Below are 102,880 nucleotides of genomic sequence, written 5' to 3'. Positions count from 1 at the left end.
CCTAAGGGGAAAAATCCAGACTCTATACATTGTGTGTATCTTGAATTAATGTTTTATTATTGACATAAAGACATGTAACATGTAATTTGATTCATTTCCTTCATGAGATCAAATTACTGGACCACGTTTCATGTTGGTATACATCTACCTCAATTCTAAATAATCTAGGTTCCCTCCTTCTTCTACGTTTTGTCCGTTATTTAAGAAAAAGTAAAAAGACTGTTTTTGTTCTTTGTGTCTCATTTTTGTGTTAACATTTCTCACTCCTTGGGATCCGTGGGTGGCTCAGCAGTTTGGCGCCTGCCTTTGGCCCAGGGCGCGATCCTGGAGATCCAGGATCAAGTCCCGCATCGGGCTCCGGGCATGGAGCCTGCTTCTCCCTCCTCCTGTGTCTCTGCTTCTCTCTTTCTCTCTCTCTCTGTCTATCATGAATAAATAAATAAATAAATCTTAAAAAAAAACATTTCTCACTCCTTGGCCAGAGTACATATTCTTGTCCTTCAGCATTTCTTTTGTTCTTCTTTTTTAGGTTCTTCTTTCCTTTAAATGACTATCAGTGTCAGTCTTTTTTCCATTTAGAATATTTTGCAACTATACTTATGAGAGATTGAATCTGTTTATAGCATTTCATCCTTTCACTGTATTAACAATGACAATCATACATGTCAGTATTGCATTATTAGAAAAAAATTGTTGTCTTCAGATTCCTTCAAGCCTTAAATGAATACATAGCAGTTCACTCATATATCCAGTTTCTCAAAGAACACAGAATGCTTGTTTCCCCCCTGGGAAAACTATTTAAGAGCCAATTAAATTATGACATATTTCGGTTATTTATTTTAATGTAATGTCGTGTTCCCAAGCAAGTCTAAGCTGTTATAGATGTGTTTGCACTGTAATTTTATGATAACTTAAAGAGAGCTTGTAGCTTGAAAGAAAGACATAATAAAGTCATAGTTAAATAATCTTCATACTGATACGTTTTTCCTCATCTATGTGATTTTTGATCACTTGAGTCTTTTTTTAAATTTTTAAATTTATTAATGATAGTCACACACACACACACACACAGAGAGAGAGAGAGAGAGAGAGAGAGAGAGAGAGAGAGAGAGAGAGGCAGAGACATAGGCAGAGGGAGAAGCAGGCTCCATGCACCAGGAGCCCGATGTGGGATTCGATCCCGGGTCTCCAGGATCGCGCCCTGGGCCAAAGGCAGGCGCCAAACCGCTGTGCCACCCAGGGATCCCTGATCACTTGAGTCTTTTTGTTTACCCAGGCAGAAATTTGAGATCATTGCATATTTAGGAAGGTAAGATTACAGACTGCTTTGGGCTCCTAAACAGTTGGTTGCATCATTGTTCACCTGGGCTACAGATCTGGTGGGTGTCTTGGGGGGGGGGGGCAGAAATATAGAAGATACCTTTAAAGGTGATGGCATTAGAAATCAGTTTCCCTAATTTGCATAAATTAATGAGCTGATTGCAAAAAGATATCTACAAAGTGTATAGGAAAATATCTAAAACTGATATTGAGGTGTGGGGACTTGGATAAAAGCACCTGGCTTGTGTTTCCATTTTTGGTGTAGGAATTTGTGACAAAGTAGTTTGTGGCTTTTCCATTTGTTTTTTATTACAATATTTAGAAATCTCATACTTGAAAGATGGCTCAATTATATCAGCGGCTTTATGGAGCAAAGACAGAAAGTAAACACAGAAAGTATAAACACAAATTTGCATTTGGTTTGTGTGCACAACCTGCTGCTGAAGTCCTCATCAGACACCTGCACGTCGGTGCTGCTTGTGTTGTCAATTTCTGCTTTGTTAGGGTAGCTGAGGGCTCCGGAACTCTTACAAAGGGTCGTCGGGTCCAGTGTCCACATCTAAGCATCTCTATATGACGTACTAAAGAATGATAAGAAATTATAGCAGCACCATTTTGATTAGTCCAAATGTTTTCAAGGTTGGAAATCAATCTTGATTCAGTGAAAAGAAGTTTGAGACAAATAGAAAACACTTAGGAAATGACTGAAGTGAGTTCTTCCTTCTCATTTACCTTAGAAACTATTTCTAATGTAAATGATTGGATCTCTCCAGTTAGAGGCAGAGCTTGGCAGGATGTTTAAAAAGCCAAGATCCAGCCCTAAGCTGCCTCCAGAAGCTTCACTTTAGCCCAAAGACCCAAATAGGTTTAAAGTGAGAGGGTGGAGAAGACCGTCCATACAGATGGTAACCAGTAGAAACATGGTGTGGCCATACCCACACTGGACAGAATGGACCATAGGTCCAAACTGTTGGAAGAGGCAAAGAAGGGCATTAGATATTGAAAAAAGAGTCAATTCATCAAGAAGATAATTATAATCATAAAGGATAAAATACAAACAGATACTCTAAAAAGCATATATGCACATGTGCACCAAACAACAGACCTCTAAATCTTTTAGGCAAACATTAACATATTGAAGGGAAACACAAATGGTGCCACAGTACTATTTGGAGGCATCAGCACTCCACTATCAGTAGTGGATGGAGAACGTCTAGACAGAAGGTCCACAAGGTCATACAGAACTTTAACAACACTGTTAATCAATGACCTACCTGCAACAGGCAGGCATAGCACACTCTACCCAACAGCAGCAGAATACAGATTCTTCTCAAATCCATATGAAACATTTCTTAGGACAGACCATGTTTTAGGGCACAAACAACTTTCAATAAATTTTAAAAGACTGAAATCATATAAAATATCTTTTCTGATCACAAAGGGTGAAGTAGAATCAAAAACAAAGTAAAACTGGAAAATTCACAAATATGTGGAAAATAAAGAAATGCTCTTAAACAAGCTTAATGGATCATAGAAGTAATCACAAGGGAGTACAGAAAATAGAGACAAGTGAAAGTGAAAACAATATAAAAAGATTTATGGTGTGCAACAAAAGCGGTGCTCAGAGGGAAATTTATAGCAATAAATGTGTATGTTTAAAAAGAAGAAAGATCTCAAATTAGTAACCTAAGTTTACACTGCAAGCAAGTGGAAAAAGAAGAGCAAACTGAACAAAAGCTAGTAGAAGACAGGAAATAAATATTATAGATAAATGAAACAGAAAAAAGAAAAACAATAGTAATTAAACCAAAAGTTGGTTCTTTGAATAGATCAACAAAAACGACAAACTTTTAGTTATAATGATAAAGAGAAAAGAAAGGTGAAATATCCCCAAGATTGCTAGAACTCATACAGCAATTTGGTAGCGTGGCAGGATACAAAATCAATGCCCAGAAGTCAGTGGCATTTCTATACACTAACAATGAGACTGAAGAAAGAGAAATTAAGGAGTCAATCCCATTTACAATTGCACCCAAAAGCATAAGATACCTAGGAATAAGCCTAACCAAAGAGGAAAAGGATCTATACCCTAAAAACTATAGAACACTTCTGAAAGAAATTGAGGAAGACACAAAGAGATGGAAAAATATTCCATGCTCATGGATTGGCAAAATTAATATTGTGAAAATGTCAATGTTACCCAGGGCAATTTACACATTTAATGCAATCCCTATCAAAATACCATAGACTTTCTTCAGAGAGTTAGAACAAATTATTTTAAGATTTGTGCGGAATCAGAAAAGACCCCGAATAGCCAGGGGAATTTTAAAAAAGAAAACCATAGCTGGGGGCATCACAATGCCAGATTTCAGGTTGTACTACAAAGCTGTGGTCATCAAGACAGTGGGGTACTGGCACAAAAACAGACCCATAGATCAATGGAACAGAACAGAGAACCCAGAAGTGGACCCTGAACTTTATGGTCAACTAATATTCGATAAAGGAGGAAAGACTATCCACTGGAAGAAAGACAGCCTCTTCAATAAATGGTGCTAGGAAAATTGGACATCCACATGCAGATGAATGAAACTAGACCACTCTCCTGCACCATACACAAAGATAAACTCAAAATGGATGAAAGATCTAAATGTGAGACAAGATTCCATCAAAATCCTAGAGGAGAACACAGGCAACACCCTTTTTGAACTCGGCCACAGTAACTTCTTGCAAGATACATCCACGAAGGCAAAAGAAACAAAAGCAAAAATGAACTATTGGGACTTCATCAAGATAAGAAGCTTTTGCACAGCGAAGGATACAGTCAACAAAACTAAAAGACAACCTACAGAATGGGAGAAGATATTTGCAAATGATGTATCAGGTAAAGGGATAGTTTCCAAGATCTATAAAAAACTTATTAAACTCAACACCAAAGAAACAAACAATCCAATCATGAAATGGGCAAAAGACATGAACAGAAATCTCACAGAGGAAGACATGGCCAACATGCACATGAGAAAATGCTCTGCATCACTTGTCATCAGGGAAATACAAATCAAAACCACAATGAGATACCACCTCACACCAGTGAGAATGGGGAAAATTAACAAGGCAGGAAACCACAAATGTTGGAGAGGATGTGGAGAAAAGGGAGCCTTCTTGCACTGTTGGTGGGAATGTGAAATGGTGCAGCCACTCTGGAAAACTGTGTGAAGGTTCCTCAAAGAGTTAAAAATAGATCTGCCCTATGATCCAGCAATTGCACTGTTGGGGATTTATCCCAAAGATTCAGATGCAATGAAACGCCGGGACACCTGCACCCCGATGTTTCTAGCAGCATGTCCACAATAGCCAAACTGTGGAAGGAGCCTCGGTGTCAGTCGAAAGATGAATGGATAAAAAAGATGTGGTTTATGTATACAATGGAATATTACTCAGCCATTGAAATGACAAATACCCACCATTTACTTCAACGTGGATGGAACTGGAGGGTATTATGCTGAGTGAAGTAAGTCAATCGGAGAAGGACAAACAGTGTATGTTCTCATTCATTTGGGGAATATAAATAATAGTGAAAGGGAATATAAGGGAAGGGAGAAGAAATGTGTGGGAAATATCAGAAAGGGAGACAGAACATAAAGACTCCTAACTCTGGGAAACGAACTAGGGGTGGTGGAAGGGGAGGAGGGCTGGGGGTGGGGGTGAATAGGTGATGGGCACTGAGGGGGGCACTTGACGGGATGAGCACTGGGTGTTATTCTGTATGTTGCCAAATTGAACACCAATAAAAATGAATTTATTATAAAAAAAGAATGGTGAAAATAGTAAAAATAAAAAATTAGTAGTAACATTACTATTATACAGAACTGAAAAGAAATGTAAGAAAATAAACCAACATGTGCCTCCCAAATTACATAACCTAGAAGAAATGAAAAAATTCTTAGAAAACACAAATTACCAAACTGGTTTAATAAGAAATAGAAAGAAGAAATGGAAAATTTGAAGAGATTTACAAAAAGCAAAGGTTGCATCTGTTTGGAAAACTAACATATCATGAAAGAAAAATTTGCAACTAGATGTCTTCACTGGTGAATTCTACCAAGCATTTAAAGAAGAATTAACACTCATCTTTCTGAAACTATTCTAAAAAAGAGAAGAGTAACCATTTCATAACTCATTATAAGAGGGAAGCATTATTTTGATATCAATGCTACTTTACAAGTAAAGTATCATCAAATATCCCTACAATCCCTCATGAATATAGATCCAAAAACCTTTAATGAAATAGTAGCATATTCAACCTTGTATTAAAAGGATTATATGCTATGAACACGCGGGGTTTATCACAGGAATAGAAGAGTGGTACAATATACAAAATTCAATCAGTGTAACATACCACATTGATAGAATGAAGTGGACAAACCACATGGTCATCTCAGTTGGTGCAGGAAATGCATTTGCCAGATTCCAACAGCCTTTCATAAGAAACCCAGAAAATTAGGAACAGACGGGAACTTCTACAATGTGATAAAGGCCATAGGGGAAAACCCACACACAACCAATGTCATACTCCACAGTAAAAAACTGAACTTTTCCCCTAAGATCAGGAACAAGGGAAAGATGCCTGGTTTCACCACTTTAATTCAACATAGTACTGGAAGTTCTAGTTAGAGCAATTAGGCAATTAAAGGAAATAAAAAGCAACCAAATAAGAAAGGAATAAGTAAAAACATTTCCAATATGCACGTATGATTCTATTTATAGAAAATGCATAAGTATCCACAGAAAACTACTAGAGTTAATAATTCAACAAAGTTTCAGGGCACAGCATCAACACACATTAGTGAGCTGTGTTTCTGTAACCAGCAATAAACAATCAAAAAAGGAAATAACATCTGCAGAATACCTGGAAATTAATTTAACCAAGAAGTGAAAGATTTTTACATGAAAACTACAAACACTGCTGAAACAAATTGAAGACTCAAATAAATGGAGAGACTTCTCATGTTCATGGATTGGAAAACTTAATACTGTAAAGATGTCATAACAATCTTTATTTATTTATTTAAAAGATTTTATTTATTCATGAGAGACACAGAGAGAAGGCAGAGACATAGGCAGAGGGAGAAGCAGGCTCTCCGCAGGGAGACCTTTGTGGGACTCATCCCGGAACTTCGGGATCACACCCTCAGCCAAAGGCAGAGGCTCAACTACCGAGCCACCCAGAGGTCCCGAAACAATCTTTAAAAAGAACGAAGTTGAAGGATTCTCACTTCTTGAGTTCAAAACTGTACTAGTAAGCTACAGTAATTATAACAGTGTGGTCCTGGCATAAGGATACACATCTAGACCAACTGAATAGAACTGAGAGTCTGGAAATAAACTCATACAATTATGACCAACTGACTTTTGACAAAGGTGGCAAAACCATTAAAGGAGAGAAGGACATTCTTTGCAACAAATGGTGCCAGGACAACTGGACATTCACATGCACAGGTGTGAAGCTGGATCCCTATGTCATGCCATATACAAAAAAAATATTTTTAGATATTATGTATTTATTCATGAGAGACAGAGAGAGGCAGAGACACAGGCAGAGGGAGAAGCAGGCTCCATGCAGGCAGCTGGATGTGGGACTGTGGCATCACGCTCTGAGCCAAAGGCAGGTGCTCAACTGCTGAGCCACCCTGGTGTCCCCATATACAAAAATTAATTCAAAATGGATCAATGATCTAAATATAAGAGCTGGAACAATAAAACTCTTAAAAGAGAACATAAAGGTTAAGTCTTCATGACCTTGGATTTGGCAAGGGATTCTTATATATGACACCAAGAACATGAGTAACAACAACAAAAGATAAACTAGATTTCTTAGAAATTAAAGGCTTTTGTGCACCAAAGACATTATCCACAAAGTGTAAGGATAATCTATAGGATGGGAGAAAGTAGTTGCAAATCATAAATTAGATGAGGCTTTAGATCCAGGACACATATAAAGAACTCTTAGAGCTCAACAACAAAAAAGAAAACCAAACAAGAATAGTCAGAGTACTTGGATAGATATTTCTCCAAAGAAAATTTACAAATGATTAAGAAATATATGAAGAGGGGCTCAACACCATGTCATTAGGGAAATGCAAATCGAAACCATAATGAGGTACCACTTCACAACTACGAGAATGGATTAAATTTGTCTTTAAAAATAGAAAGTAACAGGGGCTAGCAAGGGTGTGGCAAAATCGGAACCTTTGTGCATTGCTTGTAGGACTGTAAATGGTTCCACTTTGGAAAAGATCAGAAGTTCCTCATAAGTTTAAATATGTAATTACCATATGATCCTGTAATTCCACTCCTAGATATATACTGTACCATGGTCTGAATTATGATCCCCCAGAATTCATATATGGAAGCCCTAACCCTCAATATGTATTTGGAGTCGGTATTTAGGGAGGTAATTAATATTAAATGAGGACATAGGGGTGGGGCCCAATTTGGAGGACAAAGGATGTGTGGTCTTTTAAGAAGGGTAAGAGAAAGAGATCCCTCTCTGAACAAGAAGAGGTCACGTGTGCACACAGTGAGATGGCAGCTGCCGACAAGGCAAGAAAAGAGGCTTCAGAATGAAACCAATCTTGCTGGCACCCTGATCTTAGAATTCCGGGGCTCCAGAACCATGAGAAATAAATGTGTTGTAAGCCACCCAGTCAGTAGTAATTTGTGATAGCAGCCTGAGCGGACGAAGGCATCCAAGAGAACAGAACTCTGGTGCTCCTGTAAGTCCACGTATAAGCATGTTTACAGCAGCACTAGTCATGTAGCTAAAAGGTGGAAACCCCCCAAACATCTATCAATGAATGAATGGATAAACAAACTGTGGGATATACATACAATGGAACATTATTCAGTCCTAAAAGGAAATGAAGTATTTCTTACTGGAATAAATCTTGAAAACATTATGCTAAGAGAAGCCAGACATAAAAGGTCACAGTATATGATTCCATTTATGTGAAATATCCAGGATACGTAAATCCATAGACAGAATGCAGATTAGAATTTTCCAGGAGCTGAAGGGAGAGGGTACAGGGGAACACTGTTTGATGAGCAAGGGGTTTTACTTTTGAGTGATGGAAATATTCTAGAACTAGACGGCAGTGATAGTTGCACAGCATTGTGATCGTACTAAACGGGGCTGCGTCGTTTACTTTAAGAGGGTGAGTTTTATGTTATGTAAGTTTCACCTCGATAAAATATTTAAAAAAAGATCCAGGGGTGGTGTTCCCTGTCTTAGTCAGGATGGAATGAACTTTAAGGAGCAGGTGGTTCTAAGCATGCGAGGGTGGGTGGCCGTGGATGGCGCTGGCACCCTGCCTGAGCGCTCCTGGCTGCTTTGGGAGTTGATGGGTAAACCTGCCCTTCCCCTGGAGCATTGCCTTGCCACCTCAGCAGCCACTTTGCCTTGGAGGCCGGGCGCCATCCCCTCCTCGCCCTCCGCCTCCCACACTTGCTAACTGCCGCAAAAAGCACCCCCCCCCCCTCAAGTGGGACCAACTCTGCGGGGCAGTTTGTCCTCTACAGCTTCCCTGGGGCAGGGGACACAGAAGCTGGCCTCCTATCCTCTCCTGCTCCCCTCTCCACTCTAGGGAACTTGATGCAAGATGGTAACATAATTTTATGAATTTTATGGTATTTGAATAACTCAATAAAGCCATTGTGTTAAAAAATACTTATTAGTCATCTACAACACCAAAGGGTTTTTTGTTTTTTTTTTGGATTTTTTTTTTTTTTTTTTTTTTTAAGATTTTGTTTATTTGACAGAGAGGTGAGAGAGCACAAGCAGGGGGAAGGGGCAGAGGGAGAGGGAGAAGCAGGCTGCCTGCTGAGCAGGGATCCCATCTCAGGACTGTGGGATCATGACCTGAACTGAAGGTAGGCAGACACTTCCCCAACTGAGCCACCCAGATGCTCCCCCCGCTCCCCGCACCCCCCCCCCCCCCCCCCCCCCCCCCCCGCCCCCAATAGTTTTTAAAAGCTCAGGGTAACACATTCCTCAAAATCTCAGGTCAAGTTATATCTTTTTCATTGAAATTATTAAGTATTAGTAATTTAAAGGCAAATAAGATTTGTTTTTGTTTCTTGTTCTTTCCAAATACTCATTCTTTTTAAAACACTAAATTCCAGGGCTCAGTGTGTTAAGCGTCTGCCTTCAGCTCAGGTCATGATCTTGGGGTCCTGAGATTGAGCCCCATGTCAGACTCCCTGCTCAGTGGAGAGTCTGTTTCTCCCTTTGCCTTTCCCCCTGCTTATGCTATCTTTCTAATAAATAAAATCTTAAAAAAAAAAAGCAAAATTCCATTGCAATGGTTTCTATTACAGCAAAGCTGACCCAGTTGCCCTTGCCTCCCTCATTCATCTAACTGATGGTCACAAGTTCTTTTGTGGCTTTTTGCTCAGTGAGATCCAGACCCATAAGCATGCACAAACATGCAATGTTTATGTTAATTCAAACTTTACTATAAAAATGAAAACACCAGAAACGATGATGCACAAGATGATCATACACACTAGTGAACACGTGTTGGAGGGAAGTGGGAAAGGCAGTAGGGCAGCCCTTCCCCCTGCCCCATGAAGCAGTACCCACCACAGTCCTAAAAAAAAAAAAAGGCAGGAAAGTATCATCTGCTGATGTCGGAGCTTTAAAGGGAAGCTCTTCTTACAATCTAGATGGGTGTGCTCCGTGGTACTGGCAAGGGTGGCAGGACTTGTCACCTGTTTCCCTGGGCTGTACCAGCAAACCTGTCCTATGATCTAGGCCTCAGTGGACCAGTGAGACACGGGTGCCCAGAAGAGCTCCTGAAAAGGCTGGGGGATCAAAACCATTTCTAAAAAAAGTTGGTTGGGAGACTAAAGAGGAAAAAGAATGGATGCCCCACAAATCTGTAGGGGTGGGAATAGGGGCCATCAGGGATTAGAAATCATTCCCTTGGTGGAAAGGCAATGAATAAGCCCTGAGGTCAGTTCTGGGAGAGAAAACACACCTCCATTTCCTTTTATTTGAGACACACAAAGTTCTTCCCTGCCTCTGTGCAGCCTGGGGAGGCTTAGGCTATTGATCCCTAATTTTGCTTCAGGGTTTGCTGCTCTCAGGATCTCTCACACCTGTCGAGGGTGCTTGCTGCTGCAGACTCCCCCCACTCCCCCCATCCCTGGGCGCAGAGGAGGGACAGCTGTGGAAAGGACAGGAATCACGGGCCAGGGCAGTGGGGGAGGGAGACGGTGAGGGGGATGGCCTGCAACAATGCTTCTGTTCATAGCTAGAGGGCGGCCGAGTGGAGGGTATTCTGAAGGATACCCCCCTCCCCAAAGTCCATGCAAAGAGGCTTGCTTCTCTGACTCAGGAAGGGGAGGGGCTCTCCGTGCTGCCACGCTGCTCTTGGTCTGGTGCATCCTCCTCCTTCTGCTCCAAATCAAAGTTCTGTGGACAAGGCTGTGGGTGAGGCCTGGCTCTGAATCTGCCCAGTGTGGCTCTGGCACTTCCAGGGGCGCAGACACTACGAGCATGTGCCGCCTGCCAGGCCCAGCAGGAGCCGCTCTACTGGCTTACATTCCACATCCCTCTGCAGAGAGGCTGTCTTCTTTAGCCCACCCAACATTTTGGCCTGACCTACCTCAAGCTCCTGCAAAACCTCGTCCATGAAGTCCTGGGAGTTGTGTTTGTAAGACACAGCTAATCGAATCGCGTCATTGAAGAGCTGGGGATAGGGTGAGGTGGCGGGGAGAAGACACGGCTGTGGGTCCCTGTGCCCTGTTCTGGTCCTGTGTCCACACAACACTCCACCCCTAAAGTCAGCAAGGTCACCTCTCAATTCACCTTCTCCCAATCAATGTACTTTCTCTCACCAAGCCCAGGCCCATCACCTCCACTGTCAGAACAATGATCCTTTCCTATCACCCCTGGCTCTGGCTTGCCCACTCACGCCCCTGCAGCAACGCCTGTCCTCCCCACTGTCCCTGCAGCCAGCCCTCCTCTTAGTAGCTTCCCTGATCCCTTGACCACTTGGCCTTCCCTAAGCTCTGCAGTCCACCATTACCTTCACAACATTGGTACCATCAGCAGCTGAGACAAAGTACAGGGGGAGGGAGAACTTCCTGGCAAAACTGAAGCTCTTTTGGGTCATCTTTATGTCTGCTGTAGAGAGAAGGGAGGACACTGGCCTGTCATCAAGGGAAAGGGAGAGGGTTTTGCAGAGTGGGTCACTAGAGACAATTCCAGAAAGTTGGACAGACTGGGACAATCAGGGGACATGTCCTAGGAAGAGTTCATGGAACAGGGAACTGTGTCTTGGGAAGAGGGAAGATTGGCTTAGTTGGCATCTTTACTGGAAAGAGACTGATGGCAAGCAAATAAGGGCTGTAATTTTGGGGGAAGGACAGATCATTGAAGGTTTACTGTCCCAGGAATAGAGGAATAAACATGTGGTGGTGGGTCCCCCATGGACTGTGGACACCCAGATGCAGGGATGACCCCACCATCAATTTTATTGGCCACCAGGATGCATGGGATCTCTGGCCTGAACTCCCGAAGCTCCGTATACCAGGTGCTCAGGTTCTTGTAGGTTACCTTCCTCTGCACATCAAACACCTGCAACGAACAGAGGAAGGAAAACAGCTTAGGTGTGTCAGGGTCTGCATACCACCCACACCTGACACACACACAAGCAGCTGGGTGGCTTTGGGGCTGCCCTTCTCAGGGAAGCCCCCAGAACCTCCAGACCCAAAAGTGGTTTTTAATGTTTACTTGTTTTATTATCTTGCCACCTAATCCTGTGTACCTATTTCTTTTTTTTCTAAGGAATTTATTTGAGAGCGAGCAAGAGAGAGAGCATGATTGGGGGGAGGGGACAGAGGGAGGAGCAGACTCCTCACAGAGCAGGGAATCTGATGTGAGACTCGATCCCGGAGCCCTGGGATCATGACCTGAGCTGAAGGCAGACACTTCATAGACTGAGCTACCCACGTGCCCCTGTGTACCTATTTTAATCGAGATGTATCATAGTACTAATCAATATAGTCTGTTACAAATTGTAATTTTTTTCTTAGCCTATTATTGCTTAAACTGTGTCTTAAAATTCCTTTGTGGGTCCCCGAGGTGGCTTAGTCAGTTGGTTGAGCAACCAACTCTTGGTTTTGGCTCAGGTCACGATCTGCAGGTTGTGAGGACAAGCCTTGCACCGGGCCCCATGCACAGTGTAGAGTCTGCCTGAGAGTCTCCCTCTGCCCTTCCCCTATCTCGCATGCACATGCTCTAAAATCAATCAATCAATCAATCTTTAAAAAATTGCTGTTAGAATTTCAAGTGCTTCTAAAGTTTCTATGTAGTTACTATTGGTGTACCTTTTTTTTTTATTTTTTAAAGATTTTACTTATTCATCTGAGAGACACTGCAAGCAGGGAGACGGGGAGAGGGAGAAACTCCTGCAGACTCCACACTGAGAACAGCCCGATGTGGGGATCCATCTGACCACCTGAGAGCATGACCTGAGCTGCAATCAACTGACTGAGCCACCCAGGCACCCACCATCAATGTGCTTTTAATTTTAAACTTTTGTTTAATCTGTTGTTCATTTTGTATTTTAAACGTTTTTAAAAGTAATTTTAATCTATTATTCTTATTTTGAGGTGGTTGACATCTTTATTGCTTTGGAGTTGGGCGGGTGGCTTCCTCTTCCCCAGCAGGGGATCCTAGCTACGCAGGATGGCGCTGGCCCTGCGAGTGGCCAAGGTGCACACATCTGGGCGATGCTTGTTCTTGCACATCTGCCCGGTGCTGCAGAAAGTGGTTTGCATGCAGGAGGTGGCGAGTTGTCACCAGCTGGATCTCCACCTCCCAAGCACCATTACACCTTGTCTTCGGGTGCCAGCTCCACGCCGCAGTCTTGAGGCGAACTGGACCCTTGAAGGGAAGCAGCTGCGAGCCCTCAGGATACTAAGGCTCAGTGCTGGACGTCTGCTTCATCCTCTTGATCAGGAAGCTAGAGCAGTTCTGCATGACCATCCACTGCAGGAGGGTGGACATGGTAGCAGCTCCTCTTACTACAGTGGCCGGAGTTGGAAAGACTATCTTTTATTATCTTGTAGCTTGTAAGTTGATTAACATTTTATGATTTATAGTTTTTATCTGCTTTGAAATATTAGCCATAAGCATGAGCACTACAGACTCAGGGCAGGGGAGGCCAGAAGTCCTGAGATGCCTGGAATTATTGCTGCAAGGATGGGGTCCTTCAAACCCCTGGTGGGAGCTCCTTAAAAGCTAGCCTCCTGCTTCTAAGCCATCCTCTGGGATGGGCTCACATCACAGGCCCAAACTGCCCAGCACAACAGTGGATCATGGTGGACAGCCCTGTAACCTGTTAGAGTAGCTGCTCTTCCTTCTGAACCACCCAGTCCTTCATGGGAGCAAATGGACCTTACCCAGCACCAGGGGCTTGCCCTGGGTTTGGGTTAGCAGCTGTCACGGCTGAGGCAGCAGGAGGTCCACCTAGGAGGCTCTTCCACGGTACACCCAGGCCCCATTTCAACAAATGACCATGTTGTCTTGAGTTCCCTATAAAGCACACTTGTAATGAATCTTCTGGAATCTGCTTCACATCAGGCTGCCTCCTATGATCATCATCAGTCACCTGGTCTTTCATGCAGGTCTGATTTCCTGAGCTACTTCTGTTTGTTTTGAGAGCTGAGGAAGTGCTGGCTGGGGAGCATTAATGAGGAGCATCCCCATTAGGGTTTCAAAGTGGACAGTGGGACGACAGTCCCAACTCCCTCTGGGACTATCAGATCCCCTAAGGTCACCACAAGGTAAGCACTTTCTACCTGCCAGGCCCCATGCAGCAGACAGCTGCACATACAGGCATGTAGGAATGCTGGCAGGACAGACACCCCCAGGCGTCATTTGGACCCTCAGAAGAGTGTCCTAATGGAGCCAATGGAGAAGTTACTCCCTCCTGCCTTGGAGGGAGAATGGAGGTAAGCTCATTACTCCAAATGCCAGTGCAGAACTGAGACAGACATGGCCGGCTCTCCCTGGTTCTCCAGGGTCAGAGACAGTTGCCTAAGTGAGCCTCCAGATGAGGCACTGCCCTGCACTGCCGCCATGTGCCCTACCCAGTCAGCTTCTCGTTCTGTCCTCTTATAGGTACCAATATTACAATTTGGAAAATTTCAAGAGATTTTATGTTAAGGATTAGTGGAGTCTATGAATGGAGCCAGGGCTCTGGGCAGGAGGCCCTCAGGACATAGGCTTGCACAGCTCTCCTGTGCTTCTCTGCTTCTCCCTTGGGTATTGTTATGACACTTCTGACCCTGTAGCTATGGGGAACCCCTAAAGACTGTGTTCTAGACAGCACAGAGGAGAAGGGCTGGTTTGGAAGCAGCATCAGGTGACAGTCGAGGGGGCCTTGGGAGCCTATCTGGGTAGGTGGCTCCATCAGGGAAGGACTATATTTACCTCTTAGATGCCATGCCTGATGCTGAGGCCCTGGATGTGCTTCACCCCCTGGATGGGGGTTCCTCATCCAGCTCCACTTGAAGAGAAGCTCACTTGGGCATGTTCTCACTGAGAAACCACCCCAGGCTGCCCTGATGCCCTCTCTCCCAGTACCCAGCCTCGGTGAGGGCTCAGCACTGCTGGGTGACCCGTCAAGCTTGCCCAGAGCCTTTGATCACTGCCCAGCTGGTTTCATACCATGATGCAGGCATGGGCCTTGTAGTAGTAGGAGGCGTGCATGCTCTGGAACCGCTCTTGGCCTGCTGTGTCCCAAAAGTCTGCAACATAAACACAACTCTGTCTGATGGGGCTGGAGGGCAGAGAGACCCAGACACCCTGATTTTCTCTGTGCTGACCTCTGTGCAGAAACACAACATGTGGGGGAAGACACGGAGGAACAAGACCATACAGCTCACATATATGTGTCTTTAGGACACAATGCACCTGGGTGTGCCATGGGGGGTCTGTGTATGCCTGTGTGCCTGGGGGTGGGTAAGAGGGAAACATATGGCCAGGCCAGGAGGAGGGAGAGTGCAGACAGGAAGTCCCAAAAGGGAGAAGGTAGGTTTCCCCGCCCCTGCCCACAAGATGCAAGGCCCTCCAAGGTTGAAACTAGGCTGACTTCCCACGTGTGTGGACCACAGATGATAGATAGGCACAGCCAGGCAGAATGCGTGGCCTAGCCAAGCAGGAGGTGGTAGTGTCATACAAAGTCAAAACCTTTTGTGGAAGATAATACTCAGACTACAGTTGTTATTTCTTTACACTGGCTATATTAGAATACCAGGTCAGAGAGCTGGAACTGAGGCCTGTGTGCCTCCTCGCCCCTCCCTGGCCTCTGGGCTCTCAGGGTCCTCCCTATCAACCCTCCTCTCCGCTGGGGGTTTCATTTCTTCCCTGTCTGACTCTCTCCCACAGACTTCTCTACCCTCCCCACCCCTCCCCCTTGAAAGTCCATGGTCCAGCCATGTGCTGCTCACCTACAAGGATGGTCTTGCCGTCCACCGTGGCCGTGTGCTTGTACAGGGTCAGGGCGTATGTGGACAGCTGCTGTGGCCGACTGCATTCACGTTAAGGAATAGAGATGAACAAAAAGGAAGGCATGGAAGGTACTTGGTGGGGGAGGGCACTGGTGTGATGAAACTGGCCCTCTTCTTTTCTTTCTGGAGTTCTTTATAAATTGAATGAATGTTGCAGGCAGAGGATCAGCTTTAAGTATCACTGGCACAAACTCTGTGGAAAGGCAAGGGGCAGGAAAATCTGGGGGTGTGTCCTGGCCCTCTAAGTAACAGGGACAACATGGAATGGAACTTTACAGAGAAGCCGTCATAAACAGCATGTTGTTGGAAAATGCAACCATGGGTGCCCCAGCCCCTTTATGGATTGGGCTCCTGGAGGCCAGAGAGGAAACCCAGCCTTAGGCAGCACCATGATCATCTGGGGGGAAAAGCCTCCACAAGCCAGACAGCTGACAGGCTGTTTATGAACTGCCTGTGTGAAACCCTGACAAAGAGCCTGGGGAACGAGACTTCCTGAAGCTGCAGAGCACAGGGTGGTTTCATCAGCAAGCTGGGAGGATACAGGCAGGGGAGGGCAAAAGAACACTTGGTATGAGGTGAAGCAAGATACACTCAGATTCCACCTTGGGGGGCTGGGGGCCAGGGTCCAGGGCCCAGGGCAGGGAGTGGGGCCCCTCCAGGGCTCTCTTCTGCCATGGTTCCCAGTAGATTCACCTGGGAAGCCTTTTAAATCCATCCTGGTTGCCAGGGAGTGTCTCACTCCAAACCTAGACAATGTGGACAATCCACGGGAAGAGGGAGCAGCTCCTGATTTACAAAGTTCATTCATACCAGAGAATTTTAAGATATTAGCCCAAGTTTTGAGGTCAGAGAGGTTAAATTACTTGCCCAAGGCCAGAGCTACCAAGAAGGAGGAGGTGGAGTTTGAATCCAGGCATGTGATCAAGTGCTGGTAGCCGACCTACTGTCTTCCTGATATAAAGCAAATGCAAATATGAGTAAGCTCCGAATACACAGCATCAGTTATGTGTGCTGCCAGCTGGTAAGGAGCAAGTATGCATGAAACCTGTGCATTCACTCACCTATCCCTCCTCCCTGGACCACTGGAGCAAAGGGGTAAACAGTGAGGCTGAGCTGGCACGATGGAGAAAGGGCACAGGAACGAGGAACAACCCGTGAAGGATACAATCCATCCATGAGAAACCTCTCCATAAGTCTGTAAGAACAGTGCGTAAGGTGGTCAGGTACATCTTCCAACCTCCCTCCTCCTTGCCCCACAGCATCAACCTGTCCAGGCTAACGACCTAGGGCCAACTGCACCCACCCCCTATGTCACTCCACAGCCAGAATTTCCCTTTGGGAACTGCCCTCCAACCCTCTTCCTGACTCCTAACACCAGCACATATGCAAGAAAATTAAATAAAAGGCATCCGAAAGATGGAAGTAAAATTATTTTTCTTCATAGATAATTTTATAGAAAACTCTAAAGAGTCCACAAAGAAAGTAATAGAGCTAATGAATTCAGCAAAGTTGGAAGATATAAAATCCACACTCAAAAATAAGTTGTATTTCTATACACTGGCAATGAGCAATATGGAAAGGAAATTTAACCAATGAGACATAATACTTGTACACTAGAACTATAAAACCCTGTGGAAAGAAATCAAACAAGACCTAAATAAATGGAAAAACATCAGTCCTTATGGATTAGAAGGCTCACTGTTGTTAGATAGATAACCTTGCCCAAAGCAAAGTCCCTAGCCCCTTTATGGATTGGGCTCCTGGAGGCCAGAGAGGAAACCCAGCCTTAGGCAGCACCATGATCATCCAGGGGGAAAAGCCTCCACAAGCCAGACAGCTGTCCACAGACTCAACCTAATCCTTATACAAGTCCCAAAGACATTTTTGCAGAAATAACACATCTCAAAATTCATATGGGATTTTTTAAAAAGAGTTTATTTATTTATGAGAGGCAGAGACACAGGCAGACAGAGAAGCAGGCTCCATGCAGGGAGCCCAACGCGAGATTCAATCCAGGGACTCCAGGATCACGCCCTGGGTGGAAGGCAAGGGCCCAACCGCTAAGCCACCCAGGCATCTCAATTCATATGGAATTTCAAGGGATCCTAAGTAGCCAGAACAATCTTGTGAGAGAGTAACAAAATTGAGGAAATCACATTTCCCTGAGGTCAAGACTTCATACAAAGCTACAATACTCAACAGTGTGGTACTGGCATAAATATGGACATACAGACCAATTGAATAGAGCTCAGAACGAAACCCTCACAAATGGTCAAATGATTTCTGACAAGGGTGCCAAAGACCATTCAATGGGAAAGGAAGAGTCTCTTAAATGATGTTATGAAAAGTGGACATTCCCACGCCAAAGAATGAAGGTGGATCCCTTCCCTCACACCATATACAAAAGTTACCTCAAAATGAATCAGACCTAAACTTAAGAGCTGAAACTATAAAACTTTTAGAATATAAGATCAAATCTTCATGATAATCCCATAAGATCAGATACTTAGACCAATGGAACAGAACAGAGAGCCCACAAATAAACCCAAGCATATATGGTCAAATATTTGACCAGAAATAAACCGAGAATACACAATGGAGAAAGGATGATCTCTTCAATAAATGGTGTTAAGAAAAATAGAAATCCATGTACAAAAGAATGAAACTGGATCTCTATCTTACATCATTCACCAAAAATGATCACCAAAATAAGCCTAGTTAACAGCCATCACCAAACATAGCTATAGAATTTTTTTTTCTTGTGATGAGAACTTCCAGATTACTCTCTTAGCAACTTTCAGATATGCAGGACAGTTAATATTGCTATTAACTATAGTCACCAGGTCACACATTACATTCCTACAACTTACTTATTTAAACTGGAAGTTTGTTCCTTTTGACCCCCTTCACTCCCAACCCTGCCGGCACCTCTGGCAGCCACCCACCTGTTGTATCTATGAGCTTACATCTTTCCTCCTCCTCCTCCTCCTTTTTCTTCTTCTTCTTCTCCTTCTTCTTCTTCTTTTTTTTTTTTAAAGATTCCATGTATATGTAAGATCATACAGTATTTCTCTTTTTCTGACTCATTTCACTTCAAATAATACCCTCAAGATCCATCTTGTCACAAATGGCAGGATTTCCTTCTTTTTAAAAGGCTGAATAATATTCCATGGCACAGAGACATGGGAGGTGTTGGTCAAAGGCTACAAACTTATAAGATGGATAAGTTCTGAGGACCTAATGCACAGCACACTGACTACAGTTAACAACACTGCATCATGTCCTTGAAAGCTGCTAGGAGATTAAATCTTCAGTGTTTGTCACATACCCACACACAAAAAAGATAACTACGTGAAGTGATGGATGTGTTAACAAATCTTACTGTGGCAATCATTTTGCACGTATGTAGGTATGTTAAATCATGGCATACACCTTAACAATCTCAAATATCAATTACATCTCAATAAAAGCTCAACATTTTTAATTTTTTAACAATTTAATTTATTAAAATTAAATGTTTCCGTTCATCAAAATACACCAGTAAAGGAGTGAAAAGCCACACACTGGAAGAAGGTTCAGAACGTCTGAAGATATTCCTACAAGTCAATCATAAAAAGATAATTCAGTAAAAATAGGCAACTGATTTAAACACCCATCTCACAAAAGAGGAGTTCCAATGGCCAATAAGCACCAACAAGTGCCAATAAGTGGAAAGGTGCTCTACAAAATTAGTCATCATTATAGAAAGTCTTAAATATAATCTATCTCTCTCTGAATAGTCAACCTTGATAAATGTGCTGTCATAATGTTTGCTTACTGTTTTCTTTCCCTGCTTGATCTATTGATGATTGAGAGAAACACCTATTCTGAACTTGGTCAGTAATCCAGTTAAAAAATTATTCAGACTTGGTCACTCCTCTGCTCGAACCATCTCCTGTTTTCCCATTTTTTCAGTTCTAAGCCTCCTCAGATACCCAGCCCGCCCTCCCTTTTGCTCTCTCCTCTCACATTACCTTCCTGCTGCTCCCTCTCTGTTCTAGCCACTAGCCAGTTCCTCTAGCTGAAATGCTCCTCCTCATGCATGGCTTCTTCCCTTGCCTTCTTCAAATTTTTGCTCAACTGTCACTGTCACAAACAGGGCTGCCCTAAACATTCTCTTTAGACTACAACTGTTAAGGGCCACTCCTTATCCCTCTATAAATTGAATACATTCTAGCCATGATTTTATACTTCTCTGGTTTAAACTGTAGCTTCCCTCGTACAAGGGTGATAGATTCTATTTACAATGAACAAGAAACAGCATCCATATTATAAAGAAATAACAGATGGGGGATGCCTGGGTGGCTCAGCGGTTGAGCATCTGCCTTCGGCCCAGGGCATGATCCTGGAGTCCCGGGATCAAGTCCCACATGGGACTCCCTGCATGGAGCCTGCTTCTCTCTCTGCCTATGTCTCTGCCTCTCTCTCTGTCTCTCATGAATAAATAATAAATAAAATCTTAAAACAAAAAAAGAAATAACAGATGGAAGTAGGAACATCACCCAATGAAAGTACTGCTGCCAGAGATTCAGAGGCCCTGAAACAGAGCTATGCTTAGACCCTGCCTTGGGAGGTCATGTGCTTATGAAGTGGAGGAGGAAAGCAGAGTCCAAGAGACTCATCTCAACAGAGTGGGCAGTGAAAGAGTGATGGTCTCTCTACCCTCTTGTCTCAGAAGCATGTGAAGTGTCACAGGTGCCAGAGCCCCCTCTGGGAGCCCCTTTCACCAGGCATCCAGCGCATCTTCTCCTGGCCCTTGGGGATAAGGAGGCATGGGACCAGGCAGGCTGTGTATCCCCCACTTATTAATCTCTCCTACTCAACTCCAGTTTGTGCTTATGCCATACATGGCCCTAGCACGGTGTGCATCTTTGCCCTCTTTTGCACAACAGAGGACAGTGATCAAGGGGAAAATGACATCCTAAAAGCCATCACCCAAAAAAGGCAATGCATCTAAAGTTAACCATTCTGTTTTTGAACAAAGATTTGTATTTATTAATTTTCTTTATCAGGTCAAACTAGTGGCTGACAGGAAGATAAAACTAGGACCCAATGAAGACACACCTTGGGGTCACTTAGAAAACACTGTGAAGTAACCCTTGTTACCCTACCACCTCACCCACACGACGGGAGGCCAGGAGCTTAAGTGGCTGAGTCAGGGTGCAAACCATATCTGGAGCTAACCTCTCTTAAGGAGCAGGTCAGGAAAGGCCATTTTTCGTTGTTGTCCTAAGCGAGGCTGGTAAGAAACCAGCACCAGAACTTGGGGTTGGGCAGTGCTGCTGAGCAGGCAGGCCACCGTGAGCCTCACCACAAGCCAGGCTCTCCAAAGCTCCCCTCTGCTAAGGAAGTTGCCAGCTTGCTCTCCACCTGCCTGCTGTTCCTGCTCCCTGTTTGCTGGGAAACAGGCAGTGTTATTTACTGTGCAATCTCCTCAAACGACAACACTCACCCTCATTTCATTGTACAGACATGTTGCAGAGGATGGTCAAAGCAATTTTAACATGCTGAACTAGACCTGCAGCATTTGCGTATGGAGTGGGGTGGAGAGAATGTGAATTCCCGAGGATGGCTTAGAATCCAGCAAAGCCCCTGGAATCCAAGGGTAATTAATGAACAAAGAAGCTGGAAGACAAGGTGGATCTGGAGCAGCTAGGACACAGGACTTGAGCGGATGTCTGGTCTACCCTCCTGCTGAGAAGTCAGAGGGGACATGTGGGATCCGCCAGCACTCAGAGCCCGCCTTCAGCTCCTCAGCTGGGGAGTCCCTGACTGGGCACATGGGCACTGGAGTCGGTTAAGAGTCAGACTATGCCCCAGCTGACCAGTCAGTCCTCATTTCCTTCCACTCTGCTTCATCTTGGAGAGCTCCTCTGAGAGGGTATCTGCACCACCTCTAATCAATCAGTCACCAGTCTCCATTCCCACTCACAGACTCTCGGCCCACATGGAACATGCAAGACCCCCCAGTTCTCACCACCTCACCCTGGACTGCTTCAGTAGTCTCCAGGGTAACTGGGCCAATATCTGCTTCCAGGACTCAGGGAAAAGCTCTATGTACTCAGTCCTTGTGACTGGCTGCCCCCTCCCCCAACACACACGGCTGCTGCTGTGATCCCCTTTGTCCCCCCACCCCATATACCTGAGCTCCAGCCAAGAAGGCTCCCTTATCACCCCCTATAGAAGCCATGCTCCTCTGTGCCACCCCAACCTGCTCTGGGCCTAGTCTTTCTTCCCTCAGCTCCCAACATACTTGGACTTGCCCACAGCGCTGTCCCCTAGGCAGATGATCTTCACGTTGTCATCAGCATCGTATTTCTCTTGGTCGAGCTCACAGGGTTTGGCTCTGTCGCTGGCCATTGGCTCCTGCCTGCTGAGCCTGGGGTAGTTGTGTGCGTGTTGGGTATTGTCCCCGTCTGGGAAAATCAAGAAGAGGCTGTTGTTAAAGAGTTGAGAAATCTCCTCAACCAAATCTATTTTTTCCTCTTCCTGGATAGGAGAAAGAAGGAGCTGATGAAAGAAAGGCCTGAGGACACACTTACATCCTTCTCTATTCACCACCAGCCTGGTAGCCACTTGCTGGACTGTGGGGCTGTAATCTTGTCCCCATTCAAATTCTCTTCGGGTGGTTTACCCTGTGTCATCTCCTTAAAGCAGCTATGTTCAGGGCCACACCTCCCATTCCCACGTGGAAAGACAGTACATGGGCATGTACAAGCTGTACATGGGCAAGCTTTCTCACCCGTAGAACAGGACAAGAAGTAGTCCCCATGTCACACAATCAATGTGACAGCACTCTGTAGGCCTGAGCTTTCCTCACTGAACAGACTCCACAGCCAAAGACATCTTATATGCATTCCTGATCACCTACCTCACACCTCCACCTCCCCTTGACTTTCCTCCCTGCTGCCATCACTGGCTGCCTCTTTCTCTCTCCATGTGGGTATTCTCTAGGGTTAATCTCTACTAGTTTCCAGTATCTCCTAAATAGCGATGATGCCAAATCTGTACCTTTACTGACACTGCTTCCCTTGGCAGCGGGCTCAGTTAGGCAATTCCAACCAGATTTGAACTAATCAATTGTGCTACAACAGACAAATAACATGAAAAAATACTTAATTCCTGCCCACCCTAAACATTAGTCTTTACATTCTTCGTCTGTACAAGACACCAGCAGCCATCTGGTGCCCACACCTGCTGAGATCTCTAGGTCTGATCTCTCTTCACTGCCAAGTATAACTTTTCAAACTATAGTAAGAATGTGCAATAGCCCAGACTCTGAGCTAATCAGGCACAGAGAAATGCCGCCTTCAGGCTGCTGCTGAGCTTTCGCCATGAGCAGACCTTGTGCTGGCTTCGGAGGAAAGGAGACACGAGGCGCACAGAGGCTACTGCGGAAAGAGCGGTGATGGGCCGTTGCCCGCCCGGCCCAGTGGAAACTGCCAGCACAAGCCACTGCTCGCTGGCTGCAGCACTGCTGTGCCTCCGCTACCCTCGGCCTCAGGAGGAGCCCCGGGGAGGGGCAGGTGCTTGCGGAGCACCGTGAGGGGCTGCCCCTTCCGCCTCCTCCCCGGAGCGGGCTAATCTGTCCCAAGGCCGGGCCCAGAGCCATCACTGCAAGCTCGGGGACCTGCCACGGTGGCCGCCGTCCGCGCCATCCGCTGCGCAAGCTCTGCCGTCCAACCAGCATTCCCGGGGCACTCCGCACATCAGGGAACCAACCTTGCCGGTCAGGCTGGGCCGCCGTCGCCCTCGCACGGCAGCGTGGACTCCACGGCCCGTCCTTCTCCCGCCCCGGGCCCAGGGCCGGCGGATCCCAACGCTGGGTCGGCCGCCTGGGGAAACAAGGGAAGACCGGGACGCCGCAGGTTGGCCCGGGTGGCCATTCCCCCGCCCGGCCCCCGGTCCCCGCCCATCCCCGTCCAGGTCCCCCCCCTCCCCCCCGTCCCCGTCCACCTCGGACCCCGCAGGCAGCCGCGGCTCACTCGGCCAGGCCGCCGCTTCCGGCTCGGTCAGCGTCCTCGCAGCTGCTACGCAACGGCGCAAGGACCCGGAGGAGAGCTGCCCGAGCAAAGCCTGAAGGACCCCTCGGGGCGCGGGTGGCTAGCGCGGTGCCGGGGGCAACCCGGCAGGTGACCGCGCTCTCCACGCGGGTTGGGTCGGCGGTGTCCGCCAGAGGGCGGGTGGGTCTGCGGGGCGTCAGCGGAGGGCGGGAGTCCGCGGAGGGCGGGAGGTCGCGAGGGCGGGGGAGTCCGGAGCAAAGGGGAGGGGCGGTGGACGCGGCGGGCACGGGGTGCGGGAGAGAAGGAGAGGTGCGCGGTGTCCCGGAGGGCAGGTTCGGACATGGTGGGGGGTGGGGGGGGTCGGGCAAGGTGAGGCCCAGGTGGGATTAGACGTTAGGTGTTAGGGTAGGGGTTAGGAATAAAGGTTAAGGATAGGGTTAGAGTTAGGATGATAAACTAGGGTTAGGAGCTGCGGTTGGGGGTTGGGTTACGGAATAAAATTAGGGTTAGGGTTTAGGAATTAGGGGTTAGAGAAGGGATTAGATATTAGGGGTACGTTTAAGATTGGAGGAAAGGAATGGGGATAGGGATTAGAGTTAGAGTGAGGGTTACGGGTTAGAGGTTAGGCTTAGAGGTAGGATTAGGGTTAGCGGTTAGGGGTTATTGTTAAGGAAAAAAATTAGACGTAATACTAAAGGTTAGCGGTTCGGTTTAGGGATAGAGGGTAACGAGGCGTTAGGCTAGTGTTTAGGGTTAGGGTATAGGGTTAAGGGGTTACGATTAAAACATGGGTTAGTGTTCAGTGTTGGATTTTAGGGATTAGGGTTAAGGCAAGGGTTGGGATAGAGGTTAGGGGTTATGATTAGGGTTTAGAGTTAGGGTTTAGGGTTAGGGGTTAGATTAGAGTTAGGGTTGGGGTTAAGGCTAGGGTTAGGGCTATACAGTGAGGGTTAGGGGTTAGTTGGGTAGCGTTACGGTTAGGTTCGAGAGTTAAGGTTAGGAGTTAGGGTTAGGGGTTAGGGTTAAGGTTAGGGGTTAGGGTTAGGGATTAGGGTTAGGGATTAGGGTTAGGGGTTAGGGTTAGAGGTTAGTGTTAGTGATAGGGTTAGAGTTAGGGGTTAGGGTTAGAGGGTTAGGGTTAGGGTTAGGTTTTAGGGTTAGGGTAAGGGGTTAAGGGTTAGGGTTAGGGGTTAGGGTTATGGGTAGGGTTGTTAGGGTTGTTAGGGTGAGGGGTATTGTGGTTAGGGTTAGGGTTAAGTTGTTAGGGTAAGGGTTAGGTTGTTAGGGTTAGGGTTAGATTTTTTAGGGTTGGGCTTAGGGTTGTTAGGGTTAGGGATAGGGTTAGGTTTGGGTTGTTACGGTTAGGGTTAGGGTCAGGGTTAGGGATAAGGGTTAGGTTTTAGGGTAAGGGGTTAGCATTAGGGTTAGGGTTACGGTTTAGGGTTCGGGTTTGGCTTAGGGTTAGGTGTTAGGGTTAGGGTTTAGGGTTTGGGTTAGCGTTAGTGATAGGGTTAGGGTTAGGGGTTAGGGTTAGGGTTAGAGGGTTAGGGTTAGGGTTTGGTTTTTTGATTTGCATCAGGGTTAGTGTTAGTGTTATGATTAGGGATGGGATTAGGGGTTAGGGTTAGGGTTAGGGATTAGCGTTAGGGTTAGGGGTTAGTGTTAGTGTTATAGTTAGGGTTAGGTGTTAGGGTTAGGGTTAGGGGTTATGTTTAGGGGTTAGGGTTAGGGTTAGGGGTTAGGATTAGGAGTTAGGGTTAGGTGTTATGGTTTAGGGGTTAGGGTTAGGCATACCTGGTTTGGGTTAGGGTTCGGGGTTAGGGTCCTGGGTTAGGGTTAGGGTTAGGGTTAGGGGTTAGGGATAGGGTTAGGGGTTAGGGGTTATGGTTAGGATTAGGGTCAAGGTGTTTAGTGTTAGAGGGTTAGAGTTTGGGTTAAGGTTAGGTTTGTTAGGGTTAGGGTGTTTAGGGTTAGGCTTAGGGTTGTTAGGGTTAGGGTTGTTAGGGTTAGGGGGTTAGGGTTAGGGGTAGGTTTAGGGGTAGCATAAGGGTTTGGTTTTAGGGGTTAGTGTTAAGTTTAGAGTTAGTTATTAGGGTTAGGAGTTAGGGTTAGTGTTATGGTTAGATTTAGGGGTTAGGGTTAGTTTTATGGTTAGGTTTTGGTGTTAGGGTTAGGGTTAATGATAGGGGTTAGGGTTAGGGTTCGTTTAGGGTTAGGGTTAGGATTGGGTTAAGGTTAGGATTAGGAGTCAGGTTTAGGGTTAGGGTTAGTGCTAGGGTTAGGATTAGGGTTGGTTTAGGGTTAGGGTTAGGAGTTACGGGTGATGTTAGGGTTACGTGGTTAGGTTTGGAGGTTAGGGTTAGGTTTAGGGGTTAGTGTTATCATTAGGGTAGGGGTGAGCGTTAGGGTTAGGGTTAGCGGTAGGGCTCGGCGTAGGTTAGGGTGGTGTTAGGGTTAGCCTTAGGGTCAGGGTTAGGGTTAGGGTTAGGTTTAGGGCTTAGCGTAAGGGTTATGGTTAAGGGGTTAGGGTTGGAATTACGGTTAGGGTTAGGCATTAGGGTTAGTTTTAGGTTAGGTTTAGGTGTTAGGGTTTGGGTTCGGGATAGGGGTTTGGTTTAGGGGTAGGGGTAGGGATTAAGGCTAGGGTTAGTGGTTAGGCAGAGGGTTAGGGGTTAGGGTTAGCGTTAGGTGTTAGGGTTCGGTTTAGGGGTTAGGGTTAGTGTTAGGTCTTAGGGTGAGGGGTTAGGGTTTGAGTTAGGGTTAGGAGTTAGGGTTTGGTTTTGGGGTTAGGGTTAGTTAGGGTTAGTGTTAGGTGTTAGGGTTAAGGTTAGGGGTTAGGGTTAAGGTTAAGGGTAGGTGTTAGGGTTAGGTGTTAGGGTTAGGGTTAGGGTTAGTTGTTAGGGTTAGGGTTAGGTGTTAGGGTTAGGGTTAGGGGTTAGGGTTAGGTGTTTGGGTTAATGTTAGGGTTAGGGTTTAGGGTTAGAGTTTGCGGGTTAGGGTTAGTGTTTAGGGTTAGTGTTAGGACTAGTGTTAGATGGTTACTGTTAGGGTTAAACTGTTATGGTTAGGGTTAGAGTTAGGTTTGCTAGGGTTAGTGTTAGGGTTATGGTTAGGGTTAGGTGTTACGGTTAGGGTTAGGGGTTAGGGTTAGGGTTTAGGGGTACATTTAGGGGTTAGTGTTAGGGTTAGGGTTAAGGTTAGGGGTTAGGGTTAGGGTTAGGGGTTACGGATATGGTTCGGCGTTAGTTTAGTGTTAGTGTTAGTGTTAGGGGTTAGATTTAGGGTTAGTGTTAGGGGTTAGGGTTAGGTGTTAGGTTTAGGGTTAAGGGTTAGGTTAGTTGTTAGGATTAGTGTTGGGTGTTAGGGTTAAGGTTAGGGGTTAGGGTTTAGGGTTTAGGTTAGGGGTAGGTGTTAGGGTTAGGTGTTAGTGTCAGTGTTAGGGGTTAGGGTTAGTTGTTAGGTTAGGTGTTAGTGTTAGGGTTAGGGGTTAGGGTTAATGGTGTTTGGGTTAATGTTATGGTTAGGTTTTAGGGTTAGAGTTTGCAGGTTAGGGTTAGTGTTTAGGGTTAGGGTTAGGACTAGTGTGAGAAGGTTAGTGTTAGGTTTAAATGGTTATGGTTAGGGTTAGGGTTAGGTGTTACGGTTAGGGCTAGGGTTTAGGGTTGCATTTAGGGGTTAGGGTTAAGGTTAGGGGTTAGGGTTAGGTTTAGGGGTTATGGATATGGTTCAGCGTTAGTTTAGGGTTAGTGTTAGGGTTAGGGGTTAGATTTAGGGTTAGTGTTAGGGGTTAGGGTTTGGGTTAGGTTTAGGGTAGGGTGTTAGGGTTAGGTGTTAGGTTTAGGGTTAGGGTTTAGGGTTAGTTGTTAGGGTTAGGGTTTCGGTTAGGGTTAGGTGTTAGGTTTAGGGTTAGGGGTTAGGATGTGGGTGAGGGTTAGGGTGAGAGTTAAGGGTTAGGGTTAGGTTTATGTTTAGGGTTTAGGGTTAGTGTTGGGTTAGGGTTAGGGTTAGGAGTTAGTGGTAGGGTTAGGTGTTAGGGTTAGGTGGTAGGGTTAGTGTTAGGTGTTAGGGTTAGTTGATAGGGTTAGGTGTTAGGTTTAGGATTAGTGGTTAAGGTTAGGATTAGTTGTTTGGGTTAGTGTTAGGGTTAGGGTTTAGGGTTAGAGTTTGGCTGTTAGGGTTAGGGTTAGGGGTTAGATTTAGGGTTAGTGTTAGGGTTTAGGGTTGGGTTAGGGTTAGGGATTAGGTTTAGGGTTAGGGTTAGTGTTGAGGTTTAGTGTTAGGGTTCGGGGTTAGGGTTAGGGTTAGGGGTTAGGGTTTGGGTTAGGGTAAGGGTTAGTGTTTGGGTTGTTAGGGTTGTTAGGGTTAGGGTGTTTAGGGTTAGGGTTAGGGTTGTTAGGGTTAGTGTTAGGAGTTAGGGGTAGGGTTAGTGTTAGGTGGTTAGGTTTAGGGGTTAGGGTTAGGTGTGGGGTTTAGTGTTAGCGTAAGGGTTAGGGGTGAGCGTTAGGGTTAGGGTTTAGGGTTAGCGTTAGGGTTAGTTTTAGGGTTAGGCGTTAGGGTTAGGGTTGTTAGGGTTAGGGTGTTTAGGTTAGGGTTAGGGTTGTTATTGTTAGCATTAGGGTTAGGGTTGTTAAGGTTAGGCCTAGGGTTTTTAGGTTTAGAGTTAGGGTTAGGGTTGTTAGGGTTAGGGTTAGGGTTGTTAGTGTTAGCGGGTTAGGGTTAGAGGGATAGGGTTAGGGTTATGGGGTTAGTGTTAGGGTTAGGTGTAGGGTTAGTGTAATGGTTAGGGTTTAGGGGTTAGGGTTAGGGTTTGTTTTTACGGTTATTTGTTAGGCTTAGTGTTAGGGGTTAGGGTTAGGTGTTAGGGTTAGGTGTTATGGTTATGGTTAGGGGTTAGGGTTAGGGTTAGGTGTTTGGGATAGTATTAGGGTTAGGGTTTAGGGTTAGAGTTTGTGGTTTAGGGTTAGGGTTTAGTGTGAGGGTTAGGGTTAGTGTTAGAGGGTTAGTGTTAGTGTTAGAGGGTTAGGGTTAGGGTTAGGTTTTTAGGGTTAGGGTTATGGTTAGGGTTAGGTGTTATGGTTACATTAGAGTTTAGGATATGTTTAGGGGTTAGGGTTAGGGTTAGGTTTAAGGTTAGGGGTTAGGGTTAGGGTTAGAGTTAGAGGTTATGGTTGGGTTTCGGCATTAGTGTTAGGGTTAGCGGTTAGATTTAGGTTTAGTGTTAGGGGTTAGGGTTAGGGTTAGGGATTACATTTAGGGTTAGTGTTAGTGTTTGAGGTTTAGTGTTAGGGTTAGTGTTAGGGGATAGGGTTAGTGTTAGTGTTAGGGGTTAGTGTTTTGGTTAGGGTTAGGGATAGGGTTAGGGTTAGGGTTAGGCTTAGCTGGTTAGGGTTAGGTGTTAGGGTTAGTGTTAGGGGTTAGTGTTTTGGTTAGGGTTAGGTGTTAGGGTTATGGTTAGGGGTTAAGGTTAGGGTGAGGGTAAGAGTTAAGGGTGAGGGATAGGGATAGGTTTAGGGTCAGGGTTTAGGGTTAGGGTTAGTGTTGGGTTAGTGTTAGTGTTAGGGTTAGGGTGGGTTAGGGTTAGGGTTACGGTTTTGGTTAGGGTTAGGGTTAGGTGTTAGGGTTAGTGTTAGGGCTAGGGGTTAGGGTTAGGGTTAGGGTTAGCGGTTACAGCTAGGGTTAGTGGTTAGGGATAGGGTTAGGGTTAGGGGTTAGGTTACCATTAGGGGTTAGGGTTAGGTTTAGGGGTTAGGGTTAGGGTTAGGTGTTATGGTTAGGGGTTAGGGTTAGAGTTAGGGTTAGGATTTAGGGTTAGGGTTAGTGTTAGGGTGAGAGTCAAGGTTAGGGTTAGGGGTACGGTTAGGGATAGGAGTTAGGATTAGGGTTAGGGTGAGGGGTTAGGGTGAGGGGTTAGGATTAGGGTTAGGGTTTAGGGTTTAGGATTAAGGTTAGAGTTAGTGTTAGGGATTAAGCTATCTTTCAACTGGTGCATACTTATTGGTGTGAGTATGTAGCAGCATTCTAAGTGAGGAGGTTCCATGAATACTGCTCTACTGCACCTGGAGACACACCTTCCAAGCCTGCATTTTTCCACTTGCGTTGCACGAGCTTCTGACAAACATCTATAGTGAATATGTTCAAAACTCCATCTGCAGAAGAGGGGCAAGATTGGGGAAGAGAAGGGTCCCCAAATCACCTGTCCCCACCAAATTACCTAGATAACCTTCAAATCATCCTGAAAATCTATGAATGCGGCTTGAGATTAAAGAGAGAACAGCTGGAATGCTACAGTGAGAAGAGTTCACGCTTCTGTCAAGGTAGGAAGACGGGGGAAAAAAGAAATAAGGAAACAAAAGGCATCTAATATGGAGGGGCCCCGCGAGGAGCTGGGCTAAGGCAGGTGCGAGTGCCCCCAGGACAGGAAAGCTCTGTCCCAGAGAAGCAGTTGCTTCACCAATCTTCCCTGGTGGAAAGGTGCTTGCAGGGAGTTAGAGCAGGACCCCAGGAGGGTGGGGATGCCCTCAGGCTTCCTGGGACACTAACAGACACCTGTGCCCCGGGGATAGTGCGCCACACCCTGCCGCTGAGCTCCCTAATGGGCTGCAGCACGCATACAGCTGGACCCAGGAGCAGCTCGGAGGGGCTCGGGTGGCCGCTCTGCAGAGGAAGCTGCACGGCTGGGAGCGCAAATCCAACAGCGCAAGCCCCCGGAGCGCAGGGCGTGGGGGGACACAGCCCAGGATCTGATCTACCCCCGGGACAGGCAGAGGCCAGGACGGCCCAGGACAGCAAGGACGCTCCTGCCCTGAGCTGGGCAGATCAGCGGCCCCGCCCCAGAGCATCCAGACCCCTGCAGATGGAGAGCTTCGTAGTTACTATGGGAGCTGAATCCAGGGGTCCAGAGCTGGCTGCCGGCTCTGTGGTTGTTCCTCCTGGGGCCTCACGGGGTAAACAACAACCCCCACTGAGCCCTGCACCAGACAGGGGGCTGAGCAGCTCCCCCAAGCGCTAACACCTGAAAATCAGCACAACAGGCCCCTCCCCCAGAAGACCAGCTAGACGGACAAGTTCCAGGGGAAGTCAAGGGACTTTAAGTATACAGAATCAGAAGATACTCCCCCATGTTCTTATTTTTATTTTTTGCTTTTTGATTTCTGTTTGCTTCCCCCACCCTTTTTCCCTTTCTTTCCTTTTCTTTCTTTTTCTTCTCTTTTTTTCTTTTTTCTTCCTTTTTTCCTTTTCCTTTTTTTCTTTTCCTTCCTTCTTTATCTCCTCTGTTTTTCTTCTTTACTCAATACAACTTGTTTTTGGCCACTCTGCACTGAGCAAAATGACTAGAAGGAAAACCTCACCTCAAAAGGAAGAATCAGAAACAGTCCTCTCTCCCACACAGTTACAAAATCTGGATTATAATTCAATGTCAGAAAGCCAATTCCAAAGCACTGTTATAAAACTACTTGTGGCTCTAGAAAAAAAGCATAAAAGACTCAAGAGACTTCATGACTGCAGAATTTAGATCTAATCAGGCAGAAATTAAAAATCAATTGAATGAGATGCAACCCAAACTAGAAGTCCTAACGACAAGGGTTAACGAGGTGGAAAACGAGTGACTGACATAGAAGACAGGTTGATGGCGAAGAAGGAACCTGAGGAAAAAAGAGACAATTAAAAGACCATGAGGATAGATTAAGGGAAATAAATGACAGCCTGAGGAAGAAAAAACCACATTTAATTGGGGTTCCCAAGGGCGCTGAAAGGGACAGAGGTCGAGAATATGAATTTGAACAAATCATACCTGAAAACTTTCCTAATCTGGGAAGGGAAACAGGCATTCAGATCCAGGAGATAGAGAGATCCCCCCTAAAATCAATAAAAACCATTCAACACCTCGACATTTAATAGTTAAGCTTGCAAATTCCAAAGATAAAGAGAAGATCCTTAAAACAGCAAGAGACAAGAAATCCCTGACTTTTATGGGGAGGAGTATTAGGGTAACAGCAGGCCTCTCCACAGAGACCTGGCAGGCCAGAAAGGGCTGGCAGGATATATTCAGGGTCCTAAATGAGAAAAACATGCAACCAATAATACTTTATCCAGCAAGGCTCTCATTCAAAATGGAAGGAGAGATAAAGAGCTTCCAAGGCAGGCAGGAACTGAAAGAATATGTGACCTCCAAACCAGCTCTGCAAGAAATTTTAAGGGGGACTCTTAAAATAACCCTTTAAGAAGAAGTTCAGTGGAAAAATCCACAAAAACAAGGACTGAATAGATATAATGATGACACTAAACTCCTATCTTTCAATAGTAACTCTCAACGTGATCGGGCTTAATGACCCCATCAAAAGGTGCAGGGTTTCAGACTGGATAAGAAAGCAGGACCCATCTATTTGTTGTCTACAAGAGACTCATTTTAGACAGAAGGACACCTACAGCCTGAAAGAAAAAGGTTGGAGAACCATTTACCATTCAAATGGTCCTCAAAATAAAGCAAGAGTAGCCATCCTCGTATCAGATAAACTAAAATTTACCCCAAAGACTGTAGTGAGAGATGAAGAGGGATACTATATCATACTTAAAGGATCTATCCAAAAAGAGGACTTAACAATCTTCACTATATGCCCTGAATATGGGAGCTGCCAAATATATCAATCAATTAATAACAAAGTTAAGACATACTTAGATAATAATACACTTATACTTGGAGACTTCAATCTAGCGCTTTCTACACTCGGTCTTCTAAACACAACATCTCCAAAGAAACGAGAGCTTTAAATGATACACTGGACGAAATGGATTTCATAGATATCTACAGAACTTTACATCCAAGCTCAACTGAATACACATTCTTCTCAAGTGCACATGGAACTTTCTCCAGAATAGACCACATACTGGGTCACAAATCGAGTCTGAACCAATACCAAAAGATTGGGATCGTCCCCTCCATATTCTCAGACCATAATGCCTTGAAATTAGAACTAAATCACAACAAGAAGTTTGGAAGGACCTCAAACACGTGGAGGTTAAGGACCATCCTGCTAAAAGATGAAAGGGTCAACCAGGAAATTAAGGAAGAATTAAAAAGATTCATGGAAACTAATGAGAATGAAGATACAACCGTTCAAAATCTTTGGGACACAGCAGAAGGAGTCCTGAGGGGGAAATACATCGCAATACAAGCATCCATTCAAAAACTGGAAGGAACTGAAATGTAAAAGCTAACCTTACACATAAAGGAGCTAGAGAAAAAACAGCAGATGGATCCTACACCCAGCAGAAGAAGAGAGTTAATAAAGAATCGAGCAGAACTCAATGAAATCGACACCAAAAGAAGTGTGGAACAGATAAACAAAACCAGGAGTTGGTTCTTTGAAAGAATTTTTTTAAATTTATTTTTTATTGGTGTTCAATTTACTAACATACAAAATAACCCCCAGTGCCCGTCACCCATTCACTCCCACCCCTCACCCTTCTCCCCTTCTACCACCCCTAGTTAGTTTCCCAGAGTTAGCAGTCTTTACGTTCTGTCTCCCTTTCTGATATTTCCCACACATTTCTTCTCCCTTCCCTTATATTCCCTTTCACTATTATTTATATTCCCCAAATGAATGAGAACATATAATGTTTGTCCTTCTCCGACTGACTTACTTCACTCAGCATAATACCCTCCAGTTCCATCCACGTTGAAGCAAATGGTGGGTATTTGTCATTTCTTTTTTTTTTTTTTTTTTTGGACACTTCTCTCCTTACTTTTTATTTTTTTTTTATTTTTATTTTTTTGAAGAATTAATTTATTTTTTATTGGTGTTCAACTTACTAGCATACAGAATAACCCCCAGTGCCCGTCACCCATTCACTCCCACCCCCCGCCCTCCTCCCCTTCCACCACCCCTAGTTCGTTTCCCAGAGTTAGCAGTCTTTACGTTCTGTCTCCCTTTCTGATATTTCCCACACATTTCTTCCCCCTTCCCTTATATTCCCTTTCACTATTATTTATATTCCCCAAATGAATGAGAACATATAATGTTTGTCCTTCTCCGACTGGCTTACTTCACTCAGCATAAACCCTCCAGTTCCATCCACGTTGAAGCAAATGGTGGGTATTTGTCATTTCTAATAGCTGAGTAATATTCCATTGTATACATAAACCACATCTTCTTTATCCATTCATCTTTCGTTGGACACCGAGGCTCCTTCCACAGTTGGCTACCGTGGCCATTGCTGCTATAAACATCGGGGTGCAGGTGTCCTGGCGTTTCATTGCATTTGTATCTTTGGAGTAAATCCCCAGCAGTGCAATTGCTGGGTCGTAGGGCAGGTCTATTTTTAACTGTTTGAGGAACCTCCACACAGTTTTCCAGAGTGGCTGCACCAGTTCACATTCCCACCAACAGTGTAAGAGGGTTCCCTTTTCTCCGCATCCTCTCCAACATTTGTTGTTTCCTGCCTTGTTAATTTGCCCCATTCTCGCTGCTGTGAGGTGGTATCTCATTGTGGTTTTGATTTGTATTTCCCTGATGGCAAGTGATGCACAGCATTTTCTCATATGCATGTCGGCCATGTCTATGTCTTCCTCTGTGAGATTTCTGTTCATGTCTTTTGCCCATTTCATGATTGGATTGTTTGTTTCTTTGGTGTTGAGTTTAATAAGTTCTTTATAGATCTTGGAAACTAGCCCTTTATCTGATATGTCATTTGCAAATATCTTCTCCCATTCTGTAGGTTGTCTTTTAGTTTTGTTGACTGTATCCTTTTTTTTTTTAATTTATTTTTTATTGGTGTTCAATTTACTAACATACAGAATAACACCCAGTGCCCGTCACCCATTCACTCCCACTACCCGCCCTCCTCCCCTTCTACCACCCCTAGTTCGTTTCCCAGAGTTAGCAGTCTTTACGTTCTGTCTCCATTTCTGATATTTCCCACACATTTCTTCTCCCTTCCCTTATATTCCCTTTCACTATTATTTATATTCCCCAAATGAATGAGAACATATAATGTTTGTCCTTCTCCGACTGACTTACTTCACTCAGCATAATACCCTCCAGTTCCATCCACGTTGAAGCAAATGGTGGGTATTTGTCATTTCTAATAGCTGAGTAATATTCCATTGTATACATAAACCACATCTTCTTTATCCATTCATCTTTCGTTGGACACCGAGGCTCCTTCCACAGTTTGGCTATCGTGGCCATTGCTGCTAGAAACATCGGGGTGCAGGTGTCCCGGCGTTTCATTGCATTTGTATCTTTGGGGTAAATCCCCAACAGTGCAATTGCTGGGTCGTAGGGCAGGTATATTTTTAACTCTTTGAGGAACCTCCACACAGTTTTCCAGAGTGGCTGCACCAGTTCACATTCCCACCAACAGTGTAAGAGGGTTCCCTTTTCTCCGCATCCTCTCCAACATTTGTTGTTTCCTGCCTTGTTAATTTTCCCCATTCTCACTGGTGTGAGGTGGTATCTCATTGTAGTTTTGATTTGTATTTCCCTGATGGCAAGTGATGCAGAGCATTTTCTCATGTGCATGATGGCCATGTCTATGTCTTCCTCTGTGAGATTTCTGTTCATGTCTTTTGCCCATTTCATGATTGGATTGTTTGTTTCTTTGGTGTTGAGTTTAATAAGTTCTTTATAGATCTTGGAAACTAGCCCTTTATCTGATATGTCATTTGCAAATATCTTCTCCCATTCTGTAGGTTGTCTTTGAGTTTTGTTGACTGTATCCTTTGCTGTGCAAAAGCTTCTTATCTTGATGAAGTCCCAATAGTTCATTTTTGCTTTTGTTTCTTTTGCCTTCCTGGATGTATCTTACAAGAACTTACTATGGCCGAGTTCAAAAAGGGTGTTGCCTGTGTTCTTCTCTAGGATTTTGATGGAATCTTGTCTCACATTTAGATCTTTCATCCATTTTGAGTTTATCTTTGTGTATGGTGAAAGAGAGTGGTCTAGTTTCATTCTTCTGCATGTGGATGTCCAATTTTCCCAGCACCATTTATTGAAGAGACTGTCTTTCTTCCAATGGATAGTCTTTCCTCCTTTATCGAATATTAGTTGCCCATAAAGTTCAGGGTCCACTTCTGGATTCTCTATTCTGTTCCACTGATCTATGTGTCTGTTTTTGTGCCAGTACCACACTGTCTTGATGACCACAGCTTTGTAGTACAACCTGAAATCTGGCATTGTGATGCCCCCAGATATGGTTTTCTTTTTTAAAATTCCCCTGGCTATTCGGGGTCTTTTCTGATTCCACACAAATCTTAAAATAATTTGTTCTAACTCTCTGAAGAAAGTCCATGGTATTTTGATAGGGATTGCATTAAACGTGTATATTGCCCTGGGTAACATTGACATTTTCACAATATTAATTCTGCCAATCCATGAGCATGGAATATTTTTCCATCTCTTTGTGTCTTCCTCAATTTCTTTCAGAAGTGTTCTATAGTTTTGAGGGTATAGATCCTTTACATCTTTGGTTAGGTTTATTCCTAGGTATCTTATGCTTTTGGGTGCAATTGTAAATGGGATTGACTCCTTAATTTCTCTTTCTTCAGTCTCATTGTTAGTGTATAGAAATGCCACTGATTTCTGGGCATTGATTTTGTATCCTGCCACGCTACCGAATTGCTGTATGAGTTCTAGCAATCTTGGGGTGGAGACTTTTGGGTTTTCTATGTAGAGTATCATGTCATCGGCGAAGAGGGAGAGTTTGACTTCTTCTTTGCCAATTTGAATGCCTTTAATGTCTTTTTGTTGTCTGATTGCTGAGGCTAGGACTTCCATTACTATGTTGAACAGCAGTGGTGAGAGTGGACATCCCTGTCTTGTTCCTGAACTGTATCCTTTGTTGTGCAAAAGCTTCTTATCTTGATGAACTCCCAATAGTTCATTTTTGCTTTTGTTTCTTTTGCCTTCGTGGATGTATCTTGCGAGAAGTTACTATGGCCGAGTTCAAAAAGGGTGTTGCCTGTGTTCTTCTCTAGGATTTTGATGGAATCTTGTCTCACATTTAGATCTTTCATCCATTTTGAGTTTATCTTTGTGTATGGTGAAAGAGAGTGGTCTAGTTTCATTCTTCTGCATGTGGATGTCCAATTTTCCCAGCACCATTTATTGAAGAGACTGTCTTTCTTCCAATGAATAGCCTGTCCTCCTTTATCGAATATTAGTTGACCATAAAGTTCAGGGTCCACTTCTGGATTCTCTATTCTGTTCCACTGATCTATGTGTCTGTTTTTGTGCCAGTACCACACTGTCTTGATGACCACAGCTTTGTAGTACAACCTGAAATCTGGCATTGTGATGCCCCCAGATATGGTTTTCTTTTTTAAAATTCCCCTGGCTATTCGGGGTCTTTTCTGATTCCACACAAATCTCAAAATAATTTGTTCTAACTCTCTGAAGAAAGTCCATGGTATTTTGATAGGGATTGCATTAAACGTGTATATTGCCCTGGGTAACATTGACATTTTCACAATATTAATTCTGCCAATCCATGAGCATGGAATATTTTTCCATCTCTTTGTGTCTTCCTCAATTTCTTTCAGAAGTGTTCTATAGTTTTGAGGGTATAGATCCTTTACATCTTTGGTTAGGTTTATTCCTAGGTATCTTATGCTTTTGGGTGCAATTGTAAATGGGATTGACTCCTTAATTTTTCTTTCTTCAGTCTCATTGTTAGTGTATAGAAATGCCACTGATTTCTGGGCATTGATTTTGTATCCTGCCACGCTACCGAATTGCTGTATGAGTTCTAGCAATCTTGGGGTGGAGGCTTTTGGGTTTTCTATGTAGAGTATCATGTCATCGGCGAAGAGGGAGAGTTTGACTTCTTTGCCAATTTGAATGCCTTTAATGTCTTTTTGTTGTCTGATTGCTGAGGCTAGGACTTCCAGTACTATGTTGAACAGTAGTGGTGAGAGTGGACATCCCTGTCTTGTTTCTGATCTTAGGGGAAAGGCTCCCAGTGCTTCCCCATTGAGAATGATATTTGCTGTGGGCTTTTCATAGATGGCTTTTAAGATGTCGAGGAATGTTGCCTCTATCCCTACACTCTGAAGAGTTTTGATCAGAAATGGATGCTGTATTTTGTCAAATGCTTTCTTTGCATCTAATGAGAGGATCATATGGTTCTTGGTTTTTCTCTTGCTGATATGATGAATCACATTGATTGTTTTACGGGTGTTGAACCAGCCTTGTGTCCCAGGGATAAATCCTACTTGGTCTTGGTGAATAATTTTCTTAATGTACTGTTGGATCCTATTGGCCAGTATCTTGTTGAGAATTTTTGCATCCATGTTCATCAGGGATATTGGTCTGTAATTCTCCTTTATGGTGGGGTCTTTGTCTGGTTTTGGAATTAAGGTGATGCTGGCCTCATAGAATGAATTTGTAAGTACTCCATCTCTTTCTATCTTTCCAAACAGCTTTAGTAGAATAGGTATGGTTTCTTCTTTAAATGTTTGATAGAATTCCCCTGGGAAGCCATCCTGCCCTGGATTCTTGTGTCTTGGCAGGTTTTTGATGACTGCTTCAATTTCCTCCCTGGTTATTGGCCTGTTAAGGTTTTCTATTTCTTCCTGTTCCAGTTTTGGTAGTTTGTGGCTTTCCAGGAATGCGTCCATTTCTCCTGGATTGCCTAATTTATTGGCGTATAGCTGTTCATAATATGTTTTTAAAATCGTTTGTATTTCCTTGGTGTTGGTAGTGATCTCTCCTTTCTCATTCATGATTTTATTAATTTTAGTCTTCTCTCTCTTCTTTTTCATAAGGCTGGCTAATGGTTTATGTATCTTATTAATTCTTTCAAAGAACCAACTCCTGGTTCTGTTGATCTGTTCCACAGTTCTTCTGGTCTCGATTTCGTTGAGTTCTGCTCGAATCTTTATTAACTCCCTTCTTCTCTTGGGTGTAGGATCTATTTGCTGTTTTTTTCTCCAGCTCCTTTATGTGTAAGGTTAGCTTTTGTATTTGAGTTCTTTCCAGTAGTTGAATGGATGCTTGTATTGCGATGTATTTCCCTCTTAGGACTGCTTTTGCTGCATCCCAAAGATTTTGGATGGTTGTATCTTCATTCTCATTAGTTTCCATGAATCTTTTTAATTCTTCCTTAATTTCTTTGTTGATCCTTTCATCTTTTAGCAGGATGGTCCTTAACCTCCACGTGTTTGAGGTCCTTCCAAACTTCTTGTTGTGATTTAGTTCTAATTTCAAGGCATTATGGTCTGAGAATATGCAGGGGACGATCCCAATCTTTTGGTATCGGTTCAGACCCGATTTATGACCCAATATGTGGTCTATTCTGGAGAAAGTTCCACGTGCACTTGAGAAGAATGTGTATTCAGTTGAGTTTGTATGTAAAGTTCTGTAGATATCTGTGAAATCCATTTGGTCCAGTGTATCATTTAAAGCTCTCGTTTCTTTGGAGATGTTGTGCTTAGAAGACCTATCGAGTATAGAAAGAGCTAGATTGAAGTCACCAAGTATAAGTGTATTATTATCTAAGTATTTCTTCACTTTGGTTAATAATTGATTTATAGGGATCCCTGGGTGGCGCAGCGGTTTGGCGCCTGCCTATGGCCCAGGGCGCGATCCTGGAGACCCGGAATCGAATCCCACGTCGGGCTCCCGGTGCATGGAGCCTGCTTCTCCCTCTGCCTATGTCTCTGCCTCTCTCTCTCTCTCTCTGTGACTATCATAAATAAATAAAAATTAAAAAAAAAATAATTGATTTATATATTTGGCATCTCCCACATTCGGGGCATATATATTGAGGATTGTTAAGTCCTCTTGTTGAATAGATCCTTTAAGTATGATATAGTGTCCCTCTTCATCTCTCACTACAGTCTTTGGGGTAAATTTTAGTTTATCTGATATAAGGATGGCTACCCCTGCTTTCTTTTGAGGACCATTCGAATGGTAAATGGTTCTCCAACCTTTTATTTTCAGGCTGTAGGTGTCCTTCTGTCTAAAATGAGTCTCTTGTAGACAGCAAATAGATGGGTCCTGCTTTTTTATCCAGTCTGAAACCCTGCGCCTTTTGATGGGGTCATTAAGCCCGTTCACATTCAGAGTTACTATTGAGAGATATGAATTTAGTGTCATCATGATAACTATTCAGTCCTTGTTTTTGTGGACTGTTCCACTGAACTTCTTCTTAAAGGGGAATTTTAAGAGTCCCCCTTAAAATTTCTTGCAGAGCTGGTTTGGAGGTCACATATTCTTTTAGTTTCTGCCTGTCTTGGAAGCTCTTTATCTCTCCTTCCATTTTGAATGGGAGCCTTGCTGGATAAAGTATTCTTGGTTGCATGTTCTTCTCATTTAGGACCCTGAATATATCCTGCCAGCCCTTTCTGGCCTGCCAGGTCTCTGTGGAGAGGTCTGCTGTTACCCTAATACTCCTCCCCATAAAAGTCAGGGATTTCTTGTCTCTTGCTGTTTTAAGGATCTTCTCTTTATCTTTGGAATTTGCAAGCTTCACTATTAAATGTTGAGGTGTTGAACTGTTTTTATTGATTTTAGGGGGGGATCTCTCTATTTCCTGGATCTGAATGCCTGTTTCCCTTCCCAGATTAGGAAAGTTTTCAGCTAGAATTTGTTCAAATACATATTCTGGGCCTCTGTCCCTTTCGGCACCCTCGGGAACACCAATTAAACATAGGTGTTTCTTCCTCAGGCTGTCGTTTATTTCCCTTAAACTATCTTCATGGTCTTTTAATTGTTTGTCTCTTTTTTCCTCAGTTTCCCTCTTTGCTATCAACTTGTCTTCTATGTCACTCACTCGTTCTTCCACCTCGTTAACCCTCGTCATTCGGATTTCTAGTTTGAATTGCATCTCATTCTTTTGATTTTTAATTTCTGCCTGATTGGATCTAAATTCTGCAGTCATGAAGTCTCTTGAGTCCTTTATGCTTTTTTTCTAGAGCCACCAGTAGCTGTATAATAGTGCTTCTGAATTGGCTTTCTGACATTGAATTGTAATCCAGATTTTGTAACTCTGTGGGAGAGAGGACTGTTTCTGATTCTTTCTTTTGAGGTGAGGTTTTCCTTCTAGTCATTTTGCTCAGTGCAGAGTGGCCAAAAGCAAGTTGTATTGGGAAAAGGAGAAAAAAAGAGGAGAGATAGAAGGAAAGAAAAGAGAAAGCGAAAAAAAAGGAAGAAAAAAAACGAAAAAAAAAGAGAAAGAAAAAGAAAGAAAGGAGAAAAAAGGGGTGTGGGGGAAGGAAACAAATCAAAAAGCAAAACAAAAAAAAAAAAGAAAAGAAAAAAAAAAGAAAAAGAAAAAAAAGAACCATGGGGGAGTATCTTCTGATTCTGTGTACTTTAAGTCCCTTGGCTTCCCCTGGAAGTTGTCAGTCAGTCTAGCTGGTCTTCTGGGGGAGGGGCCTGCTGTGCTGATTTTCAGGTGTTAGCAGTTGGGGGAGCTGCTCTGCCCCTGCCTGGTGCAGGGCTCAGTGGGGGTTGTTTACCCCGTGAGGCCCCAGGAGCAACAGCCCTAGTGGCGGGGCCAGCTCTGGAAACCTGGATTCAGCCCCCGCAGGAACTCTGGAGCTCTCCGTCTGCAGGGCCTGGAGGCTCCGGGGCGGGGCCGCTGATCTGCTCAGCTGGGGCAGGAGCGTCCTTGCTGTCCTGGGCCCTCCCGGCCTCTGCCTGTCCCGGGGGGAGGCCGGATCCTGGGCTGTGTCCCGGCGCCCTGTGCTCCGGAGCCTGCGCTGTTGGCTTCGCGCTCCCGGGCCGCGTAGCCCCTCCGCGGAGCCGCCGCCCGAGCCCCCCCCCCCGCCTCCGAGCTGCTCCTGCAACCGCGCAGCCCCCTCCGCACGGAGCCTCTTCCTCTGCCGGAGCCCCTCCTAGCTGCTCCGGGTCCCGCCGTGCACGCTGCAGCCCTTAGGGAGCTCGGCGCACTCTCCTGGGCGCGCAGTTGCTCTGTTACTGTCCCGGGGAGCCCGAGGGCATCCTCGCCCTTCTGGGTCCTGCTCCAACTCCCTGCGAGCCCCTTTCCGCCCGGGAAGGTTGGTGCAGCTCCTGCTTCTCCGGGACGGGGCTCTCCTGTCCTAGGGACACTCGCCCCGGCCTCAGCCGGGCTCCTCGCGGGGCCCCTCCCCCTTGGAGGCCTTTGTTTCGTTATTTCTTTTTCCTCGTCTTCCTACCTTGATAGAAGCGCAAACTCTTCTCACTGTAGCCTTCCAGGTGTTCTCTCTTAATTCTCAGGCCGAATTCATAGATTTTCAGGATAATTTGAAGGTTTTCTAGGTAATTTGTTGGAGACAGGTGATTTGGAGACCCTACTCTTCCGCCATCTTGCCCCTCCCCCCTATAATACCTTTCTCGTTCTTTGAAAGAATTAATAAGCTAGTTAAACCATTAGGCAGCCTTGTTAAAAAGAAGAGAGAAAACTCAATAAAATCATGAATGAAGAAGGAGAGATCACTACCAACACCAAGGAAATACAAACGATTTTAAAAACATATGAGCAGCTATACGCCAATAAATTAGGCAATCTAGAAGAAATGGACGTATTTCTGGAAAGCCACAAAATACCAAAACTGGAACAGGAAGAGATAGAAAACTTGAACAGGCCAATAAACAGGGAGGAAATTGAAGCAGTCATCAAAAACCTCCCAAGACACAAAAGTCCAGGGCCAGATGGCTTCTCAGGGGAATTCTATCAAACATTTAAAGAAGAAACCATACCTATTCTACTAAAGCTGTTTGGAAAGATAGAAAGAGATGGAGTACTTCCAAATTCGTTCTATGAGGGCAGAATCACCTTAATTCCAAAACCAGACAAAGACCCCACCAAAAAGGAGAATTACAGACCCATATCCCTGATGAACATGGATACAAAAATTCTCAACAAGATACTAGCCAATAGGATCCAATAGTACATTAAGAAAATTATTCATCATGACAAAGTAGGATTTATCCCCGGGACACAAGGCTGGTTCAACACCCGTAAAACAATCAATGTGATTCATCATATCAGCAAGAGAAAAACAAGAACCATATGATCCTCTCATTAGATGCAGAGAAATCATTTGACAAAATACACCATCCATTCTTGATCAAAACTCTTCAGAGTGTAGGGATAGAGGCAACATTCCTAAACATCTAAAAAGCCATCTATGAAAAGCCCACAGCAAATATCATTCTCAGTTGGGAAGCACTGGGAGCCTTTCCCCTAAGATCAGGAACAAGATAGGGATGTCCACTCTCACCACTGCTATTAAACATAGTATTGGAAGTCCTAGCCTCAGCAATCAGACAACAAAAAGACATTAAAGGCATTCAAATTGGCAAAGAAGAAGTCAAACTCTCCCTCTTCGTCGATGACATGATACTCTACATAGAAAACCCAAAAGCCTCCACCCCATGATTGCTAGAACTCATACAGCAATTTGGCAGAGTGGCAGGATACAAAATCAATGCCAAGAAATCAGTGGCATTTCTATACACTAACAATGAGACTGAAGAAAGAGAAATTAAGGGGTCAATCCCATTTACAATTGCACCCAAAAGTATAAGGTACCTAGGAATAAGCCTAACCAAAGATGTAAAGGATCTATACCCTAAAAACTATAGAACACTTCTGAAAGAAATTGAGAAAGACACAAAGAGATGGAAAAATATTCCATGCTTCTGGATTGCCAGAATTAATATTGTGAAAATGTCAATGTTACCCAGGACAATTTACATGTTTAATGCAATCCTTCTCAAAATACCATGGACATTCTTCAGAGAGTTAGAACAAATTATTTTAAGATTTGTGTGGAATCAGAAAAGATCCCGAATAGCCAGGGGAATTTTAAAAAAGAAAACCATAGCTGGGGGCATCACAATGCCAGATTGCAGGTTGTACTACAAAGCTGTGGTCATCAAGAAAGTGGGGTACTGGCACAAAAAGAGACACATAGGTCAATGGAACAGAATAGAGAATCCAGAAGTGGACCCTCAACTTTATGGTCAACTAATATTCCGTAAAGGAGGAAAGACTATCCACTGTAAGAAAGACTGCCTCTTCAATAAATGGTGCTGGGAAAATTGGACATCCACATGCAGAAGAATGAAACTAGACTACTCTCCTGCACCATACACAAAGATAAACTCAAAATGGATGAAAGATCTAAATGTGAGTCAAGATTCCGTCAAAATCCTAGAGGAGAACACAGGCAACACCCTTTTTGGACTTGGCCACAGTAACTTCTTGCAAGATACATCCACGAAGGCAAAAGAAACAAAAGCAAAAATGAACTATTGGGACTTCATCAAGATAAGAAGCTTTTGCACACCAAAGGATAGAGTCAGCAAAACTAAAAGACAGCCTACAGAATGGGAGATTTTTGCAAATGATGTATCAGATAAAGGGCTAGTTTCCAAGATCTATAAAGAACTTCTTAAATTCAACAGCAAAGAAACAAACAATCCAATCATGAAATGGGCAAAAGACATGAAGAGAAATCTCACAGAGGAAGACATAGACATGGCCAACATGCACATGAGGCTAGCTATCAGGGAAATACAAATCAAAACCACAATGAGCTACCACCTCACAGTGAGAATGGGGCAAATTAGCAAGGCAGGAAACCACAAATGTTGGAGGGGATGCGGAGAAAAGGGAAACCTCCTGCACTGTTGGTAGGAATGTGACCTGGTGCAGCCACTCTGGAAAACTGTGTGGAGGTTCCTCAAAGAGTTACAAATAGACCTGCCCTTCGACCCAGCAATTGTACTGATGGGGATTTATCCCAAAGATATAGATGCAATGAAATGCCGAGACTCCTGTCCCCGATGTTTCTAGCAGCAATGTCCACAATAGCCAAACTGTGGAAAAAACCTTGGTGTCCATCGAATGATGAATGGATAAAGAAGATGTGGCTTATGTATACAATGGAATATTACTCAGCCATTACAAATGACAAATACCCACCATTTGCTTCAACGTGGATGGAACTGGAGCGTATTATGTTGAATGAAATCAGTCAATCAGAGAAGGAAAATATTATATGTTCTCATTCATTTGGGAATATAAATAATAGTGAAAGGGAATAGAAGGGAAGGGAGAAGAAATGGGTAGGAAATATCAGAAAGGGAGACAGAACGTAAAGACTGCAAACTCTGGGAAACGAACAAGGGGTGGTGGAAGGGGAGGAAGGGGGGTTTGGGGGTGAATGGGTGACGGACACTCAGGGGGACACTTGATGGGATGAACACTGGGTGTTATTCTTTATGTGGCAAATTGAAGACCAAAAAATAAATTTATTATTATTTATGGGCGTTAGAACCTACCACCATCAAATTGAAAAAGGCCGTTGGAAATCGCTGTATTTTTTTTTCATGGCAGTGTTCTTTATAATAATTGTAAATTAGAAACAATCATCAATAGAATTAAGGTAAATTAGAGCACATATTTCCCATTTAAAAATATTTAGAAAGCAATATGCAGAGTTGAAGAGGTATCTTAAAGCTCACCACATAAAACTCTTGTGGTCGAGAAAAAATTCTTTTAATCATAAATTTATTATTTATCGGTGTTCAATTTGCCGACATACAGAATGACACCCAGTGCTCTTCCTGTCAAGTGCCCCCCTCAGTGCCCGTCACCCCCAACCCCCGCCCTCTTCCCCTTCCAACACCCCTAGTTCGTCTCCTAGAGTTAGGAGTCTTTATGTTCTGACTCCCTTTCTGATATATCCTATCCGTTTCTTCTCCCTTCTCTTCTATTCCCTTTCACTATCATTTATATTCCCAAATGAATGAGACTATATAATGTTTGTCCTTCGATTGACTCATTTCACTCAGCATAATACCCTCCAGTTCCATCCACGTTGAAGCAAATGGTGGGTATTTGTCATTTCTAATGGCTGGGTAATGTTCCATTGTATACATAAATCACATCTCTTTATCCATTTATCTTTTGATGGACACCGAGGCTCCTTCCGCAGATTGGCTATTGTGGACAGGAAATCGCTGTATTGAACTCAGATCCACGTGAGTACAGGCCTGACACTTACTTCCACATGCTTTTCACACAACCTCTTCCAGCACCTAACATAACATAAGGATGTTAGGAGCTATGTCTACAGGCAGTCAGGATGCGAGAGTCTCCTGCCCTGAGCTCAGCTCTCGCAAGGAAGTATGCCTCGAAGTCAGCTTTCAACTAGCTCCACTCTCTGAAGCAAGTTCCACCTGGACATTGCATTCAAGTAGCTTCTCATGTATGGAAGTTTATATGTAGCACACATCTATGAGAGGAATTCCTCGGAATTTGCTGGATTCAGCTTGGAGACACTAGTCTTGTGGGCCTGCACCTTCCACTTACCTCTCACACCACTTCTGTCATGCATCGAACATAGGACTTTTAGAAGCGAAGGGTACATGCAGTCAGGATGTGGCAGATACAGGCCATAACCTCAACTCTCAGAAATGTGTATGCCTTGGAGGCAGATGTCTGCTACCCGCTCATTTATGGGAGTTAGAACCTAGCACCATCTAACTGAAGAAGGCTGTTGGAAATCCCTTTATTGAACTTAGATACACGTGAGTACAGGCCTGACGCTTCCACATGCTTTTCACACAACCTCTTCCAGCACGTAACATAAGGATGTTGGGAGCTACACCTACAGGCACTCAGGATGCGGGAGTGTCCTGCCGTCAGCTCAGCTCTCACAGGGAAGCATGCCTAGAAGCCAGCTTTCAACTAGCCGCCTTCTTGTTGGAGTTAGAACATAGCAGCATTTTAAGTCAGGAGGATTCATGAATAACACTCTACTGCACCAGGAGACACAGCTTCCAGGCCTGCATGTTTTCACTTGCATCTCAGAGCTTCTGACAAACATCCTTAGTGAGGATGTTCGAAACTCAATCTGCAGGCAGTTTGGAACTGTGAGGACTGCGTGTGAGCTCAAAACTCCGAAGCAATTTCCCCTTGGACAATGCGTTCAACTAGCTTCTCATGTATGGAAGTTTATATGTAGCACACATCTCTGAGAGGAACTCGTCGGAAATTACTGGAGTCAGCTTGGAGACACTAGTCTTGTGGGCCTGCACCTTCCACTTACCTCTCACACCACTTCCGTCACGCATGGAACATAGAACTTTTAGAAGTGAAGGGTACATGCAGTCAGGATGTGGGAGGTACAGGCCATAAGCTCAACTCTCAGAAGTGTGTATGCCTTGGAGGCAGATGTCTGCTAGTTGCTCATTTATGGGAGTTAGAACCTAGCTCAATCTAATTGAAGAAGGCTGTTGGAAATCACTTTATTGAACTCAGATACATGTGAGTACAGGCCTGACGCTTCCACATGCTTTTCACACAGCCTCTTCCAGCACGTAACATAAGGATGTTAGGAGCTATGCCTACAGGCAATCAGGATGCGTGAGGGTCCTGCTCTCAGCTCAGCTCTCACAGGGAAGCATGCCTAGGAGGCAGCTTTCAACTAGCTGCGTTCTTTTTTTTTTTAATTTTTTTTGTTGTTCAATTTACCAACATACGAATAACCCCCAGTGCCCGTCACCCACTCACTCCCACCCCCCGCCCTTCTCCCCTTCTACCACCCCTAGTTCATTTCCCAGAGTTAGGAGTCTTTATGTTCTGTCTCCCTTTCTGATATTTCCCACACATTTCTTCTCCCTTCCCTTATATTCCCTTTCACTATTATTTATATTCCCCAAATGAATGAGAACATATAATGTTTATCCTTCTCCGATTGACTTACTTCACTCAGCTAGCTGTTTCTTACTGCACTGAGAATGTAGCAGCATTCTAAGTCAGGAGTTTCCATGAATAACATGCTACTGCACCTGAGGACACAGCTTCCAAGCCTGCATTTTTCCAATTGCATCCCAGAGCTTCTTACAAACATCTCTAGTGAGGATGTTCAAAACTCAATCTGCAGGCATTTTGGTATTGTGAGGGAGTGCGTGTCAGCTCCACTCTCTGCGCCTTTTGATGGGGTCATTAAGCCCGTTCACGTACAGAGTTACTATTGACAGATATGAGCTTAGTGTCATCATGATACCTATTCAGTCCTTGTTTTTGTGGATTGTTCCACTGATCTTCTTCTTAAAGGGGAATTTTAAGAGTCCCCCTTAAAATTTCTTGCAGAACTGGTTTGGAGGTCACATATTTTTTTCAGTTCCTGCCTGTCTTGGAAGCTCTTTATGTCTCCTTCCATTTTGAATGAGAGCCTTGCTGGATAAAGTATTCTTGATTGCATGTTCTTCTCACTTAGGACCCTGAATATATCCTGCCAGCCCGTTCTGGCCTGCCAGGTCTCTGTGGAGAGGTCTGCTGTTACCCTAATACTCCTCCCCATAAAAGTCAGGGATTTCTTGTCTCTTGCTGCTTTAAGGATCTTCTCCTTATCTTTGGAATTTGCAAGCTTCACTATTAAATGTCGAGGTGTTGAATGGTGTTTATTGATTTTAGGGGGGATGTCTCTGTTTTCTGTATCTGAATGCCTGTTTCCCTTCCCAGATTAGGAAAGTTTTCAGGTATGATTTGTTCAAATACATATTCTGGGCCTCTGTCCCTTTTGGCGCCCTCTGGAACCCCAATTAAATGTAGGTTTTTCTTGCTCATGCTGTCGTTTATTTCCCTTAATCTATCCTCATGGTCTTTTAATTGTTTGTCTCTTTTTTCCTCAGTTTCCCTCTTTGCCATCAACTTGTGTTCTATGTCACTCACTCATTCTTCCACCTCGTTAACCCTCATCGTTAGGACTTCTAGTTTGGATTGCATCTCATTCAATTGGTTTTTAATTTCTGCCTGATAAGATCTAAATTCTCATTTATGCTTTTTTCTAGAGCCACTAGTAGCTTTATTTTTTTTTTTTTTTTTTTTTTTTTTTAAATTTTTATTTATTTATGATAGTCACACAGAGAGAGAGAGAGAGAGGGGCAGAGACATAGGCAGAGGGAGAAGCAGGCTCCATGCACCGGGAGCCCGATGTGGGATTCGATCCCGGGTCTCCAGGATCGCGCCCTGGGCCAAAGGCAGGCGCCAAACCGCTGTGCCACCCAGGGATCCCCCACTAGTAGCTTTATAATAGTGCTTTGGAATTGGCTTTCTGACATTGAATTGTAATCCAGATTTTGTAACTGTGTGGGAGAGAGGACTGTTTCTGATTCTTTTGAGGTGAGGTTTTCCTTCTAGTCATTTTGCTCAGTGCAGAGTGGCGAAAAACAAGTTGTATTGGGAAAAGGAGAAAAAGAATGGAGAGGAAGAAGGAAAGAAAAAAGAAAAAGAAAAAAGAAAAAAGGAAGAAAAAAAAAGAAGAAAAAGAGAAAGAAAAAGAAAAAAGGGAAAAAAAGGTGGGGGAAGAAAACAAATTAAAAAGCAAAAAACAAAAACAAAACAAAACAAAAACAAAAAACAAAAAACCAAAAAAACAAAACACAGTGAAGTATCTTTTGATTCTGTATACTTTAAGTCCCTTGACTTCCCCTGGAACTTGTCTGTCTAGCTGGTCTTCTGGGGGAGGGTTCGGTTGTGGTGATTTTCAGGTGTTAGCACTTGGGGGAGCTGCTCAGCCCACTGACTGGTGCAGGGTTCAGTGGGGGTTGTTTACCCCATGAGGCCCCAAGGTGGAACAACTACAGTGGCGGCGGCCAGCTCTGGAGCCCTGGCTTCAGCTCCCTCAGTAACTACAGAGCTCTCTGTCTGCAGTGGCCTGGATGCTCCGGGGGCGGGTCGCTGATCTGCTCAGCTCGAGGCAGGAGCGTCCTTGCTGTCCTGGGCCCTCATGGCCTCTGCCTGTCCCAGGGGTAGGCCGGATCCTGGGCTGTGTCCCCGGCGCCCTGTGCTCCAGGGCCTGCGCTGTTGGATTCGTGCTCCCATCCGTGCAGGCCCTCTCTGCAGAGCCACCGCCCGAGTCCCTCTGAGCTGCTCCCGGGTCAATGTGTGCGCGTGCGTCAGTCCTTTAGGGACCTCGGCGCACTCTCCCCGTGCGCAGTTGCTCTGTTAGTGTCCCAGGGAGCCGGAGGGCATCCCTGCCCTCCTGGGGTCCTGCTCTAACTCCCTGCGAGCGCCTTTCCACCGGGAAAGATTGGTGAAGCTCCTGCTTCTCCAGGTCGGGGCTTTCCTGTCCTGGGGACACTCGCCCTGGCCTCAGCCCGGCTCCTCGCGGGGCCCCTCCCCCTTGGATGCCTTTTGTTTCTTTATTTCTTTTTCCCCCGTCTTCCTACCTTGATAGAAGCGTGAACTCTTCTCACTGCAGCATTCCAGCTATTCTCTCTTGAAATCTCAGGCCGAATTCGTAGATTTTCAGGATGATTTGAAGGTTATCTAGGTAACTTGGTGGGGACAGTTGATTTGGGGACCCTACTCTTCTGCCATCTTGCCCCTCTCCCTCTCCCCTAATTTGCAATTTTAAAGCTAAGGCATTTTTTCAAGTAATCAATACATTAGAAATTTATATGTCATCTAATTTATAGAATTCAAATCAAACTGCCATATTATGATGCAAGCATAAGATGTTTGTTATATAAGACAGAATTCTTAATTTCTATGATAGCTTCACATCTAAGTTAATCACTTCAACCTATCCTATTCAAGGTTGAACCTAGTTAAAATCCAAAAATCTAATCCTAGTTCTAGGTCTCAAAATTCAACCCTCTAAAAATAATTATAATACCACTAGCTGGAGTACCTTCTTAAAAGACTGTGGCATGAAGGAATAAAAATATTTGTATCTACAGGAGTCTCAAAAATGACAACTTCTTTGTCTAGTTTTTTTTTTCTGAATGATCAAAATAACTTCTCCCAATGGAATATCTGGCAATTTATACTGCCAATCTAGTTCAACGAGACTTTGTAAAAGCACAGTTGCAAGAATTATATTTGTCATTTTTTTTGGTCAACTATCTCCTCAACAACAACAGTTGATTAGCACATATCTGTCAAAATATACTTTGAATCAACATCTTTCCTTTACTTAAAAACCTGAATCTATACTGGAATAATCAGAATGACATATTGTTTTTTTTTAAAACATTAATATAAAAGTTGTCTCTGCTATTTTCCTACAGTTTCCCAATGCCCCGTCCTTTATTTTGAAATCCTGTTAGTGGGACAGTAGCCAAATATTACCTCAATTCTTATGTTGAAGGTAAAGACAGGGGAATGACAACTAATGCCTTGTTGTAATGAAAAACAGCCAAAACTGTCAGGTGACATGAGGATAAGGGGAAAACAGTTCAAACATTTGGAGAGCTGACCTCCTAAATATTTTTAACACTTCCTGTCTATGCAAGCTAAATGGAAGATAAAATCCTCAAAAGATCTGGGTTAAAATGACATAAGATTGGGTGCAGGTGGGGAGGGAAGGGATTTAGCTTTTCTGACATACTGTTTTCATCTGAGCACAATGCCACAAACTTTAATAAAAGAAGGAAAATATAAAACGACTCAATGTATCAGTGAATAAGGAACAACTGACTGATTACTTCAGCTTTGAAACTCTCTATTACCAGCGTTCTCTAGAGCCAGGTAAATACCCAGCAAATACAGTTAGTACAGTTGTTAAAATCTGTGACAGAACTTAGGTACAGAAAACAATTAAGTTACCCATTAAATCACCATAATTTGCCACTCAATTGGCCTGTAAAATACGTGTGTTTATAGATAGAGTATATTGAGAATGATTTGGCAAAGAAAAGTTGAGGATAAAATCCATCTACTACTTATTCTCAATAAGAACTCCAGTTTCCAGTTTGGAACTGTTATTAGTAGTTATTCCACTTTCTTTATCTTTTGGGCGTTTTTGAGGCAAACTGTCTTACCCAATTACATGCTTTGAAAATTTTCAACTGATAAAAACCTGTACAAGGAAATGATTTAAAAATCACCAAAAAGCCAAAGGACGAGATGTTCAAGACTTTAGACAGTATCTAAGAGAGAATACAATCAGAGAATGGCTACAGTCAGGTGGACAGAGATCAGAATGGCGGAATTCCTTCCCTGTTGTAATGAATATTCAAAAACCACCAGTGGTTTGGTGACTATCACTGGTTACAGTAGTAAAACAGAAGGGGAAAGCCTGGTACAGAAAGCTGACTGGCTCAGAGAAAACCTAAGTGGTGACAAGAGCCTAAAGGCACATACAGGTACGCATATTTTATACTGGATGTGATCCACTTACATGGCCCCTGTTGAATCTCTTGGGGGACCAACAGTAAAGCAAGTTTAGAACTTCATATCTTGAGACATCTCTAACAAGATGCTGATCCAATGTGGTTCCAAATATCTTCTGTTTTCCTGGCTCACCTGAAGAGCAAAAAACACTACAGAGGATGTGGGAACTGAATTTCTTTATGTAGCTTTTTCTAGAGCAACTGTCTGAAAGTTTTGGCCCAATCTTTTATGAAGACTGGAGATGACACACTTGAGGGACTAGTGGAAAACAAAATTCAAATGAAAAGGTGGAGTGAGGCATCTAAATGCAGAATATGAGAGCAAAAGATAACTGACCGTCGTAGTAGGTAAATCAGCATTTCTAATCTGTAAGCGGGAGGAGGCAGAGAAAGGAGAGAAAAAATAGGCACAGATGTTTCTCCCTCCACTCCCTCACCCCAATTGCTACTAAAAATTTCCAAAGTGCCTAAACTTTTGGATCACAACTAGGGAGTGAATAAGCAAGGTTAATTGGAAAGGTAAACATTTTGTCAAGTCTCCCTCCTCTGGCTATGTGACATTATTATTATTATTATTTTTTTGCTATGTGACATTATTAAGCTGCAGGGAGGCCTCTCAGATAATACTTTTTTTCTAAGAACAGATTCTGGTGTAATACAGCTTGAAGCAATAAGAAAGAGAAATATAAACTCAATTTATGCAAAAAGAAGTCACAGGGCAATATACCATATTGACAAAGTTTATTTAATTCTGTTTTTCAAAAGGGGAGGGACAGCTTTCATACAATAAGAAATCAGAACAAAAGTAGTTTTTATGTAATAGAAAATATTTTTCTAAACTAAGCAAAACAAACTGCATGCTTCATCCCCTTAGGAAATATTATCCTCTGGAAAGATAATCTTAAAAAAAACTAATATTAGCAAAAGCAAATCTGATGTACATTACCACACAAAGGCATAAAAATGTAGTCCATAATATTTAGATTCAATCCAGTAACTTTTAAAAAACATTTTACCTAAATATTATATTACAGTTATTCTCCAGAATTCATGTAACAGCCTGGAACATAAAACAATTTTCTTTCCAAATATCTTCCATTTTAACCAGTTTACTTGAACTATGTCTGGGAAAAATAGAATTTTCTGACAAATAGGATTGGAGAACCAATTAGATCCTTACCTGACGTGGCTGCTCATTCATTCGTTGTGGGTCTGATTTCACTTTATTACTAGGGTGAGTTGTGACTTTGGTTACTGGTTGTTTGAAAATTGATGTGGTTTGTCTGATTGGCAATGTTGTATTCAAGTCTGGTTTACCTGGTGGATATAAGCATGTTTTCATTAATATTATGTATAAATATAATTTGGTCCATTTTTTATTAATTCATTATCCATTACTTTTAAGTTTCTATTTAAATTCCAGTTAGTTTACATTGTAGTATTAGTTTCAGGTGTGCAACACAGTGATTCAACACTTCCATATATTACCCAGTGCTCATCACTAGTGCACTGCTTCATCCCCATCATCTACTTAACCCATGCCCGAACCCCCTCCCCTCTGGTGTCAATCAGTTCTCTAGAACTAAAGAATCTGTTTCTTGGTTTGTCTCTTTTTTTTTCCCCTTTGATTTTTAAGTTGACCTATTTAAATAATCTCTATATCCAATGTGGAGCTCGAACTCACGACCGTGAGATCAAGAGTCACATGCTCCTCTGAGCCAGGGAGGCACCTCTGTTTTGTTTCTTAAATTCCACGAATGAGCAAAATCACATAGATGGAGCTAGAGATTATTGTGTTAAGTGAAATAAGTCAGAGAAATACCATTATCCATTACTTTAAATCATATTATACCAAACTTCTCAATCTCAGCATTATAAATACTCGAAAGGACACTTTTAGCACTTCATTATACAAGACATACATGAAATTTTCCTATCATAAAAAGCTTTACTTTTTATAAAAAGTTTTCTGTGTATTTTACAATGTAAGGAAATTAGCTATATGTAATGCATGATTAATTTGATTAGCCAGATATTCAGGACTTTTAAATGAATAAATTGTGCTTATGGATAACACAAAAAGGAGCATTTTCAGAACAATCATCAGGATAGCAATCATCTCAACACTTGAGAATGGAGGAAAATATTGGTATACTTGGCCTTTAAAATGTGAACAACCTGGTCAGCTATTAGGAGGCCAGGTTTACATAAAACCATATAAGTTAAACTTCACTCTCAAAAGATAACTAGAGATGGAAGTTCTAACAAATAGAACTCAATTTAGCAACAAACATATCTTTTAATCATCAGTAAATAAAATCTAAGATGTGTTCTAGTAAAGTCAAAATGTGGCAGAGTTACTATTCATTTGTGATGGAGGAGCAGAGGGGCAAGGAAGGAGAAGAAGAAGGAAAGAAAGAACAAAATGTGATTTAATCATTGTATATTCTGATGCTGGCAAAAATCTATATATACATAAACAGTCATCTGTATCTGAAACAATATACATCTGGTCTTTTTGATACACGCACTTGATAAATCTACAGGAGGGTATTCAATGAACTTTTGTCTTTACAACTCTCCCCAGATAAAAACTGTGCTATCAACTTCCAGGCTCCAAAAGAATGGTTCTCAAACTTCAGCACACATCAGTACCACCCAGGGGATTTATTAAAACATGATTCCTGGGCCTCAGCCCTAGAGATTCTGATTCAGGAGAGATGAAGTGAGGCCTGGGAACTTGCATTTCTATTAAGGTTGCACGTGATGCTGATGCTACTGATCCAGGGACCACCTGGTGAAACACTATAACAAAGATTGCAAACTTGTTGCAGAAGAACCAAGTTTAACTCATAGGTGTAATTTGTTCAGTTTTTAGCATATTAAAATGAGCAAACATCTACAGGATCTGGAGATTTCACATAAAATACATATTCTAGCTTAAAAATTAAAAGATCTAGAAATACTGGACTTGATTTGGCCAAAACAGGCCATAATTAATTAGTAACGGCTGCTCACAAGGGTTTCCCTCATCCGACCCTAACTTTCCCGAACCTGAACCCTAAATTGAACCCTAACCCTCCCCCTAAACCATAATCCAAATCCGTAAACTTAACAGTAACCCTTACACTCACACTAAACCCTAATCCTAACCCTAACCCTAACACTAACCTTAACCCTAACGCTACACCACAAATCTAACCCTAACCCCAACCTGAAGCCTAACACTAACATTAAGCATAGTTCCATTTGGAACTTAGGTGTGACATGCCATTGTGTTGGATGTATCGTGTTGGTCAAAACCCATCACGAAACACCTCGCGGTGACACAGGGATATTTATGCCACAGGTCATTATCGCTGGGAGCCATTGTGAAGGCTGCGAACCCCAGAGCCCAGAAGGAAGCACCTCGGACTCATTCAAAATAGAACAGGACACAATTGGACGGTTTGACTACAGAAGATGACCATGGCTGCATCTTGTAGCATTCCCATCCCATCCTGCTTCCCCCATTGAAATGAGACCAGAGGTAAAGTGACCATTGTGATATTACGTTGCTGGTACCCAGGCCACTCTCAAGTGGTACCCCATGCCACATCTCACCCATTCATATCAATGCACCATCCTTAAAATTGCACCTCAGATACACAGGGCAGCAGCTCACGTGCGTTACAAATATCATCCATAGACCCCTGATGATGTCCCTAGGAAGGAGATTCTGCCTCTTCTATCACCGTGCAGGGTGGGAACCTGGGGACTATGTGAGAGACACGGTGGGTTAGATAGGTCACAGATTTGGGAAAGTAAGCACAGAAAGAAAGGTCTGAATTCAGATTCGTCTCAGGAAAGTAGGACCTTCCTTGCATTTTCAGAGAGTTCTGCCTATGGTATTTTTGGCTCCTGATGTAAAGTTACGAGATAACGTGGGGCAAGCAGTCATCTGCCAAGAAGGGGCTCTGGATAGGTCTGACTGAAGGGAGGGGCCCAAGGGCTGGAATCTTGAAAAAGTGATGTCACTTCCTTGGGGACAAGTGTGTAAAGGATTTAGAACTCTGGTAACTAGGAAGCTGCATTGAACAATGTCCCTCTTTCCAGCTCACGTAACTGGAGCCGGTCAGGAGAACAAGATCTTCTGTTGCTGTTGCCCTACTTTCAGTGGCTCTGGGCTTAGGAGAGTCCAGAAAGAGAGATGTTCATGCCTCTATGGACGTCAGTATGGCCCTCTTTCCGAAGGTTCTGGTTATGTGCGGGAGACTTCAACAGGTACCACAAGGCACCTTGGGGGAGACCAATGGAGAGCAGGCCATGCTGTAATCTCAGCTGAGCGGGCTCGCACCTCTTTAACCCTCATTGAGTGTGTGTCCGTTTGTGTATGTGTAAGAGGGTGTGTTAGTGTGAGACTGTGTGTGTGTGTGTGTGTGTTTGTGTGTGTGTGTGTGTAGAGGGGACAGAGGAGAGGAACATGCCCTTCCTGGGCAGAAACCAGCTGCCATAGTTTGGAAGCCTGACACATCTTTGGTGTTCAGACGCCAGGTCATAGAAGGCAAGATGAGAAGGTGAGTGTGAGGGCCAAGCTCAACTTCAAGTATGTAAGTCACGAGCGCAAGAGTCTCTTTCATCTGGCTTCTCCTTGCCAGATGTCCCTTCAGCTGCCCCTGTGATGTGAAGCCGAGAACACGATTTCTAAAGGGGATGTCTCCTTCTTGTGTTGTGGAGGGAGTACCCTAATGTCTCTTGGCCCTGTACATTTGGGGCACTGTATTTGCAGAGCTGCACCCAGGAGAATTTGGAGGAGATGTTCTGTGGCTTCAACTCTTCTAACTCCCTATACAATGATTGGTGCACCAGGCAAACAAGGAGCAGTGCTCTTCTGAGGTGCAAATGGGAAGAGGGTTCTCTACAGAGAGATGGCCCCCACACAAACATGGAGAGAAACCTGGGGCCCTCCCGTAGTGTTTCCACACGAGTGCCGCAAAGGCCCAAACGCAGAGACCTGAACTTCCACCCCTAACCTCCGGCTACGTCTGAGGTGATAAGACACTGTTCCCCCCTAGGTTGGAATGGTGCAGAATAGATTGCATGCTTTTGAGGAGTGGGGGGTGTTTTGTTTTTTTCACTCAGAGCAATTTGTGTCTTTGCGTTTCACTACCATTTTTCTTATTTCACCCACGGCCCCAGGTATCCTGTGTAGAACACAGCTCCACTGTCGTTGCACAAAGTCTGCAGGCCTCACAAAAGATCACACTAAAGAGGGTGTTTTAAGACAAAAGGAAGGGTGGGATGAAACTATTCTCTATGTTTATCTCCAAGGTGTCATGTGCCAGAACACATCAGATCATTGTAGGCCCAACGGGTCATGAGCGTCATGAGCTGTGTCCTTAGAGGACCTCGTAGTACTCCATCAATGGGGCCGTCTGCCACAGTGATTCAGCCATTCAAGGCCCTTGGCACTTGACATGATGCCATTCTCTTGCCACGTCTGTCGTGCTGCAAGGAGCACCTTGTGTGTCCCCACAGACTGTTTAAGTTGCTTGATCTGCCATAACCTGGAAGCCCAGTTTGGGTGGAAGCCCTCTGATGCCTCCTGACCCAAGTAGCTGGCTCTGTCTATTTTGTAGATATCCACACAGGAAATCTAGGATGAGGCCTAACCCTGACCCTGACCCTAATCCTGACCCCTAAACCTGTGGCCTAACCCTGACCCTATCCCTGCAGCCTAACACTGAGGCCTAACCCTGATCCTAACCCTAACTCAAAACCTATACCTGAGGCCTAACTCTGACCCTAAACCCTAACACTGAGGCCTAACACTAATCCTATCCCTGAGGCCTAACCACTAACCCTGAGGCCAAACCCTGAAGCTTAACACTAATTCTAACCCTGAGGCCTAACCCCTTACACTGAGGCTTAACCCTAACCCTAACCCCTAACCCTGAGGCCTAACACCTAGGCCAATCCCTGAGGCATAAACCTAAACCCTAACCCTGATGCCTAATGCTTACCCTAACCCTGAGTCCTAAACCTAACTCTGAGGCCTAAACCTGAGGGCTAACCCTGAGGCCTAACCAGTGCTCTAACCCTGAGACCTAACCCTAACCCTAACCCTGAGGTCTAAACCTGAGGCCTCACCCAGAGGCTTAAACCTAAACCCTATCTCTTAGGCCTAACCCTAACACTGACTCCAGGCCTAACACTAAACCTAACCCTAAACCATAATCCTAACCCTAACCCCTAGGCCTAACCCATAACACTAACCCCTCAGCCTAACCCTTAACACTAACCATGAGGCCTAACCCTAACCCCTAACCCTGAGGCCTAAACCTAACCCTAACCCTAAAACTAACCCTAACCCCTTATCTTAATCCTAACCCTGACCCCAAGGCCTAACCCCTAATCCTAATCCCTCGGCCTACCCAATAACCCTAAAACTTCGGCCTAACCCAAACCCCTAACCCTGAGGCCTAACCCTAGCCCCTAACCCTGAGGTCTAACCCTAACACTAACACTAACCTCTAATCCTGAGGCCTAACCCCTAGGCCCAACCCGGAGGCCTAAACATAAAACCTAACCATGAGGCCTAACACTAACCCCTAACCCTAAGGCCTAACCCTAACCCTACCCTGAGGCCTAACCCTAAACCTATCCCTACCTCTTTACCCTAACCCTAACCCTGAAACCTAACTCTAACCCTAACCCTAACCCTGACCCTGATCCTAACCCTGACCCTGACCCTAAACCTAACCCTAACCCTAACCCTGAGGCCTAACCCTGAGGCCTAACCCTAACCCATATCCCTGAGGCTTAACACTAACCCTATCCCTAACCCCTAACACTGAGTCCTAACCCCTAGGCCTAACCCTGAGGCCTAAACCTAAACCCTAACCCTGAAGCCTAAACCTAACCCTAACCCTGAGGCCTAAACCTAACCGTAAGGCCTAACGCTGAGGCCTAACCACTAACCCTGAGGCCAAACCCTGAGGCCTAAACGTAACTCTAACCCTGAGGCCTAACCCCTAACACTGAGCCCTAACCCTAACCCTAACCGTAGCCCCTATCCCTGAGGCTTAACCCTAACCCTAACCCTGAGGCCTAACTCTGAGGCCTAACCCTGATGCATAAACCTAAACTTTAACCCTAACACCGACCCCAGGCCTAACCCCAACCCTAACCCTAAACCCTCACCCTAACCCTAACACAAGGCCTAACCCCTAACTGTTACCCCTCAGCCAAACCTCTAACCCTAACCCTGAGGCCTAACCCTAACCCTAACCCCATACCCTAACCCTAACCCTGAAGCCTAACTCTAACCCTCACCCTAACCCCTAACCCTAACCCTAACCCTGAAGCCTAACCCTAACCCTAATCCTGAAGCCTAACCTTAACCCTAAGCCTGAGCCCTAACCCCCAACCCTAACCCTGAGTCTTAATCCTAACCCTAACACTGAGGCCTAAACCCTAACCCTAACACAGAGGCCTAACCCTGATGCCTAACCCTAACCCTGAGGCCTAACCCTGATGCCTAAACCTAACACTGAGGCCTAACCGTAGGCCTAACTCTGAGGCCTAACCCTAACCCCTAACCCTGAGGCCTAACCCTAACACTAACCCTAACCCCTAACCCTGAGGCCTAACCACTAAGCCTAACCCTGAGAGGCCTAAATCTAAACGCTAACTGTGAGGCCTAACACTAACCCTAACACTGAGGCCTAAAACTCACCCTGGAGCCTAACCCTGAGGCCTAAACCTGAAGCATGATCCTGAGGCCTAACCCTTACCCTAACCTGAGGCCTAACCCTGACCGTAACACTAACCCTGACCACTAACCCTGAGGCCGAACACTTACCCGAACCCTAACCCCTTACCTTAACACTAACCCTGACTTCAAGGCCTAACCAATAACCCTAACCCCTCGGCCTAACCCCTAACCCTAACCCTGAGGCCTAACGCTAACCCAAACCCTAACACTGACCCTAACCCTAACCCTAACCACAACCCTAACACTGAGGCCTAACCCTCAAGCATTACCCTGAGGCCTAACACTAACCCATAAACCTGAGGCCTAACCCTAATCCTAACCCTAACCCCTAACCCTGAGGCCTAACATTGAGGCCTAACCCTAACCCCTAACACTGAGGCCCTAACTGTAACCCCAACCCTGAGGCCTGACCCTGAAGCCTAACTCTAACACTAAACCTAACCCTAACCTTAACCCTGACCTGACCCTACCACTAATCCTGACCCTAACCCTGACCATGACACTAACCCTAACCCTGACCCTGACCTTAACCCTAATCCTAACCCTGAACCTAAACCTAAATCCGACCCTGACCCTAACCCTAACCCTAACCCTAACCCTGAGGCCTAACACCGACCCTACCCCAAACCCTGAGGCCTAACCCCAACCCTAACCCCTACCCCTGAAGCCTAACACCTAGGCGTAACACTGAGGCTTAAACCTAAACCCTATCCCTGAGGCCTAACCCTAACCCTAACCCTGAGGCCTAAACCAAATACTGAGGCCTAACCATGAGGCCTAACATGGAGGCCTTACCCTGAGGCCTAAATGTAACCCCTAACCTTGAGGCCTAACCCTAACCCTAACCCTAAACCCTAACTCTGAGGCCTAACCCCTAGGCTTAAACCTAAGGCCTAACCTAAACCCTAACTCTGAGGCCTAAACCTAACCCTAAACCTGAGGTCTAACCCTGAGGCCTTACCCTGAGGCCTAACCCTGAAGCCTAAGCCTAACCCTAAACCTAACCCTAACCCTAAAACCTAACCCCAAGGCCTAACCCCTAACCCTAACCCCTCAGCCTAACCCCTTACCTTAACCCTGAGGCCTAACCCTAGCCCCAACACTGAGGCCTAACCCTAACCCTAACCCTGAGGCCTGACCCTAAACCTAACCCTAACCTCTTGCACTAACCCTAACCCTGAAGCCTAACTCTAACCCTAATCCTAACCCTAACCCTAAACCTGATGCTGACCCTAACCCTGACCATGACCCTAACCCTAACCCTGACCCTGACCCTACCCCTAACCCTGACCCTAACCCTGACCCTGACCCTAACCCTAACCCTAACCCGAACCCTAACCCTAACTCTAACCCGAACCCTAACCCTACCCTGAACCCGAACCCGAACCCTAACCCTAGCCCGAACCCTAACCCGAACCCGAACCCTAACCGTAACCCGTACCCAATCCCTAATCCGAACCCTAACCTGAACCTGAACCCTGACCCTAACCCATACCCAATCCCTAACCCAAACCCTAACCCAATCCCGAACCCTAACCCTAACCGTAACCCTAACCAGATATACAACTAAATAAAAATCTTTTACTCCACAAAAGAAACAATCCACAAAGTGAAAAGGCAACCTACCAAATGGGCAAAGACATTTGTAAGTGAGGTTATCTCATAATGAGTTAATACCCAAACTCTGTAAAAATTTATACAAATGACCACCCACAAAACTTCCAAATAAATTGATTAAAAATGGAGGGCCAGGATGTATATTTTTCTAAAGAGAATGTACAGATGACTAATGGACATATGAAAAGATTCCCACATAACGCTTCTTCAAGGAAATGCAAATAAAAGCCACAATGAGATATCACCTCAGATTACATCACTGTTGGAAAGGCTAGACTCAAAGAGATAATAACAGGGGCACCTGGGTGTCAGAGTAAATTATGTGTCTGCCTTTGGCCAAGGTCATGACCATGTGTTCTCTCTATCTCTCTGGTCAAATAAATGAATAACTCCCCTCCCCCCAGAAGACAATAACAAGTGTTGGTAAAGTTGTAGAAAGAATGGAATCTTTGAGCACCACTATTTGGAATGTAAATTGGTGTAGCCAATAAGAAAAATTGTATGGAGGTTCCTCAGAAATTAACAAAACAAATAACATAGAATCCACTAATTCTACTACTGGATATTCACTCTTTCCCACACACCCATTAAAAAAAAATCTGAAAACACTAATTGAAAAAGATATGCACCCCCGTGTTTATTGCAGCATTATTTACAATAATCAAGATACAGAAACAACCTGAATGTTCATGGATAAATGTCTAAAAAAGGGGTTATATATACACATACATGTACATGCATCTAAGGATGATATACATAGGATATAATGGAACATCATACGGCCATAAAAAAGGATATCTTCCAGGAGGGAGGGGCAAGATGGCAGAAGAGTAGGGTCTCCAAATCACCTGTCTCCACCAAATTACCTAGAAAACCTTCCAATCATCCTGAAAATCTATGAATTCGGCCTGAGAATTAAAGAGAGAACACCTGGAATGCAACAGTGAGAAGAGTTCGCTCTTCTATCAAGGTAAGAAGACGGGGGAAAAAGAAATAAAGGAACAAAGGCCTCCAAAAGGGAGGGGCCCCGCGAGGAGCTGGGCTGAGGCCGGGGCGAGTGTCCCCAGGACAGGAGAGCCCCGGCCCGGAGAAGCAGGAGCTGCACCAACCTTCCCGGGCGGAAAGGGGCACGCAGGGAGTTGGAGCAGGACCCCAGGAGGGCGAGGATGCCCTCGGGTTCCCTGGGACAGTAACAGAGCAACTGCGTGCCCAGGAGAGTGCGCCGAGCTCCCTAAGGGCTGCAGCGCGCACGGCGGGACCGGCGGGACCCGGAGCAGCTGGAGGGGCTCGGGCAGCGGCTCTGCAGAGGGGGTTGTGTGGTTCCAGGAGCAGCTCGGGGTGCTCGGGACCCGGAGCAGCTCAGAGGGGCTCGGGCAGAGGAAGAGGCTCCGTGCGGAGGGGGCTGTGTGGTTCCAGGAGCAGCTCGGGGTGCTCGGGCGGCGGCTCCGCGGAGGGGGCTGCGCGGCCCGGGAGCGCGAATCCACCAGCGCAGGCCCCGGAGCACAGGGCGCCGGGACACAGCCCAGGATCCCGCCTCCCCCGGGACAGGCAGAGGCCGGGAGGGCCCAGGACAGCAAGGACGCTCCTGCCCCAGCTGAGCAGATCAGCGGCCCCGCCCGGGAGCCTCCAGGCCCTGCAGACGGAGAGCTCCGTGGTGACTGCGGGGGCTGAATCCAGGGCTCCAGAGCGGCCCCGCCACTGGGACTGTTCCTCCTGCGGCCTCACGGGGTAAACAACCCCCACTGAGCCCTGCACCAGGCAGGGGCACAGCAGCTCCCCCAACTGCTAAACCTGAAAATCAGCACAGCATGCCCCTCCCCCAGAAGACCAGCTAGACTGATTGACAACTTCCAGAGGAAGCCAAGGGACTTAAAGTACACAGAATCAGAAGATACTCCCCCTTGGTTCTTTTTTTTTTTTCTGTTTTGTTTTGTTTTGCTTTTTGATTTGTTTCCTTCCCCCACACCCCTTTTTTTCTCCTTTCTTTTTCTTTCTCTTCTTCTTCCCTTTTTTTTCTTTTTCGTTTTTTTTCTTCCTTTTTTTTCTTTTTCTCTTTTCTTTCCTTCTTTCTCTCCTCTCTTTTTCTTCTTTTCCCAATACAACTTGCTTTTGGCCACTCTGCACTGAGCAAAATGACTAGAAGGAAACCTCACCTCAAAAGAAAGAATCAGAAACAGTCCTCTCTCCCACAGAGTTACAAAATCTGGATTACAATTCAATGTCAGAAAGCCAATTCAGAAGCACTATTATACAGCTACTGGTGGCTCTAGAAAAAAGCATAAAGGACTCAAGAGACTTCATGACTGCAGAATTTAGAGCTAATCAGGCAGAAATTAAAAATCAATTGAATGAGATGCAATCCAAACTAGAAATCCTAACGACGAGGGTTAACGAGGTGGAAGAACGAGTGAGTGACATAGAAGACAAGTTGATAGCAAAGAGGGAAGCTGAGGAAAAAAGAGACAAACAATTAAAAGACCATGAAGATAGATTAAGGGAAAAAAACGACAGCCTAGGAAGAAACACCTATGTTTAATTGGTGTTCCCGAGGGTGCCGAAAGGGACAGAGGGCCAGAATATGTATTTGAACAAATTCTAGCTGAAAACTTTCCTAATCTGGGAAGGGAAACAGGCATTCAGATCCAGGAAATAGAGAGATCCCCCCCTAAAATCAATAAAAACCGTTCAACACCTCGACATTTAATAGTGAAGCTTGCAAATTCCAAAGATAAGGAGAAGATCCTTAAAGCAGCAAGAGACAAGAAATCCCTGACTTTTATGGGGAGGAGTATTAGGGTAACAGCAGACCTATCCACAGAGACCTGGCAGGCCAGAAAGGGCTGGCAGGATATATTCAGGGTCCTAAATCAGAAGAACATGCAACCAAGAATACTTTATCCAGCAAGGCTCTCATTCAAAATGGAAGGAGAGATAAAGAGCTTCCAAGACAGGCAGCAACTAAAAGAATATGTGATCTCAAACCAGCTCTGCAAGAAATTTTAAGGGGGACTCTTAAAATTCCCCTTTAAGAAGAAGTTCAGTGGAACATTCCACAAAAACAGGGACTGAATAGATATCATGATGACATTAAACTCATATCTCTCAATAGTAACTCTGAACGTGAACGGGCTTAATGACCCCATCAAAAGGCGCAGGGTTTCAGACTGGATAAAAAAACAAGACCCATCTATTTGCTGTCTACAAGAGACTCATTTTAGACAGAAGGACACCTACAGCCTGAAAATAAAAGGTTGGAGAACCATTTACCATTCGAATGGTCCTCAAAAGAAAGCAAGGGTAGCCATCCTTATATCAGATAAACTAAAATTTACCCCAAAGACTGTAGTGAGAGATGAAGAGGGACACTATATCATACTTAAAGGATCTATTCAACAAGAGGACTTAACAATCCTCAATATATATGCCCCGAATGTGGGAGATGCCAAATATTTAAATCAATTAATACCCAAAGTGAAGAAATACTTAGATAATAATACACTTATACTTGGTGACTTCAATCTAGCTCTTTCTACACTCGATAGGTCTTCTAAGCATAACATCTCCAAAGAAAAGAGAGCTTTAAATGATACACTGGACCAGATGGATTTCACAGATATCTACAGAACTTTACATCCAAACTCAACTGAATACACATTCTTCTCAAGTGCACATGGAACTTTCTCCAGAATAGACCACATACTGGGTCACAAATCGGGTCTGAACCGATACCAAAAGATTGGGATTGTCCCCTGCATATTCTCAGACCATAATGCCTTGAAATTAGAACTAAATCACAACAAGAAGTTTGGAAGGACCTCAAACACATGGAGGTTAAGGACCATCCTGCTAAAAGATAAAAGGGTCAACCAGGAAATTAAGGAAGAATTAAAAAGATTCATGGAAACTAATGAGAATGAAGATACAACCGTTCAAAATCTTTGGGAAGCAGCAAAAGCAGTCCTAAGGGGGAAATACATCGCAATACAAGCATCCATTCAAAAACTGGAAAGAACTCAAATACAAAAGCTAACCTTACACATAAAGGAGCTAGAGAAAAAACAGCAAATAGATCCTACACCCAAGAGAAGAAGGGAGCTAATAAAGATTCGAGCAGAACTCAACGAAATCGAGACCAGAAGAACTGTGGAACAGATCAACAGAACCAGGAGTTGGTTCTTTGAAAGAATTAATAAGATAGATAAACCATTAGCCAGCGTTATTAAAAAGAAGAGAGAGAAGACTCAAATTAATAAAATCATGAATGAGAAAGGAGAGATCACTACCAACACCAAGGAAATACAAACGATTTTAAAAACATATTATGAACAGCTATACGCCAATAAATTAGGCAATCTAGAAGAAATGGACGCATTCCTGGAAAGCCACAAACTACCAAAACTGGAACAGGAAGAAATAGAAAACCTTAACAGGCCAATAACCAGGGAGGAAATTGAAGCAGTCATCAAAAACCTGCCAAGACACAAGAATCCAGGGCCAGATGGCTTCCCAGGGGAATTCTATCAAACATTTAAAGAAGAAACCATACCTATTCTACTAAAGCTGTTTGGAAAGATAGAAAGAGATGGAGTACTTCCAAATTCGTTCTATGAGGCCAGCATCACCTTAATTCCAAAACCAGACAAAGACCCCACCAAAAAGGAGAATTACAGACCAATATCCCTGATGAACATGGATGCAAAAATTATCAACAAGATACTAGCCAATCGGATCCAACAGTACATTAAGAAAATTATTCACCATGACCAAGTAGGATTTATCCCTGGGACACAAGGCTGGTTCAACACCCGTAAAACAATCAATGTGATTCATCATATCAGCAAGAGAAAAACCAAGAACCATATGATCCTCTCATTGGATGCAGAGAAAGCATTTGACAAAATACAGCATCCATTCCTGATCAAAACTCTTGAGAGTGTAAGGATAGAGGCAACATTCCTCGACATCCTAAAAGCCATCTATGAAAAGCCCACAGCAAATATCATTCTCAATGGGGAAGCACTGGGAGCCTTTCCCCTAAGATCAGAAACAAGACAGGGATGTCCACTCTCACCACTGCCATTCAACATAGTACTGGAAGTCCTAGCCTCAGCAATCAGACAACAAAAAGGCATTAAAGGCATTCAAATTGGCAAAGAAGAAGTCAAACTCTCCCTCTTCGCCGATGACATGATACTCTACGTAGAAAACCCAAAAGTCTCCACCCCAAGATTGCTAGAACTCATACAGCAATTCGGTAGCGTGGCAGGATACAAAATCAATGCCCAGAAATCAGTGGCATTTCTATACACTAACAATGAGACTGAAGAAAGAGAAATTAAGGAGTCAATCCCATTTACAATTGCACCCAAAAGCATAAGATATATAGGAATAAACCTAACCAAAGATGTAAAGGATCTATACCCTCAAAACTATAGAACACTTCTGAAAGAAATTGAGGAAGACACAAAGAGATGGAAAAATATTCCATGCTCATGGATTGGCAGAATTAATATTGTGAAAATGTCAATGTTACCCAGGGCAATATACACGTTTAATGCAATCCCTATCAAAATACCATGGACTTTCTTCAGAGAGTTAGAACAAATTATTGTAAGATTTGTGTGGAATCAGAAAAGACCCTGAATAGCCAGGGGAATTTTAAAAAAGAAAACCATATCTGGGGGCATCACAATGCCAGATTTCAGGTTCTACTACAAAGCTGTGGTCATCAAGACAGTGTGGTACTGGCACAAAAACAGACACATAGATCAGTGGAACAGAATAGAGAACCCAGAAGTGGACCCTGAACTTTATGGGCAACTAATATTCGATAAAGGAGGAAAGACTATCCATTGGAAGAAAGACAGTCTCTTCAATAAATGGTGCTGGGAAAATTGGACATCCACATGCAGAAGAATGAAACTAGACCACTCCCTTTCACCATACACAAAGATAAACTCAAAATGGATGAAAGATCTAAATGTGAGACAAGATTCCATCAAAATCCTAGAGAAGAACACAGGCAACACCCTTTTTGAACTCGGCCACAGTAACTTCTTGCAAGATACATCCACGAAGGCAAAAGAAACAAAAGCAAAAATGAACTATTGGGACTTCATCAAGATAAGAAGCTTTTGCACAGCAAAGGATACAGTCAACAAAACTCAAAGACAACCTACAGAATGGGAGAAGATATTTGCAAATGACATATCAGATAAAGGGCTAGTTTCCAAGATCTATAAAGAACTTATTAAACTCAACACCAAAGAAACAAACAATCCAATCATGAAATGGGCAAAAGACATGAAGAGAAACCTCACAGAGGAAGACATAGACATGGCCAACATGCATATGAGAAAATGCTGTGCATCACTTGCCATCAGGGAAATACAAATCAAAACCACAATGAGATACCACCTCACACCGGTGAGAATGGGGCAAATTAACAAGGCAGGAAATAACAAATGTTGGAGGGGATGCGGAGAAAATGGAACCCTCTTACACTGTTGGTGGGAATGTGAATTGGTGCAGCCACTCTGGAAAACTGTGTGGAGGTTCCTCAAAGAGTTAAAAATAGACCTGCCCTATGACCCAGCAATTGCACTGTTGGGGATTTACCCCAAAGATACAGATGCAGTGAAACGCCGAGACACCTGCACCCTGATGTTTATAGCAGCAATGGCCACGATAGCCAAACTGTGGAAGGAGCCTCGGTGTCCATCGAAAGATGAATGGATAAAGAAGATGTGGTCTATGTATACAATGGAATATTACTCAGCTATTAGAAATGACAAATACCCACCATTTGCTTCAACGTAGATGGAACTGGAGGGTATTATGCTGAGTGAAGTAAGTCAGTCGGAGAAGAACAAACATTATATGTTCTCATTCATATGGGGAATATAAATAATAGTGAAAGGGAATATAAGGGAAGGGAGAAGAAATGTGTGGGAAATATCAGAAAGGGAGACAGAACGTAAAGACTGCTAACTCTGGGAAACGAACTAGGGGTGGTAGAAGGGGAGGAGGGCGGGGGGTGGGAGTGAATGGGTGACGGGCACTGGGGGTTATTCTGTATGTTAGTAAATTGAACACCAATAAAAAATTAAAAAAGAAAGGATATCTTGCCATTTGTGGCAACTAGATGGGCTAGAGGATATTGTGCTAAGTGACATATGTCAGAAAAAGTCAAATACCATATAGTTCCATGTATATGTCGAATATAAAAGGCAAAATTTCAAGAAAAGTAGAAAAAAAAAAGCAGGCAGAAACAAACCCATAAATAGACAGATAATCTGATGGTAGCCAGGGGGTAAGGAATATGGGTGAAGGGCTAAATGGTTGAAGGGAGGTGGGAGATATAGGATTCCTATTATTGAATGAGTAATTCATGGGAATAAAGGTACGGCATGGGGAATAATGTCAGCAGTATTTTAACAACATTATATGGTGACATGAGGCAGCTGTGGTGAGCATAGCATAATGTATAGATTTGTCAGATCACTATGCTGTACACCTGGGACTAATGTAACAGTGTATCAATTATACTTCAAGAAACAAATAAAGATTCCATGATGCAACATGGAATAAGCCATAAGCATCATTCTGGCAGTGTCACAGACTAAAACTATTAGAGATAGTCTTTTCAGTGTGCTATGGACACCCAACCTATCTTCCTTTGTTTTCATTTTCCAAAAACAGATTTACTGAGATACGACTGGCATAGAAAACTTGGTGGGGATTAAGGAGTCCACTTTGGATGAGCACCAGATGTGCTGAATCACTATGCTGCACACCTGAAACTAATACTGCACTGTATGCCAACTGAAATTTAAATAAAGCTTAAAATTTATCCATATTTAATGTGTACCTCTTGATGTTAGAAACAAGTCTAAATCCATGAAGTCATCATCCTTTTATCTTAAGTAATATCATCCAGGTGAAGAGAACAGCTACTTTAATTCCTTCCTCAAACAGTAATAAAGCATGTGATATTCTGCAAGATGGCCACCATTAGAAATTCTATTATAACATTTTAATTACACCAATATATAACCATTGTTTAAAAATGCTAATGCTAAAAAAAGGATGACATGTTGAATCAAATCATTAAAATATGTTTTTCAAACGTTACATATGAGAGTGTGAAAATTATTCATCATATAGCAAGAGGAACAATATGAACCAAAAGGTTTGAAAACAATGCCAACAGTTTAGATACAATAACCTGTCCACTTTTTTTTTTAAAAACCCATCTCTTGATGGGATGAACACTGGGTGTTGTTCTGTATGTTGGCAAATTGAACACCAATAAAAAATAAATAAAACCCATCTCTTGTTTTCTTCATATTTAAAGAACATTATTAGTATATTTCACTATGATTATTATAATAATTCTATTAACTCTACCCTTCCTTTTATGCCATGTTCCCCAATTGACCTATTTTTCTGTTTCTTTTTTTTTTTTGACAACTTATGTCATCTTTTTATCCTATGCTGAACCATTGTTTCAAATGTCTCTGAGAATTAATATTTGCCACTAAATGTTACAAATCATTTTGTTTCAATATTTTGTTTCAAATTATCGTGATTTTACAAAGTGAAATAAATAATCAAATAGGTTTTATTTGAAAGTGTGTGATATAAGATAATCTCTTCAAGAATACCAAGATTGAAAAACTATAAACAGCTGACTATGCAGTGATTCATATGGCTTTATAAACTATGAAACACACCTGAATATGCCAGAATGTGTCCGGGGAATTTTTGCTTCAAAGTAGTTATTTGGAGCATATGATTTCAGTCTTAACAAATTCCTATTAAAATGTTGAAATAAATTAAAAACTAATCTGCTATAAAAATGATAATATAAATACTCAAAGGAGTAAATTTTGTGACCATGGATTGGACAATGGTTTCTTATATTTGACACCAAAAGCAGTTGCACTGTGAGGAATTTATCCAAGGATACAACAATAGTGATTCAAAGGACAACATGCACCCCAATGTTTATAGTAGCAATGTCCACAATTGCGAAAATGTTGAAAGAGCCAAGATGTCCAGTGACTGATGAGTGGATAAAGAAGATGTGTTTTACACGTATACAATGGAATATCATTACTCAGGCATAAAAAGGAATGAAATCTTGCCATCTGCAACAATGTGGATGGAACTAGATTGTATTATGTTAAGCAAAATAAGTCAGAGAAAGACAAATACTATATGATTTCCTTCATATGTGGAATTTAAGAAACAAAACAGATGAACACAGGGGAAAAGAAGAAAAAATAAAATAAGATGAAAAGAGAGAAAGAGATCCAGACCATAAGAGACTCTTAACTCTAGGAAACAAACTGAGGTTTGCTGAAGAGGAGGTAGATGGGCGGGGTAATTGGGTGATGAACATTAAAGAGAACACTTGATGTGATGAGCAGTGGGTGGTATATACAACTGGTGAATCACTAACCTCTAGCCCTAAACTAATAACACACTATATATTAACTAACCTGAATTTAAATAAAAATATACTTAAAAGTATATATAAAAAACAAAAGAGTCAAAACATCAAAGGATATATATTCAAGAAAGTAAAAAGCCTACAGATTAGAAGAAAATAATTGCAGATTACGTACATAACTGGCAAGCAACTTACATCCAAAATATATTATTAATACCTTCTAATATTCAACAGTAAAAAGAGAGATAACCCAATCAAAAAGTGCTCAAAGGATTTGAATATATATTTTCCTAAAGAAGACAAACAAGTGTCCAAAAAAGCACAGGAAACAATGGTCAATAACATTAGGGGAAATGCTAATGACAAAAAAAATGTATCACTTCACACCTACTAAGATGACTAAAGCCAAAACAAACAAACAAACAAACAAACAAATATTGGTGAAAATACACAGAAAGTTGAAAACCACATTAAATACAGTGAGGATATGACATAAAAAGGTAGCCTGGAGAGGAGGGGCAAGATGGCGGAAGAGTAGGGTCCTCAGGTCACCTGTCCCCACCAAATCACCTAGATAAGCTTCAAATCATCCTGAAAATCTACGAATTTGGCCTGAGATTGATTGATGGATTGATTATTTATTTTTTATAATAAATTTACTTTTTATTGGTGTTCACTTTGCCAACATACAGAATAACACCCAGTGCTCATCCCCTCAAGTGCCCCCCTCAGTGCCCGTCACCCATTCACCCCCACCCCGGCCCAACTCCCCTTCCACCACCCCTAGTTCATTTCCCAGAGTTAGGAGTCTCTATGTTCTGTCTCTCTTTCTGATATTTCCCACACATTTCTTCTCCCTTCCCTTATATTCCCTTTCACTATTATTTATATTCCCCAAATGAATGAGAACATATGCTGTTTGTCCTTCTCCGATTGACTTACTTCACTCAGCATAATACACTCCAGTTCCATCCACGTTGAAGCAATGGTGGGTATTTGTCGTTTCTAATGGCTAAGTAATATTCCATTGTATACATAAACTACATCTTCTTTATCCATTCATCTTTCGATGGACACTGAGGTTCCTTCCACAGTTTGGCTATTGTGGACATTGCTGCTAGAAACATCGGGGTGCAGGTGTCCCAGCGTTTCATTGCATCTGAATATTTGGGGTAAATCCCCAGCAGTGCAATTGCTGGGTGTAGGGCAGGATATATTTAACTCTTTGAAGAACCTCCACACAGCTTTCCAGAGTGGCTGTACCACTTCACATTCCCACCAACCGTGCAAGAGGGTTCCCTTTTCTCCGCATCCTCTCCAACATTTGTGGTTTCCTGCCTTGTTAATGTTTGCATTCTCACTGGTGTGAGGTGGTATCTCATTGTGGTTTTGATTTGTATTTCCCTGATGGCAAGTGATGCACAGCATTTTCTCATGTGCCTGTTGGCCATGTCTATGTCTTCCTCTGTGAGATTTCTGTTCATATCTTTTGCCCATTTCATGATTGGATTGTTTGTTTCTTTGCTGTTGAGTTTAAGAAGTTCTTTATAGATCTTGGAAACTAGCCCTTTATCTGATAGGTCATTTGCAAATATCTTCTCCCATTCTGTAGGTTGTCTTTTAGTTTTGTTGACTGTATCCTTTGCTGTGCAAAAGCTTCTTATCTTGATGAACTGCCAATAGTTCATTTTTGCTTTTGTTTCTTTTGCCTTCGTGGATGTATCTTGCAAGAAGTTACTGTGGCCGAGTTCAAAAAGGGTGTTGCCTGTGTTCTTCTCTAGGATTTTGATGGAATCTTGTCTCACATTTAGATCTTTCATCCATTTTGAGTTTATCTTTGTGTATGGTGAAAGGGAGTGGTCTAGTTTCATTCTTCTGCATGTGGATGTCCAATTTTCCCAGCACCATTTATTGAAGAGGCTGTCTTTTTTCCAGTGGATAGTCTTTCCTCTTTTATAGAATATTAGTTGACCATAAAGTTCTGGGTCTACTTCTGGGTTCTCTATTCTGTTCCATTGATCTATGTGTCTGTTTTTGTTCGACCTGAGATTTAAAGAGAGAACAGCTGGAATGCTACAGTGAGAAGAGTTCACGCTTCTATCAAGGTAGGAAGACGGGGAAAAAAGAATTAAAGAAACAAAAGACATCCAACGGGGGGCCCGCGAGGAGCCGGGCTGAGGCCAGGGTGAGTGCCCCCAGGACAGCAAAGCACCGTCCAGGAGAAGCAGGAGCTTCACCAATCTTCTCGGGCGGAAAGGCACTCGCAGAGAGTTAGAGCAGGACCCCAGGAGGGCGGGGATGCCTCCTCAGGCTCCCTGGGACACTAACAGACACCTGCACACCGGGGAGAGTGCGCCGAGCTCCCTAAAGGGCTGCAGCGCTCACGGCGGGACCCGGAGCAGCTCGAAGGGGCTCGGGCGGAGGCTCCCCAGAGGGAGCTGCGCGGCCCCGGAGCGCGAATCCAACAACACAGGCCCCAGAGCGCGAATCCAACAACACAGGGCACCAGGGACACAGCCCAGGATCAGGCTCCCCCCCGGAACAAGCAGAGGCCAGGAGGGCCCAGGGCAGCAAGGACGCTCCTGCCCAGGCTGAGCAGATCAGCGGCCTCGCCCCTGAGCATCCAGGCCCTGCATACTAAGAGCGCCGTTGTTACTGCAGGAGCTGAATCCAGGGCTCCAGAGCTGGCCGCCACCACTAGGGTTGTTCCTCCTGGGGCCTCATGGGGTAAACAACCCCCACTGAGCCCTGCACCAGGCAGGGGGCAGAGCATCTCCCCCAAGTGCTAACACCTGAAAATCAGCACAACAGGCCCCTCCCCCAGAAGTCTAGCTAGATGGACAAGATTCAGGGGAAGTCAAGGGACTTAAAGTATACAGAATCAGAAGACACTCCCCCGTGTTTTTTTCTTTTTTCTTTTTTTTAAATTTATTTTTTATTGGTGTTCAATTTACCAACATACAGAATAACCTCCAGTGCCCGTCACCCATTCACTCCCACCTCCCCCGCCCTCCTCCCCTTCTACCACCCCTAGTTTGTTTCCCAGAGTTAGCAGTCTTTACGTTCTGTCTCCTTTTCTGATATTTCCCACACATTTCTTCTCCCTTCCCTTATATTCCCTTTCACTATTATTTATATTCCCCAAATGAATGATAACATATAATGTTTGTCCTTCTCCGACTGACTTACTTCACTCAACATAATACCCTCCAGTTACATCCACGTTGAAGCAAATGATGGGTATTTGTCACTTCTAATAGCTGAGTAATATTCCATTGTATACATAAACCACATCTTCTTTATCCACTCATCTTTCGATGGACACCGAGGCTCCTTCCACAGTTTGGCTATTGTGGACATTGCTGCTAGAAACATCGGGGTGCAGGTGTCCCTGCGTTTCATTGCATCTGTATCTTTGGGGTAAATCCCCAACAATGCGCTTGCTGGGTCCTGGGGCAGGTCTATTTTTAACTCTTTGAGGAACCTCCACACAGTTTTCCAGAGTGGCTGGACCAGTTCACATCCCACCAACAGTGTAAGAGGGTTCCCTTTTCTCCGCATCCTCTCCAACATTTGTGGTTTCCTGCCTTGTTAATTTTCCCCATTCTCACTGGTGTGAGGTGTATCTCATTGTGGTTTTGATTTGTATTTCCCTGATGGCAAGTGATGCACAGCATTTTCTCATGTGCATGTTGGCCATGTCTATGTCTTCCTCTGTGAGATTTCTGTTCATGTCTTTTGCCCATTTCATGATTGGATTGTTTGTTTCTTTGGTGTTGAGTTTAAGAAGTTCTTTATAGATCTTGGAAACTAGCCCTTTATCTGATAGGTCATTTGCAAATATCTTCTCCCATTCTGTAGGTTGTCTTTTAGTTTTGTTGACTGTATCCTTTGCTGTGCAAAAGCTTCTTATCTTGATGAACTGCCAATAGTTCATTTTTGCTTTTGTTTCTTTTGCCTTCGTGGATGTATCTTGCAAGAAGTTACTGTGGCCGAGTTCAAAAAGGGTGTTGCCTGTGTTCTTCTCTAGGATTTTGATGGAATCTTGTCTCACATTTAGATCTTTCATCCATTTTGAGTTTATCTTTGTGTATGGTGAAAGAGAGTGGTCTAGTTTCATTCTTCTGCATGTGGATGTCCAATTTTCCCAGCACCATTTATTGAAGAGACTGTCTTTCTTCCAATGGATAGTCTTTCCTCCTTTATCGAATATTAGTTGACCATAAAGTTCAGGGTCCACTTCTGGGTTCTCTATTCTGTTCCATTGATCTATGTGTCTGTTTTTGTGCCAGTACCACACTGTCTTGATGACCACAGCTTTGTAGTAGAACCTGAAATCTGGCATTGTGATGCCCCCAGATATGGTTTTCTTTTTTAAAATTCCCCTGGCTATTCGGGGTCTTTTCTGATTCCACACAAATCTTAAAATAATTTGTTCTAACTCTCTGAAGAAAGTCCATGGTATTTTGATAGGGATTGCATTAAACGTGTATATTGCCCTGGGTAACATTGACATTTTCACAATATTAATTCTGCCAATCCATGAGCATGGAATATTTTTCCATCTCTTTGTGTCTTCCTCAATTTCTTTCAGAAGTGTTCTATAGTTTTGAGGGTATAGATCCTTTACCTCTTTGGTTAGGTTTATTCCTATGAGTATCTTATGCTTTTGGGTGCAATTGTAAATGGGATTGACTCCTTAATTTCTCTTTCTTCAGTCTCATTGTTAGTGTATAGAAATGCCACTGATTTCTGGGCATTGATTTTGTATCCTGCCACGCTACCAAATTGCTGTATGAGTTCTAGCAATCTTGGGGTGGAGACTTTTGGGTTTTCTACGTAGAGTATCATGTCATTGGCGAAGAGGGAGAGTTTGACTTCCTCTTTGCCAATTTGAATGCCTTTAATGTCTTTTTGTTGTCTGATTGCTGAGCCTAGGACTTCCAGTACTATGTTGAATGGCAGTGGTGAGAGTGGACATCCCTGTCTTGTTTCTGATCTTAGGGGAAAGGCTCCCAGTGCTTCCCCATTGAGAATGATATTTGCTGTGGGCTTTTCGTAGATGTCTTTTAAGATGTTGAGGAATGTTCCCTCTATCCCTACACTCTGAAGAGTTTTGATCAGAAATGGATGCTGTATTTTTTTTGCTTTTTGATTTCTGTTTGCTTCCCCCACCCCCTTTTTCCCTTTTGTTCTTTTTCATTCTGTTTTTCTTCTCTTTTTTCTTTTTTCTTCCTTTCTTCTTCTTTTTTCTTTTTCTTTACTTCTTTCTCTTTTTTTTATCCTTTCCAAATACAACTTGTTTTTGACTACTCTGCACTGAGCAAAATGACTAGAAGAAAAACCTCACCTCAACAGAAAGAATCAGAAACAGTCCTCTAACCACAGAGTTACAAAATGTGGATTACAATTCTCTGTCAGAAAGCCAATTCCAAAGCAGTAGTATAAAGCTACTGGTGGCTCTAGAAAAAAGCATAAAAGACTCAAGAGACTTCATGACTGCAGAATTTAGATCTAATCAGGCAGAAATTAAAAATCAATTGAACGAGATGCAATCCAAACTAGAAGTCCTACCGATGAGGGTTAATGAGGTGGAAAATGAGTGACTGACATAGAAGACAAGTTGATGGCAAAGAGGGAAACTGAGGGAAAAAGAGACAAACAATTAAAAGACCATGAAGATAGATTAAGGGAAATAAACGACAGCCTGAGGAAGAAAAACTTACTTTTAATTGTGGTTCCCGAGGGCGCCGAAATGGTCAGAGATCCAGAATATGTATTTGAACAAATCATAGCTGAAAACTTTCCTAATCTGGGAAGGGAGACAGGCATTCAGAATCAGGAAACAGAGAGACCCCCCCCCGAAAATGAATAAAAACCGTTCAACACCTCAACATTTAATAGTTAAGCTTGCAAATTCCAAAGATAAAGAGAAGATCCTTAAAGCAGCAAGAGACAAGAAATCCCTGACTTTTATGGGGAGGAGTATTAGGGTAACAGCAGACCTCTCCACAGAGACCTGGCAGGCCAGAAAGGGCTGGCAGGATATATTCAGGGTCCTAAATGAGAAAAACATGCAACCAAGAATACTTTATCTAGCAAGGCTCACATTCAGAATGGAAGGAGAGATAAAGAGCTTCCAAGACAGGCAGGAACTGAAAGAATATGTGATCTCAAACCAGCTCTGCAAGAAATTTTAAAGGGGACTTTTTTTTTCTTTTTTCTTTTTATTTATTTATTTATTTTTTTAAATAATAAATTTATTTTTTCTTGGTGTTCAACTTTCCAACATACAGAATAACACCCAGTGCCCATCCCATCAAGTGCCCCCCTCAGTGCCCATCACCCATTCACGCCCACCTCCCACCCTCCTCCCCTTCTGTCACCCCTCGTTCGTTTCCCAAAGTTAGGAGTCTTTATGTTTTGTCTCCCTCTCTGATATTTCAAGGGGGACTCTTAAAATTCCCCTTTAAGAAGAAGTCCAGTGGAATAATCCACAAAAACAAGGACTGAATAGATATCATGATGACACTAAACTCATATCTTTCAATAGTAACTTTGAACGTGATTGGGCTTAATGACCCCATCAAAAGGCTCAGGGTGTCTGACTGGATAAAAAAGTAGGACCCATCTATTTGCTGTCTAGAAGAGACTAATTTTAGACAGAAGGACACCTACAGCCTGAAAATAAAAGGTTGGAGAACCATTTACCATTCAAATGGTCCTCAAAAGAAAGCAAGGGTAGCCATCCTTATATTATATAAACTAAAATTTACCCTGAAGACTGTAGTGAGATGAAGAGGGACATTATATCATACTTAAAGGATCTATCCAACAAGAGGACTTAACAATCCTCAATATGTATGACCCGAATGTGGGAGCTCCCAAATATTTAAATCAATTAATAACCAAAGTGAAGAAATACTTAGATAATAATACACTTATACTTGGAGACTTCAATCTAGCTCTTTCTACACTCAATAGGTCTTCTAAGCATAACATCTCCAAAGAAATGCGAGCTTTAAATGATACACTGGACCAGATGGATTTCACAGATATCTACAGAACTTTACATCCAAACTCAACTGAATACACATTCTTCTCAAGTGCACATGGAACTTTCTCCAGAATAGACCACATACTGGGTCACAAATTGGGTCTGAACCGATACCAAAAGATTGGGATTGTCCCCTGCATATTCTCAGACCATAATGCCTTGAAATTAGAACTAAATCACAACAAGAAGTTTGGAAGGACCTCAAACACGTGGAGGTTAAGGACCATCCTGCTAAGAGATGAAAGGGTCAACCAGGAAATTAGGGAAGAATTAAAAAGTTTCATGGAAACTAATGAGAATGAAGACAAACCGTTTAAAATCTTTGGGATACAGCAAAAGCAGTCCTGAGGGACTGAGACTAAAGAAAGAGAAGTTAAGGAGTCAATCCCATATACAATTGCACCCAAAAGCATAAGATACCTAGGAATAAACCTAACCAAAGTGGTAAAGATATATACCTTTAAATCTACAGAACACTTCTGAAAGAAATTGAGGAAGACACAAAGAGATGGAAAAATATTCCATGCTCATGGATTGGCAGAATTAATATTGTGAAAATGTCAATGTTACCCAGGGCAATTTTCACGTTTAATGCAATCCCTATCAAAATACCATGGACTTTCTTCAGAGAGTTAGAACAAATTATTTTAAGATTTGTGTGGAATCAGAAAAGACCCCGAATAGCCGGGGGAATTTTAAAAAAGAAAACCATAGCTGGGTGCATCACAATGCCAGATTTCAGGTTGTACTACAAAGCTGTGGTCATCAAGACAGTGTGGTACTGGCTCAAAAACAGACACATAGATCAATGGAACAGAAATGAGAACCCAGAAGTGGACCCTCAACTTTATGGTCAACTAATATTTGATAAAGGAGGAAAGACTATCCATTGGAAGAAAGACAGTCTCTTCAGAACGTAAAGACTGCTAACTCTGGGAAACGAACTAGGGGTGGTAGAAGGGGAGGAGGGCGGGGGGTGGGAGTGAATGGGTGACGGGCACTGGGGGTTATTCTGTATGTTCATAAATTGAACACCAATAAAAAATAAATTAAAAAAAAAGACAGTCTCTTCAATAAATAGTGCTGGGAAAATGGGACATCCACATGCAGAAGAATGAAAATAGACCACTCCCTTTCACCAGACTCAAAGATAAACTCAAAATGAATGAAAGATCTAAATGTGAGACAAGATTCCATCAAAATCCTAGAGAAGAACACAGGCAACACCCTTTTTGAACTTGGCCACAGTAACTTCTTGCAAGATACATCCACAAAGGCAAAAGAAACAAAGCAAAAATGAGCTATTGGGACTTCATCAAGATAAGAAGCTTTTGCACAGCAAAGGATACAGTCAACAAAACTAAAAGACAACCTACAGAATAGGAGAAGATATTTGCAAATGACGTATCAGATAAAGGGCTAGTTTCCAAGATCTATAAAGAACTTATTAAACTCAACACCAAAGAAACAAACAATCCAATCATGAAATGGGAAAAAGACATGAAGAGAAATCTCACAGAGGAAGACATCGACATGGCCAACAGGCACATGAGAAAATGCTGTGCATCACTTGCCATCAGGGAAATACAAATCAAAACCACAATGAGATACCACCTCACACCAGTGAGAATGGGGAAAATTAACAACGCAGGAAACCACAAATGTTGGAGAGGATGCGGAGAAAAGGGAACCCTCTTACACTGTTGGTGGGATGTGAACTGGTCCAGCCAGTCTGGAAAACTGTGTGGAGGTTCCTCAAAGAGTTAAAAAAAGACCTGCCCTACGACCCAGAAATTGCACTGTTGGGGATTTAACCCTAAAGATTCAGATGTAGTGAATCGCCGGGACACCTGTACCCCAATGTTTGTAGCAGCAATGTCCACAATAGCCAAACTGTGGAAGGTGCCTCGGTGTCCATTGAAAGATGAATGGATAAAGAAGATGTAGTTTATGTATACAATGGAATATTACTCATCCATTAACAATGACAAATACCCACCATTGCTTCAACGTGGATGTAACTGGAGGGTATTATGCTGAGTGAAATAAGTCAATCGGAGAAGGACAAACATTATATGTTATCATTCATTTGGGGAATATAAATAATAGTGAAAGGGAATATAAGAGAAGGGAGAAGAAATGTGTGGGAAATATCAGAAAGGGTGACAGAACAAAGATTCCTAACTCTTGGAAACGAACTAGGGGTGATGGAAGCGGAGGAGGGTGGGTGGTGGGGGTGAATGGGTGAAGTGTATTGAGGGGGGCACTTGATGGGATGAGTACTGGGTGGTATTCTGTAAGTTGGTAAATTGAACACTGATGAAAAATAAATTTATTATTAAAAAAATAAAAAATAAAAAATTAGGATAGCTACCCCTGCTTTCTTTTGAGGACCATTTGCATGGTAAATGGTTCTCCAACTTTTTATTTTTTTCAGGCTGTCGTTGTCCTTATGTCTAAAATGAGTCTCTTGTAGACAGCAAATAGATGGGTCTTGGTTTTATATCCAGTCTGACACTCTGTGCCTTTTGATGGGGTAATTAAGCCCATTCACGTTCAGAGTTACTATTGAAATTTATGAGCTCAGTGTCATCATGACACCTATTCAGTCCTTATTTTTGTGGATTGTTCCCTTGGAATTCCTCTATTACAGAATACCCTTTACTATTTCTTGCAGAGCTGGCTTCGTGGTCATGTATTCTTTCAGTTTCTGCCTATCTTGGAAGCCCTTTATCTTTTCTATTGTGAATGAGAGTCTTGCTGGATAAAGTATTCTTGGCTGCAGGTTCTTCTCCTTTAGGACGCTGAATATATCCTGCCAGCCCTTTCTGGCCTGCCAGGTCTCTTTGGAGAGGTCTGCTGTTAATCTAATATTTCTCCCCATAAAAGTTAGAGATTTCTTTTTTTTTAAATTTTTTTTAAATTTATTATTTATGATAGTCACAGAGAGAGAGAGAAAGAGAGGCAGAGACATAGGCAGAGGGAGAAGCAGGCTCCATGCACCAGGAGCCCGACGTGGGATTCGATCCTGGGTCTCCAGGATCGCGCCCTGGGCCAAAGGCAGGCGCCAAACCGCTGCGCCACCCAGGGATCCCAAGTTAGAGATTTCTTGTCTCTTGTTGCTTTAAGGATCTTCTCTTTATCTTTGGAATTCACAAGTTTCGCTATGAAATTCTAGGCGGTGAATGGTTTTTATTGATTTTAGGGGGGAATCTTTCTATTTCCTGGATCTGAAAGCCTGTTTCCTTCTCCAAATTAGGGAAGTTGTCAGCTATGATTTGTTCAAATATATATTCTGGACCTCTATCCTTTTTGGCGCCCTTGGGAACCGAAATTAAACGTACGTTTTTCTTTCTGAGGCTGTCATTTATTTCCATTAACATAACCTCATAATCTTTTCATTGTTTTTGTGTTTTTTCCTCAGTTTTCCTCCTTGCCATTAACTTGTCTTCCATGTCACCTACTCGCTCTTCTACCTCGTTAACCCTCGTCGTTAAAACCTGTAGTTTGGATTGCATCTCATTTAGTTAATTTTTACTTTCTGCCTGATTAGATCTACATTCTACAGTCATGAAGTCTCTTGAATCCTTTCTGGTTTTTTCTAGAGCCACCAGTAGTTTTATACTTGTGGTTTTGAATTTTCTTTCTGACATTGAATTGTAATGCAAATTTTGTAACTCTGTGGGAGAGAGGACTATTTCTGATTCTTTCTTTTGAGCTGAGTTTTTCTTTCTAGTCATTTTGCTCAGTGCAGTGTGGCCAAAAACAAGTTGCAGTAGGAGAAGGAGAAAAAGAGAGAAGGGAAAAAAGAACAGAAAAAGAAAATAAGAAGAAAAGAAGAAGAGAAAAAAGGGGGAGGGAAACACACAGAAACAGAAAACAAGGGTTAGTATCCTTGATTCTATATACTGTAATTCCCTTGCAGCGGTGCTTGGTCAATAACTTATTTGTCCCCTGTCCGTCTAGCTGGTCTTCTGGGGGAGGGGCCTGCTGTGCTGTCTCAGGTGTGAGCACTTGCGGGAGCTGCTCAGCCCCCTGCGTGGTGCACGGCTCAGTGGGGATTGTTAATCTTGTGAGGCTCCAGGAGGAACAACCACAGTGGCAGTGGCCAGCTCTTGCCCTAGAGTCAGCTCCTGCAGTATTTACAGAGCTCTCAGTCTGCAGGGGCCTGGATGTCCGGGGGCGGGGGCCGCCAATCTGCACAGCTCGGGACTGCCCAGCCGCAGGAGCATCCTGGCTGTCCTGGGCCCTCCTGGCCTCCGCCTGTCCCGGGAGGAGCGCGGGATCCTGGTCTGTGCCCCCAGCGCCCTTGTCTCCAGGGCCTGCACCGCTGGAATCGCGCTGCCAGGGCCGCAGCCTCCTCCACAGAGCCTCCGCCCGAGCCCCTCCAAGCTGCTCCCGGGCCCCGCTGCGGCGCTGCAGCCCTTTAGGGAGCTCGCCCGTGGGGTGTGGCGCTCTCCCCGGGGCGCAGGTGTCTGTTAGTGCCTCTGGGAGCCTGAGAGCATCCCCGCCCCTTTTGGGATCCTGCTCCAACTCCCTGCGAGCGCCCTTCCGTCGGGGAAGATTGGTCAAGCTCCTGCTTCTCCTGGACGGGGCTTTCCTGTCCTGGGGGCTCTCGCCGTGTGGCCTTAGCCCGCTCCTCATGTGGCCCCTCCCCCTTGGATGCTTTTTATTTATTTATTTTTCCATCGTGCTACCTTCTCTGAGGACCCTACTCTTCTGCAATCTTGCCCCTCCTCCTCCTCTGTACTATTTTAAATACTCATCATTGGGTCTTCTGAATTATTCACATTTGCATTCATTCCTTTTCATATGAGCATCTTGTAGGAACTTCTCCATTTGTTTACAAAAGATTGATTTCTTTCTTAAGAGAGATAGAGAGAGGGAGGGAGGGCAGCAGGAGGGGCAGAAGGAGAGTCCCAAGCAGACCGTGCCTCTAGCATGGAGCCCGATGTGGGGCTCAGTGCAGGGCTCAATCTTACAACCTGGAGATAATGACCTGAGCCAAATCAGGAGATGAATACTTGACTAATTGTGCCACCCAGTTGCCCCAGGACTTCTCTTTTTTATTTATTTAAGATCTCATTTATATTTATGGTGTAATAATTTTATATATTAGAGATTTTTTATCTATCTAGTTCTGGTCATTAATTTTCCCTTTCCTGCTCCTCCTTGAGCTCTCATTATGATGTGCTTAATAACATGTGCTGTCAGCACCTGAAATGATGAAAAGAAAGAATTGAGTTTCTAGTGATTACATTGTTTTCAATGCTAGTATGAGTTAACTGAATGCCCATAATTTGCTTTTCTTAATTTTATTCATCAATTTTAATCACTGATCATCTACTGCCGAGTTTTACTCTTCAATATCATTTTGAGAGCATATATCCTTTAAATTTGTATAAAAATTCTTGGTTCTGGGTCGTTGTGAAATAGTAATGTGATCTCCCAATGAGAGAGGACTTGATGTTTCAAAAGTAATAGCCTTTTCCTTCCAGCCAACACAAAATTAATTAAAATAGTGTCTTTAGTTTGTTAAACCTCTAATGAATGAGCTTTTGATGATGTTTCCACTTACCTGTTCTAAAGGCACAGTATGAAGTGAGATATGTTCAAGGGTTAATCAAAATTGAAAATCTGCTTTTCATTCTGTGATTCTCTGTATATGAATATATATACCATCTTCTGCTTTTTTATATAAAAATGTGAGTCACTTTGGCGGCAGATGAGTTGGAGCTCTGGGAATCCAAATCGCAGTGGGAGTTGTTAGAGCACAGAGGCTGCTGCCCGAGCATGACTAGGAGAGGTGTTTACACTTTATTTCTGACCCTGGACATGCTGTGGTTCTCTCTGAGCATTGGCTTGATTACAATAGACATGAGAGTGTTGGTTGGTTGGTTGTGCTATAGGAATTGTAGAGATATTTGAATTAATGGACACGTCCTTTCCCTCTCATTACTCCAAACTATCCTTTCACCTTACTTTGAACAGCTTTGAGTAATTTTGTAGATACATTATCTCCAGACTTCTCCGAACATAACATCCTCAACATAAACACAGATATCTATATGTTATAAATTTACTACTGACAGCATGTATTATGTACAATATTAATATATTCAGGAGTAGAAATGTTAAAAGACAAAGTTAAAATAAATTATGATAAATGATTTAAAATTTCTTTTTTTATTTAAAATTTCAAATTATACATTGATAGTACAACTGTTTTATGCTCAGTAATATTTAATAACTGCTTTTATTTATGTAATTTTCAAATATCTATAAGGCACAAAATGGTTTCATAAACATTGCCCCTTTTACTATCAGTTATCATCAACTGTTGTTCTATGAGATATTGCTTTTAAAACTTAATCATAATTGAGGATCTTGGTGTACTTTTCACCATTGACTTCAAAGTTTGAATAACTTGCCAATAAAGAATGTCATGAATGAATTTCACATTGGCTTATATTGCTGTCACTTATATGAAGTTCTTATTTAATTCCAGTCAAATTCACTACTTAACCCAGGGCTTAATGTGGTTTTAGTCATAGACATCACATTTATTACTGCAGTCAATACAATGGGTGAAAAATTATTATATATAGATGTTAAAATCATCCATACTTTTGTATAATGCAAAATTCCTTCCCATAAGACAAATCTGATTCTACCTTAAATTTGCAAATCATTAGAAATAATTTTCTGGGTGGCCCAGGTGGCTCAGTGGTTCAGCGCCACCTTCACCCCAGGGCCTGATCCTGAGACCCGGGATTGAGTCCCACATCCGGGTCCCTGCATGGAGCCTGCTTCTCCCTCTGCCTGTGTCTCTGTGCCTCTCTCTCTGTGTCTCATAAATAAATAAAATCTTTTAAAAAAAGAAATAATTTTCTGTGTACTTTTTGATATTGTTTGCTATAAGAGGTGCATTTTATATATTGCCACATCGCTTATGTAAGCCATTTTTATAGTGGCTGAGAACAGAATTATTCTTGCAATAGAATGTGGTTCTTGTGCTTTTGCTATTAAGAAACATCTGAGAACATTTTATTACATTTAGTGAAAAATTTAAACCCTACATTTATTAACTGGTGGATTTTAATACTGTAAAAGATTTATAGTTTTATTTTATATTTTTATATTTACCCTTTGAATGGTTTGCTTTTCATAATGACCAGCTAATATATCAAGGTACAGTATAAATTGTTAAGTTCAATGTTAATAATAGTGGAAATAAATCCATATTGTAAAATAACGTTTCTTAATAATTTCGAATATTTTCAGCCAGCTTATTGTCAGTCTGGTAACTTGTACTTTTACTTTGTGATTTAGCTGACAAGGAGTTCATGTTATGGTAAAATTGTCAGCTCTATCATTTTATAATCACATATGAGTTTTAATAACTATATTATATTCAGTGCAATGCTTATTAACACAAATCTATTTAAGCTCCTTATAAATTTCTGGAGAACAAATCAGGTTAAAATAAGCTAACATAGTCCTTCAGCATACAGTTCTCCCAATTTTGGCACACATAAGCTATGATACATAGAAATATGTTCAAAGCAAATAACTTCAAAGAGAAGTCTTCTAAATACCTCTGTCTTTTGGTTAACTCATACTTTTTCAGACAAATTTAAGTATCATATGTAATATGAGCAGGTATTATACAGATTAATTTAGAGTGCTAAGAATAGTCTGATTATTAAATATTAATGAAGCTTACTTATCTTTTCAAATAAAGACACATAAATATCTACTCATTCACATTTCCCTCCTCAACCTCATGAATTGGTTACATTCAGCTTAAAATGTATTCATCCTCCTCTGGGGCAATGGGTTAAAATAAATTGTAATGACTGTTTAATTCAGTTTTCTCTTTTAGTTCAACAATAGATATTGACCCAGTTAATACTCCTCCAGGTCCTGTACTCTCCACAGTGATAGTTCTTCCCTTGAATGAATATGCACCCTCTATTATTGGCCAAGGTAAAATTCTGTGATGTCTCAAGCATTCCTCTCCTGTCCTCACATGCTTAATATTCCCAACTTCTATTACATTACTGTATATTCCTTGGTGGTAGGATTTGTATTTAGCATTCACTCTTTATTTAATTTCTTAAGTTTGGCTAATTTATTGAGTGAGTTTGCCTCCTATTCTCTAAAGTATTTCAACTCACTAGTGTTGAATATACCGTCCTTTGATTTCCTCTAAAGAAAATTCTGGAGACAAAATTTTGGTGTTCTAAATTTAAATTTGTTTTCTAGCAGCATAAGTTCTTATAGTGCAGAAATTGCTCTAAGATATAAGGAATCTCTTTACAACTAGATTGCAAGTGGCTAAAGTGAGGCTTTGAAATAGGTATTGAACTCAGCAAGTCTCAAACTTTCTTGTGACTTGTATGTCAGGAACCTGTCTTGAAGGATCTAAGAGTCTAGTTTTTCAATACTGACCCCAAATAACCCATTTCTAAGCATGATGATACAGGTATGACATAAGGCAAATCTTGTTTTATAGAGTTTGCAACTATCTCCTAAAAGAGGCTACCTTTCCTCAAAGAAACAACTGTGTCTTTAATGATAGGCATTGATTAGCTGTACAGAGAAACAAGAAGAAAATTCTAGGCAGATATAATTATATGCAGGGAGGTATGGAAGCATAGAGTATTCTGACATAGTGAGTGAACAGAAAATAATTAATACATTTGAAGTATGTGATAACTTGGGTGGTGAAGAAGGGGAGTCTTTGATGAGGATAGAAAGGTTAGAATAAGAACTTTGAAGGGTCTTAAATATCAAAGTAGTTTGAACATATTCTTTAGTTAACTAGGAGATTTCAAAATGGTAAAATAGAGACTGAAAATAATCAAGTATTCAAAGTAGCATTGTAAAATAATTACTGTGCTATTTTAATAATCTAGGGGAAAAATGTTGAAAGTCTAACCTAAGGTCATGGAGGGTAATGGAGAAGAAGTTCTGATTAAATTTTCAGGTAGAAATGTAAAAATTTGGTAACAGAGTTTGCACGAATAATGACACATTGAACAGAGTAAGCGGTGAGTTCCATAATACTGTATGTAGATTCTCTACATTAGAATTAAATGAGGTAAGAATTTCTGGACTGGCAGAGTGAGGAGCCTGGTGAATTCTCTCTCCAACAAAACAAACACTTCACTAGGGAAACTTACAGAAAATAATAATGTAGAGTCTCCAGAAATTTTCCAAGTCATACAGAAAATATAGAAACAATCATTTAAGAAAATCTAAATCTTAAAAACAGTGAGTCTGGCATTAAGCCCCCCCACCCCATCCCATGTCTCCTTTCCCAGCTCCATATTGTAGGAGCCCTTTTCTGCTCTAATCAGGGTTCTCTGCTCTAGGCAAGTGTGGTGAAGAAAATAGGGATTCCTCCTCTTCATGATCCAGTCTAGCATGTACTCTTAGGTTTTACCCTGGAATGGTATGTGTTGAAGATGTTCTATTCTAGGTGTACATAGCAAATAATGAGCCTATCTTTACCTATTTCACAACTACTTATAAGACAGAGATTTCACTTATATAAGGTATTTAAATCAGCCAAACTAATGGAAACAGAAAATAGAATGGTGGTGGCCAAAGGCAGGGCAGAGGAGTAAATGGGGAGTTGCTGTTCAATGGGTATATAATTTCATCTATGCAAGAATAATTATCTCTGGATTTTCTGCTGTACAAAATGTCCCTATAGGTAATAATACTATATTTTGTGTTTAAATTTATTTTTAGATTTTTAAAAGATTTATTTATTTATCCATGATAGAGAGAGAGAGAGAGAGAGAAAGAAAGAGAGAGAGAGAGAGAGAGGCAGAGACACAGGAGGAGGGAGAAGCAGGCTCCATGCTGGGAGCCTGATGTGGGACTCGATCCAGGGACTCCAGGATCGTGCCCTGGGCCAAAGGCAGGCACCAAACCGCTGAGCTACCCAGGGATCCCCTATTTTTAGATTTTTAAATTTATTTATTCATGACACACACACACACACACACACACACAGAGAGAGAGAGAGAGAGAGAGAGAGAGGCAAAGACACAGGCAGAGGTCCCATGCAGGGTCCCATGCAGGGAGCCTAATGTGGGACTTGATCCCAGGTCTCCAGGATCATGCCCTGGGCTGAAGACAGTGCTAAACCGCTGAGCCACCCAGGCTGCCAGTGTTTAAAAATTTATTGAGAGGGTGGTTCTAATGTTAAATGTACTTAGCACAGCAATAAATAATAATGACAATGGCAACTCTATGCTAGACATGGCAGGCTGAGAATGCAATGGCTTCTCTCAGCACCCCCATCATCCAGCTTACTTAGACTGGAAGTTCATGCCAGAAGGAGTGAGTTGATATGACCAGGACCCTTACTTTCTTTAGTGCCCACTCAGACAGGGGGGTGTCACTTAGGGAGAAATGGGCTGCTTCCCCTGCCCTCAGCTCCTGTGTAGAGGTACACAGGCTCCACATAGAAGAACAGGCACACTGTAAGGATGAAGAACTCCATAGCTTTATCTGATGGAGGATGTCTTTATTTGGAACAGAGCTTTGAGAGTTCCATGTAACAATATATTTCAGAAACAGTGGAGCTCTTGGTGAAGGGCAGTTAAGAAAACATTCATAGCAGTGTTATGCGGGTATCAACAAACCACACTGCATAGCAAACAGAAGTTTAAAAGATAGAAACAGTGATGGGCTCAAGAGAAATACTACTGGGATCACAGACAGCCTTATCCCCATAAGTCAGGCTGTGTGCATGCAGTGGCTGCACCCACTTAGGAGAAATCAGACAGTCATGGAGCAGAAATGAAAAGATTCTTCAAGCCACACATAGTTTTATCAACAAAGGGTGGAAGCCTCAATGACACAAAAGTATTAAGGACAACTTCTAGCCCAATATTGTCTAAAAAATAAGCAACACCAAACCACGGGCAATTTCTAAGAAGCCAACTTAAAAAAAAGTCATATAAAATATTCTTAGTCTGGAAGACACTGTGAATGCTGAAGTCTGTGCACCTCTCAGGAAACACTGGAGAGAGAGCATCCAGCTATTAGTCCCTGAATAAATATGGGGCAAAATTGTAAACTCTGAACTGTGTTATCAGCCTCTAAGCCACACATATGTCTACTTTGGATAAAATTCTACTTGGCCTAGGAGAGTTAAGCAAAACCACTGATCAGTAAGTGGCTTACGATATCCCAACAGTAACCAAGTTGATTGTAAACAAGAAAAAAATCTGAGCAGGGACATGATAGGCTACACACAGGAGGGGCAATACACTTGAGTTCATTCAGCCAAAGAACTAATCAATCAATCAATCAAAAAAAATTCCACTAACATCAATATAAGAAGAGGGATCAGTAACCAGAAGTGCTATATTATTTAAAATGTCCGGTTTTGGAGTGCCTTGGTGGTTTAGTCAGTTAATTGTCTTCCTTCAGCTCAGATCATAATCCCAGGGTCCTGAGATTGAGCCCTGTGTAGGGCTCCCTGCTCAGTGGGGAGCTCCATCTCCCTCTGCTACTCCCCTATTCTCGTGCACTTTCTTTATTTCTCTCTATTTCTCTCTCAAAAATAAATAAATGAAATCTTCTAAAAATGTCCATTTTGAGGGGATCCCTGGGTGGGTCAGTGGTTTGGCTCCTGCCTTTGGCTCAGAGCATGATTCTGGAGTCCTGGGATTGAGTTCTGTGTCGGGCTCCCGGCATGGAGCCTGCTTCTCCCTCTGCCTGTCTCTCTCTCTCTTTCTCTCTCTCTGTCTATCATAAATAAATCTTTAAAAAATAAAACTTTAAAAAAATGTCTATTTTGAACCAAAACTGATGAGACATGAAGAAATACAAAGTTATATCTCACATATGAAATTAAAGGTTAGTAGAAACTGCTTTTGTGGGGACTCCAATGTTGCGCTTGGCAGGAAAAAAAAACCTTCAAAGTAGCTATTATAAATATATTCTGAGAATTAAATGAAAGCATGCCAAAAGAAATAGAAGAAGATATGACACTATCTTATCAAGATGAAGGTATCAAAAAAAATAGAAATAGTTTCTAAAAATGGAGATTCCAGAGTTGCAAAGTATAGTAACTCAAATGTGGAAGTCATTAGAGGAGCTCACTCGTTGATGGGAACAGTCAGAAGCAAGAACCAGTGAACTTGAACATACATCTGTAGCAATTCTGCAATCTCAAGAGATGTAAAACAGGAAATGAGTAAAAGTGAACAGAGCATCAGAAGAATGACGACACCTTTAAGTGCACCTATATATGTAAAAGGATGTATATTTTGGCTTCTGGATTGGACCATTAATCTGATCAAGATCTTATTAATTCAAGTAGGAAATGCAGGAAAAATAACAGGTTTGGGAAGGTAGGTACTAACTCAGTTTTTATATTTTGGGCTTAAGATGACTTTGAGATACTCAATGAGCCAATTGCTCAATAGAAAGTTAAAAATAAAAATTTCCATCTCAGAAATGAAGAGGAGAAAGGAGAAAATAATTCTGCTGACTGTATGTAGAAACAACTACTACCTTGAAGGCTGGGTGAGCAAGAGGAAGAGATTACCCAGAACCCATCAATGCTACCAGGTCAGTGTCACCATCACTGATGTTGAAACCTCTATCCTATTACCAGGTAGGAAAATAAGAGCTCATGCACTTGGTGACACTTTAGGAGCCTTGGACCCTTTAAACTTACTGATGCTCCTGAGCTTCCCAATGTATTTCTGGAGTACATGTTGTCAATACCGCTGCTGCCTGAGCCTGAAGCAGAGGAATGTAAAGTTTCTCCCTTTTTCCTGTTGTCCAATATCATCTTAGAGCCTGCCACTGATAGAACCTGATAGGAGTAAGTTTGCAAGGGAGTCCATCCTTTAGAGAGAGGACTGTAGGAGAGCTAATATGGGGCTGAGCGTCATAAGAGAAACATTCAGAATAATTTTTCCATTTGGTTACTCGGCATCCATGCATAACACTCCACCTTTATTTAAACTTCCTTTTTAAAATATTTATTTATTTATTTATTTATTTATCAATTTATTTATTTGTTTGTTTATTTAAGATTTTATTTCTTCATGAGAGACAGATGGAGAAAGAGAGTCAGAGACACAGGCAGAGGGAGAAGCAGGCTACATGCAGGTGCATGTAGGACTTGATCCTGGGACTCTGGTATTACGCCCGGAGTCAAAGGCAGACGCTTAACCACTGAGCCACCCAGGAGTCCCTTTTATTTAAACTTCAAATCAATGACTGTTACTTCAATCTAAAGATTCATTTATCCTGCATGCTAATTAAGACATTCTACCCTTTTTGTCCAAGCAGAAAGCTAAACATTCTCATAGATTACCGTATCCATCTCAGTGTAGTGTTGGGATCTCCTCTACTTTAGTCATAATCCCTCAGGAATTTAATGTAACCTCGAGACTAAATGGTAAAATTAATCACATCTCCTTGGTGAGGAAAAAATAAAAGAAGAAAAGGAATTTGAATTTTCTTAATAGATATCATAAACGCAAAATTGCTGTAAGACACAACTCAGGAGGAAAACATTCTTAGTTACTATAATCATCATTTTCCTATTAATGAGTCATGAGACTCAGTTGTCTATGGTGGTTTTTTTTTACTACCAGTTGCTTTCTTCTTTTGTCTTCATCTATTATCTCCAATGATGATGTTTCTATTTTTTGAAGGTTGTGGTTTCTTTTTTTTAATAATAAATTTATTTTTTATTGGTGCTCAATTTGTCAACATACAGAATAACACCCAGTGCTCATCCCGTCAAGTGCCCCCATCAGTGTTCATCACCCATTCACCCCCAGCCCCCTGCCCTTCTCCCCTTCCGCCACCCCTAGTTCGTTTCCCCGAGTTAGGAGTCTTTTTCTTCTCCCTTCCCTTATATTCCCTTTCACTGATATTTATATTCCCCAAATGAATGAGAACATACACTGTTTGTCCTTCTCCGAATGATTTACTTCACTCAGCATAATACCCTCCAGTTCCATCCACGTTGAAGCAAATGGTGGGTATTTGTCGTTTCTAATGGCTGAGTAATATTCCATTGTATACATAAACCACATCTTCTTTATCCATTCATCTTTCGATGGACACCGAGGCTCCTTCCACAGTTTGGCTATTGTGGACATTGCTGCTAGAAACATCGAGGTGCAGGTGTCCCGGCATTTCATTGCATCTGTATCTTTGGGGTAAATCCCCACAGTGGAATAGCTGGGTCGTAGGGCAGGTCTTTTTTTAACTCTTTGAGGAACCTCCACACAGTTTTCCAGAGTGGCTGGACCAGTTCACATTCCCACCAAGTGTAAGAGGGTTCCCTTTTCTCCGCATCCTCTCCAACATTTGTGGTTTCCTGCCTTGTTAATTTTCCCCATTCTGACTGGTGTGAGGTGGTATCTCATTGTGGTTTTGATTTGTATTTCCCTGATGGCAAGTGATGCAGAGGATTTTCTCATGTGCATGTTGGCCATGTCTATGTCTTCCTCTGTGAGATTTCTGTTCATGTCTTTTGCCCATTTCATGATTGGATTGTTTGTTTCTTTGCTGTTGAATTTAAGAAGTTCTTTATAGATCTTGGAAACTAGCCCTTGATCTGATACGTCATTTGCAAATATCTTCTCCCATTCTGTAGGTTGTCTTTTAGTTTTGTTGACTGTATCCTTTGATGTGCAAAAGCTTCTTATCTTGATGAAGTCCCAATAGTTCATTTTTTATTTTGTTTCTTTTGCCTTCCTGGATGTATCTTGCAAGAAGTTACTGTGGCTGAGTTCAAAAAAGGTGTTCCCTGTGTTCACCTCTAGTATTTTGATGGACTCTTGTCTCACATTTAGATCTTTCATCCATTTTGAGTTTATCTTTGTGTATGGTGAAAGAGAGTGGTCTAGTTTCATTCATCTGCATGTGGATGTCCAATTTTCCCAGCACCATTTATTGAAGAGACTGTCTTTTTTCCAATGGATAGTCTTTCCTCCTTTATCGAATATTAGTTGACCATAAAGTTGAGGGTCCACTTCTGGGTTCTCTAGTCTGTTCCATTGATCTATGTGTCTGTTTTTGTGCCAGTACCACACTGTCTTGATGACCACAGCTTTGTAGTACAAGTGAAATCTGGCATTGTGATGCCCCCAGATATGGTTTTCTTTTTTAAAATTCCCCTGGCTATTCGGGGTCTTTTCTGATTCCACACAAATCTTAAAATAATTTGTTCTGACTCTCTGAAGAAAGTCCATGGAATTATGATAGGGATTGCATTAAACGTATAAATTGCCCTGGGTAACACTGACATTTTCACAATATTAATTCTGCCAATCCATGAGCATGGAATATTTTTCCATCTCTTTGTGTCTTCCTCCATTTCTTTCAGAAGTGTTGTATAGTTTTGAGGGTATAGATCCCTTACCTCTTTGGTTAGGTTTATTCCTAGGTATCTTATGCTTTTGGTGCAATTGTAAATGGGATTGACTCCTTAATTTTTCTTTCTTCAGTCTCACTGTTAGTGTATAGAAATGCCATTGATTTCTGGGCATTGATTTTGTATCCTGCCATGCTACCGAATTGCTGTATGAGTTCTAGCAATCTTGGGGTGGAGACTTTTGGGTTTTCTATGTAGAGTATCATGTCATGGGCGAAGAGGGAGAGTTTGACTTCTTCTTTGCCAATTTGAATGCCTTTAATGTCTTTTTGTTGTCTGATTGCTGAGGCTAGGACTTTCAGTACTATGTTGAATAGCAGTGGTGAGAGTGGACATCCCTGTCTTGTTCCTGATCTTATGGGAAAGGCTCCCAGTGCTTCCCCATTGAGAATGATATTTGCTGTGGGCTTTTCATAGATGGATTTTAAGAGGTTGAGGCATGTTCCCTCTATCCCTATGCTCTGAAGAGTTTTGATCAGGAATGGATGCTGTATTTTGTCAAATGCTTTCTCTGCATCCAATGAGAGGATCATATGGTTCTTGGTTTTTCTCTTGGTGATATGATGAATCACATTGATTGTTTTATGATTGTTGAACCAGCCCTGTGTCCCGGGGATAAATCCTACTTGGTCATGATGAATACTTTTCTTAATGTACTATTGGATCCTATTGGGTAGTATCTTGTTGAGAATTTTGCATCCATGTTCATCAGGGATATTGGTCTGTAATTCTCCTTTTTGGTGGGGCCTTTGTCTGGTTTTGGAATTAAGGTGATGCTGGCCTCATAGAACGAATTTGGAAGTACTCCATCTCTTTCTATCTTTCCAAACAGCTTTAGTAGAATAGGTATGATTTCTTCTTTAAGTGTTTGATAGAATTCCCCTGGGAAGCCATCTGGCCCTGGACTCTTGTGTCTTGGGAGGTGGGAGGTTTTTGATGACTGCTTCAATTTCCTCCCTGGTTATTGGCCTGTTCAGGTTTTCTATTTCTTCCTGTTCCAGTTTTGGTAGTTTGTGGCTTTCCAGGAATGCGTCCATTTCTTCTAGATTGCCTAATTTATTGGCGTATAGCTGTTCATAATATGTTTTTAATATCGTTTGTATTTCCTTGGTGTTTGTAGTGATCTCTCCTTTCTCATTTATGATTTTATTAATTTGAGTCTTCTCTCTCTTCTTGTTAATAAGGCTGGCTAATGATTTATGTATCTTATTAATTCTTACAAAGAACCAACTCCTGGTTCTGTTGATCTGTTCCACAGTTCTTCTGGTCTCGATTTCGTTGAGTTCTGCTCGAATCCTAATTAACTCTCTTCTTCTGCTGGGCTTAGGATCTATCTGCTGTTTTTTATCTAGCTCCTTTATGTGTAAGGTTAGCTTTTGTTTTGAGTTCTTTCCAGTTTTTGAATGGATGCTTGTATTGCGATGTATTTCCCCCTTAGGACTGTATTTCCTGCATCCCAAAGATTTTGAACGGTTGTATCTTCATTCTCATTAGTTTCCATGAATCTTTTTAATTCTTCCTTAATTTCCTGGTTGACCCTTTCATCTTTTAGCAGGATGGTCCTTAACCTCCACGTGTTTGAGGTCCTTCCAAACTTCTTGTTGTGATTTAGTTCTAATTTCAAGGCATTATGGTCTGAGAATATGGAGGGGACGATCCCAATCTTTTGGTATCTGTTCAGACCCGATTTGTGACCCAGTATGTGGTCTATTCTGGAGAAGGTTCCATGTGCACTTGAGAAGAATGTGTATTCAGTTGAGTTTGGATGTAAAGTTCTGTAGATATCTGTGAAATCCATCTGGTCCAGTGTATCATTTAAAGCTCTCGTTTCTTTGGAGATGTGCTTAGAAGACCTATCGAGTATAGAAAGCGCTACATTGAAGTCACCAAGTATAAATGTATTATTATCTAAGTATTTCTTCACTTTGGTTATTAATTGATTTAAGTATTTGGGAGCTCCCACATTCGGGTCATATATATTGAGGATTGTTAAGTCCTCTTGTTGGATAGATCCTTTAAGTATGAGATAGTGTCCCTCTTCATCTCTCACTACAGTCTTCGGGGTAAATTTTAGTTTATCTGATATAAGGATGGCTACCCCTGCTTTCTTTTGAGGACCATTTGAATGGTAAATGGTTCTCCAACCTTTATTTTCAGGGTGTAGGTGTCCTTCTGTCTAAAATTAGTCTCTTGTAGACAGCAAATAGTTGGGTCCTGCTTTTTTATCCAGTCTGAAACCCTGCGCCTTTTGATGGGGTCATTAAGCCCCTTCACGTTCAGAGTTACCTTTGAAAGATTTGAGTTTAGTGTCATCATGATATCTATTCAGTCCTTGTTTTTGTGGATTGTTCCACTGATCTTCTTCTTTTTTTTTTTCTTTTCTTTTCTTTTCTTTTCTTTTCTTTTCTTTTATTTTTTTTATTGGTGTTCAATTTACTAACGTAGAGAATAACACCCAGTGCCCGTCACCCATTCACTCCCACCCCCCGCCCTCCTCCCCTTCTACCACCCCTAGTTCGTTTCCCAGAGTTAGCAGTCTTTACGTTCTGTCTCCCTTTCTGATATTTCCCACACATTTCTTCTCCCTTCCCTTATTTTCCCTTTCACTATTATTTATATTCCCCAAATGAATGAGAACATATGTTTGTCCTTCTCCGACTGACTTACTTCACTCAGCATAATACCCTCCAGTTCCATCCACGTTGAAGCAAATGGTGGGTATTTGTCATTTCTAATAGCTGAGTAATATTCCATTGTATACATAAACCACATCTTCTTTATCCATTCATCTTTCGTTGGACACCGAGGCTCCTTCCACAGTTTGGCTATCGTGGCCATTGCTGCTAGAAACATCGTGGTGCCCCATCAAAATCCTAGAGAAGAACACTGATCTTCTTCTTAAAGGGGAATTTTAATAGTTCCCTTAAAATTTCTTGCAGAGCTGGTTTGGAGGTCACATATTGTTTCAGTTCCTGCCTGTCTTGAAAGCTCTTTATCTCTCCTTCCATTTTGAATGAGAGCCTTGCTGGATAAAGTATTCTTGGTTGCATGTTCTTGTCATTTAGGACCCTGAATATATCCTGCCAGTGCTTTCTGGCATGCCAGGTCTCTGTGGAGAGGTCTGCTGTTACCCTAATATTCCTCCACATAAAAGTCAGGGATTTCTTGTCTCTTGCTGCTTTAAGGATCTTCTCCTTATCTTTGGAATTTGCAAGCTTCACTATTAAATGTCGAGGTGTTGAACGGTTTTTATTGATTTTAGGGGGGGGGGGAATCTCTCTATTTCCTGGATCTGAATTCCTGTTTCCCTTTCCAGATTAGGAAGGTTTTCAGCTATGATTTGTTCAAATACATATTCTGGACCTCTGTCCCTTTCAGCACCCTCGGAAATCCCAATTAAATGTAGATTTTTCTTCCTCAGGCTGTCATTTATTTCCCTTAATCTCTCCTCATGGTCTTTTCATTGTCTGTCTCTTTTTTCCTCAGTTTCCCTCTTTGTCATCAACTTGTCTTCTATGTCACTCACTCGTTCTTCCACCTCGTTAACCCTCGTTGTTAGGACTTCTAGTTTGGATTGCATCTCATTCAATTTATTGTTTATTTCTGCCTGATTGGATCTAAATTCTGCAGTCATGACTGCAAGGAGTCATGACTCCTTTATGCTTTTTTCTAGAGCCACCAGTAGCTGTATAATAGTGCTTCTGAATTGGCTTTCTGACATGGAATTGTAATCCAGATTTTGTAACTCTGTGGGAGAGAGGACTGTTTATGATTCTTTCTTTTGAGGTGAGGTTTTCCTTGTCGTCATTTTGCTCTGTGTCGAGTGGCCAAAATCAAGTTGTATTGGGAAAAGGAGAAAAAGAGAGAAAGAAGGAAAGAAACAGAAAAAGAGAAAAGAAAAAAGGAAGAAAAAAAATAGAGAAGAGAAAGAAAAAGAAAGAAAGGAAAAAAAAAGGTTGGGGTAAAGCAAACAAATCAAAAAGAAAAGAAAAAAAAAACCCACGGGGGAGTCTCTTCTGATTCTGAATACTTTATGTCCCTTGACTTTCCCTGGAACATGTCCGTCTAGCTGGTCTTCTGGGGGAGGGGCCTGTTGTGCTGATTTTCAGGTGTTAGCACTTGGGGGAGCTGCTCTGCCCCTGCCTGGTGCAGGGCTCTTGGGGGTTGTTTACCCTGTGAGGCCCCTGGAGGAACAACCCCAGTGGCTGCGGCCACCTCTGGAGCCCTGGATTCAGCCCCCCCCAGTAACTATGGAGCTCTCCGTCTGCAGGGCCTGGAGGCTCCGGGGCGGGCCGCTGATCTGCCTAGCTCGGGGCAGGAGAGTCCTTGCTGTCCTGGACCCTCCCGGCCTCTGCCTGTCCCGGGGGGAGGCCGGATCCTGGGCTGTGTCCTTGTGCCCTGTGCTCCGGGGTCTGCACTGTTGGATTCGTGCTCCTGGCCGCTCAGCCACCTCTGCCGAGCTGCCGCCCGTGCCCCTCCGAACTCTCCCGGAGCCGTGCAGCCCTCTCCGCACGGAGCCTCTTCCTCTGCCCGAGCCCCTCCGAGCTGCTCCCGGGGCTATGCAGCCCTCTCCGCACGGAGCCTCTTCCTCTGCCGGAGCCACCCCCGAGCTGCTCCTGGCCGCCAGCCCCCTCCGCGTAGAGTCGCCGCCCGAGTCCCTCGGAACTGCTCCGGGTCCAGCCGTGGGAGCTGCAGTCTTTTAGGGAGTTCGGCCGCGGGGTATGGCGCACTCTCCTGGGCGTGCAGGTGTCTGTTAGTGTCCCAGGGATTCTGAGGGCATCCCCGCCCTCCTGGGGTCCTGCTCTAACTCCCCGCGAGCCCCTTTCCACCTGGGAAGATTGGTGCAGCTCCTGCTTCTCCGGGACGGGGCTCTCCTGTCCTGGGGACACTCACCCCGGCCTTAGCCCGGCTCCTCGCGGGGCCCCTCCCCCTTGGATGCCTTTTGTTTCTTTATTTCTTTTTCCCCGTCTTCCTACCTTGATAGAAGCACGAACTCTACTCATTGTAGCATTCCAGCTGATCTCTCTTGAAATCTCAGGCCGAATTCGTAGATTTTCTGGATGATTTGAAGGTTATCTAGGTAATTTGGTGGGGATAGGTGATTTGTGGACCCTACTCTTCAGCCATCTTGCCCCTCCTCCTGATGATGTTTCTTGATGGAGTGAATTAAATTTAAAATTTTATTGGCTCATGCTCTTATCATTTACTTTTTTATTGAACTATAATAAACAATGTTATATTATTTTCTGGTGTACAACATATTGATGCAGCAGAACTATGCATTACTTAGTGTTCATCACAATATATGTAGACACCCTTAGTCACTGCACAATATTATCCTTGTGCACTGCTCTTGGGAAGGTAAATGAATGCAGTCATGTGGAAAACATTTTCATTTACGTTTATTACTTGGTATACAAATATTGCAAGGCACCACAGAGAATCGCTTGAGTCTCATACATGAGTTCCCTACCCTCTTGAGTTACTCTAATGCTTGTACACCTTGATAATTGGGATCAGTCTTTTCAGTTGGCTCTATAAAGTCTTCTTTTAAATCAGAAGAAAAGGAGACTGATATGGCTGACAACTTTGACCTTCAAATAAATGGGTAATTGTTTTATCCTCTTGATGAAAAGAGTTATTTATTGAGAACATATACAGGAAGGGGTAGGAAACAAATTTATGAACATTATTAAAATTTAGATAGAAAATCAGTCTATTATAAAACTATAGATTTTGAAGTTAGAGGGAGGCTATGATTCTCAGTATAATACAATTCTTGTAGCAATTTCATTAAATTTTGTAATGCTCAGTTTTATACTGAGAATATGTTAATAATATGCTCTATTTTCTTTGTTGTAAAGTTAAGAGAAACCACAGGCAAAGTGCTTCATCCATGGTTATAACTCCATAAATGCGTATTTAGAACCTCATTTAATTTATAAAAAGCTGGGGCGGGGGGGGGGGTGGTAAGATGGCGGAAGAGTAGGGTCCCCAAGTCACCTGTCCCCACCAATTTACCTAGATAATTCTCAAATCATCCCCAAAACCTACGAATTTGGCCTGAGATTTAAAGAGAGATCAGCTGGAATGTTACAGTGAGAAGAGTTCGCGCTTCTATCAAGGTAGGAGGACGGAAAAAAAATAAAAAAGAATCCAGTGGGGGAAGGGCCCGTGAGGAGCCGGGCTAAGGCCGGGAGGCCAGGCGGCAAGAGCCTCCAGGACAGGAAAGCCCAGTCTGGAGAAGCGAGAACCTTACCAATCTTACAAGAAGGAAAGGCTCTCACAGGCAACTTGGGCAGGATGCCAGGAGGGGCAGTGGAGCCCCCAGGTTCCCAGGGACACTCACAGAGGAGGTGCACCCGGGGAAGAGCTGCCGCACCCCTTGGGCCAAGCGCGGTAAAGGGCTGCCCCGCGCAGGAGAGGCCCCGGGAGCAGCTCCGCTGCGGCTCCCTGCATAGGGGGCTGCGTGGCCCTGGGAGCGGATTCCAGCGGCGCAGGCCCTGGAGCCCAGAGCATGGGGGACACAGCCCAGGATCCGGTGCTCCCCCGGGATGGGCAGAGGCCGGGAGGGCACAAGACAGCGAGTACGCTCCTGCCGCCAGGCGGCCCCGAGCTGTGCAAATCAGCTCCCCTGCCCCCAGAGCATCCAGGCCAGTGCGGACAGGGAGACCAAGGTAGTTACTGTGGCAGCTGACTCCAGGGCTGGAGAGCTGGATGCCGCCAGTCTTGTTCATCCCTGTGTCAACTTGTGCCTGGGACGAAGCGGGGCCCCCAGGGAACTGGGGCCTCACAGGATAAACAGCTCCCACTGAGCCATGCACTTGGCAGGGGGTTGGGGCTGCTCCCCCAGGTGCACACACCTGAGAATCAGCACAGCAGCCCCTCCCCCAGAAGACCAGCTGGAAGGACAGGGAAAGAGCAAGTTCTTGGCCGAGCAGCGCTGGAGAGCTCCAGGGGAAGTCGAGGGACTTACAGTATATAGAATCAGAGGATACCCCTCCTTGTTTTTTTGTTTTTGTTTTTGTTTTTTTGTTGTTGTTCTTTGTTTTCCCCTTCTCCCTCTTTTTTTTCCTTCGTTTTTCCAGTACAACTTGTTTTTAGCCACTCTGCACTGAGCAAAATGACTAGAAGGAATAACTTACCACAAAGGAAAGAATCAGAAATAGATCAGAAACCATTATATTCTATGGCATGGGGATGGTGGAGGAATGATAAGCTTTTGTTTTTTAACAATAAATTTATTTTTTATTGGTGTTCAATTTGCCAACATACAGAATAACACCCAGTGCTCATCCCGTCGAGTGCCCCCCTCAGTGCCCGCCACCCAGTCACTCCCATCCCCCGCCTTCCTCCCCTTTCACCACCCCTAGTTCATTTCCCAGAGTTAGGAGTCTTCCATGTTCTGTCTCCCTTTCTGATATTTCCTACCCATTTCTTCTCCCTTCCCCTCTATTCCCTTTCACTATTATTTATATTCCCCAAATGAATGAGACCATATAATGTTTGTCCTTCTCCAATTGACTTATTTAACTCAGCATAATCAGCTTTTTAGGCAGCCCTCCTTAATCAGTTGATCAAAGAGCCAATTCAGGCAACGCTGGAATAGTTGCAATGGGCCTGGGAGCCTAGGGGCAGGAGTTGCAGGTGGCCATGAGAGCGACATCCCACTAAGCTTATAATGTGACTGCTTTGTGCTTGGGGTGCTCTTAGGTACTTGAGACAAACTTAATCTTTATTCATTTTTTAAATATTTATTTAGTTGTATGTAAATTCAATTTGCCAACATATAGTGTAACACCCAGGGCTCATCCCATCAAGTGCCCTCCTCCTGGAATATATGAAATAGTGAATGGGATTATGAGGGAAAGGAGCAGAATTGAGTGGGAAAAATTAGAGAGACAAACCATGAGACTCTCCTAAATCTGGGACACACTGAATCTGTGGAACAGCCCATAGATATCATAGCCCAGAGTGGAGATGAATGTGATGCTAGAGGTAAAGTATCTTGCCCAATTTCCTTTAGTCTAAAATATGGGATGATGGGTTTTCTAAAGCAGGTGAGGGCTTCATCAATACCAGCTCAAGCCACCATTTGCCCTGATCCTTGGAAGGGCTGAGCCATGGGCTCCAGGCAGGCATGAGGGAAAGTCCTAGCCTGGGCCAAGACTCTGGTCTGGGGAGCTAGCCCAGCACTGTGTGGCTATAGCATTGAGATCAGAGAGGAGCAGAAACGCTGGCTGCCCTGCCTAGAACCTGTGTCCTGGGCCTCGTCAGACCACGGGACTAGGTCTACAGGACCTTGAGCACAAGTGTGTGCCTCCAGCCCAGCAGCTTTCACACATTCCTCTAGGTTCCCTGCCCAGTGAAGGTCTTGGGTGTCGGCACTCGAGCCTCTCTCATAGGGAGGCAAGTGCAGATTTTATTTTTGTCACAGTACTAAGGATTGTGCAAACAGGGGAGAGGGGAACTGTACTCCCAGCCATCTCTCCCACCTCACTCTTGCTGACTTAGGAGCAGGTTCTGTGAGGGATCACTTTTGTGATGCCCATACCTAGAGCGCCTTTTCACCCTTTGGGCAGAACTGAGGGTAGCTCAGCACTGCTACTGTGTGACCTGTAGGTGCAGAGGGAGTGGGTCTCTGGCTGTACCAGCACCTGGTGCCAACCAGAAGTACTCTGTGCAAGTTAAGATATGTGTGCTAGAGCTTATCTCAAGAGTTTGTCTCTATCCAAGACCAAAGGCAATGACCTGAAACAAAACCTCTCCTGCTCTATTCCAGGAGATTCTAACCAAACATAAACAAGGGTTTTGATGCTTGCCAGTAACAAAAGGAGCCAGAACTGGTCTTCACAGAATGATCATTAGATAAAAATAAGAGAAGAATATGGCCAACTGCACAATCCAATCTCAGGGTAGAATGCTTCTTATGATTGTATACAAATAACCCCACTATTTATGACAGAATAGACCAAAGAAGAGCAACTTTGTGGCTCAGTAGATTAAGTGTCTGACTGCAGCTCGCATCATTATCCCAAGATCCTAGGAGTGGGCCTGTGTCAGCATCCACGGTCTGTCTATTGGCTGCCTCCTTGGATAGCTCAGGTCTAGGATCCAAAAATGAGGAAGCTGTGACCTCCCTGCCCTGGGGATTCCTGCAGTGGAATTTGCTGGCCTGATATGACTGTTCATTTCCATTGGTCTGTGGGCTCCTATCATGTGGCAGGCACTCGGTGAGGTCCTGGCATCACTCAGACAGGAAGCTCCACATTCAGGTCCTAGAGGAATCCCAGCAGGGGCTGCTTGTAAGCAGAGGAGAAGACTATGACTCCACACATATGTTCTGGTTGTATTCAGACGAATGAAGCAGAGGGGGGACACCTTAATCTCTTCAGGAGCATACTCCTTTCCTTCCTGATGCAGGCTAGAGCCTGGGTAGGTGCCTAGTTTAGTGTGGGACTCCCTTATCCCGGACAAATTGAGCAGGGAACTTT

The 102,880-nt window shown here is 43.2% G+C and overlaps 1 protein-coding gene and 2 long non-coding RNA genes across 10 annotated transcripts; 1 reads left to right on the top strand and 2 right to left on the bottom strand.

The window, feature by feature from the left end:
* Positions 1–1,676: 1,676 nt before the first annotated feature.
* RABL2B (RAB, member of RAS oncogene family like 2B) lies at positions 1,677–24,014 on the bottom strand. Of its 7 annotated transcripts, none has more exons than XR_005365449.1 (10): positions 23,896–24,013; positions 23,662–23,774; positions 22,193–22,355; positions 17,066–17,095; positions 15,841–15,920; positions 15,059–15,138; positions 11,848–11,959; positions 11,409–11,506; positions 10,986–11,157; positions 1,677–1,901 (listed from the first exon to the last, which is right to left on the bottom strand). XR_005365449.1 is itself a non-coding variant. In XM_038550069.1 (10 exons), exons 3-10 carry the CDS (start codon positions 22,297–22,299, stop codon positions 1,890–1,892), a joined length of 603 nt encoding a protein of 200 aa, XP_038405997.1. In that variant the 5' UTR covers positions 22,300–22,355; positions 23,662–23,774; positions 23,896–24,012; the 3' UTR covers positions 1,677–1,889. The 7 variants fall into 7 exon arrangements, 4 of the variants coding, with proteins under 4 accessions (XP_038405997.1, XP_038405996.1, XP_038405994.1 ...); XM_038550069.1 differs by having other exon boundaries at positions 10,986–11,069; positions 23,896–24,012; XM_038550068.1 differs by lacking the exon at positions 1,677–1,901 and adding an exon at positions 9,810–10,792 and having other exon boundaries at positions 10,986–11,069; positions 11,409–11,503; positions 23,896–24,012.
* Positions 24,015–29,897: 5,883 nt separating this feature from the next.
* On the top strand, positions 29,898–69,294 carry LOC111094987. The gene is made up of 4 exons (XR_005365445.1): positions 29,898–30,256; positions 55,413–55,592; positions 56,159–56,326; positions 69,138–69,294. It is a non-coding gene; the product is annotated as an uncharacterized LOC111094987 (long non-coding RNA).
* Positions 50,701–56,040, bottom strand: LOC111094988. Of its 2 annotated transcripts, none has more exons than XR_005365447.1 (3): positions 55,667–56,040; positions 53,244–53,380; positions 50,701–52,213 (listed from the first exon to the last, which is right to left on the bottom strand). It is a non-coding gene; the product is annotated as an uncharacterized LOC111094988 (long non-coding RNA). The 2 variants fall into 2 exon arrangements; XR_005365446.1 differs by having other exon boundaries at positions 50,701–52,196.
* Positions 69,295–102,880: the final 33,586 nt, after the last annotated feature.

Source organism: Canis lupus, chromosome 10 (assembly GCF_011100685.1).
Source record: "Canis lupus familiaris isolate Mischka breed German Shepherd chromosome 10, alternate assembly UU_Cfam_GSD_1.0, whole genome shotgun sequence".
Taxonomy (NCBI): Eukaryota; Metazoa; Chordata; class Mammalia; order Carnivora; family Canidae; genus Canis; species Canis lupus.
This window is presented reverse-complemented; position numbering and strand designations above follow the sequence as displayed.

What these genes read in the sequence shown, in the direction of transcription:
- RABL2B (XM_038550066.1), bottom strand. Translation starts at nt 22,299, where the DNA reads ATGGCCAGCGACAGAGCCAAACCCTGTGAGCTCGACCAAGAGAAATAC. An exon ending in AGGTTTCTCATGGATGGATT is followed by an intron (nt 15,921 to 17,065) that starts GTATCCTTCACG and finishes ACGTGAATGCAG; the next exon opens with TCGGCCACAGCAGCTGTCCA. An exon ending in AGGCCCATGCCTGCATCATG is followed by an intron (nt 11,960 to 15,058) that starts GTATGAAACCAG and finishes TGTTCGTTGCAG; the next exon opens with GTGTTTGATGTGCAGAGGAA.